At 40.2% G+C, this 133,207-nt stretch overlaps 1 pseudogene; it reads right to left on the bottom strand.

Moving 5' to 3' along the window:
* Positions 1-25,773: 25,773 nt before the first annotated feature.
* On the bottom strand, positions 25,774-93,530 carry LOC137235316 (uncharacterized; annotated as a pseudogene).
* Between the last annotated feature and the right edge of the window lie 39,677 nt (positions 93,531-133,207).

Below are 133,207 nucleotides of genomic sequence, written 5' to 3'. Positions count from 1 at the left end.
GTTCAGTGTACCATAATAATGCCTAGATCCAATGCGAATTGAAAAAGAAAGCTCTAGTTTAAAATGTTATATATTTGAATATTTCTTTAAATAATTAAAGAAAACAAAGAGAACCCTATATAATTAATACTAAGATTTATATAGTAGAAAAAAAAGTTTCGGTTTAAGTTAAATTGAAAAAAGCGTATAATTAAAACTACCAGTATTGAAATTTTTGGCGTTTAAGAATAGTGTATAATGTGAAATATTCGCAATATTTTTTTTTCGTTACTTACATAGTTCTGACCGCTTTGTCGCGTAGGCTATATGTGCGTCCATATCGGTGTGCGTGTGCTGGCCAAGCAGACGACATACCTCCATTAATTTAAAGTCGCTAATCAGTCAATTTTATAGTAGAAGGCAACCCAATTCAAACATAAATTTTAATTTAAAATATTTAGTTTACAACACCTTGAACAAGCTTCCAACGTCGTCGTCGCTGGGCCCAATGTCGCATCGATGGATCAACCGAAGTCATGTAAGTAAAATTTATCAATCCTAATATCCATGATATGTATATCGATCGAACTTACTAACTTCATGAAGAATTTTGTTGATTGAGAATCAATCTATATTCAGGCGATATGTAAAGTCTTTTCTGGTTGGCTTAGTAAAACTCTTCGTTCAAATTGAAGAATCAAAGTAAATCTACACGTTATCCCTTTCGCTACAACTTTTGAACGGTTTGATTAAAAAATCCAATTTTTTCAATTCCTACTCATATTGACCCCGGGAATACCAATTACTACTCCTTTTTAAAAAGATTTTATGCTAGATGTGTTTTTTGAAGTGTATCCATATGGATACAAATTTCGTGTATGGTAAAGAAAAATGCTGAAATTGAGATATGCTTTATATTAAATTTTTATTTGTTTCAAGCGTTAAAATACATAAAAATTCATCTTTTACAATAAATAAGGCATAAATATTAATATAAAAAATAAAAATAGTTTTAAGGCGCGATAACCTCCGAAGAGATCTTAGGCCGAGTTTCTCTTCCAATTTTCGTCGTGCTCCTTTTAATTTTTCCTACAAATTGGCGGGACGGGACCTACATGTTTATGCCGACTCCGAAAGGCATCTGCAAGGCAGATGAGTTTTCACTGAGAGCTTTTCATGGAAGAAATACATTTGGAGTGCTTGCCAAACACTGCCGAGGGGTGACCTCGCTTAGAAAATGTTTCTTCTAATTGAAAAACCTTGTTTCTAAAATTTTGATGTTGCTTTGCCCGGGGCGTGAACCCAGGATCTTCGGTGTGATAGGCGGAGCACGCTACCATCACACCATGGCGACCGCTGTAATAGAAAAATTATATCCTTGGTATATCTCAAAATAATATACTCGTAGTATGCCTTTTGAGCTGCATAAGGTTTTTTGGGCATATATTGCCTCATATAAGTCCTTCCTTTAAATGGAACCATCATCTCATCCACACAAAGGTTTTCATCATTTGGAATAGTGTATGTTTTTTGTAAAAACATATTTAAAAGTGGACAAATAATATGCAGTTTATCGTTAGGTAGTGAACTAGTTGTAAACTTTAACCTATTTTGCAAAGAATGGAACCTTTGTCTCGACATATTTTCGGGGAATGATGATTTTCTAAGCTTTGGTGATTCGACTGGCGAATAGTTCTTTGGTTTTTATATATAATTATATTATTTGTTGTTTTTGTGGACTGTATGTTGTGTTTTTATTTTAGAGAGAAAAGTCGCTATGTACCTATTACACCTTGTATGTATTCATTGGGGGCGAGCACTGGGGGCTCTAAGGTATTGGCTGCGGGTTGAGCCACCTTATTTTGCTTTGAAAACCCCCGCTTTGGGATAAAAAGTTTAAACTATGTCTTTAGAATATTTCAGTAACCAGTTGAGAATTACAAGCGCACTCAATGGCTAATGAAACAAACGAAAGAAAAATGCTCATAGTTTAAGACACTTAAACAATACAATGGTATTACGGTACCCACTGTCCAGTACATTTCCAAAAGCAAATAACCGATTGTACCAATCATTATTTCTAGAGAAAGAAATTTTAAACGTTCTCGAGTAGACAAATTTAAAGATTTCCCATTTTTTTATTATTGACGTCTGGTTGGTCCTGAAGAAATTCTCCTGTAAAATACTCCAAAAAATACTCTAATTTTAATGTAATTTAATATGTTTTTTTTTAGCAAGAGTCAATAAAAGTAGTCTCTGGAGTAGTCCAAGAAGCTTTTTTCCAACGAAATTGGACAGCCTTTTTCTGTGGCACCTGTGGAGTTTCAAAAACACCGCTCTTTTGTACTGTCCCAATTCCATTCAGTAGCTACTATATCAGTTTCCCCAGAACCATCGTAATTAGCAACATCTCTATCCTGTATGTGTATCTAATACGGCCCTTCTCAAGAAAGCTATCCTCATTAAAGGTTTCATTGTCCTGAAGGGCATCTAATAAGTTGTTACCAGGTTATCTTCGTCCGATTCATAATCGAAATATCGGAGTCGACAAAATTTGTTAAAAGTTTTTCAATTTCTTGATCTTTTAATCTTCTAGACATTTTTTTTAATTATTTTGTTGTCAGTAGAACTATAAACAAACGTCTGTTCGATAGCAGCATCAAACGAAAATGATTTTGTTTGCCTTGTGTGTACACCTTTTACAACCAAAACTTGCGTTTGTATCCATATGGATACAAGGATTGTTTAAAAAATCGGCGACGTTTTTCGTCAAAAATCTCAAAATGCTATCCAAGATTTGTACGTACAGACAATACACAACCACACCTTTAATCACCTTTCGTAGATAGCAATCATGTTAAATTTCAACAAATTTTATAAATCTCATAACGGGTCTGCACCCCGCATAAGGTGTTGCTGGTTTTTGGCGTCGGCTTTGTAGCATAAAGTTGAATTCGTTTTCTGTTGCAGCAGAAAAATTCGGAATGATGCAAATTCTTATACAGCGACATACATTAGACTGGGTCGATTTATTAACAGATATCGCGCCATCGATTTTTCGATAGGATTTGGGCTCAGGAGAAAAAAGTTCTACTACCCATACCCAAAAAAATAATTTTCGAGCGTGCGAAAAAAAAAAATGGCTAAAGGGTAAATTTTTCGACCAACACACTCCCCAAAACAAAAATTTTTTTTTGTAGAAAACTGTCATCGCCAACGTTTTTACAACAGTTTTTTGAAAAAAAAAAAATACTTTTTGGTTTTGGGGAGTGTTTTGGTTGGAAAATTTACCCTTTCACCATTTTTTTTTCGCAGGCTCGAAAATTATGTTTTTGCGTATTGGAACTTCTTTTTCATGAGCCCAAATCCTATGGTGCGATTTCGGTTAACTTTCGTCCATACAAATGGACCCAGGTTAATATATGTACATGTATGCATGTATACGCTTAAACATACATGTATATGCAAAAGCATATAAATACGTAAAAGGTGGTAATTTTGATTTTGAGAATTTGTTCATTTTAGTATGGAGGCCCGTATTTTTTTGCCCCCGGGCCCGTATTTTCTCTCGGCGGCCCTGCGTATGAATTACCTAAAGTCGAATATTGGAGAAAAATAAATAATAGATTTACATGGTTCAATCTTAGTGGCACATTCTGTTTTTATTTCATGTATTTATGTACAAAATATTTCATTGCTTATGTGTGTGCATAAGCAATATTTAAAATAAATTTTTTTTTTTTGTAAAAAAATATATTGTATAAAGGTATTAAGAATTCATCATTATTTTGTAAAATATTTGCATACGGCGTGGCTACCGTTGCGTCAAGACTTGTTAGTGGGATTTTCCTCTGCAAATGAGGCAACGCCACGGCATAAGTGGTGACGGTTGCCGTCTGCCCATGCTTGCCCCGCAGCTTGATAAAGCACCCACGCCGATCCTCCAGAATCGTCACCTCAAGGCGGAGTCGGCGGATGAGCTCATCCGCGATGATGGACGTTGCAGCGCCTGGATCGGGTAGAGCTCGAACCAGGTGCTAGCGCCCACCCGACTCGACCTTAACAACGGCCGTGGGTGCAACCGACGTGAGGCACTGGATCAGCTGAGGCGACGCACGTGGGCTGACAACCGTCCCAGCCCGGAAGGCACTCGTTGGATGGAGGTGGAATGCAGGTGATTCCACTCTCCTTGCGGCGCGACTATGATGGGCTTGCTGCTTGCGTCGATTCTTCTTGCCTTTTCCATTGTAGCTATTCTTGGGCGGTTGGAAAGTTTGCATTTCCAATCTGCTTGCGATCACCTAATGTCGAAGGACGAAAACGGCGGGGTTGAAAAGTTTTCATTTCCAATCCGCTCGTAGAAGGTGGCTGGAATGCAAATAATTCCACTCCACCTGAGGCCTCCCGACGGAAAGCAGACGTTTCCGCTGCAGAGGACTCTGCTTCGACCTCCGATGCGTTAATGGAGAGGGTGTTTCTTTCCTCAACGGGGTTCTGGTTTTATCGACGTAGTACGCGTATTTCGGTTGGCGAGCAATTCTGGTAAGGTAAATGTAGATTTCACCTTATAAGGGGTTGTTGGTGGAAGCACAGTATGCGATGTATATGTAAATACGCCATGTATGTACTTTAATGTAGTATACGATACCCCCGGACCTCAAAGACAGAAACAACGCCAAACCAAACATTAACAGAAAAGATTTTCTAAAACAATGTCTCATTAATATATTTCCAAGCATTTATAGCATTTATTTTTGATTACTAACTGGTTTGTAAAAAATGTAAATGGCTACGTCATGTTTTTCCATATGCGAAGAATGTAGCCTTACGGATGATTGATGTGTCAACACCCTTATGCTACCGTACTAGTGTATCGATTGCTTCCCATATCGACTACTAACTTCAGTCCGGAATTAATTAATGAAACGAAACGAAAAAAAAACGTGCGGGAGTGAATTTTTTCCTAAAATTGTAATTTTAATTAGTGCGTGTGCGGGCGAGTAATGTAAATCGCGGGCATTTAACTTTTCCGTCGGTAATTTGTTGTTAGTGAAGTGTTTTAGTGAAACAATAAAATATACATATGTATATGTCTGTAAGGTGCGTTGTTTGATGGCATCCCTTTTTTTCCTCAATACAAATGTTTGTTTGGACCCAGAGACCCTGGAACTGAGTTCCTTTTCGATATATGTTTTATATTTTAGAAGATATATGAGAATAAATGAGAGATGGGCACTTTGGTGACTTCAAAAAGTATATATATAAAAATAAAATATGTAACATGGTCATTTTGATCACTCTATATATAATTATATATAGTCATGATAATGACCATGTTACATATTTTATTTTTATATATTGTCACGGATATTAGCATCACTAAGCTATACCATCAGTAAGGCGATGCTAAGGCCATGCTAAGCGATATTTACGTCAATAATCAAATCATGTATACACATATATAAGGCAGCCGAGAGATGTCACACACAGATGCATTTACTTATACATCTATGTGTGCGGCGAGAGACTGTAAACTACAAACATTTACATCAATAATTCAATCATTATGTCCACACATATGTAGGTACACGCAGGTGAGAAGCAAGGCACAAGCATATGCAGACATCTTATTTGAGATGCTCATAAATGTAGGCAATTATAATTGTGGAAGTGTCGCCCACACATACAAGCATGGGGTATGAGAGAAGATATAAAATCGTGCAATTTTAGTTATAGCTGAGAAGTTTGAGAGCTCATGGACAATGCTAGTAGATTCTAGAAGATGCGAACGAGGAAACCAGAAAGTATAAAAGGCCGCAGATGTAGAGGCGTTGGAATTCAGTTTGATTTGAGTTGTCAAGCAGTTACAACTAAGACGATATCAAGCTATCAGTTTGGTTATTAAGCTATTCGTTGCACAATTTGAGTGTTATTGTGAAATATTTTAATAAAGGCTATTTTTCCATTATTCAATATTGGAGTTATTTATTCAACAGTTTAGCGAAGCGAACCTAGTAAAAGGGCAAATAAGAGGATTTGCAGCAAATTCATTACAATTGGTGTCAGAAGAGGAATTGTTGAATAAATTCCAGAGGACAACAAGGACATGTTGTTGTTGTTGTAGCAATGCTCGCCCCACCTAATAGCCGCGACCGATCACAAATTGTCATCAATATCCTCTAACGGGAGTCCAAGGAAACATGCCGTTTCAACAGGGGTGGACCATAAGGAAAGGGGTGTTAGAGGCGTTGGTTCCACATTACAATTAAAGAGATGGTTGGTGTCATGTGGGGACACATTGCAAGCAGGGCATACATTTTGTATGTCGGGGTTGATTCTGGATAGGTAAGAGTTTAACCTGTTACAGTATCCAGAACGAAGTTGAGCAAGAGTGACACGCGTTTCCCTGGGGAGTATGCGTTCCTCTCCTGCGAGTTCTGGATATTTTTCTTCAAGTACTGGATTCACCGGGCAATTCCCGACATAAAGGTCCGACGCCTGTCTATGGAGTTCACCAAGGACCTGCTTGTGTTTTACCGCTTCATACGGCTGGGTTCTCAGGTGCCGTATTTCCTCAAAATGCTTACGGAGATGACTCCTTAGGCCCCTAGGCGGTGCTGGTTCGTCAATCAGATGTCTGTTGGGATGCCCAGGTTTCTGGGTATTCAACAGAAACTGTTTGGTCAGCATCTCATTTCTCTCCCTGATGGGGAGTATTCTCGCCTCATTATGCAGATGGTGTTCTGGGGACATAAGAAGACAGCCCGTGGCGATTCTGAGAGCAGTATTTTGGCAGGCCTGTAGTTTCTTCCAGTGGGTGGTTTTTAGGCTTGGCGACCATATGGGTGACGCGTAGCACGTAATCGGCTGGCTAATTGCTTTGTATGTGGTCAAGAGCGTTTCTTTATCTTTTCCCCAGGTACTGCCAGCAAGGGATTTGAGGATTTTATTACGGCTCTGAATTCTTGGAACAATTGCGGTTGCGTGCGCACCAAAATGTAGATCCTGATCAAACGTCACACCCAAGATTTTGGGGTGTAGGACAGTCGGTAGCGTAGTGCCATCGACGTGGATGTTCAATATGGTCGACATTTGGGGCGTCCATGTTGTAAATAAGGTCGCGGAAGATTTAGTCGGTGACAATGTCAGGTTTCGCGAGGTGAAAAAACTGGAGAGATCAGGGAGATAGCCGTTTATTTTATTGCATAGCTCATCGATCTTTGGGCCTGTGCCTGTGGCCATTATTGTGCAGTCATCGGCGTAGGAAACGATTGTGACTCCTTCCGGTGGTGAAGGTAGCTTAGATATGTAGAAATTAAACAAAAGCGGGAATAGGACACCACCCTGTGGCACCCCTTTTTTAATTCTCCTTTGTTTTGATGTTTCGTTTCTGAATTGCACCGATGCCTGCCGACCACCCAGATAATTTGCGGTCCACCTTTTAAGACATGGGGGAAGGGTGGACCCTTCCAGGTCTTGCAGTAACGAGCCATGGTTGACCGTATCAAAAGCTTTTGATAGGTCTAACGCTACGAGTACTGTCCTATGGTGGGGATATTGATTCAAACCGCAATTTATCTGGGTGCTAATGACATTTAGCGCGGAGGTAGTGCTATGGAGTTTTCTGAAGCCATGCTGATGAGGGGCTAGCTGCAAATGTGCTTGGAAATAAGGGAGCAAAATGGCTTCAAGCGTCTTTGCCACTGGCGATAGGAGAGATATCGGACGATATGACTCACCTACGTTAGCTGGTTTCCCAGGCTTTAGTAGCGGGACCACCTTGGCCATTTTCCATTTCTCGGGTATGACAAAGGTGGAAAAAGACAGGTTGAAGACATGTGCCAAATATTTGAAACCCTCTTTCCCTAGGTTTTTAAGCATCGGCATGGCTATGCCGTCTGGGCCCACTGCTTTGGATGGTTTAGCGCGACCAATGGCGTCCTCAACCTCTCTAGCGGTGATGGTAATTGGTGACGCGCTGAGTTTGTGTTTATGTGCGTGTCTATTGGCTCTCCGTCTATCTTTGTCGACCGTAGGATGCATTATATATTGTCGGCAGAAAGCGCTCGCGCATTTTTTCGCATCCGACAGCACCTTATCGCCAAAGGCGATGGAAACTTTGTCTTTGTGCTTAGTCGGATTCGATAGGGACTTTACGGTGGACCAAAGTTTACCTACACCGGTAGAGAGGTTACAACCTCTTAAGTGCTCTTCCCATTTCGCCCGCTTGTGTTCGTCCACAAGCAATCTGATGCGTTGGTTTATATCCCTTATTTGGGGGTCGCCTGGATCGAGCTGTCTTATAAGGTCGCGTTCCCTCGCAAAGCTCGCGGCCTCCGCCGGGAAGTGGGCCGGATTTCGGGAATTCTCCCGGCGGGAATGAAATGTGCCGAGGCGGATTCAATGACCTTACGGAAGGCACGCTCCCCTTGGCGGGCATCAGTCGGGATAGGGAGGGCAGCAAAGCTGCTGTCTGTTGCAGATTTATATTCTTCCCACTTTCCTTTTTTGAAGTTTATGAAAGTGCGTTTTTCGGTGACGATGAAGTCGGCGGTACGCTCGAACGAAATATGTATGGGCATGTGGTCGGATGCCAATGTTACCATCGGCTGCCAGTTAACGCAGTTTACGAGTTCTGCGCTCACGATTGAGATATCTGGCGAGCTATGACAGCTTCCTACCATACGTGTGGGGGCGTCTCCGTTTATTGTGCAGAACGTCGTTTCGTCTATTTGATCCGCCAACATCTCACCCCTACTGTCCGCCCGCAAGTTTGAATGCCATAGGTCGTGAAGGGCATTGAAATAGCCTAAGATAATGCGATTGTTGCCAGTGAGTAAGGCCTCGATATTAGGGCGGTATCCACTGGGGCAACAGGTGACAGGAGGGATGTAGATGTTGATGATTTCTAGATTTGCATCGCCTGACCGGACAGATAGGCCTTGACGTTCTAAGACATTGTCACTGCGGTCGATGCCAGGATCAAATATATGATATTGCACAGAGTGGTGTATAATAAACGCGAGGCCGCCTCCATTTCCGCTCTCGCGGTCTTTCCTGTGGACATTATAACCAGAGCAGGTCTGCAATGCAGATCTTGCTGTGAGTTTAGTCTCTTGAATCGCAGCAATGCGGATGTTGTGCCGCTTCATGAAATCGACTATCTCCGTAATCTTCCCAGTTAGTCCATTACAGTTGAACTGCAGAATTCTGAAGTGCATGGGGGGTGACGCCGCCACTCTAGGGGTAAGTGAGGGGTGACTACGCCTAGGTTGTGGAAGGCCAGGACGCAATTGCTGTTGTGGCCTTGGGACTGGGCGCCCTTGGGCAAGCATTGCGGTACCCTGATGATTTGGGTTTGCGACCTGGCAACATGGCGCGATGAAACCCGTCGGGGGGTTGCCGTCGCGGAGACCAGAACATCTAGGAAAGTGGCACCACCCAAGGCAGGAGCTGCATTGAGCGGATGTCGCAAACCTATATATTCTGTGCTGGCAGACGGTGCAAACGGAGGCAGGGACTAAGAGTCTGTTTCCCTGACCTGCACGATTGCTGCCAGAAAAGAGGGGGGGAGAAGAAGACGGGGGCAGGGGCTGATGCTCAGCATTGCAACCAGCTCTACTACGAAGGTAGTAGTTATGAGTGGTATCAGCTGTTTGAGTTGTTGGCGCCGTGGGGCGCGAGCAGCAGCGGGTACTTGTTGTGGCTTGCTGAGCAGCGAAGCTGCTGGAAGGTAGTGGGGATACGCTTAGGCGTAGACTACGGGACGCCCTTGGGCGTGAGCAGCTAGGAGCCACAAAAGATTTATAAAAGTTACGTGGACGTCGGGTTTTGGGATCAAGCCCAGAACAACCTGTCCGATGCAACCATCCCTTGCACGAGACACACTGAACAGAGTATGACCGTCCTAAAAAGATTCTTTTCTGGCAAATGCAGCAAAACCATTTCTCATGACCGGGGTCAGGAGACGGACCCGGATTGGGTTCGATACCTTCCCGGAGTAAGAGAATATGTAGCAGTCCTGCTGCAAGGAGCTGCTGGGAGGATGACAATTTGTGGGAGGGACGAAACAAATTAAATGGGGTCACACTGAAATGACAGTCCTTGGTCGGGAAAAATCCCGAGTCGCTCCGGTACATAGAACCGACTGCCTTGGGAAGCGACAACAAGGACATGGCAAAGTTCAGTGAATTAAAGATCCAGCAACTGAAAAAGGAGTTGGAGAACCGTGGATTAAATACAACCGGCAATAAGATCGAACTTCAAGCACGGCTATGAGACGTAATGGAGTCGCAAGGAATTGATGTGGACGAGTTTGTCTTTTATCCTGATGGGGACGAGACAACAACAAAAATTGAAGAGAAAAACGAAACATCGCAAACAGTTACGAGCACAGACTTGAACATGATTTTGGCTGCAATATCTGCAAAAACATCGACAGTAACATCAATGTCGTCACAAATGTCAGAAATGTCGACACAGATTTCATCCAAGATGGAAACACACCTCGAAGAACAGAAGACATATATGGCATCCCAACTGGAATCACAGGAGGCACGCATTTCAGAAACGTCGTCACAAATGTCATCTCAACTGGAATCGCAGGATACACGCATAACATCACAGATGGAATCGCAAGAAACACGCATAACATCTAAGATTGAAGCACAGGAGACGCGTATTTCCGAAATGTCGGCACAAATTTCAGCACAGATATCATCTCAGATCTCCACACAACTAGAGGAGCAGGAAGTCCGTATATCATCGAAACTTCAAGCGCATATGGAAGAAAAACTAACCCAGTTTCATGAAGGCTTCAGGGGTCGACAGGATAAAATAGAGGCAGAGATGGATGCTTTGAAAGATAGGATCCAGGAATTACAATTAAATCGCCCAGCTGTTTCAGCGAGTAATCCAAAGGTAAAAACACCATCCTTTGACGGTTTTGTTCCTACAGTTGAGAAGACCGCGGCAGTGAACAACTGGAATGCGGAAGATAAAGTTGCTGCACTCTTCGTAGCATTGAAAGGACCAGCTGCCGAAATCTTACAGACTATTCCAGAGTACGAACAGAACAGTTATGACACATTGATGGCTGCTGTAGAACGACGTTATGGAAGCGAGCATAGAAAACAGATATTCCAAATTGAGTTGAAAACCGCTACCAAAAAGCAAATGAGACATTGCAGGAGTTTGCTTCAGATATTGAAAGATTGGCTCATCTTGCAAATGCGGATGCACCCGTGGAATACACTGAAAGGGTAAAAATTCAGAGTTTCATAAATGGCACACAGGACGTGGAAACGAAGCGAGCTACATACGCAAACCCAAAGCTGACATTTCCTGAGACGGTATCACATGCACTGACTCAGGAAACGGCCTCACTATTGAGCATACAAAGCTCATCGGGTGGAAGTGGAAAGACCAGATTGGGTAGACACAATTTTGGAAGCACTGAAGGGATCACAACAGAAAAATGCCGGAGTTATTAAATGTTTCAAGTGCGGCAACCCAGGTCATATTGCACGACATTGCAGCAGCGGTCCCAATAGCTCCAACAATGTGGGTGGTCGTAAACGCAGAGCAGAAGGTGATGAGCAAATCTCCTAGACCACTCAATCGGTAAACTAAATCGAGTCAGCCGCAAGGGGCGACAGCTGGCTCCCGCAATCGAATGCCCCATAATCTCTATCACGCAGATTGGAAGAAGATCGAGCAATCTTACTGTTGGAGGACATGTGGACGGAAAGGAACGTTTACTGACTGTAGATACGGGTGCATCTCATTGCATCATTCGAGCGGATTTAGTCAACAAAAAGATAAGACCATTGCTTAAAGCAAGATTACGTACAGCCACGGGAGAAGACACCCAGGTAATTGGAGAAGTAGGATGTGAAGTCGCAATTGGGAACGTCACGGTAGTACACAATTTTATAGTGGCAGAAATTGTTGATGAAATCATAATTGGAGTGGACTTCTTAATCGACCAGTGCATCAAGATCGACATGCAAAGCAATACGATGCGATATAAAAACATGGATGTACCACTTAATTTCGGCTACGAGAGAGGCTACAACAGTAAACGAGTGCTGGTGGAAGAGAGTCAGCAAATACCACCAAAATCCGAAGCAGTCATCTGGGCAAAGGTTGATGGAGATTGTGGGACAAACAAATTGTGGGTTGTCGAAGCAGCAAACAAATCAGCACTAAACATACTTGTAGGAAAAACCCTGGCTATGACAAGATGGACGTATTCCGGTAAGAGTACTCAATGAGTTCAAGTCACCACTCAAACTGACTAAAGGACCTATTTTGGGAAGATGTCAAGAGGCTGAAGTAGTTATTAACTGTGAACAGCTCCAGGAAACGTTTCAGCTAGTAATACTGATCTTTCAAATGACATCACGGCATGGACGCAGGGGCTAGAGGAAGCATATCACAGTAAGGCAAAACAACTGCTCCTAAAGTACGCGAACATATTTGACTAGGATAATTCTAAACCAGGCCGCACCAACGTTGTGAAACATCAAATTGACACTGGAGATGCGAGGCCGATCCGTCAAGCTCCACGTAGTGTTCCACTAGCGAAGCGGGAAGTTGTGAGTCAAATCATTCAAGAAAAGAGCGACAGCGGCGTCATCGAACCATCAGCTAGTCCATGGAGCTCACCGGTAGTACTTGTAAAAAAGAAGGATGGAAAAATGAGGTTTTGCGTGGATTACCGGAAGTTGAATGACGTAACGAAAAAGGATAGCTACCCATTGCCAAGAATTGACGACACTCTGGACTCGCTATCTGGTACGAAATGGTTTTCCACGCTGGACTTGAAAAGCGGCTACTGGCAAGTGGAGGTGAAGGAGGAAGATAAAGAGAAAATAGCCTTCAGTGTCGGTGATGGTCTTTGGCAATTTACAGTGATGCCTTTTGGACTTTGTAATGCACCAGCTACTTTTGAGAGACTCATGGACCAGGTACTAAAAGGACTACGTCGGAAAACATGCTTGGTGTACCTGGACGACATCATCGTATTGGGCAAGAATTTTGATGAACATCTTAGGAACTTGGAGGAAGTTTTCCAAAGAATACCTGTCGCTGGTCTGAAGTTAAATCCCAAAAAGTGTGCGCTGTTTAAAAAGGAAGTAAATTATTTGGGTCACAAGGTAACGACAGAGGGCATCTGCACTGCGAACGAAAAGATAGAGGCTGTAAAGGATTGGCCAAGACCACAGAACCTACATGAATTAAGAAGTTTCCTTGGGCTGTGCACATATTACCGCCGATTTGTACCAAATTTTTCCAGCGTAGCTCATAGCCTCCATGAGCTTACAAGAAAAAATAAAGCTTTTGAATGGAAGAAGGAGCAAGAAGTGGCTTTCCAAACATTGAAGGAGCGTTTGTGCACTGCCCCAATGTTAGCATATCCGATTCCAGGAGCAACATTTACTCTAGATACAGATGCGAGTGGATATGCTATAGGAGGCGTTTTATCACAACTGGTCGATAGACAGGAGAAGGTAGTTGCATATTACAGCCGTTCGATTGGAAAACCAGAGGAACTACTGTGTTACGCGGAGAGAGCTGTTGGCATTGGTAGAGTGCATTAAACATTTTCACAAATAATTCTACGGCCAGCGATTCCGTGTCAGGACAGATAACGCAGCGTTGAAATGGCTTCTGCAGTTCCGTAATCCGGAAAGACAATTGGCACGGTGGATCGAGCGACTACAGAGCTTTGACTTTTCCATTGAGCATCGAAAAGGTAGTACCCATGGAAATGCCGATGCAATGCCACGAAGGCCATGTAGTTTGGAATGCAAGCACTGTTCAAAGGCCGATGCTAAAGACGACATTATAGATGTCCGGCTAATGACTATAACGTGTATGGATGAATGGGACAAGGAACAACTAAGAAAGTGTCAGCTAGAAGATACAGATCTGTCACATGTTATGCAAGGGCTCGAACGAAACGAAAGACCAAGCAGAGAGGAGATGTCAGCAGAGAGTCCCATTGCGAAGTCATATTGGGCACAGTGGAACAGTTTAGAATTGATATCCGGTTGCTTGCATCGAGTATGGGAGAGTGAGGATGGTCAATGCAAGAATAAACTGATAGTTGTTCCCAGAAAGAGGATTCCTGACGTGCTCAGCGAGCCGCACAATGGTCCAAGTGAAGGTCATCTTGGAATCACGAAGACACTCGAGAAAATTAAGCAGATATTCTATTGGGTTGGTTGCCGTCAGTCGGTCACTGAGTGGATTGCCAATTGCGAGGTATGCAACAGAGCGAAAGGGTCCAAAACCCGAAGTCATGGCCAGATGAAGCAGTATATTTCAGGTGCACCATTTGAAAAGATCGCCATGGATGTCGCAAGTCCATTTCCTACTAGCAACCGCGGAAACAAATACGTACTGGTGGTTATGGATTATTTCAGTAAATGGCCAGAGGTATACCCAATCCCAAACCAAGAAGCAGAAACAGTAGCAGAAGTGGTTAAAAACGAATGGGTTGCAAGGTATGGTGTACCAATGGAGTTACATTCTGACCAAGGCAGGGATTTTGAATCAGCTGTGTTCCAAAAAAATTTGTGCAAGAATTTGGGCATTCGGAAAACACGGAGAACTGCTTTGCATCCTCAGTCCGATGGTATGGTGGAACGTTTCAATAGAACATTGGAGGAGCATTTAAGGAAAGTAGTAGACATGTACCATAAGGACTGGGACACACATATCATTATTCTTGATGGCCTACCGATCGGCAGTACATGATACAACGGGCCAAACTCCCGCAAAGGTAATTTTTGGCAATGACCTTCGACAGCCAGCTGATTTGAGGTATGGGATAGATGCCGATGCGAAGAGGAATGGCAAGAAATCCACTGGTGTCTTAGAAGAAGAGCTGAGAGAGATACACGATCTGGTAAGGCAACGAGCAAAGATTATGAGTGACAAGATGAAAGCGAGGTACGATAAAGCAGTTAATTCAGAAGGGTTTCAGGAAGGAGATTTGGTGCTGCTATACAACCCACAACGAAAAAAAGGTTTGTCCCCGAAATTGCAGTGTAACTAGGAAGGCCCATACAAAGTTGTAAAACGGATCAACGATGTAGTGTACCACATACAAACCACTACCAAACCACGAACTAAAATGAAAGTGGTTCAATTGGAGAGGTTAGCAGCGTTTAGATCGAGAGATTTTTCTGATCGGGACGATCAGACTTAGGTGGAGGGCAGTGTCACGGATATTAGCATCACTAAGCTATACCATCACTAAGGCGATGCTAAGGCAATGCTAAGCGATATTTACGTCAATAATCAAATCATGTATACACATACACAAGGCAGCCGAGAGATGTCACACACAGATGCATTTACTTATACACCTATGTGTGCGCGAGAGACTGTAAACTACAAACATTCACATCAATAATTCAATCATTATGTCCACACATATGTAGGTACACGCAGCTGAGAAGCAAGGCACAACCATATGCAGACATCTTATTTGAGATGCTCCTAAATGTAGGCAATTATAATTGTGGAAGTGTCGCTCACACATACAAGCATGGGGTATGAGAGATGATATAAAATCGTGCAATTTTAGTTATAGCTGAGAAGTATGAGAGCTCATGGACAATGCTAGTAGATCCTAGAAAATGCGAGCGAGGAAACTAGAAAGTATAAAAGGCCCCAGATGTAGAGGCGTTGGAATTCAGTTTGATTTGAGTTGTCAAGCAGTTACGACTAAGACGATATCTAGCGAGCAATAGCAGTATTATTTTGAAAGTCAGTTTCATTTAAGCTATCAGTTTGGTTATTAAGCTATTCGTTGCACAGTTTGAGTGTTATTGTGAAGTATTTTAATAAAGGCCATTTTTCCATTATTCAATATTGGAGTTATTTATTCAACAGTTTAGCGAAACGAACCTAGCAAAAGGGCAAATAAGAGGATTTGCAGCAAATTCGTTACAATATATATTTCCTATGTGAAATGGTCATTTTAATAACAATATTTACCATATATAGCGCCACGAAAATGACCATCTAACATATACTTTTTTTATATATACATTTATCATACAACATGTGTTTTGCAGGGCAGTGGACCCGGGGAAGTCGGGCGTGTGCGTTGCAAATAAAAGAAATAAAACACCGAATTAGTATCAAAACAATAACAATTTTATTCACTATATTAAAAGGGCTTTGTTTATTGCAAGGGGTTTAACAAATTCAAATTAATTCAAATCCACAGGGCATGTGCACATTTAAATTTAGGCAAGTGATTAATTGGAAATCTAGATTCAATAACAATCGCAAATATTAAATTGTAAAAATATAGAACCCCACAAAGCGGAGAATTAATTACAGCACACTTTACTATGCACTTGGCAAATTCACATGTAGGAAAATTAGTTATCTCAAATATTATTTATAATGAGAATCGCAACTGAGAAAAAAAATGAAAAATGGTTGGTTTGGATAACTCACCTTGGGCTAGCTGCTGGCTCTTTGACGTTCCAAAATTGAAAGAAAGACCAAGACCGCGAACAAGTCCGCGGCACCCGCCGATAGCTAACTTTCGTTGAGTTTTTCCCCTTCGAAGTTAGCTTTCGGCTGGTGTTAGCCGTTACCGGTAATAATAATAAAAACTAATGTGCGTGTTAGGGTGGTCCGAAATATTTAGGCTGGTGGCTAGCTTCATCACACAACATCACAATCAAATTACTATAAGATATCACATCCATTAGAATCATCATCATAACATCACATTCAACAGCCACAGTCCATTATTATCGCATACAGTACATTCATCACATCATCGTTATATCGCAATCACTCATACAGTCCATTAGCATCACATCGAAAACACATTATCATCACTTCACATCACACATAAAAACTTAAGGTACGTACGTGGTTGCTTGGTTTCACAAGCCTTTTTTATGTACGTGATTCACGTAAAAAAGTGCACTCTGTGATTGATGCAAGGCAAAGCAAGTGAAATTGCTAAATTTCGTGTTTTTTAAGCACACAACGCCTTTTGACGATCGGGTAATTCCCCCCACCAGTGGTAAGGGTTACTCGACACCGCTCAAGGCAGACAGTCAGTGAATTTTTTTTAGTTTTTTTTCACACTCATCACTGCACTGTGTTGTACCCCCTCATCGTCACATACATTGACAAACTTCCCAGTCAGGAACCATAATTTCACTTGGTTGATAGCCTTAGCTTGTCTATCACAGAATTCACTTTGGTAATCAGTTTGCGAGCTGAAATATTACCAAAAGCCAAAAAGTATCACTACGTTGGGTGGCTAGTGGCTCATCACAATTGGTCACAAACACAATTTTATACTGATCGTTTTTATATTATATAGCTGTATGTTTTCAGCGTTTTTATAATAAATAATTAAAAGTGCAGTTGTCCACATTAAGTTGGATACACACATTTATTTTCTTATTTATATTGGGAAAGATACCCTGGTTTGCTACTCGGCGATACTCATCAACGTTCACATAACACCCTTTTGTATACACATTTAATCCTCGTCAGGATTTCTATCTGTGTTTCACATTAAATCCTCATTCGGATTTTTTATCTGTGGTTCACATTTTACACTATATCCACATTGGGATTACCATCTGCGTTTTTAATTTTTTTTAAACACGCTAAGTTTCAAAATATTTCTATCTGTGTCCAACACACCTATTAAGACACATTAAATATTTGCAGACGATTCTCTTCTCTGCATTGCATATCACTGTAGACACATTAAATCCTTTCAGGACTTCTATCCGTGCTTAATAACACTTTGCACCGACTAGAACCTCAGGATTTCTATCTGTGCTGCATATCACTACATTTATATCACTTTATACACACTAAATCCTCGTCAGGATTTCTATCTGTGTTTATTTCCATATCACTGCATACACATTAAATCCTCGTCAGGATTTCTATCTGTGCTGCATATCACTACATTTATATCATTTTATACACACTAAATCCTCGTCAGGATTTCTATTTGTGTTTATTTCCATATCACTGCATACACATTAAATCCTCGTCAGGATTTCTATCTGTGGCTTGCACAATCCTCGTGAGGACTTCTATAAGTGGTTCATATCACCGGCCACATTACATACACGGCATAATTTACATTTGATTAAATTTTTGCTTAGCACTATTCACATAAGATTGCTATCTGTGTTAACACATTCAATCAGAATTCGTGTGTTCCTAAAGCTTTTACTTATACAGCGCAATCACAGCAAAAACGAAAACACTCTTATAATTTTTTGTTGTGGTTGCATTTACACCAAAGCCACTAAGTCGTTTACCTCCGAGCTCGACACCTTCAAAGAGACAAAATATTCAAATTAATAAAATCAATGGAGACTTATATTAGATTGGCTGATTCCATAGTGGAGTTTGAACAAGAGTTCAACTCCAACCCGGCCGAATCCCGGAACAAGCACACCCTTGCACTACTGCAAGAGGAGCTAAGGGCACTATGGAAGAAGACCAAGTCCACATATGAAAGTCTTCTCAGCAATTCTGAACTGTCCAAAGACGAGCTCAGCTCATTAAGAAAGAAAAATAAAAGTTGCTTTGCATGCTACCTGCAATGCATGTCTGCTGTGGCGGCTGAAGCCGAAGCTATCACCCCACAGCCGGCGAAAGATGAAGCAAAGGAGGAAGACTCCTCGCGCCGTGGACATAAAATGCGGCTGCCGCCGTGTGACACCGATGTATTTAAAGGCGACTACCTCTCCTGGCCAGCTTTTCGAGATATGTTCACGGCGATATACATCCACAATACCGATCTGAAAGATGTCGAGAAATTATACTATTTGAAGCAAAAAACGCAAGGGGAGGCAAAAGAAATAGTGGGCAGGTGCTCATTAACAAACGAGGGTTTTGCAACCGCCTGGAAGAATCTAAGCGACAGGTACGAAAATAAACGTATCCTCGTCAACACACAATTAAAACTTTTATTTAATCTGACGGCAGTCGAGCAGGAGTGTGGAACATCAATTAAAAAATTGCAACGTGAGATCAACAATTGCATTTCTGCGCTACAATGTCATAATATTGACATCACAAATTGGGACGCAATCATAACTTACTTATGCTCCACAAAACTCCCTGAATCTACATTGGCTCTTTGGGAACAGACCGTAGAACGGAAGACAGATATCCCGAAATGGGAGGATATGGACAAATTCCTGTCCAATCGCTTCCAGACATTGGAGACGTTTTCCGATCTGAGGGGTAATAAAACAACAAAAACATCCAAAAGTCAGAGTTCGAATTCTAGGGAAAATTCTACGAAACTTGGGGTTTACCAAGCAAGCGTACCAAAGTCGGCATGTAAGATGTGCAACAGTACGGAGCACAAATTACGAAATTGCCAAAAATTCCGTAGGTTGTCCACGTCAGGCAAAATCGAATTTATCAAAAACAATAGTTATTGTCTGAATTGTCTGTCGGGTGGACACACCGTGACACGATGCACTAGCCAATTCAATTGCAGCACGTGCCACGCAAGGCACAACACCTTGCTCCATCTTCCGACAGCACAACCAAAGACAACTCCTCAAAGGTGGACTCAAAACGCCACCGACAATTCACCTTCAACCTCACAGCAGGCTAGGGCAAGGATGGAGTCTGAAAAAAGACAAGATAATACTAATAACGTCTCTTCGTGTCATGCTAACACCACTAAAGGGGTGTTATTAGGAACAGCGCGGGTTCATATAATGTACAACGGGGTGAAATTTTCCGCCAGAGCGCTGATAGACTCTGGGTCCGAATGCTCTTTCATAACTGAAAGACTAAAGAAGCGAATAAACCTTCCGTCCAAACGTTTGCATGTGCAGGTGTCAGGAATAAATAATACACCATCTGCACAGGTAAAGGAATCATGCTCAATTAACTTAGGCTCGCTTACAGACCCCTTAGTAAGCATCCATACAGTGGCCCTAGTCCTGCCTCAATTAACAGGGGACCTTCCGACTTGCCAAGTGAGCGCAACGACTCGGCAAGCATTCCCTGATCTGATTCTGGCGGATAAGAGGTTCTTCATTAATGAACCAGTCGACCTCATACTTGGAGGCGATATTTATCCCCAGATCATACTAAACGGTATACGGAAGAACGTCCTAAATACGCTTCTCGCCCAAGAAACCGTCTTCGGTTGGATTTTAACCGGTCGTGCAGATGCACCTCACCCAACCATTACACGAGTATCCTTTTTCAATGAAATTAGCCTAGACAAGCAGCTAGCCGCTTTCTGGGAACTTGAAAACGTACCTACAAAAAAGGCCCTGACCGAAGATAATGCCTATTGCGAGGCACTATATAAAAACACAACGGAAAGGAATTCAGATGGAAGATATACTGTCGCCCTTCCATTCAAACAAAGCTTCCCAAAAACCGTCTGTTTGGGCCCATCTCTCAAGAGCGTCTGCTCTCAGTTCTATCGGAACGAGACGCGCCTAGCCAAGACCCCGGCCCTACAGATGGAATACAATAGGGTACTGACAGAATATGTCACGTTAGGGCACATGACTAAGGTGCACACCGTAGTACCACCACAATCAACTGATTGCTATTTCTTACCGCATCATGCGGTGATCAAAGAAGAAAGCACAACGACTAAAGTAAGGGTCGTATTCAACGCGTCGTGCCCGACATCCAATGGCATAAGCCTGAACGATGTTCTACACACCGGCCCAGTACTGCAATCCGACTTAACAATACTGCTCCTCCGATGGAGATTCTACAAGTACGTCTTCAATAGCGACATTGAGAAGATGTACAGGCAAATTTGGGTAAAGGAAAATCAAACCCAATACCAAAGAATAGTTTTTCGACTCCAAGCAGAGGACCCTGTCAGCGTGTTTGAGCTCAACACGGTAACCTTTGGGGTAAACTGTGCCCCCTATCTAGCGATCAGAACCCTACATCAACTTGCTGATGACGTCAAGGCGTCTCTGCCAACCGCAGCGCATATCTTGCGAAACAGTATGTACGTCGATGACGTCCTTGCAGGGGGACATAGCATCGAAGCAGCAATCGCGGCCCGCGATGAAATCACAGCTGCATTAAAGTCAGCAGGATTCCCTCTGCGAAAGTGGACATCTAACTGCAGTAGGATACTACAGGGCATACCCAAACCTCACCTCACAGGCTTACGGAAGACTTTCTGGAATTCGAGGACGCGAGCATGGTAAAAACCCTAGGCATCCGTTGGAACGCGCATTCCGACTATTTCTATTTCACAGCGAAACCAATCGAAAACCAAGACATCTTAACAAAAAGGGCGATCCTATCGGCCATCGCCAAACTCTTCGACCCGTTAGGCTGGCTTGCTCCAGTTATCATCGTAGCTAAGATATTAATGCAGAACATTTGGCTGGAGGGGACGGATTGGGATGAACCGGTATCCACAATCACTTTAGATCGGTGGCAAACCTTTATGCAGGAGTACCCCGCCATTAACCGGATTCGTATACCTCGGTGGGTGCACTTCACCCCAACCAACGATATAGAAATTCACGGCTTCTGTGACGCGTCCGAAAAAGCCTTCGCGGCTACGGTTTACGTGCGAGCTAAGATCAACGATAGGGCATACGTTAGTCTACTCATGGCGAAAACGAGGGTGGCACCAGTAAAAACAATTTCACTACCAAGATTGGAGTTATGCGGTGCCGTCTTGCTGGCTGAAACTTTGGAAAATGTGATGGAGAACCTGAACTTAGGCACATTTAACATGCACCTATGGACAGATTCGACCATCGTCCTCGCATGGATTCGAAAACCCCCGTGTTCCTGGTCAACATTTGTAGCTCACAGGGTAACGAAAATCGTCGAGAAGGTAGGAACTAAAGCATGGCATCATGTCGAGTCCGCATCAAATCCAGCGGACTTAGCCAGCAGAGGACTTCGAGCCACGGACCTAGTCGACAACTCTTTGTGGTGGCAGGGACCTTCTTGGCTGCAAGAAGGCAAAGCAAAATGGCCATCTCAAGGCGAACAGGAGTACCACACAAACATCGAAGAAAAACGAGTACAAGTGCATGTAGCAACGAACATCAACAATAGCGAGGATATTCTTGATCGGTTTTCCGATCTATCAAGAGCGTTGCGGGTTATCTCCTACATTACACGATTCTCGAATAGAACACGTCCAAAAACTAAAATGTCCTTTAAGGCAGAGTCTCACCAGATCTCACCCGACGAAATCAAGGCTACGACTAGCCGCCTCATAAGGATATCCCAAACCAACCACTATGCCGAAGAAATAAGCTCTCTGAGAACTAGGAAACCCATCGCGACCAAAAGCGAGATTCTCTCTTTAAACCCCTTTATCGACGAAGATAATGTCCTTCGGGTGGGGGGTCGCCTCAACGCATCCAGGGACGTTCCCGTCGACGAGCGTCACCCGATAATCCTCCCTTACGCCTGCCGACTCACCCGTCTCCTGGTCCAGTTTGTCTACACCATTTCCATACATGGCGGAAACCAACTAATGCTGCGGCTCCTACGCACGGAGTATTGGATACCTCGGGTCAAAAACATGATCCGATCCATCATACACAACTGCAAGGCCTGTACGCTATTCTGCAAACGTTCCCCGACGCAACTCATGGGAACCCTCCCTGCGGAACGCACTACCTTTAGCAGGGCATTTACCAACACCGGGGTGGATTTCGCGGGACCGTTTGACATAAAGTCTTACAGCGGACGAGGATGCCGCATGTCTAAGGGTTACGTCTGCCTATTCGTCTGCTTTGCGACTAAGGCGATCCACTTAGAGGCGACTAGCGACCTCAGCACCGCCGCGTTCCTAGCAGCATTTAGTCGGTTTGTCTCCAGACGAGGATGCCCGAAAAACCTCTATTCCGACAACGGAACGAACTTTGTCGGTGCATCGAGGGCTCTCCGCTCAGAGTACAAGGCATTCCTCGTTGATGCGCGCAACCAAACCCTCTCTAAATATGCCCACCAAACCCTTACATGGCATTTCATACCAGCAGCTGCTCCTCATATGGGCGGACTGTGGGAAGCGGGAGTCAAGAGTTTCAAAACCCATTTCAAAAAGATCGCATCGGATCATAAATTTACTCTCGAGGAGTTTAGCACCCTCCTGTGTAGGATTGAATCCTGTCTCAACTCCCGACCCCTGAGCCCATCTTCAAATGACCCGTCTAATCTGGAGCCACTCACCCCCGGGCACTTCCTAGTCGGGGGCCACCTACTAGCGCCACCCGAGATTGACGTCAGCGAGAATCGCGCTTCGCTCGTCAATCGATGGGAAAAACTTAAGGCGCTGCATCAAACCTTCTGCAAGCGGTGGAAAACCGAGTATCTCACCGAACTACAGAAGCGCGTGAAGTGGAAGCATCCACAATCGAATCTCAAACAGGGAGACTTAGTCGTCATTAAAGAGGACAATCTGCCCCCCAACGAATGGAGACTTGGTCGGATAGCCAACCTCCATTATGGCCCCGATAACCGAGTTCGAGTCGTCGAACTGGATACGGCAAGGGGACAAACCACCAGACCAATCACGAAATTGGTCCTACTGCCACCCTCCAGTGAGGATGAGGGAGACTTGTAACTCCCAACCGCTCTAACAAACCCCGTAACCCAGCTCTCGTTCACCCCGAACGAGGCCAACAAATCCCATAACCCAGCTCTCGTTCACCACGAACGAGGCCAACAGAACCCTACCGCAGATCCGCTATCTGCCACAGAATACCAGTGAATCAATAATCATGCTTTTGTCTTAAAACATCTACATACCAATTCTAAATATTCCCGCGGAAAAATTCCTCCAATTCTTTTCTCCTAGGGAGAAGAAAAATTGGGGAATAGGAATTTCGAAGTCAGCTGTTTTGTCAATTGAAATCTCATTGCGCATTTCTTATTTTGTTTAAAAAAAAAAAATTTTTGTAAGGTCTAATGATTGTTGCTAATTTGTTTGAAATTAAGAAATAAGGTGTAAACCACGCACATTATTGCATTTCATGTGAAATGAGTAATGAGTTGGTGCCACAGCAACATCAACTGAGGAGCATAAGAAGAAGACGGCGGGATAACACAAATCCGCCGGAGAGGCCTGCTCTCATTCTGAAAAGCAAATTTCTGGCGGCCATGTCGAGTTGAGTTCGCCCTTCGCCATATACAAAAATCTAATTAAGCCTGCTTAAAATCCTTGCGCAATTTCTGGATGGCTACATCAAGTATACAAAGAGCTCTTCCGTTGCTTTTGATGCTTTTCGACTTAAAATAGAGAATATTGTGGTTGTTGATGCGGTTGTGTTAACAGTGAACCATGTGGTACAATGCAAATACATATTTTAGCACACATTTGTACAATTAAGTGTTCTTTCTTAAAAGAACCAATTTCCTTTAACTATTTTGATGCATTCCCTTTAACTCGTGGAAAAACTCCTATGATGGCAAGGAAATATCCCTCTCCCTCACATTCATAATACCTACTCTTCTCCCATAACTGGTTTCCTCTTTTTCGAACATTGTTCAGAATAGGAGGAAAGGGAGAAGTGAAAAAAAAACTCACAAGGAATTTTTATTTAGAATACGAGGAATGGGAGAAGGGAATTGGGCTGCTAATATTTTATTACCTTAACGTAATATAGTTTACCATCATACCTTTAAATCCGTTTGGCGTATCAATCTCCGTCATGTGGTGCGCAGGTTCTGTACGTTCCTGTGGTTTGGCTGTAGTAGCATTTGAGGTAGTTGTTTTGTCAACGTTGTTCCACCTGTTAAATTAACTGATTTTGAAATTAAGGTGATTTTAGCTATCGTTACTACCTACTTACCATCATAAATTAATTCCAATCATCGGGTTGCTTGTCTTCGGGTAGAACTGGTAGATACAACAACCGCCACAACAGCATCAATCGCCACCACAACAACAACATCAATCGCCACCACCCGTTTTAAAATATTTTTCCAAATTGTCACAATCTAATTTGGTGCGACAAAAGATAATGGCACGATCCATTTTATGTTGGTCAATTGCAGATATGCAATATTCGCCTTTAAGTATTTTTAACACCTTCTGATAATGTTTCTGGGGTAGGATTTTGTGGTTGTACATTATCACGAGCATGTACACCATCGGTGCGTATATGTTGTCTTAGATTATGCCAAGTGGTATCTTGTTGAGGGGCGACCATACACACAACGTGGTGTACAGTTTCTGGCACAGCATCTTCACCCTTCAGATCAACCCATGTAGGAAAAGGCATTAAACGATCAGCCATCCTTTTCACTTCAAATGCATGAAGTGTAGCCGAGCAGACAACCATTTGTAAACGACGCCCATCGGATGTAATTTTTGGTATTTGCTTGTGAAGACGATCGATTAAATCGGTATAACCCTGTTTTAGCAATGCATCCGCTTCATCCAGAACAAAGAATCTGCAATGTGTCAACGACACAAACCCACTACTAATCATCTCTTCAAGCCGTCCAGGTGTACCGACTACAATATGAACACCTTGTTGTAGTGAAGTTTTCTGCGTTTCTAACTTAACACCACCAATCAGTAATAGCGAACGCACGTCAGGGTTGCTTAAATGCACTCGAAATTTTTCAATGTGGTTATTTTAGATTCGGAATGGTTTTTCAAATGTTGGAGCACCCCGAATCCTAAAAGATATTCATAGCAGATAAGACTAAAAGCTATTAAACATAGGTACAAACAGATCTTTTGCCAAGCATGCATATACATATGTCCTTAGCTATAAACACAAGTTACATAAAAGCATATTCAACTGTTGGCTCATCCACAATAATTCGATCAAAACTAAGTCTCGTTAAATCTATTTTGCGAAACTGTCCATCTATAATTAATTCTGAAATCGCCCTACCCACAGCAGGCGATTGTTGTAAGCCTAAGCAGGAAAATGCAGTCGCTATAAAAGGATTATCATAGTACGGATGAGCTCCAATAATACCATTTTCATCATAGACATTATAGTCAAAAGAACTCTTCCAACTATCCATAATTTAGGCGGTTTCGACATTTTCAATCTATGTATTAAGCTTGGTAGTATAATATTTTTAAAATCGTTTTCTTTTAATTTACTTTCACTATCAGATGTCGCAGTTGTACTAAATCCTGCTATATAGTTACCAGTTAGACCGTCTCTTCGAAAATGTGTACCATTGAAATCGACTATACATGGCGTGTTTAAACTTGCAGCTCTATCCAAATCGGCATTAAAACTATAGCCATAGAATTCACGGCGCTGTGTGGGCAGTGGAGTACGTAGTAATCCACCGGAACCACTACCAATTTTTGCTAGTATTGCAGTGTTTTCCGTATTGTTTTCGGTTGCTATAACACAAATTGCGAATTTAATTGTCCTCAAATCTCCATCTGGCATTTTAACGACTGCCTTGTCTAAAGCGTTGTAGGAGGACGCTTTATTTTCACCCTCCACGATAACATCTGATAGATTTTGGAATTCAAAGTCAATTAATTCAGCATTACAAAAATAAGCTTCATATTCTTTAGCTTTGAATCTGAGTCCTAATAGGAAGTTATTTGCATCGAACCATCCGTGTTTTTCGAGTCCTTGACAACTAAGTGCTACGTCATCAGTTTTTAACCAGGGGAATTTCGCTCTTAGGCGTTCTGGCGTTAGTAATTCAATACGCGCTCCCAATTCGGTTTGGATTAGTGCCATTTCTTTTAGAGTTTGAGCATTTTTGTTTGATGCCAATGTGAGAAAGCCTTGTGGGTCATAGTTGAGATTAATACCAAGATCCTCTTTTGCATTCATAATAAATTGTGCTCCGAAAAGTGACATTTCTATATTTTCAGGTAAATAGAACTGTTGGTGCAATCCACCCACAGGCAAAGTTGAACAAACTCTGCCATCTAAATGCGGTATATCTCTCTCCAAAACCACAACGCTTAGTCCATTACGAGCTTTCTTTTTCAACCAATACGCAATAGAGGCTGCTATGGCTCCTTCACCAACTACAAGAACATCACAATGCGTCTGAAACTCATTTCCTTCTGTTAATGGATTTACGCCGCGAAATCACGAATCAATTAACTTTTTAGGTGTCGCTTTCCTTTTCAAAAATGGTACAAAATAGCTCTTTATGGAACGCATATCATTTGCGAGAATACCTAGCGTACGTGGGATAGGATGAAGCCTTTCATTTTTATTCCTATCATCACTTAAATGACGCATGAAACCAGTGCGATAGTATTTGTTCATATTTAACAGGTTAATGCATGTTCTGCTCTTCATAATTTTCCATGGTGCAATAGCGCCACCAGAAGCAGCAGTTTTGCTAACCTTTCCCCCCTCTAAATCGCGTAACGTTTCCCAAACTATTTGCACAATGGGTAAACAGAAAGCTCCTGTTTTACCAGAACCAGTTTCGGCGGCCAAAAGAGTACCTGAAATGAAATAAAAGAATAAAAATTTAGTAACTTTGTAAAATTATAAAAAAAGGGAACGATACTGGCATACTTATACTTACCCATTACAAGTTTTTCTTCATAGTAAAAATTCATTCAAAATGTATCTATACTCATTTCCATGAATGAATGTCATTTTGAATGAACGAAATCAGGTTGCCACCCGATGACATTTGCTTTTTTCGGTTCTTACGCAGTAAGCACATTGCGCGCGATCCAAAGAGTATTACAACTCGGATCCGCGGGATCCAACAAATTCGAGTGTTAATAACCGAACAAAAAATTCAACTAACGAAAACCCTGAAGATACCGCCTGGTCTCACTGAAAACACATGCGCCAGGTTGTATTTCGATAGTTTTTTCTGACATTCGGCCGTCTTTTTTTCTTCCTTCCTTGTTTTGAGAAAAGTTTGTAGTTTGAAAATTTGGGCATAAAGACACAAGGTGAACCACTCGAGACCGAAATAATTGTCGCGGTTTATCTGTGTAAAATTAAAATGTGACACATAAACAAAACATGCCACACTCAATAGTGGTCTCGCTTTCATGCTTGAAATTGTCTTCGCGTATTGAAGTTCCGATAAAGTTTCGTCAGTCCTTTTAGCTTGAAATCCAAGCAAGAATAAAGGAGTGTCCTATATGCTTTCGATACTACAAACAAGGAAGAAATTAAGCTTTTAGAAAAGCCTATACATTTAATGTCGCGTCAGGGCTCAGTCGCGAGCTGTCTCTAAATATCATCACGACATGACAATTATGTATCATTACACTGCAATGGGCAGCACCGCACAGCTGTCTCCTTCCAACGATTGGAAGAATGAACAACTGACAGCTCTACAAATTGCCACACTCGTTAGTGTAGGCTATGCCCGCAGAGTTGTGTTGAAATCAACAAACACACCACAATTTGTGATTCTCACACAACACAGCTGTCTCCTTCCAACGATTGGAAGAATGAACAACTGACAGCTCTACAAATTACCACACTCGTTAGTGTAGGCTATTCCCGCGGAGTTGTGTTGAAATCAACAAACACACCACAATTTGTGATTCTCACACAACATGGCCCAAATCAACACAAATAATGTTCCCAGACAGCGAGTAAAGGCCTCTTTACATCTGTCGCACATTTTATCTGCACGACGTCATTTGACTAGTCATTTTACAGGCATTCATAGGTCATATTCATAGCCACATTTGTATCGGCGTGGGTAAGTTTTGTGACCAAATTTTTGTAGGGCAATTACAAGGAGCCGTGAAAATACACGGGTAACTCGTGATACCATCTGCGACACAAATGTGGCGTGTATTACCGCATATTGCGTGTATTAGGCAAACACTAAAGAATATACAAGAATATAGTTTGCCTTCAGTCTATATTCAACAATTTGTTGATTTTTACTTATTTTTTCCCTCACCATTGGTGACTGCTTTCAACATCAGAATTTCGTTATGATGACAATATTTACCAACACTAAAGATACCTTTAGGCGTATCTCGATCAAATTATATGAAATATAACAGTGGTTTCAACCACTACAGACACATCATTACATCGACATAATAACTTCATAAGATTATTCGTTCCACACAACCCTTTATCCCGAGTACGCCAACCACAAGCTCAGCCAATTGAGCTCCTTGTCTCCGCTCATAAGCCACCCAACCTAAGGACATCTACGAATGTTCTACTAACAATTTGATATTCCAGAATGACCGGATTGTCCCACAAACGCGCAAAGACGGAGGCACGCGGCACCACATTCAGCGTCCCTTGCCGGCTATGTCAAAAGCCACACAGCATAAGGCTCTGCCCGATTTACCGGGGCATGACGAACCTGGATCGACTAAAGACGATCATAGATTTCAGATATTGCACAAATTGCCTATCGCCATTCCACCAACGGAAGACATGTCCCAGCGAAGATCGCTGTCATCGGTGCAACGAGCAGCACCACACGTCAACACACCTCGACGACGTTCTACCACCGTCCCACGAGAGTGATGGCGAAGAGAGCTCCGACGGAGCCCTATCCATCCACGTCACGGAACAAACCCTGTGGTGGGAAGCGGACGTCGCCGAGGAAGAGATCGAACGACGGGAAGATCCTACTGCGACACTAGCCACGACACCACAAGGCGGTTCAGGACCACAACGTTTCCGACCGCTCCTACGACACGAGAAGCCTACAAACGTACAACGCGGGGATGGCGGGGAGACACGTCCTTTCCCCCCATCGCACCGCTCTACCGGGGGGCGCCGTGGCGACGCGGAACCGCGTCCGTCCCGCTCGTCACGACGCTCAATTGGTAGGGCGGCCCCGTATAATGCGCGTAACCAAGTAACCACGCTCGCGCGCCAACCAACAACGCCCACCGGCTTCAGAACAGGACGAATCCGGGAGACGCCTCTAGCAACGTCCATCACACGTGCATTCGTAGCCATAGCTCCAACGGCGGTCGTTCGGATAGCAGCAGGAGGGAAGCTCCACGCAGTACGCGCCCTTATCGATCCGTGCGCTCCGAATTCAATCATAGATGCGAATCTCGCAAAGGACCTCGGGTTAGAGCGTACCGGCACGTCCTATCATGTGAAGTGCACGCTTGTTCTGCGAGGGAAATACGGGGTAACGGGAGCCGTGACAACCCAGGCCACAGTGGTGGCGCGATATTCACGGCTTAGTCCGACAGCAACGCTGGATCCATCGGTAGCCACGCCATTCCAATTCATGAAGTTGGCGGATCCAGCTTTCCACCGGTCTACACCTGTCCGGCTCACACTAGGTGCCGACGTCTACGCCAGCCTAATGGTTAGCGGCACACCACCGTCGAACGTCGGCGGGCTGCTGACTCAAGCCACCATATTCGGGTTGGTAGTGTCGGGAGCCCACCAGCAATAATCAGGCATCTGTCCATTCAATAAGTAAAGTGCACTAAAACCAAGCAACCCCACGTACATGACCACTAACGTTTTTTCTCTTTTCATCCACAGTTCAGCGAGGCTGCATTACGGCGAGCATGGATGTCCGCCGGAGAGCGTACTGACGATCCGCCTATACATACATACCATATTTTTTAATTTTAGTTAAGTTTATCCCGCCTTGGGAAGGTTGCTGGCGCACTCACCCTATTTCAAATTGCTCGCCGCAAGGGGGCCGGCATGTTTAGGCCACCAGCCTAAACATTTCGGACCACCCTAACACGCACATTAGTTTTTATTATTATTACCGGTAACGGCTAACACCAGCCGAAAGCTAACTTCGAAGGGGAAAAACTCAACGAAAGTTAGCTATCGGCGGGTGCCGCGGACTTGTTCGCGGTCTTGGTCTTTCTTTCTATTTTGGAACGTCAAAGAGCCAGCAGCTAGCCCAAGGTGAGTTATCCAAACCAACCATTTTTCATTTTTTTTCTCAGTTGCGATTCTCATTATAAATAATATTTGAGATAACTAATTTTCCTACATGTGAATTTGCCAAGTGCATAGTAAAGTGTGCTGTAATTAATTCTCCGCTTTGTGGGGTTCTATATTTTTACAATTTAATATTTGCGATTGTTATTGAATCTAGATTTCCAATTAATCACTTGCCTAAATTTAAATGTGCACATGCCCTGTGGATTTGAATTAATTTGAATTTGTTAAACCCCTTGCAATAAACAAAGCCCTTTTAATATAGTGAATAAAATTGTTATTGTTTTGATACTAATTCGGTGTTTTATTTCTTTTATTTGCAACGCACACGCCCGACTTCCCCGGGTCCACTGCCCCGCAAAACAACATGGTCATTTTTATCGCTATCGTCAATGTCACGATAATGACCATTTCCAATATGTTATTCAGTCGAAGTATATATATATACTTATATGGGCCCCTAGTATGAACATTTTTCGATCTTCGATTTTCGCTAGTTATCGAACATTGAAAATCGAATTAAAAATTGGTATTATGACATCTAATCTCTGTCGAAATTTTCGTTGTGTATCTAATTTTGAAGCGAATGGAAATTTGTCGTCGCCGCTGTATCGTATTAGAAGAAAATTGTTTGAAATGTAAATTTTTTGTGTTTGTCTACTTTTTTGCTACCTAATAGTAATTTCAAACTATTTGTATTAATCGTATGTAGTGTTGGATGCCTTATTTTTATTAAAATTAATATTCACACAAAAGTTATTTAAAAGAAAGTGTTATATTTTCATGATGCAAAATTGCATAATAACAAAACTTTTGAAAATTAAAATATTGTAAAACATTAAAATTACAAAGTTCAAAGTAACATAATAACAAAGTTAAATAAAAATAATTTAGTCAATATAATTTAAGAACCCTGCATATAAGTCCAAGGTCGTGAATACAAAACAACTGCTTGGAAGCTGATTTCATAAATTGGACAAAATCCGTTTATAACAAAACGAACATGCAGAAAGGATCAGGTGGAAAAAATTCCGAATGCATTCTCGTAGCCGATGCTCAGTTCAGACAATCCCTAGCGCAAAATCTGAGAATTGTGGCTAATTTTAAAATGATTGGAATAGACTTGGCTCTTGTGCATTGTTGCAGCCATCCATCTTTACTGGATAGAAAATCCATGAACGCTTCAATGGTCATTATGATGTTTAGTTTTTAACACATGTAACAACATGTTCAGAAAGTTACAATGTTTAGAAAGCTACAATTACGCGTTGAAATTCATTTCAGCGGTTTATACTTCTGGCTAGTTCCAGTACTTAAGCTTTTTTCTTCATAATAATTAATTTTGCTTTTATTTTATTTGACAGATGATGGGAATGTGCTTTTCTGAACGGTTGAATTTATCGAATTATCGAACAATGCCACTAGTCTTGATCCACAAATCAATAAACAAGATTGCGCATTGCGCATGTAAACAAAAGATAAGCTGTTTTTTATGAGCAATTTTAGAAAAGTGAGCGGGGGACCTTCCGAGGTCCTTTCGGGGTCCTTTTGGGATGATTTTGGGACTCTTCTGCAGGCATTTGAGATACCTTCCGGTATGATTTTGTGAAACCTCACACCATTTTTAGACCAAATACAAAATTTGAATGAATTCGCTCTATTTATCTCCGGTCTAGGTCGATGTAAAATTTCGGCGACTGCTCGTGCTGTTTAGTTTAACCACGAAATATTTAAAACTTTACAATTTATTTAATAATTTGGGAAAACTTTAAACAACGTGACATCAGGACGAACAAGGCGACAGCTGTTTCGATTATACCTTATAAATCTCTTCAAAGCCTTTTCTCTCAGGAGTGAGATTCGCACTCCTACGATAGTTGAAATGGTTACAACTGCATTCACCTACGTCATGCCTTAGTTGTTGTAAAGTTTTTCCCAATTGCCTCCTTTTGCACTTTACATTTAATACCATACAATTATTTAATGCCTCTCACAATTTTTACTGTTTTCAATATTCATTTCCATACTTCCAAAATGTACTCTCGGTCTAGGGAGTATTCATAATCAGTTGTCAAATTCTACATAAACTTTAGATTACTCAATCGTGCTTCATACTTCCACCTTTTATAATTGGGCTTCATACTTCCACCTTGTATAATTTCACCATGAGTATCGAAAACATTTAACGCTTCTATATCTTCACAAATAACAACCCAGGTCTCACATTCACGAGTTCAAAATTGCTTCGTCCTGCGCATTGACGTCACAGTTGCCTACTTAAGCGAATGAAAGAGAGATAGAAAAAAAACAAGAGCTATAGGAAAATGACGTAATAATTGCCCATAAAAAACAACTCAACTAATATAAAATTTATCAATAACAGGCTTTTCTGATCTAAGTCCAGCGTGCAAATAAAACTAAATTATTCCACTATTATCCCAACGTTTCGCTAATCTTTGTTAGCATCTTCAGGGGGCATTTATTTTAAAAAATCCCTGCCACAAACAAAAGTTAAAATTACAAGATAGTTAAATGAGTAAAATTTTTTTTTTTTTTAACAAGAAACACTTACACTATTGGATTTCGTATCGAAAACATGAACATAAAATAACATAAACATGAATAAACTATGATCAGTACCATCTAACCATCATGGTAGTCTTGTCAATACTAAATATTCTAATTTTTATATTTGCAAACATGCTATGTAGGCGGCAGCAATGTTTTCTGTATCCTCGCGTTTGTTCATTGTCTTTTCTCGTCTTTCCATTATTCTCAGGCTTTCCAATGTGTATCTTGTTGTTATTCTCTTTTCTTTGTCTATAATTTTCGCATTTTTTAAATCAGCTGTATGACCACTTGTCAACATATGCTGTGATAACGCTGTGCTGGTCTTTTGTTTTTTTATGTCAGCTTCATGTTCTCCCAGTCTAACAGCTAAGGCTCGCTTTGTTGTGCCAATATATATTTGATCGCATTTTTCATGTTCTCTTCCTTTGCATTTTATCTCGTATATAACGTTGTTTTGTTGTTGAGGCTGTATAGGATGTTTTGTTTTTGTATATATTGTAGAGACGGTGTGGTTTGATTTGTAAGCAAGGGTTGTGTGTTGTGTTGTTGCTATATTGTGATGAATATTTTCTGTCAACTTCAAACAAATATTCATCACAATATTCATCACAATATAGCAACAACACAACACACAACCCTTGCTTACAAATCAAACCACACCGTCTCTACAATATATACAAAAACAAAACATCCTATACAGCCTCAACAACAAAACAACGTTATATACGAGATAAAATGCAAAGGAAGAGAACATGAAAAATTCGATCAAATATATATTGGCACAACAAAGCGAGCCTTAGCTGTTAGACTGGGAGAACATGAAGCTGACATAAAAAAACAAAAGACCAGCACAGCGTTATCACAGCATATGTTGACAAGTGGTCATACAGCTGATTTTAAAAATGCGAAAATTATAGACAAAGAAAAGAGAATAACAACAAGATACACATTGGAAAGCCTGAGAATAATGGAAAGACGAGAAAAGACAATGAACAAACGCGAGGATACAGAAAACATTGCTGCCGCCTACATAGCATGTTTACAAATATAAAAATAAGAATATTTAGTATTGACAAGACTACCATGATGGTTAGATGGTACTGATCATAGTTTATTCATGTATGTATATGTTTAAGTGACTAATGCTTTTGTTGTTTTATGTTCATGTTTTCGATATGAAATCCAATAGTGTAAGTGTTTCTTGTTAAAAAAAAAAAAATTTTTACTCATTTAACTATCTTGCAATTTTAACTTTTGTTTGTGGCAGGGATTTTTTAAAATAAATGCCCCCTGAAGATGCTAACAAAGATTAGCGAAACGTTGGGATAATAGTGGAATAATTTAGTTTTATTTGCACGCTGGACTTAGATCAGAAAAGCCTGTTATTGATAAATTTTATTTTAAAAAGAGAACTGATCGGAATATACAATCAACTCAACTAATGTCTACATGCGCAATGCGCCACCTTCTAAAATTCCATCATTCTATATTTTTGCCATATACCTAAAGGCCCAACCACAATCGACTTTTGCGTTGTTTTGGCGGTGGCGTTACTTTGATGTAACGCATGTTGCAAGTTTGTCTGCCACAATGAACGCAAAACGAAAACTCAAATTTTGATTTTTTGACATTGAAAACAATAACAGGGTCTTCATACGATGAATTTGGGGAGACTTCCGGGTCTGTCCCTAGTCTTTTCGGGATGAGTTTGGGGATTCTGTAAGGGTTCTTCCGGGATCTTTTCGGCATAGTTTTGGGGAGTCTTCCGGGCTCCTCTGGGATCTCTTGGGGATAATTTTGGGAAGTGTTCCGCGCTTTTCTGAGGTCTTTTCGATATGATTTTATAGAATCATTCGGGGTCCTCGGCATGATTTTGGGGATACTTTCTGTTCCTTCGCAGGTCTTTTCGGGATGAATTTGGGGAGTCTTCAGGGGTCCTTCCACGATATCTTCGGGATAATTTTGGGGTATTCCGGGCTTTTCCGAAGTTTTTTCGGAATGGTTTTGGGGAGTCTTCTGGGGCATTTTGAGGAGCCTACCATGTTTCTTACGGGGTCTTTTGGGGAGTCATCCACTGTCTTTTTAGGATGATTTTGATGTGACTTCCGAGTCCTTCCCAGGTCCTTTCGGGATGAGTTTGGGGAGTCATCAGGGTTATTTCCGGGATCTCTTGGGGAGGCTTCCGGGTCTTTCCGGAATCTTTCGGCACGATTTTGGGGAGTCATCAGGGGTCCTTCCGGGGCTTTTGGGGAGTCTTCTGCCGTTCTCCCGGTGTCTTTACGTGGTCTTACTGAGTTAAATTTGAGGACTCTTCCTGGTCCTTCCGAGGTTTTTGGTGATGAGTGTTGGGGACTCTTCCGGAGTGTTTTACGGATGATTTTGGGGAGTCATTCGGGGTCCTTTCGGGATGATTTTGAGGAGTCTTCACAAGTCCTTTCGGGATGCTTACTGGATAATTTTTGGGAGTCATTCGGGGTCTTTCTGGCATGATTTTGGGGAGTCTTCCGGGGCGTTTTGGAAAGTTTTTCGGAGTCTTTTTGCGATGATTTTGGAACATGTGTCTAATTGGGAGCTTCAGATACCATCAACCAAAAAAGACTTCTTTTTATAAAATTCTGTCTTTATTTGCCAATATATTAGTATACAAATTAAGTGAATTAATGAACACTTGGTGTGATGAAACAAACATTTTTGCAGTAGTTTCTTTGCTTTGACAAAATAAACTAAAATAATTCAATACAACGAAAAAAGATGCAACACAGATATACAGATTTTTTATCTGATATCTTTCTTAAAGATGTTCTTCAATTTGGAAGCAAAATTGGTAAAAGCGTGCTCTTACCACAAATTAAAAATTATAGAATAAACAAGATAATAATGCGAAAAGTTTTTATCAGTATAAAAATTCATAAAAAAACAAGTAAGGAAGGCTAAGTTCGGGTGTAACCGAACATTACATACTCAGTTGAGAGCTGTGGAGACAAAGTAAGGGAAATCACCATGTTGTAAAAGGAACCTAGGGTAACCCTGGAATGTGTTTGTATCACATGTGTATCAAATGGAAGGTATTAAAGAGTATTTTAAGAGGAAGTGGGCCATAGATCTATAGATGGACGCCATTTAGGGATATCGCCATAAAGGTGCACCAGGCCTGACTCGAGAATTTGTTTGTACGATATGGGTATCAAATGAAATGTGTTAATGATAATTTTAAAAGGGAGTGGGCCTAAGTTCTATAGGTGGACGTCTTTTCGAGATATCGCCATAAAGGTGGACCAGGGGTGACTCTAGAATTTATTTTGTACGATATGGGTATCAAATAAAAGGTATTAATGAGTATTTTAAAAGAGCGTGGGCCTAAGTTCTATAGATGTAAGCCTTTTCGAGATATCGCCATAAAGATGAACCAGGGGTGACTCTAGAATTTGTTTGTACGATATGAGTATCAAACGAAAGGTGTTAATGAGTATTTTAAGAGGGCGTGGGCCTTATTTCTATATGTGGACGCCTTTTCGAGATATCGCCATAAACGTGGACCAGGGGTGACTCTAGAATTTGTTTGTACTATATGGGTATCAAATGAAAGGTGTTAATGAGTATTTTAAAAGGGAGTGGGCATAAGTTCTATAGGTGGACGCCTTTTCGAGATATCGACATAAAGGTGGACCAGGGGTGACTCTAGAATTTGTTTATACGATATGAGTATCAAATGAAAGGTGTTAATGAGTATTTTAAAAGGGAGTGGGCCTAAGTTCTATAGGTGGACGCATTTCGGAATATCGTTATAAAAGTGGACCTGGGTTGACTCTAGAATGCGTTTGTACAATATGGGTGTCAAACGATAAGTGTAATAAGTGTTTTAAAAGGGAGTGGGCCTTTGTTCTATAGGTGGACGCCTTTTCGGGATATCGCCATAAACGTGGACCAGGGGTGACTCTAGAATGCGTTTGTACAATACGGGTATCAAATGAAAGGTGCTAATGAGTATTTTAAAAGGGTGTGGGCCTTAGTTCTATAGGTGGACGCCTTTTCGGGATATCGCCATAAAGGTGGACCAGGGGTGACACTAGAATTTGTTTGTACGATATGGGTATCAAATGAAAGGTGTTAATGAGTATTTTAAAAGGGCGTGGGTCTTAGTTCTATAGGTGGACGCCTTTTCGAGATATCTCCATAAAGGTATACCAGGGGTGACTCTAGAATTTGTTTGTACGATATGGGTATCAAATGAAAGGTGTTAATGAGTATTTTAAAAGGGCGTGGGCCTTAGTTCTATAGGTGGACGCCTTTTCGAGATATCGACATAAAGGTGGACCAGGGGTGACTCTAGAATTTGTTTATACGATATGAGTATCAAATGAAAGGTGTTAATGAGTATTTTAAGAGGGCGTGGGCCTTATTTCTATATGTGGACGCCTTTTCGAGATATCGCCATAAACGTGGACCAGGGGTGACTCTAGAATTTGTTTGTACTATATGGGTATCAAATGAAAGGTGTTAATGAGTATTTTAAAAGGGAGTGGGCCTAAGTTCTATAGGTGGACGCATTTCGGAATATCGTTATAAAAGTGGACCTGGGTTGACTCTAGAATGCGTTTGTACAATATGGGTGTCAAACGATAAGTGTAATAAGTGTTTTAAAAGGGAGTGGGCCTTTGTTCTATAGGTGGACGCCTTTTCGGGATATCACCATAAACGTGGACCAGGGGTAACTCTAGAATGCGTTTGTACAATACGGGTATCAAATGAAAGGTGCTAATGAGTATTTTAAAAGGGTGTGGGCCTTAGTTCTATAGGTGGACGGACGCCTTTTCGGGATATCGCCATAAAGGTGGACCAGGGGTGACACTAGAATTTGTTTGTACGATATGGGTATCAAATGAAAGGTGTTAATGAGTATTTTAAAAGGGCGTGGGTCTTAGTTCTATAGGTGGACGCCTTTTCGGGATATCGCCATAAAGGTGGACCAGGGGTGACACTAGAATTTGTTTGTACGATATGGGTATCAAATGAAAGGTGTTAATGAGTATTTTAAAAGGGCGTGGGTCTCAGTTCTATAGGTGGACGCCTTTTCGAGATATCTCCATAAAGGTATACCAGGGGTGACTCTAGAATTTGTTTGTACGATATGGGTATCAAATGAAAGGTGTTAATGAGTATTTTAAAATGGCGTGGGCCTTAGTTCTATAGGTGGACGCCTTTTCGAGATATCGACATAAAGGTGGACCAGGGGTGACTCTAGAATTTGTTTATACGATATGGGTATCAAATGAAAGGTGTTAATGAGTATTTTAAAAGGGAGTGGGCCTTAGTTCTATAGGTGGATGCCTTTTCGAGATATCGCCATAAAGGATGGCCAGGGGTTACTCTAGAGTTTTTTTGTACGATATGGGTATCAAATGAAAGGTGTTAATGAGTATTTTAAAAAGGCGTGGGCCTTAGTTCTATAGGTGGACGCCTTTTCGAGATATCGACATGAAGGTATACCAGGGGTGACTCTAGAATTTGTTTGTACGATATGGGTATCGAATGAAAGGTGTTAATGAGTATTTTAAAAAGGAGTGGGCCTTAGTTCTATATGTGGACGCCTTTTCGAGATATCGCCATAAACGTGGACCAGGGGTAACTCTAGAATTAAATTAAAGGTATTAATGAGGATTTTAAAAGGGAGTGGCCCTTAGTTGTATATGTGAAGGCGTTTTGGAGATATCTACCAAAATGTGGACTAGGGTGATCCAGAACATCATCTGTCGGGTACCGCTAATTTATTTATATATGTAATACCACGTACAGTATTCCTTCCAAGATTCCAAGGGCTTTTGATTTCGCCCTGCAAAACTTTTTCATTTTCTTCTACTTAATATGGTAGGTGTCACACCCATTTTACCAAGTTTTTTTCTAAAGTTATATTTTGCGTCAATAGACCAATGCAATTACCATGTTTCATTCCTTTTTTCGTATTTGGTATATAATTATGGCATTTTTTTTATTTTTCGTAATTTTCGATATCGAAAAAGTGGGCGTGGTCATAGTCGGATTTCGGCCATTTTTTACACCAATACAAAGTGAATTCAGATAAGTACGTGAACTGATTTTAGTAAAGATATATCGATTTTTGCTCAAGTTATCGTGTTAACGGCCGAACGGAAGGACAGGCGGTCGACTGTTTATAAAAACTGGGCGTGGTTTCAACCGATTTCGCCCTTTTTCACAGAAAACAGTTGTCGTCCTAGGAGCTAAGCCTCTACCAAATTTCACAAGGATTGGTTAATTTTTGTTCGACTTATGGCATTAAAAGCATCCTAGACAAATTAAATGAAAAAGGGCGGAGCCACTCCCATTTTGAAATTTTCTTTTATTTTTGTATTTTATTGCACCATATCATTACTGGAGTTGAATGTTGGCATATTTTACTTATATGCTGTAAAGATATTAGCTTTTCTTTTAAAATTTGAATTAAAAAAAAAAATTATTTAAAAAGTGGGCGTGGTCGTTCTCCGATTTTGCTAATTTTTATTAAGCAGACATAAAGTAATAAGAGTAACGTTCCTGCCAAATTTCATCATGATATCTTCAACGACTGCCTAATTACAGCTTGCAAAACTTCTAAATTACCTTCATTTAAAAGTGGGCGGTGCCACGCCCATTGTCCTAAATTTTATTAGTTTTCTATTCTGCGTCATAGGCTCAACTTACCTACCAAGTTTCATCGCTTAATGCGTATTTCGTAATGAATTATCGCACTTTTTCGATTTTTCGAAATTTTCGATATCGAAAAAGTGGGCGTGGTTATTGTCCGATATCGTTCACTTTAAATAGCGATCTTAGATGAGTGCCCAGGAACCTACATACCAAATTTCATCAAGATACCTCAAAATTTACTCAAGTTATCGTGTTAACGGACAGACGGACGGACGGACGGACGGACGGACATGGCTCAATCGAATTTTTTTCGATACTGCTGATTTTGATATATGGAAGTCTATATCTATCTCGATTCCTTTATACCTGTACAACCAACCGTTATGCAATCAAAGTTAATATACTCTGTGAGCTCTGCTCAACTGAGTATAACAAATGTATTATACGTACACTGTTGTGCGAAACAAAAGCAACAAATTTCTTGCAAATATATATTTGGTTGTATTTCTCATGGTAATCTATTTAAGGAAACGGTTTTGCTAAATTATGATGTAGTCATTTAGGTCAACTGTTTATAAAACATTCACTGACTTAAAGAATTTACATGTAGTGATCTTAGCGGACAAACGCCATTGGTTCTTAATAGCAGAGAGTAACGATTTCGCGCTAAATAAGCTTTAACTGGGAACATTACCTTTTTTATAGCCCGATAGGGGTTTTAAGGGGATTCAAGGCTTTTAAATAGGTCAACGAATAATAGAATATAAGCCCGTTGATTCCTAGATGATAATTTATTAGCTTTGAGTGTTACTTCAGGTCGTTTCCGTATTGAACAAATTTCCTTTGCCGCATACTCAACTGCGTCTGCACGATTAGTTTTCGTTTAGAACTTAATTTTATTTTTTCTTTTCTTGTTAAAGCTTATTTATTTCCTTCCAGGGTATTCATAGGATGATTTTGGGGAGACCTCCGGGTCCTTCCCTAGTCTTTTCGGGATGAGTTTGGGGATTCTCTAAGGGTTATTCCGGGATCTTTTCGGCATGGTTTTGGAGAGTCTGCCGGGCTCCTTCTGGGATCTCTTGAGGATAGTTTTGGGAAGTGTTCCGCACTTTTCCGAGGTCTTTTCGATATGATTTTATAGAATCTTCCGGAGTCCTCGGCATGATTTTGGGGATACTTGCTGTTCCTTCGCAGGTCTTTTCGGGATGAATTTGGGGAGTATTCAAGGGCCCTTCCAGGATATCTTCGGAATAATTTTGGGGAGTCTTCCGGGCTTTTCCGAGGTTTTTCGGAATGGTTTTGGGTCTCTTCTGGGTTTCCTCCGGGGAATTTTGGGAAGTCTACCATGTTTCTTACGGGGTCTTTTGGGGAGTCTTGCACGGTCTTCGCAGGATGATTTTGATGTGACTTCCGGGTCCTTCCCAGGTCCTTTCGGGATGAGTTTGGGGAGTCATCAGGGTTATTTCCGGGATATCTTGGGGAGGCTTCCGGGTCTTTCCGGAACCTTTCGGCATGATTTTGGGGAGTAATCAGGGGTCCTTCTGGGATCTTTTGGGGAGTCTTCTGCTCTTCTCCAGGTGTTTTTACGTGGTCTTACGGGTTTGAATTTGAGGACTCTTCCTGGTCCTTCCGAGGTTTTTGGTGATGAGTGTTGGGGACTCTTCCGGAGTCTTTTACGGATGATTTTGGGGAGTCATTCGGGGTCCTTTCGGGATGATTTTGGGGAGTCTTCACAAGTCCTTTCGGGATGCTTACTGGAGAATTTTTGGGAGTCATTCGGGGTCTTTCTGGCATGATTTTGGGGAGTCTTCCGGGGCGTTTTGGGAGCTTCAGATACCATCAACCAAAAAAGACTTGTTTTTATAAAATTCTGTCTTTATTTGCCAGTATATTAGTATACAAATTAAGTGAATTAATGAACACTTGGTGTGATGAAACAAACATTTTTGCAGTAGTTTCTTTGCTTTGACAAAATAAACTAAAATAATTCAATACAACGAAAAAAGGTGCAACACAGATATACAGATTTTTTATCTGATATTTTCTTAAAGATGTTCTTCAATTTGGAAGCAAAATTGGTAAAAGCGTGCTCTTATCACAAATTAAAAATTATAGAGTAAACAAGATAATAATGCGAAAAGTTTTTATCAGTATAAAAATTCATAAAAAAACAAATGTATTATACATACTCTGTTGTGCGAAACAAAAGCAACAAATTTCTTGCAAATATATATTTGGTTGTATTTCTCATGGTAATCTATTTAAAGAAACGGTTTTGCTAAATTATGATGTAGTCATTTAGGTCAACTGTTTATAAAGCATTCACTGACTTAAAGAATTTACACGTAGTGATCTTAATTTTATTTTTTCTTTTCTTGTTAAAGCTTATTTATTTCCTTCCAGGGTCTTCATAGGATGATTTTGGGGAGACCTCGGGTCCTTCCCTAGTCTTTTCGGGATGAGTTTGGGGATTCTCTAAGGGTTATTCCGGGATCTTTTCGGCATGGTTTTGGGGAGTCTGCCGGGCTCCTTCTGGGATCTCTTGGGGATAGTTTTGGGAAGTGTTCCGCGCTTTTCCGAGGTCTTTTCGATATGATTTTATAGAATCTTCCGGAGTCCTCGGCATGATTTTGGGGGTACTTGCTGTTCCTTCGCAGGTCTTTTCGGGATGAATTTGGGGAGTATTCAAGGGCCCTTCCAGGATATCTTCGGAATAATTTTGGGGAGTCTTCCGGGCTTTTCCGAGGTTTTTCGGGATGGTTTTGGGGAGTCTTCTGGGTTTCTTCCGGGGAATTTTGGGAAGTCTCCCATGTTTCTTACGGGGTCTTTTGGGGAGTCTTGCACGGTCTTTTCAGGATGATTTTGATGTGACTTCCGGGTCCTTCCCAGGTCCTTTCGGGATGAGTTTGGGGAGTCATCAGGGTTATTTCCGGGATCTCTTGGGGAGGCTTCCGGGTCTTTCCGGAACCTTTCGGCATGATTTTGGGGAGTCATCAGGGGTCCTTCCGGGGTCTTTTGGGGAGTCTTCTGCCCTTCTCCCGGTGTCTTTACGTAGTCTTACGTGGTTTAATTTGAGGACTCTTCCTGGTCCTTCCGAGGTTTTTGGTGATGAGTGTTGGGGACTCTTCCGGAGTCTTTTACGGATGATTTGGGGGAGTCATTCGGGGTCCTTTCGGGATGATTTTGGGGAGTCTTCAGAAGTCCTTTCGGGATGCTTACTGGATAATTTTTGGGAGTCATTCGGGGTCTTTCCGGCATGATTTTGGGGAGTCTTCCGGGGCGTTTTGGAAAGTTTTTCGTGGTCTTTTTGCGATGATTTTGGAACCTGTGTCTAATTGGGAGCTTCAGATACTATCAACCAAAAAAGACTTGTTTTTATAAAATTCTGTCTTTATTTGCCAGTATGTTATTATACAAATTAAGTGAATTAATGAGCACTTGGTGTGATGAAACAAACATTTTCGCAGTAGTTTCTTTGCTTTGACAAAATAAACTAAAATAATTCAATACTAAGAAAAAAGGTGCAACACAGATATAGAGATCTTTTATCTGATATCTGTCTTAAAGATGTTCTTCAATTTGAAAGCAAAATTGGTAAAAGCGTGCTCTTACCACAAATTAAAAATCATAGAGCAAACAAGATAATAATGGGAAAAGTTTTTATCAGTATAAAAATTCATAAAAAACAAATGTATTATACATACACAGTTGTGCAAAACAAAAGCAACAAATTTCTTGCAAATATATAATTGGTTGTATTTCTCACGCTAATCTATTTCAGGAAACGGTTTTGCTAAAATATGATGTAGTCATTTACAGGTCAACTATTTATAAAACATTCACTGACTTAAAGAATTTACATATAGTGATCTTAGCGGCCAAACCACATTGGTCCTTAATAACAGAGAGTAACGATTTCGCGCTAAATAAGCTTTAACTGGGAACATTACCTTTTTTATAGCCCGATAGGGGTTTTAAGGGTATTCAAGGCTTTTAAATAGGTCAACGAATTATAGAATATAAGCCCGTTGATTCCTAGATGATAATTTATTAGCTTTGAGTGTTACTTCAGGTCGCTTCCGTATTGAACAATTTTCCTTTGCCGCACACTCAACTGCGTCTGCACGATTAGTTTTCGTTTAGAATTTAATTTTATAATAAGGTAGAAGAACAAGTTCTTTCATAATTTGATTACATTCGTTCGAACGGACCATCAATGAACCAACGCGATTTTCTTAACAGCGTTCATCTGAGAACCATTCGAAATTCGCTTTACTTATTCCTTTTTGGACTCAAGTTTTGTAGGCCCTTCATGAAATCGAGGGTTGAGAAACTAACCATTTCGAACGAATGTAATCAAATTATGATAGGAACTTGTGAGAGACCCATCTTCAAAAAATAGTTTTTGTCACTCCCCAATTTTATTATAAAATTAAGTTTTAAACGAAAACTAATCGTGCAGACGCAGTTGAATATGCGGCAGAGGAAAATTGTTCAATACGGAAACGACCTGAAGTAATACTCAAAGCTAATAATTTATCATTTAGGAATCAACGGGCCTATATTCGTCGACCTAGTTAAAAGCCTTGAATCCGCTAGAAACCCCTATCGGTCCATAAAAAAATAAATGTTCCCAGTTAAAGCTTATTTAGCGCGAAATCGTTACCCTCTGCTATTAAGGACCAATGGGGAGTGGCCGCTAATGTCACTACTCGAAGCACAGTTGCACCTTCTGGTCGGAGGTGTAATAATGTAGTCAAAAAGAAAGATCCTGTTTCAAAAAGGAGTTTGTTGCTTTTGTTTTGCACAGTTCCATACTAGGCAAACTTCACATTTTTGTTGTTCTGCTTACATGTAACTGCTTTAAGTCAGTAAATGTTTTATAAACAGTTGACCTGTCAATAACTACATCATATCTAAAAAACAAACCGTTTTCTTAAATAGATTAGCATGAGAAACACAACCAATTATATATTTGCAGGAAATTTGTTGCTTTTGTTTTGCACAACAGTGTATGTACATATTCTTATTAATCTCATTTTGATGAACTTATACTTAAGGCATACATTTATAGCTTTTAATATCCAAAAAATAAAATTAAAATTCTCAGTATCTTTTTTTTTGCAAAAGTGGCAAACAGTTAATATATTTGTACACCCGCCACTGTTATACTAAATAAATATACATGTCTAATATACGCTTTTAAACAAACTATACAAAGCATATACATTTAAGTAAATCAAATTGTGGAATACAAAACGGTTCAATAGGTACAAACATACCATTATTATAACATATAAAAAAAATTTTCCTGAATAGTGTTGTAACGGATTTGCTTGCAAATCCTCTTATTTGCAATCCTCCGCTAAGTTCGAATCACTAAACTGTTGAATAAATAACTCCAATTTGTAATAATGCAAAATGGCCTTTATTAAAGTACTTCACAATAACACTCAAACTGTGCAACGAATAGCTTGCTTAATAACCACGCTGATTGATAGCTCAATGAAACTCTACTATTCAAAATAATACTGCTATTGCTCGCTAGATATCGTCTTAATCGCAACTGCTTGACAAGTCAAATTAAACTGAATTACTTCTTACTCGCTTGCGCCACTTTTATAGTTTACGCTGCATACATCTAGGCTCTTCTATTTCCAGAAGTTACTAGTTAGTTTCGGCTACAAAATCGCCAGCCACAACTACGTACACAAATTATTGCTCTCTCTTGTGACAACTCAGATAAGATATATGCATGTGTTTGTGCATTGCCGCTCCACTGCTCGAATACGTACATATGTGTAGACGCAATTATTTATTCGTTTATGTAGATACATAATGATTGAATTAGTGATGTGAATGTTTGTAGTTTACAGTCCCTCGAGTACACATAGGCGTATAAGTAAATGCATCTGTGTGCGACATCTCTTTCGGCTGCCTTATATATGTGTATACATGATTTGATTATTGACGTAAATACTGCTTGGCATGGCCTTAGCATCGCCTTAGTGATGGTATAGCTTAGTGATGCTAATATCCGTGACACTGCCCTCCACCTAAGTCTGATCGTCCCGATCAGACAAATCTCCCGATCTAACTGCCGCCAGCATCTCCAAATGTACCACTCTTCTAATCCGTGGTTTCCCAGTGGTTTGTATGCGGTAGATGGTATCACTGATCTTCTTCACAACTTTGTACGGGCCTTTGCAACTGCACCGAAATTTGGCGGAACACCTTTCCGCCGGTGAGGGTTGTTTAACAGTACCAAATCTCCCGCCAAGAAACCTTCCTAATTAAAGTTCTTGCCATGCCAGTGTTTCACCTTACTACTCATTACCCTGGGCCGTTCCTTCACACTCTGTTGTTTGGTCAATGAACCACTTCGTAGAGCTTGCACTGGACGGATTTGCTTTGCATAATCGGTATCGTTCCCACATTTCACAACAGTAGTGCGCTCCGGCTTGAAACTACCCTCGCATTCTTTCTCAGAAATTCGTTGCTTCGTTTTCCTGCGTCTTTTAGGTTTTGTCAATGCCAGTGTTTCTCTCGCAGGTACTTTTGATTTTGATTCGATCTATCAACCTTTGCCTTTGACTTTCGTGGTCTTTGTCGAGTCTTTTCCACCAGTACTCGATTACTGCTGAACCCTTTTTCCAAACTAAAGTTAAGTGGTATGTCCTGGTTCTTAGAGCGCATAATTTTTCTCCGCATATCGATCCTGACGTCATGGTCAACCAAGAAGTCCACTCCCAATATGACTTCATCAACGATCTCCGCCACAACGAATTTGTGTAGAACCATGACTTTTCCAATTAATACCTCACATACCACTTCGCCTTGGACTTGATTATATTCGCCTGTGACCGTACGCAACCTTGCTCCAGGTAATGAATTTACTCTCCTGTAGACCAAATCAGATCGAATCAAGGAATGAGATGCCCCCGTATCTACAGTCAGTACACGCTCTTTACCATCCACATTCCCTCTGACGGTAAGACTGCTTAATTTCCTTCCAATTTGCGACACAGATATCACAGGACAGTCAACAGCCGGGGCAAGTTTTCGTTCTTTACATTCGACACGTTCTTGCTCATTTCCGCCATCTTTGCGTTTACGGCCACCCACATTGTTGGAACTATTAGGACCAAGATCTCAATGACGTGCAATGTGACCTGGGTTGCCGCACTTGAAACATTTAATAACTCCGGCGTTCTTCTGTTGAGATCCCTTCAGTGCTTCCAAAATTGTGTCTACCCACTCTGGCCTTTTTACTTCCACACAGCGTGCTTTGAAAACTGGCTTACACAGAAGTGACGCTGTTTCCTGAATCAGAGCTTGTGACACCGTTTCTGCAAATGTTGGCTTTGGGTTTGCGTATGTAGCACGCTTTGTTTCGGCGTCCCGTATGCCATTTATAAAGGTCTGAATTTTTACCCTTTCAGTGTATTCCACGGGTGCATCCGCATTTGCAAGATGAGCCAATCTTTCAATGTCCGAAGCAAACTCCTGCAAAGTCTCGTTAGCTTTTTGGTAGCGGCTTTGCAATTCTATTTGAAATATCTGTTTCCTGTGTTCGCTTCCGTATCGGCGTTCTACAGCAGCCATCAATGCGTCATAACTGTTCCGTTCGTACTCTGGAATAGTCCGTAAGATTTCGGCAGCTGGTCCTTTCAATGCTACGAAGAGTGCGGCAACTTTATCTTCCACATTCCAGTTGTTCACTGCTGCGGTCTTCTCAAACTGTAGTTTAAAGACCTGGAAAGGAACAGAACCGTCAAGGGATGGTGTTTTTACCTTTGGATTACTCGTTGAAACTGCTGGGCGATTTAGTTGCAACTGCTCGATACGTCCTCTCAAAGCATCCACCTTGGCCTCGATTTTTTCTTCAAACTGTAAAATTTTTGTATCTTGCGCCTCCAACTTCGAGGAAATACGTTCTTCTTGCTCTTCCAGTTGAGCAGAGATCTGTGATGATATCTGTGCTGAAATTTGCGCCGACATTTCGGATATACGTGCCTCTTGTGCTTCAGTCTTCGCTGTTATACGGTTCTCCTGCGATTCCAGCTGAGATGACATCTTTGATGTTATACGTGTCTCTCGGGATTCCATCTGTGATGACAGTTGAGATGTTATTTCTGTCTTTTGCGATTCCAGTTCGGATGCCAATTGTGACGACATGTTGGTAGATATTTGTGATGACATTTCGGACATTTGTGCCGATATTGCAGCCAACATCATGTTTAGGTCTGTGTTCGCCATTGTCTGCGGTGTTTCATTTTTCTCTGCAATTTTTGCTGTTGTCTCGTCCTCATCAGGATAAAAGACATACTCGTCCACATCAATTCCTTCTGCTTCCATTGCCTCTCGTAGCCGTGCCTGAAGTTCGAGTTTAACGCCGCTTGTATTCAATTCACGGCTCTCCAACTCCTTCTTTAGTTGCTGGATCTTCAATTCACAGAACTTTGCCATGTCCTTGTTGTCCTCTGGAATTTATTCAACAATTCCTCTTCTGACACCAATTGTAACGAATTTGCTTGCAAATCCTCTTATTTGCAATCCTCTGCTAAGTTCGAAACTGTTGAATAAATAACTCCAATTTGTAACAATGCAAAATGGCCTTTATTAAAGTACTTCACAATTACACTCAAACTGTGCAACGAATAGCTTGCTTAATAACCACGCTGATTGATAGCTCAATGAAACTCTACTATTCAAAATAATACTGCTATTGCTCGCTAGATATCGTCTTACTCGCAACTGCTTGACAACTCAAATCAAACTGAATTACTTCTTACTCGCTTGCGCCACTTTTATAGTTTACGCTGCATACATCTAGGCTCTTCTATTTCCAGAAGTTACTAGTTAGTTTCGGCTACAAAATCGCCAGCCACAACTACGTGCACAAATTATTGCTCTCTCTTGTGACAACTCAGATAAGATATATGCATGTGTTTGTGCATTGCCGCTCCACTGCTCGAATACGTACATATGTGTAGACGCAATTATTTATTCGTTTATGTAGATACATAATGATTGAATTATTGATGTGAATGTTTGTAGTTTACAGTCTCTCGAGTACACATAGGCGTATAAGTAAATGCATCTGTGTGTGACATCTCTTTCGGCTGCCTTATATATGTGTATACATGATTTGATTATTGACGTAAATACTGCTTGGCATGGCCTTAGCATCGCCTTAGTGATGGTATAGCTTAGTGATGCTAATATCCGTGACAGTATGAAAAGTAGATGCATACATTTAATGAACACTTCAAACTGTGGAATGCAAAAGAAGCTTACATTTCTTCTCTTAGGTCAAATCAACTAAATATTTAATACATTTTATTTGTGCATACAAAGAAAGGCCGCGATTCAAAATTTGACGACGAGAAGTCACCAAAAAAAATTGTTTCACGAAAAAAGAAATTCTCGTCTTTCTTCCAAGTAAATATTGATTCTACACCTATTTCAGGTGTAGTTCAGAAAGTTGCAATTGAAGTTTAGAAAATTTCAGTTGAAGTTCAGAAACTTTCAACCCATATGGATTGCTTGTAGAAGTTTCTACGGGAAATGAAAATACATACGCTTAAAAAAATAAAATTAAAAAAGAAAAGAAAAGACAAGAAAAGAAAAGACAAGACAAGACAAGACAAGAAAAGAAAAGAAGAGAAAAGAAAAGAAAAGAAAAGAGAAGAAGAGAAAAGAAAAGAAAAGAAAAGAAAAGGAAAGAAAAGAAAGGAAAAGAAGAGAAAAGAAAAGACAAGACAAGACAAGACAAGAACAGACAAGACAAGAAAAGAAAAGAAAAGACAAGACAAGACCAGACAAGACAAGACAAGACAAGACAAGACAAGACAAGACAAGACAAGACAAGAAAAGATAAGGAAAGAAAAGAAAAGAAAAGAAAAGAAAAGAAAAGAAAAGAAAAGAAAAGAAAACAAAAGAAAAGAAAAGAGAAGAGAAAAGAAAAAAGAAAAGAAAAGAAAAGAAAAGAAAAGAAAAGAAGAGAAAGGAAGAGAAAAGAAAAGAAAAGAAAAGAAAAGAAAAGAAAAGAAGAGAAAAGAAAAGGAAAGAAAAGAAAAGAAAGAAAAGGAGAGAAAAGAAAAGACAAGACAAGACAAGACAAGACCAGACAAGACAAGACAAGACAAGAAAAGAAAGGAAAAAAAAAGACAAGACCAGACAAGACAAGACAAGAAAAGAAAAGAAAAGAAAAGAAAAGAAAAGAAAAGAAAAGAAAAGAAAAGAAGAGAAAAGAAAAGAAAGGAAAATAAAAGAAAAGAAAAGAAAAGAAAAGAAGAGAAAAGAAAAGAAAAGAAAAGAAAAGAAGAGAAAAGAAAAGAAAAGAAAAGACAAGACAAGACAAGAAAAGAAAAGAAAAGAAAGGAAAATAAAAGAAAAGAAAAGAAAAGAAAAGAAAAGAAAAGAAAAGAAAAGAAAAGAAAAGAAAAGAAAAGAAAAGAGAAGAAGAGAAAAGAAAAAAGAAAAGAAAAGAAAAGAAGAGAAAAGAAAAGAAAAGAAAAGAAAAGAAAAGAAAAGAAAAGAAAAGAAAAGAAAAGAAAACAAGAGAAAAGAAAAGGAAAGAAAAGAAAAGAAGAGAAAAGAAAAGAAAATAAAATAAAATAAAATAAAAATAAAATAAAATAAAATAAAATAAAAGAAAAGAAAAGAAAAAAGAAAAGAAAAGAAGAGAAAAGAAAAGAAAAGAAAATAAAAAAAGAAAAGAAAAGGAAAGAAAAGAAGAGAAAAGAAAAGAAAAGAAGAGAAGAGAAAAGAAAAGAAAAGAAGAGAAGAGAAGAGAAGAGAAGAGAAGAGAAGAGAAAAGAAAAAAAGAGAAAACAAAAGGAAAGGAAAGAAAAGAAGTCATTTGCTGGTATTTCCGAAATGAATTTTGGAGTCTTCCGTTTCGTTTGCAGGTCTTTTGGGGAGTCTTCCAAGGTCATTTGCGGATTCTTCCGGGATGTTTTTGGGGACTCCCGAAACTTTCACGATCTCCCGAAAATACCCCGGAATGCATAATCTCTAAAAATGTCAGCAGTGGACTTAGGCACCTTTGATATGTATATAAGCATGTAAATATTTTCCGTAGAATAACTCCGCTCTCCGCGTCGTAGGATAGCTTATCGATAAAAGACATAAGAGAATTAAATAATAATTTCATGAACCCAACAGGTTTTTTGTAGCTCTATTACAAGGCAGTATAAAACATGTTTCGGATTAAATGAACTTAATGAGTTTATTCTATGTATTTAATTTCTCGCAGAATTTTCCCACAAGCAACCCGTATTGAAAGTTTCTGAACTACAATTGTAATTTTCTGAACTTCAAATGAAATTTTCTGAACTTCAATTTTAAATTCTGAACTTCAATTGGATTTTTTGAACTACAAATAGAAATTCCGAACTTCAGTTGTAATTTTCTGAACTTCAAATTGAAAATTCTGAACTTTAATTGTAATTTTCTGAACTTCAATTGAAAATTCTGAACTTCAATTGTAATTTTCTAAACATCAATTGCAACTTTCTGAAGTACACCTTGTTTCGTCGACAAAATTTTTTACTGTTTTTTTCATATGCACACGCGATTTGTACATATATACAATCTGTTATATACCATTAGGTGATATAACATTTCAATTTGAAATTTTTTTCCAGCAATGGTTTTTGAATAGTATGCGAATGCAAACTGTACATACATTTAATGAACAATTCAAACCGTGGATTATAAAAAACCCATATTTGCATTTATTTGCTTAGAGCAAATCAACTAAATTAATAAATTTGTACATAAAGTCTGTTGCACATCAAATTGTGATATAACGGTATTTTAAAAACTTGAAGTGTTTCCCCCAGTGCTTGCTGGATAGTATGCAAATTAAATGCATACTGTACATACATTTAATAAATATTTCAAACGGTGGAATACAAAACAAACTAACAGTTGCATTTCTTTGCTTAAAGCGAATCAACTACTGTTATACCAAATAAAATATACATGTCGAATATACGCTTTTAAACAAATTACAAGGCATATGCATATAAGGAATTCAAATGGTGGCATACAAAACGGTTTAGTAAAATTTTAAGCTACCCTTATTATAACATTTAAAAACTATATTTACTTCAATAGTGTCATAACTCAAAAAACAGGATTTTCGAGTTAATAACGTAAAATCGTACTCAATATCAAGATCAATGTTATATAAAAAATTCTTTGCTATCCGTAAAAAATTGAGCACGTCAGATAGAAATCAAAACCGGCCTTTACACACACAACATATAGCAATTGAAATCTTTGGGTGGCTCTCCTGAACAATTGTGTTTTTTGAGTTATGACACTATTGACGTAAATTAGTGTTATGTTGAATGAACACTTTGATGCAAAAGATAATATGATGCAGTATCATTACTTTCTTGGCATGTTCCTCAAAAATGAATTAATTAAATTGATACAAAATACTTTTCTTAATTTATGCTTAAGTCTACTTTAGAAAAATTAACTTCTGTTAAAAAATATTGCTAGAATTATTCACGCTTAAGGACATATTTTTTCTTTTCGTTCGATGCCCATGTACGAAGTTGGTTCACGGTACGTACAGGTTGGGTTATCAATTAAAAATTTCTTTAAGTCTCTAGTGTTCGGCAGTCGGTTTTTTTGATAGTCTCGCCAAATGCATCGAAGGCCGCTTTTCTTTCTTCGGCTGTCCACCTGAGTTTCCTTTTTATATCCTCATTTTCATCGTTTTTCTTCACAGGCTTTCACTTGACAAAGCGCGTTGTAATGGTACTAGTTTTTCTTGGACTGCTTTCATCGGAAGAGCTCTCCTCTGAAGATGAATATATAACTCGGTTTTTCTTGATTCGGGGAGCAGCATTCGAAGCAGATATACAAGAAATTCGAGAAGATGATGGAGTCTCATCATCGATTACTTCATTCTCCACAGATGCCTCTTCTTGAGACTTTGAAGTACTGTCGTTTTCATTAACATTATTTCTAAAATTCTCGTCACCCTGTGCTTTAATAAGTACGTTGGCTACCCCAAGGACGTCTCTCGACACTACAGATCTTCTATAGTGTGACCGATGAACTGCCTCCGCGTGGCCCATAAAATTTGCAATATCAGTAATTTTGTTTTCATCCATGTTTTCTTCAGCACAGCTTGTGGCAACGTGCTTCCTCAAATAGGTTCCACGTAACCTTTCGGGGTGTTCTGCGCCACATTCATCAGCGAACTGTCAGCTGATGCGACAAGCCCGCAGATATTTGAACCTTCCGTCGGTAAATCCGGGAATACCAATAATGTAAGGGTTTTTGCTGGAATTTTTGTAGAGGTTCTATGCATCAAAATCAAATTGATGGATTTTTCCATTTCGGGATCAAGCAGAACCGGGACATCACGTCCCAATTTCCCTGTTATTATAAATCTTGAAAAATGTTGTGGTAAATTTTTATCTGCTGCGGACAATTTCTCCAACATCTCAGTATTTTCGGTTTCTGATATTCTTTCCCTGGACTTTAAGTCTGCAATGAACGCTCTTTCAATTTCACCCGCCCGACGACGATTAAAGGTCTGAATTGAAATCAAGGTATATTGAAGAAGGCTGAGCCAGTTCTGATAAGCGTACTGTTCTTGTAATAATTCGTAAGAACTAACATTTTATTTTTAACATAAATAGTTAGTTTTTTAATGTCGCTGGTTGTGGGCAATGGTTTTATGTGTTGACGATGTTTTTCGGATTGATCCTCACGTGCGACCCTATTTATGACTTGGCTGTATTGAATTTTGTGGAGAAATAGATATTTGTCCACAATTTTTTCTTCGTCTGTGTTTTTCACATAATATAGTTTAAGTAAGTCACCGACTGCTTTAATGTAGGTGTCAATAGAAGTGGCCAGTGAAGGAGCCTGATGTACACCAGTGAGTGGATCGAAGCCCGATATTTTTCTTACAGCCTCTATCATAGTTCTATAGAGTTGCGGATGATAGATTGATTTAAAATCTGTGATATCTTTGTCAATGTCCCGCATTGTTGCAAGAAGGCGACCAAAGGTCCGTAAACGATTTCGGATCATTTCTTCTTGCTGCTGTTTATAGTATTTTTCACAAAGACAATTTCCAAATTCAATCAATAGGTCATCATACCTAACCAATCTTACAATATCATCTTCTCTCAAAACTGCCATTACTTTGACAAGTCTTTGATTGGCCTTACTATGCAACCGTCCTTCAATACGCCTTCAAAGAACAGTGTTGGAACGTACTCCTTTCGCCGAAGCGCACATACAACTTTGGCGATGCCTTCTAAAACTACTAAGCGAAAAAACTCCTTTGCAGTGGTGACAGGTTTTATAAAGAGCTGCGGATCTATTTTTTTGAGGTCGTCGAGATACAAGCAGCTCCCCTGTTTTATTATAAATTCTGTTTGTGTTATATAAATAATTTCCTTTCAAGCGTATAGTTTCAATAATTTTCTTTCTTTCCTCGTTACCTAAAGAAATAAAGAAAACAATTAATGAAAAAGCTACCTCTTATTTCTCGCCGAGCCAGGAACAGATTTCCATGACCAATCTCCTCGCGTTGGTAGTTGGCCATATATGTATCAGAGCTGTAAAAGTGTGCAATCATTTGAAATTTTAAATCATTGTATTCAGAATGCTGTTTCTTCATTCTTTCATTCCTTGTTAAGGAATGTGGCTTAAAAGTCAACCCATTCTTCATTCAGTGGTGGGAAAAAAAGAATGCACTCTTGAACTCTTCGAAGAAAGAATGAAGTAATTGGTTGAAACACAAACATTTTTCAACACAGAATAAGCATTCAAATTAATGCAGCCTTTGTTGAGTGTGCACACACTTTTCTAGTACAAATCAATTATGAAAAATGTCGTACAAGCACAAAACCCGCTCAAATACCACATGGTTGCATTTAATTAAAGCCACTTCAAACTATCAACACAAAAATTTAGTTATTGACAGTGATGACCAGTTTTTTCGTTATTGAAAAAGCATTTTTATTAAAATTGTTCTAAAAATTTAATAATAAAAAAACAAGTGACAAATATTTCAACATCCCTGTTCCGAAAATTGTCATCGTTCTAAATAAGTGTTGCCAATGTGGCATATAAAAGGCTTGCAGGAAAAAGTACTAATCTACATTTGAACGTCCTCAATTGTTGATTGAACAAATTGAAAGATATATATCATAAAAGCTCTTAAGTTCCTTCATATATTCTTCCTAGCGGTTTATGGTCAAATACTGTATAGATAATGGTTTGTGAGTTTCCAAATTGCAACAGCAATATACTATTTTCTCTATTTTCTAAGAAAAATATTCTTCTAAACACAATAGTTTGTAATTACAGTCATTTGAAGTAGGCTCTATAGGTAGTTGTAGCTTTGTTGATAGCAAAGAAAATTAACTTCGAATACAAATCTGCTCAAGTAAGATAGAATTCAACCTACAAATGCCATGCAAATAGACAGAGAGACTAATGGTCCTTCTCAATCACTCGGGTCCTATATTTATATTCCGTCAAACACTGTCAAAACATCAGCTGTAAAAAACTGTAATCCGATGGAGCCATTCAATCTCTTTGTGGGGAGGGAAATTAATAACCTCTGAAGAGTTTCTCCAAATGAAACATTTTTTTTTTTTTCGTGGCACATATGAAGGAAAACTGGGAAGGTGACTCAGGTGAATAGAAAAAGCCTGAATCCCTGTAGGACGATGCCATGGAATTAGACATATATTTATCGAAATTCTCAGAATTAGGAAGCTACAACGAAATCGCTGATAGGACTATGTACTTTGATGTATTTAAATTTAAACGACTTAAACTCAAGTATCTGTTTTTGTTATATTATCGGCAAAAAATATCCACAATTTACTCTATTTGGTCAATGCACAATGTGTTCATTTACAATATCCATTTTACTACAACAGCAAAATAAGTAGGACATATAGAACCATTTTGACAAGAAAGCAATAGATTGTCTTTGCGAAGTTTAAAGAGAAATTGAAAAGAAAGAAATATTTACTGGCATATTTCGATGACTTAAGGCAACTGCAGTTTCACCATGTGATTCGCGGTTCGAATATCAGCGAAGCCTTTGATAACATTCGAAATTGACTGATGATTATGTGGCGGTTTTCGAAATGTTAAAATCGCAGTATGCCAGTAAATTTTTCTTTCTTTTCAAAAATAATGATTGAATATTCAATTATTATAAGCCGGTGCTAAGCTCATGAATTCCTAAATATTAAACTACTTGAATAATTAGAAGGGGCTATATTTCTATTGATAAATTTTACGCCTTTTTTTGCACCCAACTCCTAAATTGATTTAACATATCTGATGGCAATGAAAGTATAGAAAAAAAGAACCCTAGGAAAAAAGTATTTAGTACTGAATGGAAAAAAAGTGTGCATTCATTTCAAGTTTACATTCACTAAAGATTGGGAATGGTTCCTAAATTCCCACTCTATATTGAATTATATTTTACCATTCAATAACACACACACTTTACATTTGAGTTAAGGTATTTTGAGCCATTCAGGAATGGAGATTTATAATATGCAACCAATAAATCACAATTTTTTTAAAAGAATGCTGAGAGAATGCACACTCAATTGATTCAATCTTTTTACAGCTCTGATATGTATATTATGAAAGCACGTACTAATTTCTATAAGAATACTGAGTGTACAGTTTTCTAGCCTGCCAAAAAATAATAAAGCGCAAAACTCGATTCTCCGAAAAACTGCATTGATATTTGACAATTTTTCAAGTTCCAGGACATGTAAAAAATTAATGCAATTTTATGGAAAATGAGAAATGTACTTTGTTATACTAAAATTTGTAAGGCGTTAAAACTATGTATTCAGAAATTTCCTAGAAATTAGAATCGCTGAACCCACTTATGACTCCGCAGCTGCCCAATAAAATCTTCATACTGCAATTCTATCAACCATATGGGGAACTATCAGCCGTGAGGAAATGGTTAACGAAATTTGCATCTGGTTTGAGAACTATGTGTATCACTACAGCTGCGAAACTATCGGTGGCACTTCAATATATTTGATTTTCTTCATTATCAGTATAAGGTTTTGAGTGCCTGTTTAAAGCTAAAAGTACACACGACCATCTGAGTAAATATTGTTAAACGAGCGAGTGCAAGAGTAGGTTAATAAAGTTTAAGGCGAGCTCATACAAATTTACCGACTTTTTATTTATATTCTATATTATTTATATTTATCTTAAAGTTTAAGGAAAAACAAGTAAGGAAGCCTAAGTTCGGGTCGAACCGAACCCACTAGTGAGTTTCGGTAAGCAGTTATTTTATATATTTATACTTATTCCTCCATCACTGACAAACAATTTTATTATTTTATCTTCTAAAGTTTATGATATGTAATCTTAGAAATTTATCAATGAAATGATTTCCGATAAGTTTTCAGCTTTTATCGAAGAGTTTTATTTGCTTCGGTTGTTATCAACTTCCACATCTACTGTTTTATTATTATTTTAAGATCGGTGCCACGCCCATTTTTATAGCAAAAAATTTATTTTAATCTATCAGGCCAAAATATGCACATTTTAAATATTAAACGCCAGAAATTCCTACAGTTGGTTCACAAACCTACCTTAATTTTTGGCCCTTATAATATACGCGTAACTTTTATATAGCACGGTGGGTGTGGCAGTTGACCGATTTGGAACATTTTTGAGGCTGGTCTGTTACTAGATAAGGATAATAAGTGTACAGAATCTCATTCGCATATTTTGATGTTTACCGGAGTCTTGGCTTTCTTAGCTCTAAGATGTTTCCGAAGCAGGGGTGGGCAGTGCCACGCCTACTTTGTAGCTATGTATCTTTCGAATATTGCTTTTAAATTTTAATGAAGAAGTGGGCGTGGTTATGAACCGATTCCGTTAATTTTTACTATTCCCATCGACATATCCAATTCACCCATAAAGTTTGGTTGTCTTACTTAGTTTTCGAGTTTCACCTCATTACCAGCCTCGATAGCCGAGTTCGAAAAAGAGGCAGTGCCACGCCCAGTTTTGAAAATTATCAAAATAATATTATATTGGCTATATTTTTTTTTTATTGGTCGTAGTTATTGTCCGATTTTGCTCATTTTAAATACGAAACCAGTTGGTGTAAAAACCAATATACATTCCAACTTTCGTTAAGTTAAATTTTTACTCAAGTTATCGTACCTACATACAGACGGACGGACATGGCTCAACCGATTTCTTTTTCGATGCTTATAATTTTGATATGTGGAAGCCTATATCTATCTCGTTTCCTTTAGGGAGTTACAAAGTTATGCCACCCGTATGCGAAGCATAGCTGGGTATAAAAATAGTAAAACTACGAAAAGAATGAGAAGAAGAGATCGGCAAATTGAGAAATATCATTTTTTTTGTGTTTGCAGTGTTTTTAGCATAGATTTTGATAATTTCGCAGAGATATTAGACCTTGTTGACTATATGCAAAATCTGTAAATAATCTTTAGGAAGAACAGCGAATTTCTTGACTGGAGACTCGTTTTTGTGGACTTTTTCTAGGTAACGGTTTATGACCGTTTGCATTTTTTTGCAAAAAAAAAACAAAAGTTAGGTTTAGCTTTTCGTGTGCTTGCTTGTGCGCATAAGTCCTTGTCATTAATATTTCCCGTAAACGCTGGAATGTTTATTTGATCTGAACTGTATAAGTCAGTTTCCATAGAAAATTCTCCTGAATGGTTCCAAGATATGTCGTTCCCATTTTTGTTAGGCTCTTCAAGTGACAGGGATTGGGGGCATACTTCAAAAGACGAAGAGAGGCCACCATTTTCAAAATCTTTGCCCTCCAAGCTTGCATCCAATTCCGGATCATCCAAGCTGTTTATTATCTCAACCGCTGTTTTTGGACCTTCAGTCCTAATGTAGTGCTTATCTAGCTCAGTAATGTTTTTCTCAAGTTCGTCTTCAAGCAGACATGGTGGAACATCATTAAATGCGTTACTCTCGAGACCTAGTAAAGTTAGAAATATTAATATATTTTTTAACATGAAATTACAGTAGGCCCTTATTTTTTTATTTTCTTCAGTACCTAATCTACAATACAATACGATTTAATCACTTACTTAAAATTTCGTCTAATATAAGAACACTGCCGAGATCCTCTTCCTGCATGATTTTTACTCGTAGATTAAATAAATTTTGTAGTTATCAGGCCGTACATTCAATTAATGTTTTCAGTTACTTATAATTTTGTGATGTTTTTAAAACTCCAACTCGAAGGCCCAGTACTTTAAATAAAAAAAAAAACAAAAAAAAACAGATAAAGTTATATATATTTTTTTAAAGCTCTAGCGGAAGTTAGCATTACCATACCAAATTAAAAAAAGAAAAAAATCAATTTAACTCTGCACAACTAATTTACAACACATTCGTACAACAAATTTCACGTAAAATAATTTTGGATTTTTTCTGCTTAAACTAGTGGTAGTGACAACTTCCGCGTGTAGTTAGCATTACCATACCAAATATAATAAAAAAAGAATTAAAATCAGTTTAACTCTGAACAACTAATTTACGTCAAATTCGTACAACACATTTCAAGTAAAATAATTTTGGAGTTTTTCTGTTTTTACTACACCTTTTTCAGTTTATATTCAGAAAGTTTCAATTCATATTCAGAAAATTACAAATAATATTCAGAAAATTACAATTCATATTCAGAATTTTCATTTCATATTCAGAAAATCACATTTCATATATAGAATTTCCATTTCATATACAGAAAGTAACAATTCATATTCAGAATTCCATTTCATATTCAGAAAGTTACAATTCATATTCAGAATTTCTTTTAATATTCAGAAAATTTCAATTCATATTCAGAATATTACAATTCATATTCAGAATTTCCATTCCATATTCAGAAAGTTACAATTCATATTCAGAATTTCATTTAATATTCAGAAAATGTCAATTCATATTCAGAAAGTTTCAACTGATATTCAGAAAGTTATAATTGATATACAGAAAGCTTCAATTGATATACAGAAAGCTTCAAAATGGGTTGGATTTTATATAAGGTGCCACGATTTTCAAACTTTTGTTGATTAGTAGGGGTAGAGGGGGTCCTAAGAATAACCAAAATGGAATCCGAAGCTCTAGGAAATTCTTAGTTTAAGAAATATAAGCTTTTTAATTTGCAAATTTAGTAAAATTTCAACCTAAGTCCTGCACTTAAAATTCGGGTCGCACACGTCGGTAGCGTTAACAAAAGACGCGTATTTGCGTCAAGATTCATAATCCGAAAGCAGAAACTATATTTTTTTATCTCGTTTAAAAGTTATTCGCGGAAAACCCGTCGATACTATTGGGGGCCACCGTGGTGTGATGGTAGCGTGCTCCGCCTATCACACCGTATTCCCTGGGCTCAACTCCCGGGCAAAGCAACATCAAAATTTTAGAAATAAGATTTTTCAATTAGAAGAAAATTTTTCTAAGCGGGGTCGCCCCTCGGCAGTGTTTGGCAAGCACTCCGGGCGTATTTCTGCCATGAAAAGCTCTCAGTGAAAACTCATCTGCTTTGCAGATGCCGTTCGGAGTCGGCATAAAACATGTAGGTCCCGTCCGGCCAATTTGTAGGGAAAATCAAGAGGAGCACGACGCAAATTGGAAGAGAAGCTCGGCCTTAGATCTCTTCGGAGGTTATCGCGCCTTACATTTATTTTATTTACTATTGTCGCTTTTTCGTTATTGCAATTAAACAAACGAAAACATATGAAGGTGGTGAATAGTGTTGCCAGCTGCGCAACAATATCTTTTTATCTTGGTAGAACATTATAAGGTGGTGGCACGTCGACATAAATGCAAACAAACATACCCTATCAATGTATTTTGATTTTGTAGAACTCTTTGACGGGTTTGTTTGGAGGTGAGTTTTTATGTTAGTTTTCTTGTTGCCGGTGTCGGATGGGTTAAAGGTAATTTTTTTAAAGGTGTTCTACGCCGAATTACTGTGCATGACGTAGCCGGTGTTGGATCGGTTAAGGGTTATTTTTTTAAAGTGCGGCCGACGGCCGCCTACGCAGAAGAGTGTACTACGCAGAAAGACATCACCGTGGCGGTAGCCACGGTTATACCACACACCCGGACTTAGCATGGCGTAGCCCAGGGTTAATTTTATAAGCGCGGTCGAAGGCCGCCTATGCAGAAAGTTGTTCTGCGTAGAATTACTGTCCATGGCCACCAAAAAAGAGCTTTTTCAAATTTTTGGTAAATAAAGACTAAAAAAGTTAAAGATATATATACATCAGATGAAAGGTATTTTTATAAGTTACTTTTCGATCTTTTAATTTTTCAAATCCATTCACTAGTTTCGGAGATATTTTGATTTGAAAAATTGATAATTTCGCATTTTGATATGGAACTACCCCCAAACCTTTCATTTGCACCAAAAAAGAAATATACCGTTGGAATCAGCATAAAAATCACTGTAAAGCCCGATTTTTTTTTTTTTTTTTTTGACAAATGAATGTATTCTGCACTTAAGCCCCTTTTTCTAAATTCTTATCATAAAAAATTTTAATATTTACTTAAAAATCTCGCGTTTCTCTAAATTAAATACATTAATTTCAAATTATTCAGAGAATTACAAAAACAAAATACATTGATAGTGTATGTTTGTTTGCATTTATGTCGACGTGCCACCACCTTAATGTTCTACCAAGATAAAAAGATATGGTTGCGGAGCTGCAACACTATTCACCACCACCTTAATATGTTTTCGATTGTTTAATTGCAACAACGAAAAAATCGACAATAGTATCGACGTGTTTTACGCGAATAACTTTTAAACGAGATAAGAAATATAGTTTCCGCTTTCGGATTCTGAATCTTGACGCAAATACGCGTCTTTTGATACCGCTATCGACATGTGCGACCCGAATTTTAAGTGCAGGACTTAAGTTGAAATTTTACTAAATTTGGAAATTAAAAAGCTTATATTTCATAAACTAAGAGTTTCCTAGAGTTGCGGATGACAATTTTGTGATTTTTAGGACCCCCTCCATCCTTCGAAAAAAAAGTTGGAAAATCGTGGCACCTTATTCAAAATATTCCCCAAAAAATACCTGGTTAAACAATTGCTTCCATGTATGTAAAAAAAATTTACAATCGAAGGGTGAAATTTTCTGAATATCAATTGTAAATTTCTGAATATGAATTGTAATTTTCTGAATATTAATTATAACTTTCGGAATATGAATTGTAACTTTCTGAATATCAGTTGAAACTTTCTGAATGTGAATTGTTACTTTCTGAATATGAAGGGGAATTCTGAATATGAATTGTAACTTTCTGAAAATGATATGGAAATTCTGAATATGGAATGTGATTTTCTGAATACGAAATTGAATTTCTGAATATGAATTGTAATTTTCTGAATATTAAATGAAATTATGAATATGAATTGTAACTTTCTGAATATCAATTGTAACTTTCTGAATATCAGTTGAAACTTTCTGAATATGAATTGAAATTTTCTGAATATTAAATGGAAATTCTGAATATGAATTGCACCTTTCTGAATATGAAGGGGAATTCTGAATATGAATTGTAACTTTCTGAATATGAAATGGAATTCTGAATATGATTTGTAACTTTCTGAATATGAAATGGAAATTCTGAATATGAATTGTAGTATTCTGAATATGAATGGTAACTTTCTGAAAATGAAACGGAAATTCTGAATATGAAATTTGATTTTCTGAACATAAAATGAAAATTCTGAATATGAATTGTAATTTTCTGAATATGAAGTGAAACTTTCTGAATATAAGCTGAAAAAGGTGTGGTGGTAGGCTAACTTCCGCGTGAAGTTTGCATTACCATACCAAATTTTTTATAAAAAGAAAAAAAATCAGTTAAACTCTGCACAACTAATTTACAACAAATTCGTAAAACTTATTCCAAGTAAAATAATTTTGGATTTTTTCTGGGTAACTTTTTACAAAACGGTGCATTACTAACTTTTATCAAAAATCGTTGAATGGGGTGTCAAAAGACGCGTTTTGACTTCTGATTCCAGAATCCGAAAGCATTATTTGCAAAAACCGGAAAAAGGTCAAGAGAGGCTCCAAAATCGGGGGCCCGATCCATACTTTTATTGAACAGAACACATTCTGCCTTGGCGGCCTCCAGCCGCGATTTTAAAAAATAACCCTGGCCTGTCCAACACCTTCTTGGGGATCAAAACTAATTCAGTCAAAACACTTTCTACACAACTTTTTTTCTCTGTGCACAACAATTACACCAACCAATTACAACAACCTTATGGAAATCCTCAACTTCTTTTGCAAATATGTCTTGACAGAAATACAATTTTTAATTTTCTCTTTCGGACTCTTAACTGTGAGGTCAAAACCCGTCTTTTAATACCCCATTCAAAGATTTTGGATAAAAATTAGTGATGCAACGTTTTGTAAAAAATTACTCTTATTTTTTTAAGCAGAACACCTCTCTGTATTGGCGGCCTTCGGCCGAGCTTTTAAAAAATAACCATGGCCGGTCCAACACCTTCTTGGGGATCAAAACTGACTCAGCCAAAACACTTTCTACGCAACTCTTTTCTCTGTGCACAACAATTACACCAACCAATTACTACACCCACATGGAAATCTTCAACTTCTTTTGCAAATATCTCTTGATAGGAATACAATTTTTAATTTTCGCTTTAGGATTCTTAACTGCGAGGTCAAACCCCGTCTTTTGATACCCCACTCAAGGATTTTGGATAAAAATTAGCGATGCACCCTTTTGTAAACAATTACCAGGTATTATGTGGTATGTATGTGGGTATGCATATTGCAAAAATATCGAAGCGTTAAATGTTTTCGATACTTTTGTTCGATACTCATCACAAATAAAAAACCCAGATTGCGCATTCACGAGTCCAAATTGCTTCGCTCTGCGCATATACGTCACAGTTGCCTACTTAAGCGAAAGAAATAGAGAAAAAAACAAGAGCTAAAAGAAAATGACGTCATAACTGCCCATAAAAAACTGCTGAAATAATGTTTACATGCGCAATGCACCACCTGCTAATATTCCTTCATGGATACTCCTGGTGAAATTATACAAGGTAGAAGCATGAAGCACAATTATACAAGGTGGAAGCATGAAGCACGATTGAGTCACTTAAAGCATTGTTTACATTATATAGGGTGAAAATTTTTGATTATCAGTTGTAAATTTCTGAATATGAATTGTAATTTTCTGAATATTAATTATAACTTTCTGAATATGAATTGTAATTTTATGAATATCAACGGTAACTTTATGAATATCAGTTGAAACTTTCTGAATATGAATTGTAACTTTCTGAAAATTAAATGGAAATGCTGAGTATGAAATGTGATTTTTTGAATATGAAATGGAAATTCTGAATAAATTGTAATTATCTGAATTTCTGAATATTAGTTGTAACTTTCTGAATATGAATTGTAATTATCTGAATATTAAATGGAAATACTGAATATGAATTGTAACTTTCTGAAAATGAAATGGAACCTCTGAATACGAAATGCGATTTTCTGAATATTAAATGGAAATTCTGAATATGAATTGTGATTTTCTGAATATTAAATAGAAATTCTGAATATGAATTGTAGCTTTCTGAATATGAATTGTAATTATCTGAATATTAAATGGAAATTCTAAATATGAATTGTAATTTTCTAAATATCGATTGTAACTTTCTGAATATGAATTGAAATTTGCTGAATATTAAATGGAAATTCTGAATATAAATTGTAACTTTCTGAATATGAATTGTAATATTCTGAATATGAATTGTAACTTTCTGAAAATGAAATGGAAATGCGATTATCTGAATATGAAATCGGAAATTCTGAATATGAATTGTGATTTTCTGAATACTATTTAATATTCAATTCAAAATATCAATTCTGAATATGAATTTTAGCTTTCTGAATATGAATTGTGATTTTCTGAATATGAAATGGAAATTCTGAGTATGAATTGTAATTTTCTGAATATTAAATGGAAATTCTGATAATAATTGTAACTTTCTGAATAAGAATTGTAATTATCTGAATATTAAATGGAAATTCCGAATATGAATTGTAACTTTCTAAATATGAATTGTAACTTCCTTAATATCAGTTGAAACTTTCTGAATATGAATTGAAATTTTCTGAATATTAAATGGAAATTCTGAATATGAATTGTAACTTTTTGAATATGAAGGGGAATTCTGAATAAGAATTGTAACTTTCTGAATATGAAATGGAAATTATGAATATGAATTGTAATATTCTGAATATGAATTGTAACTTTCTGAAAATGAAATGGAAATTCTGGATATGAAATATGATTTTCTGAATATGAAACTGAAATTCTGAATATGAATTGTAACTATCTGAATATTAAATGGAAATTCTGAAAATGAATTGTAACTTTCTGAATATGAATTGAAATTTTCTGAATATTAAGTGGAAATTCGGAATATGAATTGTAACATTCTGAATATGAAGGGGAATTCTGAATATGAGTTGTAACTTTCTGAAGATGAAAGGGAAATTCTGAATATGAAATGTGATTTTCTGAATACTAAATGGAAATTCTGAATATGAAATGTGATTTTCTGAATGTGAAATGGAATTCTGAACATGAATTGTAACTATCTGAATATTAAAAGAAATTCTGATACGAAGTATACAAAATCTGCTATGAAGTACTATTTCTTGTATGTCTTATATTCGGACACCATGAAGATGATTTAAGTCTTTCCTGGTTTATAATTAACTACATGTTTGTTTGTTTTCGAAATGGTACCATCGCAATATACCAGTAAATGCTTGTTTCTTTTCAGTTGCTCTTAAACAAACATAATAATTGATTTTTAATAATTATAAGCCGGTGTTAAGCTCATGAATTTTTAAATATTAAACTACTTGAATAATTTGAAGGAGCTATTTTTCCTATTGACCAATTGTACGCCTTTTTTGCACCCAACTCCTAAATTATTTAACATATCTGATGGCAATGAAAGTATACAAAACAATAACCTTGGAGAAAAAGTATTTAGTACTGAATGGAAAAAAAGCGTGCATTCATTTCAAGTTTACAATCATTAAAGATTGGGAATGGTTTCTACATTCACACTCTATATTGAATTACATGGTAAAAGTCTAGTTGAGGGGTCGACTGCGAATACGTTAACAAAAATATCGAGAGATATCAAACGACGCGTCTTGACATCAGTATTAATAATACGAAGGCGGAAAATAAAAATTTTAACTCGTTCAAAAGATATTAACGAAAAACCGAAATAGACCCGCGGGTACCTCCGAAACCGGAGGTGGTACCTATAGTATTTTTGCGCAGAACACCTTTCTGAGTTGGCGGCCTTCGGCCGGGCTTATAAAAAATTAGGTAATTATTTATGACAGCATGACACTGCTAATACGCGTTCAAAAATATCGCGACAGGTATCAAACGCCGCGTCTTGAATCAGTATTAATAATACCAATGCGGAAAAAAAAATTTTTTAACTCGTTAAAAAGATATTAACGATAAACCCAAAAAAGACCCGCGGGTACCTCCGAAACCGGGAGTGGTATCCGTAGTATTTGGTAATTGTTTACTTAGCTAACAGCTGCTAAAACCCACCGATCCCAGGACCATGAATCCGAGAGCGAAAATTAAAAATTTTATTTCTGTCAAAAGTTATTTCCAAAAATCGAAAAATGGCCCCGGAGCTGTCCGAAACCGGGGGTGGGATCCATAGTATTTTTGCGCAGAACAGCTTTCTGCATTGGCGTCCTTCGGCCGAGCTTATAAAAAATTACCCTGTGTTGGTCCAACACCGGTTTGGATACCAAAACTATATCCGCGCAAAACACTTATACCCACAGTTTTTCTTGTGGGTACTACAAAATCATCAAAACAACAACAACCACATGGAAATTTTCAATTTTGTTTGTAAATATCTCCAAAACGAAATAAAATTCCGCCTTTAGATTCGTGATCCTGGGTGCAAAGCGCGTCTTTTGACACCTCTCCTGATATTTTTGGACAAGTTTTAGCAGTTGTGAGCTAAAGTAAACAATTACCTAGTATTTTTGCGCAGAACACCTTTCTGCGTTGGCGGCCTTCGGCCGCGCTTATAAAAAATTACCCTGGGTGGGTCCAACACCGGTGCGGAGACCAAAACTATATCCGCACAAAATACATATGTTCAAAATTTTTTTTGTGGTTACAACAACCACATGAAAATCGCCAACTTCAACTGCAAATATCTCCGGGCAGAGATACAATTTTTCTTGGTAATTGTGCAGTTTAGGGGCCCCACCCTAAAATTGGGCCTTTTATTTTGAGTGAGGCATCAAAAGACGCGTATTCACGTCTAGATAAAGAATCCGAAAGCGGAAGTTAACTTTTTTTAACCGTTCAAAAGATATTAACGGAAAACCGAAAAAAGGCTCGCGGGTACTTCCGAAACCGGGGGTGGGATCCATAGTATTTTTGCGCAGAACACCTTTCTGCGTTTGCGGCCTTCGGCCGCGCTTATAAAAAATAACCCTGGGCTACGCCATGCCAAGTCCGGGTGTGTGGTATAACCGTGGCTACCGCCACGGTGATGCACAATTTTTTTTGTGGGTACAACACAACAACATCCACATGAAATTCGCCAACTCCAACTGCAAATATCTCCGAACAGAGCTACAATTTTGCTTTTCCGCCTCCCGATTATTGTTCTCGAGATTAATACGCGTCTTTTGATACCTCAATCGAAAATCTTCGCCCAAGTTTAGGGTGGGGCCCCTATCTTTTTATTTTATCTCTGTCCGGAGATATTTGCAGTTGAAGTTGGCGATTTTCATGTGGTTGTTGTTGTTTTGATACCCACAAAAAAATTGTGCATCACCGTGGCACAAAGGTGTTCTGCGCAAAAATACTATGGATCTCACCCCCGGTTTCGGAAGTACCCGCGGATCTTTTTTCGGTTTTCCGTTAATATCTTTTGAACGGGTAAAAAAAGTTAACTTCCGCTTTCGGATTCTTGATCTAGACTTGAATACGCGTCTTTTGATATTTCACTCAAAAAAAGGCCCAGTTTTAGGGTGGGCCCCTAAACTGCACAATTACCCCAAAAATTACCCTGGGTGGGTCCAACACCGGTTTGGAGACCAAAACTATATCCGCAAAAAACACTTATATTGACAATTTTTTTTGTGGGTACCATACAACAACAACATGAAAATCGCCAACTTCAACTGCAAATATCTTCGGAAAGCTCTCGATATTTTTTGACGCGTATTAGCAGTCAACCCCTCAACTAGACTTTTACCAATTATATTTTACCTTGCAATAACACAAACACTTTAGCTTTGAGTTAAAGTATTTAAGCCATTCAGGAATGGAGATTTATAATACGCAAAAAAATCAAAAATTTTTGAAAAATGCTGAGAGAATGCACACAATTGTTTCAATCTTTTTACAGCTCTGGTATGTGGGTATGTATTTTGCAAAAATATCGAAGCGTTAAATGTTTTCGATACTTTTGACCTCGAATATCTCAAGAAGCGAACATGCGATTTGTTGTGACTTTTAATGACAGCTTTACATGTCTATTGCAGCTCAGAAGAGACCCAAACATTAATAGGGTTTGTCCTGACATTGTAAATTTTTAAAACGAACACTGATACACTTTGATGACAGTCATGAAACTGCCCCAATTGAAATGTTACCAAACTGCGCACTTTAATCTAAGATGCTTAGTTTGATGACCGTCACCGAAAACGTCATTTTACCTAAGGTGAGTAGTTTGATTACTGTCACCAAACTCATCACTTTGTCCTCCGATTTTCGCAATTTATCTCAAAGGCGATTGGTGACGGTCATCAAAGTAACCAGACGTAGTTGAAGTGCGCACTTCTCATGTGGAAAGGTCATCAAACAACGCACCTAACAGACATATATATATAGAGGAAAAAAATGTGATAATGAAGGCCTATGAAAAGTCACACAAAAAATCCTCCACCAAAGCAGAGTAACTAACATAGTGAAAAGTGTGTAATTGTGTTTTGTTGTTGCTACGATTCGCAATAAATCACGCGATCGGATGGTGTTACAACATAGTAGGGTGTGCAGTGATTTTTTTATTGCGGAAAAAGACATTTTTGAGAGGCTTTGTTTTTTTGTTTTGGGTTTTTTGCTTCGAAAAGCAAAAAGCTAAATTGAATTGATTGCAGGCATGCTTAACCAACGAAACGATATCATTTCGTTACGATAATCAACGTTAATAAACGAAACGAAGTCATTTCGTTTCGTTTATTAACGTTAAGATCGTCAAATTAACGAAATGATTTCGTTTCGTTTTCTGCCATATCAAAACGAAATCAAATCGTTTATGTTGATTATTAATTTCAAACTATGCTGGCAAAGCTGATTGATGGCGGAGTCATTAAAGGTGAAAGCATTAGCCAAGCTGATTGCAACTTTTCTCATGAATTTTGACAGTACAAACATTTCTCAGAGTATTTTTGACATTACCACCATCGAATTACACAAACAAATTACATAGAGTTTGTGTGTGTATGTGCGCTCGTTGTTGCCACCTTACGGCTTCACCATGGGTATAGCATTGCCAGCACAATTCAAACATAAAGTATCACGTTTTTGTTAACGTTTTTAACGTTAACGAAAGCTTTTCGTTTCGGTTAAAAACGAGATACAATTTATCTTGATAATTTCTTTATCGATAATATTTCGAAGTGTTTCAACGGAAACGGTGGAAATTTTTTGATAAACGATTAGCTTAACGTTAAGGTGCATCCCTGATTGATTGCAATATGATAAATTAGGGTGTCCGAAATTTCTCCTCAATTTTTTCATTACTTAAAAAAAAAACATTATATTAGGGTGTCCTTAATTGAAAAATTTTTTTCCGTGATTTTTGCTTATTTAATTTTTGTTTTTATTTTCATTTTGATAAAAACGGGTGTATGCAATTGAATTGGTAGCGGTTTTGTATAATTTATGTGACGCTGCCTTTGCCATTTTACTATCCTTTTTTTCGTTTATTCCCAACAAATATAAAAATTTATGTTTATGTGAGCACCCTTATATATAATGCATTAGGCAAAAGGAACAAAGGAAATATTTATTTGAGGGAAATTTCATGATTGAATATGTGGTTTGCGAACCCACGATTTTTTTGATTGCCTAAGCAGACCCGAAAATTTTTCCTTCATGATTCCACGCAGTCCAATGCACATAGTCATTATGTACATGGCTGTACACATGCTTTCGGTGGAGACTACCCAGTGATAACTTCACTTGGAGTGAGTGTGTAAAAACGCATTAAAAATTTAAAATTTAATAATAAAATGTGTTCATCAATTGTAGCAAAATATTGTTGCTTTTGTAAATGTAAACCATACCACCCATGTGCGCAAGCATGCATATGTACGTATGCAACATTAGGCTGGATCAAAAAAAGACATTTTTGTTTCCACTATGAGTTTTGTTGAAGTTGCTTAGTTTTGGTTAGGAGAAGTTTTGATGTTGTGTGGAGATTTTGTAACTCCAATTGTAACGTTACTGCTGAATAGTAGGGTCTGTCGTGTTTTCGGTTTCCGCGGTATATGGTGGTAGTAATATTAGTTTGACAAGTGATCTTGTTACTTACCCCCTTTCAGTCCTTATATCCACAACGTGAACCCGGTTGTCTGAACCAGGGTGTAACTTAATCACACGCCCCAATCTCCATTCGTTGGGAGGAAGATTGTCTTCCCGCATAACTACCATATCTCCGACTTGCATATTTGATTTAGGATGCTTCCATTTTATCCGTTTCTGTAGTTCCGAAAGATATTCTGATTTCCATCTCCTGCAGAAGTTTTGATGTAATGCCTTGAGTTTCTGCCAGCGATTGACTATTGAGGCAGCATTTTCATCAAGGCTGATTTCAGCTGGTGTCAATAGATGTCCTCCAATCAGAAAGTGCCCTGGGGTTAGAGGTTCAAGGTCAGATGGTTCATTTGAAGCGGGGCTACGAGGGCGGGAATTGAGACACGACTCAATTCGACATAACAATGTGTTAAATTCGTCAAAGGTGTATTTGTTGTTAATTCCACTTTTTTAAAGTGGCTTTTGAAGCTTTTTACACCCACTTCCCATAGTTCCCCATGTGTGGGGCTCCTGCTAGAATGAAATGCCAATTTAATGCCTGATGGGAATATTTTGATAGGGTTTTGTTTCTTGCATCGGCAAGAAATTCCTTAAATTCCGTTTTTAATGCACGTGATGCACCGACAAAGTTTGTTCCCTTGCCTGAGTAAATGTTTCTTGGACATCCTCGTTTAGCTACGAATCTTGAAAGCGCGGCTAGAAATGAGGAGGTGCTCAAATCACTAGTGGCTTCTAAATGTACGGCCTTAGTAGAAAAGTAAACGAATAGACAAACGTAACCCTTTGAGGTACGACACCCGCGCCCACTGTAACTCTCAATGTCCAAAGGCCCTGCGAACTATACCCCTGTATTGGTAAATGCACGCGAGAATGTGGTGCGTTCTTGGGGTAGAATTCCTATGAGCTGACTTTGAGGTCGTTTCTTGAAGATCGTGCAGATCTTACAATTGTGAATAACGGATCGTATGATCGTTTTAACTTTTGGTATCCAGTATTGAGTTCTAATGATGCGCAGCATTAATTGGTTTTCACCATGGAGAGACATTTCATGGACAAATTGAACATACAGACGTGTAGACCTAAAATTGTATGGAAGTATTATGGGATGGCGTTCAGATTCGGTAGTATATTTGGATGCACCAAGTCGTCCACCCGTTTTCAATACTTCCCCTTCATCAAGATATGGATTGAGCGAAAGTATTTCGCTTTTAGATCCAATTGGTGTTTTGGATTGCAAGCTTCAAATTTTTGATCCGTAATATTGCTTCTGAGCAAGTTTTATTAAACGGGTTGTTTTAGCTTTAATTTCATCTGAGGAAATTAAATAAGATTCAGGTTGACTACAATCTTTCGTTTTAGATAGCGTTCTATGAAAAAACCTGAGTATATATGAGATAACCCTTAATGCCCTAGGAAAATTTGAAAACCTATCGATAACATCATTAATATTGCTTGAAATTGCGGTTGCATGTACTTGCACGCATTTTTCTTGGAGCCAAGAAGGACCCTGCCACCACAAAGAATTGTTGATCAAATCCTCGGCTCGTATTCCTCTACTGGCTAAATCTGCTGGGTTTGTACCTGAATCCACGTGATACCACGAAGAACTTCCAACTTTGTCGACGCAACGAAAGTCGACCATGAGCACGGAGGTTTACGTATCCAAGCTATTACGATTGTCGAATCTGTCTAAAGATGAATGTTTTGTTGACCTAAATCAAGGTTAGCGCAAATAGATTCGGTTATCTCCGCTAATAATACTGCTCCGCAAAGTTCTAGTCGAGAAAGTGAGATGGTTTTGAATGGAGCCACTCTTGTTTTTGCCAAAAGCAGATTCACAAGTATGCCGTCGTTGGTTTCCACTCTCAAATACAAGACTGCACCATACGCTTTCTCGGAGGCGTCGCAGAATCCGTGGATTTCGACCTTTTCTGTTGGAGAAAAGGCTACCCATCGCGGTATTCGTATTTTGTCGATCTCCTTGTACGTATTGGTAAAATTTCTCAACATCTCTAATGTTGAAGACGAGACGGTTTTATCCCAGCCAGTACCCTCTAACCAGATATTTTGCATAATCATTTTCGCCACGATAATTGTTGGAGCTAGCCACCCTAATGGATCAACGAGTTTTGCGATAGTAGATAGTATCGCTCTTTTTGTAGGCTCGGTATTTTCTTCTATAGATTTTGCTATGAAGTAAAACTGATCGGAATGGGCATTCCACCTAATACCGAGCGCTTTTACACTACTTGAATCTTCGAATTTTAAGAAATCTTCGCTCAGAAGATGAGCTTTGGAAATACCCTGTAATATTTCACTGAAAGTTTCGTAATGGAAAACCAGCTGAACTTAAAACCTCTGAAATTTCATCTCTTGCTCTGATCGCAGATGCAATAGTATACCGAAAGAACGTCGTCGACATACATATTTTTCGTAGAATATTTGAGCCGATTGGATGAGATTTTTCGGAATCATCAGCCAGTGTAAGTAATGTCCTTATTGCTAGATAAGGAGCACAATTAATACCAAATACCACCGTTTTGAGCTCATACAGACTGATTTGATCATCTGGACTTGAGCGGAAAACTATTCTTTGGTATCTTGTATGACTATCATCTACTATGATTCGCCTATACATCTTCTCAATATCGCTATTGAAGACGTATCTGAGAAGTCGCCTGCGAAGAATTAATGTTGGTAGATCAGCCTGAAGCACAGGACCAGGAAGAAGAACATCGTTCAGGCTGACACCATTCGAAGACCGTGAAGAAGCATTAAAAACCACTCTAACTTTGGGAGAGACGCTTTCTTCTTTTATTACTGCATGATGTGGTAAATAGAAATTATCGACTGCATTGGCCGATTGAATGGAATCTAATCTTGACATATGCCCTATAGTCTCGTATTCTAATATGACTCTATTGTATTCTTTCTGTAAATCGGAATTTTTTCTAAGTCGGGTTTCATTTTTATAGAATTGAGAGCACGCTATTCTTAATGATGGACCTAGATTTATCTCTCCTGGGAATTCTGACCTGAACGGAAGCGACACAATGTATCTTCCGTCAGAATTCCGCTGCGTTGTACGTTGATAAAATTCCTCACAATATGTATCTTCTAATGTGGAGACTCTAGCTTTCGGCGTGTCTTCGAGTTCCAAAAATTACCTTAGCTGCTTGTCTTAAGCCACTACATTGTAAAAGGATACCCGATTATGATTGGTTGAACTGGCTGCATCAGCACGGCCAGTCAGTATCCAACCAAAGACAGTTTCTTGAGCTAAAAGAGTGCTAAGAATAATTTTTTTGATACCGTCTAATATGATTTGCGGATAAATATCCCCGCCCAGAACAAGATCAACTGGCTCATTCCCGAAGAAAGGTTTATCCGCAAACACGAGATCAGAAAATGCTTGTTGTGTTATTGCACTAACATCGCATATTGGCAGATTACCTGTCAAGTGTGGTAGAACTAGAACTAAAGCGTCAATAGAAATTAGTGGGTCAACTGGGGACCGCAACTGAATGGCGCATTCCACTTTTACCTAGGCAGAAACTGAATTATTTATGCCCGAAACTTGAGCATGCATCCTTCGAGTTGGCAGGTTGATTCTTCGTCTGAGTCTTTCAGTGATCAAAGAGCATTCAGATCCCGAATCTATGAGAGCTCTGGCCGAAAAATCTGTACCATTATAATGAATGGACACGCGAGTTGTGCCTAGTAAAACACCTTTTCCGGTATTAATAAAATTAGATTTTACTGTAGTTTTATCTTTCTACTTTTTTTGTTTTGCAGATTCATTTTGGGATTGAGCTTGCTTTGAAGTGCACGGTTGCTCTTCCGCTAAATCTTCAGAATTATTTACCGGTGTAGGTTTTGCCTTACTTGTCTGTAAATCCAGAAGGGCATTATGGCTTAAATGACAGTTGCTGCAATTGTAAGCACTTGTACATTTTGACACTGAATGCCCCGATGACAGACAGTTCAGGCAGAAGTGATTTTTTTTATGAAAGCAAGCCTTTCATTGGTGTTCAAATTTTTGAACTTTGAACACACATAAATTTTGTGATCATTGCTTTGACACATTTTACAAGTGCCTTTAGCTACACTTGCTTGGAAAGCGCCAAGTTTCTTTGGGGGATGTTCAGAGGCCTGCTTTGAGTTTCGAACCTTTTGAGGTTTTGTACTCTTTGTACCTTTTAAAGCTGACACTGATTCTAACGTTTGAAAACGATTTGTCAGAAATCAGTCCATATCAGCCCACTTTGAAGTTTCTGTATTGTTTTCTACGGACTGTTCCCATAGCGAAAGGGTCACATCAGGAAGCATAGTTGAACATAAATATGTAATAACTGGATCCCAGTTCGATATGTCAATATGATGACCCGTTAACGAGGATATGCAATTATTTATGTCCCTTTGTAATGTTTTTATGGAATTACCGCATTCAGTTTCAACTGATTGAAGGTTGAAAAGAATCTTTAATCGGGTGTTGACTAACATTCTTTTATTTTCATACCTGTCGCAAAAATTTTTCCAAGCTATATCAAAACCATCGTCAATTCGCATTTCTTAACGATTTCTCTGGCTTCACCTTAGGTTTTTTGTATGAGATAATATAATTTTTGTACTGGCGACAGGCTTTTATTTAGAATATCAATGGCTGTGAACATGTCACGAAAAGTTGGCCATGTCAAATAATTACCTTTGATCATATCGGTATCACAAGGTGCTAAATGCAAGTTGCGTGGCGTGAAGACAGCATCGTTTTCCTTCTCTGCCTTCTCAAATTTTTCCGCCAGGTCATTAATTTTTGGCATGCACCGCACAAAAACGGTATAGCATGATTTATTTTTCTTTCTACTTGCAATAACGTCTTTAGCGGTAATGTTCTCGGCCACTAGCAGATCATCGAAAGCAGCTTTGGCTTTATCCCACATGGACTTCAACTCCTGCTGCTGAATTTTCAGCGAATTTTTGGAGCGTTCGCTTGTGGGTTTGCTTACGAATTCGATGTCGAATTCAATTACCGTGTCTGCTAGGCGGTTATATGCTTCCATATTATAAAAAGTTTAAAAATCGAGACAATTGATTTTTCAAAAATTTTAAGTGCACAGAGACAGAATCTGTGGAATAACCCAATTCGCTAATTTACAAATTAGACAACGCTTCCCACCAACAAAAGGACCCCAACAAATTGAATAACTTCTAATAAATTGAGTGTAAATTTCTAATGTATGTAAATATTTATTCTTGAACGAAAATAAACTCAAAATTTAATAATTTATTGTGAAAAAACAGTGGACTGTATGTAAAATATACGTACGTGTCAAAAAAAATTATTGCTCGCCAACCAACTATATTTATGTACGTGTGCGTGTATATATGTATGTAGCACAGTATTGATTTAAAGAAAACGCAAGTGAAAAAAAAAACTGAGCAAAGTTGGAGGAAAATGTTCCGTCCACTAAATAAACGCTCAAATTATTTTTTTTTGTTTTAAAAAATGAATTGAATGAAAAACCGACTGATTTTTGTGAAATAAATTTTTCTTAAATTCAACTGTGATGAACCAAACCCAAAAGTGAGGTTAGTTACACAGTGCAGTGTTGTTGTTGTGGGCTGTTAATAACAGAAAAGTGCAAGTCATATAAATGTATATTGAATTAATTTATTTTTGAAAAATTACTTGCACTTTTCTATTAAATTATTTCCAAACACTTTTTGTACAAATATTTGTGTGCAATAATGCAACACCGAAGATCTTTAAGCCGTGTCAAATATTATTTACAATCGGCGGCAAGCAATACTTGATGGTCAAATGGGCTATTTGTACAAAAACGAAACTGGTATCTTATTTTTCTTTTTTTCACAAAATCACTCGCGCACTTTTCACTTTCACTAATTTCTTATTTATTTATTAACTAATGTGCTCACTGAAATAACCACGTACCTTTATATTTATAGATGTGTTCTTGATACAGTGGATTCAATAATATATAAACAAATGGCTGGATAAATTGCTGCGTTGTTTAAGTTGATACTGCTGTTGGTCGCATATCCAATAATATGTAAATTTTGGTAGCCAACAATGTATCACGGGAGCCCAAATCGATCCTCAAAAAAAAAAACAGATAGCCTGTGATTTTGAATTTGTGTTTTTTGCTCACAAAATGGTCGCTTTTATAATAATATTTAAACACTTGTGCTGTTGGTTCACAAAATGGTTGCTTACGATGGTCGCTGGATGTAAAGAGACGGATTTAATGACCAATGTCTTGGCCGGGCCACAGCTCAGGGATGGTGCCGGTCAAGATATAGTGCAGAAAGGAAGAAAAGTGGTATTAGTATTAATAATCAAAAATAGTCTATTGAACATAAAGATTAAACACAAAAATTTATATATATATATATATATATATATTGTAACGAATTTGCTGCAAATCCTCTTATTTGCAACCCTCTGCTAAGTTCGTATCGCTAAATTGTTGAATAAATAACTCCAATATTGAATAATTGAAAAATGGCCTTTATTACAGTACTTCACAATAACACTTATACTTTGCAACGAATAGCAAGCTTAATAACCAAACTGATTGATAGCTCAAATGAAACTCTACTATTCAAAATAATTCTGCTATAGCTCACTAGATAGCGCTTAATCGAAATCTCAAATCAAACTGAATTACTTCTTACTCGCCTGCCCCGCTTTTATAGTTTACGCTGCATATTTCTAGGCTCTTCCATTTCCAGAACTTACCAACTATATTCGTGTGTGTATAGTTCTCATATAGTTCCTACTTGTTTACAATTCTACTTTTTAGCGCTTCTCAGATGTACATATGTGAGTTTGTAGTTTACAGTCTCCCGCACACACATAAGCGTATAAGTAAATTCATCTGTGTGTGACATCTCATCTCTCGCTGCCTTGTATGTAAATGTTGCTCGTCGGAATGTGTACATATGTGTAGACGCAATTATTGATTCGTTTATGTAGATACATAATGATTGAATTATCGATGTGCATTCACGTCACTGCTTAGATCGGCTTAGAGCTGGCAGCACTCCTTAGTTTTGTTAATATTCGTAACACTGCCCTCCACCTAAGTCTGATCGTCCCGATCAGACAAATCTCTCGATCTAAACGCTGCTAGCATCGCCAAATGTACCACTCTTCTACTTCGTGGTTTCTCAATGCTTTGTATGCGGTAGATGGTATCACTGAGCTTCTTCACAATCTTGTACGGGCCTTCCCAACTGCACCGAAATTTGGATGGAACACCTTTCCACCGGTGAGGGTTGTATAACAGTACCAAATCTCCCGCCAAGGAACTTTTCGAATTATTGTTCTCATGGTACCTGTGTTTCATCGTACCACTCAATACCCTGGTTCGTTCCTTTACACTCTGTTGTTTGGCCGATGAACTACTTCGTAGAGCTTGCGCTGGACGGATTTGCTTTGCATAATCAGTATCGTTCCCACGTTTCCCCACAGTAGTGCGCTCTGGATTGAAACTACCCTCGCATTCCTTCTCGAAAATTCGTTGCTTCATTTTCCTGCGTCTTTTAGGTTTTGTCAATGCCAGTGTTTCTCTCGCAGGTACTTTTGATCTTGATTTATTTGGCCTATCCGATCTATCAACCTTTGCCTTCGACTTTCGTGGTCTTTGTCGAGTCTTTTCCACCAGTACCCGATTACTGCTGAACCCTTTTTCCAAACTACAGTTAAGTGGTATGTCCTGGTTCTTATAGCGCATAATTTTTCTCCGCATATCGATCCTGATGTCATGGTCAACCAAGAAGTCCACTCCCAATATGACTTCATCAACGATCTCCGCCACAACGAATTTGTGTAGAACCATGACTTTTCCAATTAATACCTCACATACCACTTCGCCTTGGACTTGTTTATACTCGCCTGTGACCGTACGCAACCTTGCTCCAGGTAATGACTTTACTCTCCTGTAGACCAAATCAGATCGAATCAAGGAATGAGATGCCCCAGTATCTACAGTCAGTACACGCTCTTTACCATCCACATTCCCTCTCATGGTAAGACTGCTTGATTTCCTTCCAATCTGCGACACAGATATCACAGGACATTCAATAGCCGGGGCAAGTTTTCGTTCTTTACATCCGACACGCTCTTGCTCATTTCCGCCAGCTTTGCGTTTACGCCCACCCACGTTGTTGGAACTATTAAGGCCAAGATCGCAATGACGTGCAATGTGACCGGACTTCCCGCATTTGAAGCATTTGATAACTTTTTCACTCCGCTTTTGCGATCCTTTCAGCGCCTCCAATATTGCGTCTACCCACTCCGGCCTTTCTACTTCCACACGGCGTGCTTTGAAAACTGGCTTACACAGTAGTGAAGCCGTTTCCTGAGTCAATGCATGTGATACCGTTTCAGCAAATGTCAGCTTTGGGTTTGCGTATGTAGCCCGCTTCGTTTCCACGTCCCGTATGCCATTTATGAAACTCTGGATTTTTACCCTTTCAGTGTATTCCACGGATGCGTCCGCATTTGCAAGATGAGCCAATCTTTCAATATCTGAAGCAAACTCCTGCAATGTCTCATTTGCTTTTTGGTAGCGGTTTTGCAACTCAATTTGGAATATCTGTTTCCTATGCTCGCTTCCGTAACGTCTCTCTAAAGCGCTCATCATTGTTTCGTAATGGTTCCGCTCGTACTCTGGGATGGTCTGTAAGATTTTCGCGGCAGGCCCTTTCAGTGCCACGAACAGAGCTGCAACTTTATCTTCAGCATTCCATTGGTTCACTGCTGTGGTCTTCTCAAACTGTAGCTTAAAGACCTGAAAAGGAACAGAACCGTCAAAGGATGGTGTCTTTACCTTTGGATTACTCGCTGAAACAGCTGGGCGGTTTAGTTGTAACTGCTCCATACGACCTTTTAACGCTTCTATTTCGGCATCAATTTTGTCCTCGAGTTGTAAAATTTTTGCATCCTGTTCTTCCAGTTTCACAAAGAGCTGCGATGATACCTGTTCCGAAATTTGTGCCGACATTTCAGATATACGTGCCTCTTGCGCTTCCAGTTGAGATGCCAAATGTGTCTTCTGTTCTTCCAATTGTGATGTTATACGGGTTTCCTGCGATTCCAGTTGGGATACCATATACGTCTTCTGTTCTTCTAGTTGAGATGACATATACTTTTTCTGTTCTTCTAGTTGAGATGCCAGTTGCGACGACATTGATGTTACTGTCGATGTTTGTGCAGATATTGCAGCCAATATCATGTTCAAGTCTGTGCTGGTAATTGTCTGCGATGTTTCGTTTTTCTCTTCAATTTTTGTTGTTGTCTCGTCCCCATCAGGATAAAAGACATACTCGTCCACATCAATTCCTTCTGCTTCCATTGCCTCTCGTAGCCGTGCCTGAAGTTCAAGTTTAACGCCGCTTGTATTCAATCCACGGGTCTCCAACTCCTTCATTAGTTGCTGGATTTTCAATTCACTGAACTTTGCCATGTCCTTGTTGTCCTTTGGAATTTATTCAACAATTCCTCTTCTGACACCAATTGTAACGAATTTGCTTGCAAATCCTCTTATTTGCAACCCTCTGCTAAGTTCGTATCGCTAAATTGTTGAATAAATAACTCCAATATTGAATAATTGAAAAATGGCCTTTATTACAGTACTTCACAATAACACTTATACTTTGCAACGAATAGCAAGCTTAATAACCAAACTGATTGATAGCTCAAATGAAACTCTACTATTCAAAATAATTCTGCTATAGCTCACTAGATAGCGCTTAATCGAAATCTCAAATCAAACTGAATTACTTCTTACTCGCCTGCCCCGCTTTTATAGTTTACGCTGCATATTTCTAGGCTCTTCCATTTCCAGAACTTACCAACTATATTCGTGTGTGTATAGTTCTCATATAGTTCCTACTTGTTTACAATTCTACTTTTTAGCGCTTCTCAGATGTACATATGTGAGTTTGTAGTTTACAGTCTCCCGCACACACATAAGCGTATAAGTAAATTCATCTGTGTGTGACATCTCATCTCTCGCTGCCTTGTATGTAAATGTTGCTCGTCGGAATGTGTACATATGTGTAGACGCAATTATTGATTCGTTTATGTAGATACATAATGATTGAATTATTGATGTGCATTCACGTCACTGCTTAGATCGGCTTAGAGCTGGCAGCACTCCTTAGTTTTGCTAATATTCGTAACAATATATATATATATTTGCAGGTTACCTTTTGGTTGAAGCTGGAAACTGCGGCGGGATACGTACTTTCTCCTTGATGTAAGAAAACAATTGAAGTGAAAATAACATAATAGGTCAATACCGCTTGCCAATCAAACTGTTTATTTATTCGAGCGATGTTCATTTGTATGGTAAACATAAACAGTTTGACTGGCACTGTTAATCAATAAATGCGAGGGCGACCTTTTATGTTTGGAGTTTGGGCTGGCGGCCTAAACAATAATTAATATTTATATTGGAACAAAAATACATAAATTAAAAGGAACTTTGATTTCTATAGTGATGTCTATTAAGAATAATAACAGACGTCTTTTATTACTGGAAAAAAATCATTTTGGTAAAAAAATGTGAGTGGCAGCATTTGTTCTTGGTGGGAAAATGTTATCTCTATATTTATATATATATATTTTATATGAGTGCACCGCATAATCCCGACTTTCAAAATCCCGACAACTCATAATCCCGATAATTTTCAGAAATCCCGACAAGACACAATCCAGACATAACAAAATCCCGACATAACGAAATCCCGACAACACAATATCCCGACAACTCAAAATCCCGACAGCACATAATCCAGACAAATTTACTAAAATTTCGTTTTTAAACAAATTTTAGTTAAAATTGTTGGAAGAATAATAGAAAATTATAAAATTATTATTATTTCTAAATTTTAATAAGTTATGAGTATGGGTTTTAGTTTGCAGGTCGTGCCATATATATTTACCTCAATTACAGCAATTACCGAAATAGCAGCTCAGATTTTATATATTATTTCTTTTTATGTTAAAACCGTATTTAAAATTATAAAGTTATAATCAGTGATTTAGGGTAAAGTGTAACACTAGTAACAATTTATGCGACGTGCAATAACGCCAGTGGAATCAAAGAGGGCCGCCTACGCAGAAATACTGTAGATCGCGTAGCCGGTGTTGGATCGGCTAAGGGTTATCTTTATGAAGCGCGGCCGAAGGCCGCCTATGCAGTAAAGTGTTCTACGCAGATATACTGTGGATCGAGTAGCCGCTGTTGGATCGGCTAAGGGTTATTTTTATGAAGCGCGGCCGAAGGCCGCCTACGCAGTAAAGTATTCTACGCAGATATACTGTGGATCGCGTAGCCGATGTTGGATCGACTAAAGGTTATTTTTTTAAAGTGCGGCCGAAGGCCGCCTACGCATAAGGGTGTACTACGCAGAAGGACATCACCGGGGCGGTAGCCACGGTTATACCACACACACGGACTTGGCATGGCGTAACCCAGGGTTATTTTTTATAAGCGTGGCCGAAGGCCGCCTATGCAGAAAGGTTTTCTGGCGCAGCCCGTGTTGGATCGGTAAGGATTATTTTTATGAAGCGTGGCCGAAAGCCGCCTACGCAGATAAGTGTTCTGCGCAGACATACTGTGGATCGCGTAGCCGGTGTTGGATCGGCTAAGGGTTGTTTTTATGCAGTAAAGTGTTCTGCGCAGATATACTGTGGATCGCGTAGCCAGATTGGATCGGCTATGGATTATTTTTATGAGTCGCGGCCGAAGGTAGCCTACGGAAAATTCAATTCAATTTATTTTACTAAGTAAGATAGTTAAAACTACAGAGTTAACACATATTTTCTTAAGAGATACAGTTTCAATGAACTTTACAACTATAACATTGCGATTACATATTTATAAGTTTGGAAATGAATAAAAAGTTATGTTTAAGGGAAAAGTATTTACAAAAAAACTTTATATACTTGTTTACATATTTATTATTATAGGTATATTTGTATGTAATCACCTAAATTAATTATTAATTTAAGCTATCAGCTAACGAGTTTATAAGGGGATTATTTGAATATTGACAGTGTCTATTGAATTTTTTCAATAATCTTAAGTATTTGCCCCGAAACCAGTTCAATTTTGTTATCAATATGGAGGCGTTTTGTGGAGTGGTGCCATGGTAAATTAGGCATCATTTTTAAAATTTTATGTTGACGCACTTGTAATTTCATTATGTGGGTTTTAGCACAGATTCCCCAAATGGGACATCCATATAACATCATAGATTGGAAAATTAATTTCGCTATTATAATTTTGTTATGGCGCCTTACATTTATTTTTTTTTTTATTATAATTTTGTTGGCATTGCTAAGTTTTGATTTCCTATTTATTAAAGGATATGACATTTTAATTCCTAAATCACTTTTCTGCAAAACACTCTGAATATGATCTTTGAAAACTAGTTTAATATCAAACGTTACGCCTAAATATTTGACTTTGTCGGACCAGGTGAACCCGAAAATATTTACTTGAAGAGTTGAAATTGGAAGATAACAAGGTTTTCTTCTTCTCGTGAAGAAGATTGCTTGTGTTTTTCCAGGGTTAATTTTGATTTTCCATGTGAAGAAATAATCAACTAATATATCTAAGGCACATTGTAATTCGATCGCCGTTTTCTGACCGGATTTGTGCGAAGACCACACAGCAACATCGTTTGCGTAAAAAGAATATTTGCAACTGCTAACTTTTTCTATATCAGAACAGAAGATAATATACAGAAGAGGGCCGAGCACTGAGCCCTAAGGTACCCCTGCTGGTAGTTGTACGAGATCTGAGAAGGTATCTCCAATTTATACGCAGAAATAACGATTGGTTAGATAATTCTGAATAATGTTAATTAAATGAGGTGGAAACCGAAAATTTATAAATTTGTAAATTAGCCCATTATGCCATACTGAGTCAAATGCTTTCTCAATATCTAGTAAGACGAGAGATGTTGACTTCCCTTTGCCAAATTCATTATTTACATCATTGCAGAGTCGTTTGATGGCATGACATTAAAATCTTTACAAGAAACGATAGTAAAGAAGTTGTTGAAGTTGGTTGTTCGAGAGGTCGGGACATACACAAGTCCATATGAGTTTTGCCTCAAGTTATAACTATCCGAGACCAGGCTATGTAAATACCCACAGCGAATGAAAAATATCTTAACGGTTTATTGTAGTACATATGCTTAACAGGAAGGACTTTCAGACCCCTAAACAACTCCATAGAGTGGTGAATACGATCAACATTACATATTTTTCTTATGACCCATTTTTGAATAGTTAGAAGCTACTGGATTTTATAACCTGCAGCGCCACCCCAACAGGTTATACCATATCGGAGCTTGGAGTGGACTAAAGCGTAGTAAATAGCTTTAAGTGTTTCGTTTGAACAAACTTTTCTTAAACTGTAAAAATAACGAACGGAAGATCGCAAGTAGGACTTCAAACGAGAAATATGCGTAGACCAACTCAAATTTTGGTCAACAATAACACCAAGATATTGGAAGTCGTTTACTTCAGCTTTAAACGATGCACAGAACAGAAAATTATTTAGTACAAAACGTTTGCAGTCAGTAGCATGGAATACAATGGCTATGTCAGGTGAGGATTTTGGATGCAAATTTAAATATATCAACTTCGTTTTCTTGCTGACAGAGAGCTTATGTGCTGCAAACCACACTCTTAGCAAATGCGCATATTGTTGCTTTTGTAAATGTAAACCATACCACCTATGTGCGCAAGCATGCATATGTACGTATGCAACATTAGGCTGGATCAAAAAAAGATATTTTTGTTTCCGTTATGAGTTTTGTTGAAGTTGATTAGTTTTGGTTAGGAGAAGTTTTTTTGATGTGTGGAGATTTTGTAACTCCAATTGTAGCATTACTGTCACCATATCTCCGACTTGCAGATTTGATTTGGATGCTTCCATTTTATCCTTTTCTGAAGTTCCGAAAGATATTCCGATTTCCATCTTCTGCAGAAGTTTCAATGTAACGCCTTGAGTTTCTGCCAGCGATTGACTATTGAGGCAGTATTTTCATCAACGCTGATTTCCGCTGGTGCTAATAGGTGTCCTACAATAAGAAAGTGTCCTGGTGTTAGGGGCTCAAGGTCCGATGGTTCATATGAAGCGTGGCTAAGAGGGCGAGAATTGAGACACGACTCAATTCTACATAACAATGCGTTAAATTCCTCAAAAGTGAATTTGTCGTTTAAGGCCACTTTTTTGAAGTGGCTTTTAAAACTTTTCACTCCCGCTTCCCATAGTCCCCCCATGTGTGGAGCTCTTGCTGGTATGAAATGCCAATTTAATTCCTGAAGGTAATATTTTGGCAGGGTTTGATTTCTTGCATCGGCAAGAAATTCCTTAAACTCCGCTTTTAATGCGCGTGATGCACCGGCAAAGTTTGTCCATTGTCCGAATAAATGTTTCTTGGAAATTCTCGTCTAGCTACGAATCTTAAAAGCGCGGCTAGAAATGAGGAGGTGCTCAAATCACTAGTGGCTTCTAAATGTATAGCCTTAGTAGAAAAGCAAACGAATAGACAAACGTAACCCTTTGAAGTACGACACCCGCGCCCTCTGTAACTCTTAATATCGAAAGGCCCTGCGAAATCTACCCCTGTATTGGTAACTGCACGCGAAAATGTGGTGCGCTCTTGTGGTAGAATTCCCATGAGCTGACTTTGAGATCGTTTTTTGAAGATCGTGCAGATCTTACAATTATGAATTACGGATCGTGTCATGGTTTTAAACTTTGGTATCCAGTATTGAGTTCTAATGATGCGCAGCATTAATTGGTTTTCACTATGGAGAGAAATTTCATGGACAAATTGAACATAAAGATGAGTAAGCCTACAATTGTACGGAAGTATTATGGGATGGTGTTCAGATTCGGTAGTATCTTTGAATGCACCAAGGCGTCCACCCGTTTTCACTACTTCGTCTTCATCAAGATATGGAGTGAGCTAAAGTATTTCGCTTTTAGATCCAATTGGTGCTTTGTATTGCAAGCTTGAAATTTCTGATTCGTAATATTGCTTCTGAGCAAGTTTTATTAAACGGGTTGTTGTAGCTTTAATTTCATCTGAGGAAATTAAATAAGATTCAGGTTAACTACAGTCTTTAGTTTTAGAATGCGTTCTATGAAAAAACCTGAGTATATATGATATAACTCTTAAAGCCCTAGGAAGATTTGAAAACCTATCGAGAATATCATTAATATTGCTTGAAATTGCGTTTGCATGTACTTGCACGCATTTTTCTTCAATATTCGTGTTAAAATCCAAATCTTGTGTTGGCCACTTTTCCTTCTCTTCTTGGAGCCAAGAAGGACCCTGCCACCACAAAGAATTGTTGACTAAATCCTCGGCTAGTCTTCCTCTCCTGGCTAAATCTGCTGGATTTGTACCTGATATGATACCACGATGAACTTCCAACTTTGTCGACGATTTTTTTAATTCGATGCGCAACGAAAGTCGAACATGACGAAGTATCCCAGCTAGCACGATTGTCGAATCTGTCCAAAGATGAATGTTTTGTTGACCTAAATCAAGGTTAGCGCAAATAGATTCGGTTATCTCCGCTAATAAAACTGCTCCGAAAAGTTCTAGTCGAGGAAGTGAGATGGTTTTGACTGGAGCCACTGTTGTTTTTGCCAAAAGCAGATTCACAAGTATGCCGTCGTTGGTTTCCACTCTCACATACAAGACTACACCATACGCTTTCTCGGAGGCGTTGCAGAAGCCGTGGATTTCGACCTTTTCTCTTGGAGAAAAGGCTACCCATCGCGGTATTCGTATTTATTCGATCTCCTTGTACGTATTGGTAAAATTCCAATCATCCCAGCCAGTACCCTCTAACCAGGTATTTTGCATAATCATTTTCGCCACGATAATTGTTGGAGCTAGCCACCCTAATGGATCAAAGAATTTTGCGATAGTTGATAGTATCGCTCTTTTGGCGGGTTCGGTGTTTTCTTCTATAGGTTTTTCTATGAAGTAAAAATGATCGGAATGAGCATTCCACCTAATACCGAGCGCCTTTACACTACTTGAATCTTCAAATTCTAAGAAATCTTCGCTCAGTAGATGAGCTTTGGGAATACCCTGTAATATTTCACTGGAATTTGTAGTCCATTATCGTAATGGAAACAGCTGAACTTAAAACCTCTGAAATTTCATCTCTTGCTCTGATCGCAGATGCAATAGTATGCCCTCCCGAAAGAACGTCGTCGACATACATATTTTTTCGTAGAATATTTGAGCCGATTTGATGAGATTTTTCGGAATCATTGGCGGCCGCCGTGGTGTGATGGTAGCGTGCTTCGCCTACCACACCGTATGCTCTGAGTTCAAACCCCGGGCAAAGCAACATCAAAATTTTAGAAATATCGTTTTTCAATTAGAAGAAAATTTTTCTAAACGGGGTCGCCCCTCGGCAGTGTCTGGCAAGCGCTCCGGGTGTATTTCTGCCATGAAAAGCTCCCAGTGAAAACTCATTTGCCTTGCAGATGCCGTTCGGAGTCGGCATAAAACATGTAGGTCCTGTCCGGCCAATTTGTAGGGAAAATCAAGAGGAGCACGACGCAAATTGGAAGAGAAGCTCGGCCTTAGATCTCTTCGGAGGTTATCGCGCCTTACATTTATTTTTATTTATTTAAGCCAGTTTAAGTAAAGTCCTTATTGCTAGGTAAGGAGCAAAATTGATACCAAACGTCACCGTTTTGAGCTCATACAGACTGATTTGATCATCTGGACTTGAGCGGAAAACTATTCTTTGGTATCTTGTATGATTATAATCTACTAGAATTTGCCTATACATCTTCTCAATATCGCTATTGAAGACGTATCTGAAAAGCCGCCACGAAGAATTAATGTCGGTAGATCAGCCTGAAGCACAGGACCAGGAAGAAGAACATCGTTCAGGCTGACACCATTCGAAGAGCGTGAAGAAGGATTGAAAACAACTCTAACTTTGGTAGATATGCTTTCTTCCTTTATTACTACATGATGTGGCAAATAGTAATTATCGACTGCATTGGCCGATTGAATCGAATCTAATGTTGACATATGACCCATAGTCTCGTATTCTATTATGACTCTATTGTATTCTTTCTGTAAATCGAGATTTTTTCTAAGTCGGGTTTCATTTTTATAGTATTGAGAGCACGCTATTCTTAATGATGGGCCTAGATTTATCTCTCCTGGGAATTCTGACCTGAACGGAAGCGACACAATGTATCTTCCGTCAGAATTCCGCTGCGTTGTACGTTGATACAATTCCTCACAAAATGTATCTTCCAATCTGGAGGCTTTAGCTTTCGGCGTGTCTTCGAGCTCCCTAAATGGCCTTAGCTGCTTGTCTAAAGCCACTTCATTGTAAAAGGATACCCGATTATGATTGGTTGAACTGGCTGCATCAGCACGACCAGTAAGTATCCAACCAAAGACAGTTTCTTGAGCTAAAAGAGTGCAGAGAATATTTTTTTTTGATACCCTCTAATATGATTTGCGGATAAATATCCCCGCCCAGAACAAGATCAACTGGCTCATTCACGAAGAAAGGTTTATCCGCAAGCACGAGATCAGGGAATGCTTGTTGTGTTAATGAACTAACATCGCATGTTGGCAAATTACCTGTCAAATGTGGTAGAACCAGAACTAAAGCGTCAAAAGAATTTAGTGGGTCAAGTGGAGACCGCAACTGAATGGCGCATGCCTCTTTTACCTGCACAGAAACTGAATTATTGATGCCCGAAACTTGAGCATGCATCTTTCGAGTTAGCAGGCTGATTCTTTGTCTGAGTGATAAAAGAGCATCCAGATCTATGAGAGCTCTGGCCGAAAAATCTGTATCATTATAATGAATGGTGACGCGGGCTGTGCCTAGTAAAACCCCTTTACTGGTATTAATAAAATTAGATTTTACTGTAGTTTTATTTTGCTCCTTTTTTTGTTTTGCAGAATCATTTTTAGATTGAGCTTGCTTTGAAGTGCACGGTTGCTCATCCGATAAATCTGCACAATTTTTTGCCTGTGTAGGTTTTGCCTTATTTGTCTGTAAATACAGAAGGGTATTATGTCTTAAATGGCAGTTGCTGCAATTGTGCGCACTTGTGCATTTTGACACTGAATGCTCTGATGACAGACAGTTTAGGCAGAAGTGATTTATTTTTATGAAAACAAGTCTTTAATTCGTTTTTAAATTTTTGAACTTTGAACACGCATAAATTTTGTGATCATTGCTTTGGCACATTGTGCAAGTGCCTTTAGCTACACTTGCTTGGAAAGCGCCAAGTTTCTTTGGGGGATGTTCAGAGGCCTGCTTTGAGTTTTGTACCTTTTGAGGTTTTGTACTCTTTATACCTCTTAAACCTGAATCTGATTCTAACGTTGAAAACGATTTGTCAGAAATCGGTCCATATCCGCCCACTTGGAGGTTCTTGTCTTATTTTCTACGGACTGTTCCCATAGCGAAATGGTCACATCAGGAAGCTTAGTTGAACATAAATATGTAATAATTGGGTCCCAGTTCGATATGTCAATATGATGAGTCGTTAACGAGGATATGCAATTATTTATGTCCCTTTGTAATCTTTTTATGGAATTACCGCATTCAGTTTCAACTGATTGAAGGTTGAAAAGAATCTTTAATTGGGTGTTGACTTACTTACTTACTTACTTAATTGGCGCTTAACCGTCTAAACGGTTATGGCCGTCCAACAAGGCGCGCCAGTCGCTCCTTCGCTCCGCCAACCGTCGCCGATTGGTCACACCAAGGGAGTTTAAATCGTTTTCCACCTGGTCCTTCCAACGGAGTGGGGGCCGCCCTCTACCTCTGCTTCCATAGGCGGGTTCCGATAGAAACACTTTCTTGGCCGGAGCATCATCTTTCATTCGCATAACATGGCCTAGCCAGCGCAGCCGCTGCGTTTTAATTCGCTGGACTATGTTGATGTCTGCGTATAGCTCGTACAGCTCATCATTAAATCTTCTTCGGTACTCGCCATCGCCAACGCGTAGAGGTCCATAAATCTTTCGAAGAACTTTTCTCTCGAACACTCCCAAAGCCGCTTCATCTGCTGTTGTCATGGTCCATACTTCTGCCCCATATAGCAGGACGGGTACGATAAGTGACTTGTAGAGTATGATTTTCGTTCGCCGAGAGAGGACTTTACTTTTCAATTGCCTACCTAGTCCAAAGTAGCATTTATTGGCAAGATTGATTCTTTGCTGGATTTCAGTGCTGATGTTGTTGCTAATGTTGATGCTGGTTCCCAAATAAACGAAGTCTTTTACTATTTCGAAATTATGGCTGCCAACAGTAGCGTGGTTGCCAAGGCGCATATGCGCTGACTCTTTGCACGATGACAGCAGGTACTTCGTTTTGTCCTTATTCACCATCAAACCCATCTTTACCGCTTCTTTTTCCAGCTTGGAGTAAGCAGAACTAACAGCGCGGCTGTTTAGGCCGATGATATCAATGTCATCAGCATATGCCAGTAATTGCACGCTTTTATGGTATATTGTTCCAATGCGGTTAAGTTCTGCAGCTAGTATAATTTTCTCCAGCATCAAATTAAAGAAATCGCACGATAGGGGGTCACCCTGTCTGAAACCTCGTTTAGTTTCGAACGGCTCGGAGAGCTCCTTCCCAATTCTGACTGAGCTGATGGTGTTGCTCAACGTCATTTTGCACAGCCGTATAAGTTTTGCGGGGAAACCAAATTCAGACATAACGGCATATAGGCAGCTCCTTTTCGTGCTGTCGAAGGCGGCTTTAAAGTCGACGAAGAGGTGATGTGTGTCGATTTTCTTTTCACGGGTTTTTTTCCAAGATTTGGCGCATTGTGAAAATCTGGGCAATGGTAGATTTACCAGGTCTGAAGCCGCACTGATAAGGTCCAATCAGCCGGTTCACGGTGGGCTTCAATCTTTCGCACAATACACTTGAAAGGATCTTATATGCGATATTAAGAAGGCTGATTCCACGATAGTTGGTGCATTTTGCAGTATCCCCCTTCTTGTGGACTGGGCAAAGAACACTTAGATTCCAACCGTCGGGCATGCTTTCGTCCGCCCATATTTTGCTAAGAAGCTGCTGCATGCGCCTTACCAACCCCTCGCCGCCGAACTTGAATAGCTCCGCAGGCAATCCATCAGCGCCCACGGCCTTGTTGTTTTTCAATCTGGTTATTGCTATTCTAACTTCGTCATAATCGGGCGGGGGGACATATATTCCATCATCATCGATTGCGGGATCGGGTTCTTCATCTCTGCGCGGTGAATTGCTGCCTCCATTTAGGAGAGCAGAGAAGTGTTCCCTCCATAATCTAAGCACTCTCTGGACATCAGTTACAAGGTCGCCGTTTTCATTCCTACAGGAGTTTGCCCCGGTCTTAAAACCTTCCGTCTGTCGCCGTATTTTTTGGTAGAATTTTCGGGCGTTATTCCTGGTGGCTAGCAGCTCAAGCTCCTCGCACTCACACCTTTCTGCTTCTGCTTTTTTCTTCCTGAAAAGGCGTCTCGCTTCCCTTTTCAACTCACGATAGCGTTCACACACTCCTCTTGTCGCGCTCGCTTTTAACGTAGCCCTGTAGGCAGCGTCTTTTCTTTCGGTTGCAACGCGGCATTCTTCATCATACCAGTTGTTTTTTCGTGGCCGATGGTAACCAATTTTTTCCTCGGCGGCAGTATGAAGTGCTTTGGAGATATGCTCCCACTGCTCCTGTATTCCTTCAGGATGAGTTGTGCCCTCAGAGAGCAGGTGTGAGAGTCGAGTTGCGAAATCATTGGCAGTCTGTTGTGATTGAAGCTTTTCGACGTCTAGCTTTCCTTGTGTTTTTTGTTCCTTGTTTTTAGCCGCGTTGGGGCGGGTGCGTATTTTGGCTGCAACGAGATAATGGTCCGAATCGATGTTAGGTCCTCGGATCGTTCGCATATCTAAAACACTGGAGGCATGCCCTCCGTCTATTACAACGTGATCGATCTGATTGCGAGTATTTCGATAAGGAGACAGCCATGTAGCTTGATGTATCTTTTTATGCATGAACCTCGTGCTTGATATGACCATGTTTCGAGCACCGGCAAAGTCAATCAGCCTCAGTCCGTTAGGAGAAGTTTCATTGTGTAGGCTGAACTTTCCGACTGTAGGGCCAAAAACACCTTCTTTGCCCACCCTGGCGTTAAAGTCGCCAAGCACGACTTTTATATCATGACGGGGACAGCGCTCGTATGTGCGTTCTAATTGTTCATAAAAAGTGTCTTTCACCTCATCGTCTTTCTCCTCTGTCGGCGCATGGGCGCAGATGAATGATATATTAAAAAATTTTGCTTTTATTCGAATAGCGGCGAGACGCTCGTCCACAGGCGTGAACGCCAGCACTTGGCGACAAAGTCTCTCTCCCACCACGAATCCGACGCCGAAACTGCGCTTATTCGCATGGCCACTCCAAAATATGTCACAATTTTTGATCTTCTTTCTTCCTTGCTTCGTCCAACGCATTTCTTGGATGGCGGTGATGTCAGATTTTGCTTTGACGAGGACATCAACCAGCCGGGCATCTGCACCAATCCCATTCAGGGAGCGGACGTTCCAGGTGCATGCCCTCAATTCATTGTCCTTCAAACGTTTGCCATGGTCGTCATCAATAGAGAGTGTATTTATCCCAGGCTTGTTGTTGTATTTCATTGGAGTATGGTTTTACGTGGCGGGTCCCAAGCCCAGCGCACAACCCGCTCAGCGGGGGTGAAAATATTACTTGGCACGTTTATATAGCGAGCCGCTTGCTCCAAGACAGACGCCCGCTTGCAGCCGCACCTAGAGGTGTACTGACGCTGCCGATGAAATCTCCCCCGGCTAGCCCTTAAACCGATTATGTCAGAGTGGCCTAGCCAGGTTGTCGCCTTCTCACATTAGCTCACCGCTAAACGGGTGTTTAGCGGCTACCCAGAGGATACTTGGCCGCAAGCGACCGGCAGTAGTGAGCTGCTTGAACCGCATGCAAAAGAATCGCTCTGGCCATTCCCAGGTGAATGGCGGTCAGAAGCTTTCCCCACTTTCGTGGACTTCTACACACGGCCCCACCCTCATTGGGTGTTGACTAATATTCTTTTATTTTCATACCTGCACACAACTTTTCCAAGCTATATCAAACCATCATTCGTCAATTCGCATTTCTTAGCGATTTCTCTGGCTTCACCTTGGGTTTTTTGTATGAGTTGGTATAATTTTTGTACTGGTGACAGGCTTTTATTTAGAATATAAATGACCGTGAACATGTCACGAAAATTCGGCCATGACAAATAATCACCTTTGAATATATCGGTATCACCAAGTGCTAAATGCAAGTTGCGTGGCGTGAAGGCAGCATCGTTTTCCTTCTCTGCCTTCTCAAATTTTTCTGCCAGGTCATTAATTTTTGTCATGCACCGCACAAAAACGGTATAGCATGATTTATTTTTCTTTCTAATTGCAGTAACGTCTTTAGCGGTAATGTAATCGGCCACTAGCAGATCATCGAAAGCAGTTTTGGCTTTATCCCACATGTACTTCAACTCCTGCTGCTGAATTTTCAGCGAATTTTTGGAGTGATCGCTTGTGAGTTTGCTTAAGAATTCGATGTCGAATTCAATTACGGTGTCTGCTAGGCGGTTATATGCTTCCATATTGAAAATTTTTTAAAAATTAGAAACAATGAATATTTCCAAAAATATTAAATGCACAGAGTCAGTGTCTGTGGAATACCTCAAAATGCTAATATAAATTATTAACGCTTTCCACTAACAAAATCAACCCAACAAAATAAATGAAATTCTAATGAATTTTGTGTAAAAATCGCAAATGTGAAAATTTATTTTAAAGAAAATAAAATCAAAATTTAGTACTTTATTGTGAAAAAAAAGTGGACTGTATGTAAAATATACGTGCTAAAAAAAATATTGCTCGCCAACCAACTATATTTATGTACATGTGCGTGTATATATGTATGTAGCACAGTATTTATTTAAAGCAAACGCAAGTGAAAAACTGAGCAAGAGTTGGAGGAAAAATATTCCGTCCACTAAATAAATGCTCAAATTAAATTGTTTTGTTTTAAAAGTGAATTGAATGTAAAAGGTGAGTGATTTTTGTGAAACTAATTTTTCTTAAATTCAACTGTGATGAACCAAACCCAAAAGTGAGGTTAATTACACAGTGCAGTGTTGTTGTTGAGGGCTGTTAATAACAGAGCAGTGCAAGTCATATAAATGTATATTGGATTAATTTATTTTTGAAAAATTACTTGCACTTTTCTATTAAATTATTCCCAAACACTGTTTGTACAAATATTTGTGTGCAATAATGCAACGAAGACCCTTAAGCCGTGTAAAATATTATTTAACGTCGGCGGCAAGCAATATTTGATGGTCGAATGGGCTATTTGCACAAATAAAAAAACTGGGATCTTATTTTTTTTTTCACAAAATCACTCGCGCACTTTTCACTTTCACTAATTTCTTATTTATTTATTAACTATTGTGCTCACTGAAACAACCACGTACCTTTATATTTATAGATGTGTCCTTGATGAAGAAGATTCAATAATATATAAAGCATATAAAGCGTCTTGAGTCAGTTCAAAAGCAATTTTTGATATTTGCATTGCGCGGCCTTAATTGGGACTCAAGTCTCCACCTTCCTCCATACAGAAGTAGACTTCTTCTTATTAACTTACCCACTCTGGAAAATCGGAGAATATTACTGGGGGTATTGTTCATCCGTAAGCTCATTATTGGAGAAATTGATTCCGCGGACCTCTTCAGCCGCTTGTTTTTTGCGGTTCCCCCTAGAGTATCCAGACACTACGTTCCTTTCTATTTACCCCTTTGTCGACGAAACTTTGCTAAAAATAATCCTCTTCTTATCTGGTGCGCGCACTACAATGACTTGTATAGCTGCATCAGTCTTGAATGTACTTTTGCCACTATACGTAATGCAATACTTGCCTATCTAATTTAAGAGATACAAGCTAATTTAATTTGCCGGCATTTTATTCCTTCGATAAAAAACAGGAACTATCTCGCTTAAGGATGGAGGAACATTTATCAACATGTATCATTAAGAAGGAACAAGACAGTACTGTGTTGATTGGAATCTGGTGCATTCCAACAACGTAAAAAACATGATTTTTCATGAGTCACTGACCGGAATCGTATGCATTCCGGCAGTATAATCTTATGGGTCAGGCATCGAGCTGATTGGAATCCGGTGCATTCCAACAACACAGGTCATGTTACTTTTTTATGCCTTGTGATGGCGTATCCTCATTACACTACTCTTAGCACTGCACTACTTCCCATGACATGCTGATTGGAATCTTGTTGCATTCCAACAGGGAGATTGGAATCCACTGCATTCCGAAATCATGCTAGCGGAATCTGATGCATTCCGCCAGTATAAGATTTCGGCATAAGATCTTATTTCTGCTCATATTTCTTATTATTATTATATTCTGAAATTAAATAGTAATGTTCATTAATATTTCTTTGTTTGTAATATAACATTGTTGAAAGCTCGATATATCTTAAATTTTATCTTTTGAGTTGTATATTTATATATCTTTTATATTATGCAGTCGACCATAGTTTGTCGTCGACTTTAAAAAATAAATAAATAAAAAATAAATAAATAAACAAATGGCTTTGAGAAATTGCTGTGTTGTAAAAGTTGATATTGCTGCTGCTGATATTGCCGCAAATAAACACCTCACGAAAAAATTCCTCGAAAAAATACCAAGTACTATTGTAATAACCGATGGTTGGCTCACAAAATGGTCGCATTTGATGGTCGCTGGATGAAATAACGGATTGAATGGTCCAATGTCTTGGCCGGGCCAAAGCTCAGGGATGGTGCCGGTCAAGATATAGTGCAGAAAAGAAGAAAAGTTTGGTATTAGTATTTTAATTAATATAGTATCTTTATTTAGCATAAAGATTGTGCACAAAATTAATATATTTACAATTTTAGATTACCTTTTAGTTGGTGAAGCGGGAAACTGCGGCGGGATTTCTTGGTGTGTGAAAACAAGTGAAGTAAAAAATATATAACAGGTCAATACCGCTTGCCAGTCAAACTGTTTATTTATTCCAGCGATGTTCATTTGTATGGTTAACATAAACAGTTTTACTGGCACTGTTAACCAATATAAGAAAATATGAGAGGGCGACCTTTTATGTTTAGAGTTTAGGCTGTTGGCCTAAATAATGGGACTCTTCATTTAATCTTCCAGCTTATACTAATCGATTAAAACTTATCAATCTTCCAACTCTTGCTAGTTGTAGAGAAATGCTTGGCGTAATAGTTATGACAAAACTACTGAATGGATCTATTTCAAGCCCATTTCTTCTGAACAAAGTAATCTTTATTGTTCCCTGTCGCACTACGAGACACTACAAACCTCTTCTTTTAAAACAATGTAGAACGAATTTCGAACTTAACGAACCTTTCCGGTGTTTGTGCCAAGATTACAACTCTCACTCAAACACATTTGATATGTCGGACTCCATTTTTTCTATAAAAAATACTGCCCTTATCTCTCTTAATCTTTAATGCTGTATATTTTTATACTCAGCGTGCTTTGCACACAGAGTATATTTACTTTGATTGGCAGGTATAAAGGAATCAAGATAGATATAGACTTCCACATATCAAAATCATCAGCATCGAAAAAAAATTTGATTGAGCCATGTCCGTCCGTCGGTCCGTCCGTCCGTTAACACGATGACTTGAGTAAGTATTGAGATATCTTCACCAAATTTGGTACATGAGCTTATCTGGACCCATAATAGACAGGTATTGAAAATGAGCGAATTCGGATGATAACCACGCCCACCTTTTATATATGTGGACTGATATTGAGACTATTGATAAAAATTTAAAAAAAAAAGTTTTAAATGGGCGTGGCACCGCCCACTTGTGATAAAATCAATTTTACAAATATTATTAATCATAAATCAAAAATCGTTAAACCTATCGTAACAAAATTAGGCAGAGAGGTTGCCTATGCTATAAGGAATGCTTTGAAGAAAAATTAACGACATCGGTTAAGGGCAACGCCCACTTTTATATAAAAGAGTTTTAAAAGGGCCGTGGACGAAAAAAATAAGCCATATCTTTGCAAAAAAGAGCTTTATATCAACGGTATTTCATTACCCAAGTGGTTTTTTAACAATAAATAGGAAAAACTTTAAATTTTAAAAAATGGGCGTGGCACCGCCTCTTTTATGACTAAGCAATTTTCTATGTTTCCGGAGCCCTAACTCAAAGAAAAATTAACGGATCGTAATAAAATTGGATACACAAGTTTTCCCTATATCAGGAAATATTTCTAGAAATAAAATAATTAAAAATAAAATGTTTAAGTTAAACGGTTTTATTGAAAACAATACTTACATGAAGTAATAATAATACTAAAAGCTAGAAAATAATTAACTAGGTCCTAGGTACTAGTCATCACACTCCTCATCAATCTAGGGCGTTGATCAGAAAATTAAATAAAGCGATGGGTGCGTGAAATATCTAAAAATGTGAGGCGTAGCATAATCTCATTAGGGTTCAGTTGGTATTATATATGACTGTCAATAGAAATTTGACGTGTCCAACGCTTTTATTTAATTGTCTGATCAACACCCTAGATTGATGAGGAGTGTGATGACTAGTACTTAGGACCTACCTAATTATTTTCTAGCTTTTAGTATTATTATTACTTCATGTAAGTATTGTTTTCAATAAAACCGTTTAACTTAAAATTTTTTTTTAAATTATTTTATTTTCAAGCTTTTAGTCTGTATTTAATTGCCTATTATTTCTTATTCTATTTAGTTCATTTAGTGACTCATTATTACAAGGACTCTTTCCTGACAATTTGTTACAATATAAGTCCTCAATACATAATCCTTCCAAAGACTTTACTCGACTCTGCGTCACGTACATATGCTTGTCCCTCCTCCAGCTCCAAAATATTTTGATGTCACTTCTACCGGACTGCATGTAATATTTGTTCCAAATATGAGCCAAATCGAACATCAAAGGTCGCTTTCTATTCATGTATGTATTATGTGTTCCACATATGGACCAAATCGGACCACAAATAAGATTTTTGAACATCTCGATCTTTGCGCCACCTAGCGGCGATTTTTTTCATAGGTAGCTTTCTATTCTTGTATGTATTATGTGTTCCAAATATGAGCCAAATCGGACCACAAATAAGACTTTTGTGAATATCTCGATCCTTGCGCCACTTAGCGGCGATTTTTTTCATAGGTCTCTTTCGATTATTGTATGTATTGTGTGTTCCAAATATGAGCCAAATCAGACCACAAATACGATTTTTGTGAATATATCGATCCTTGCGCCACCTAGCGGCTATTTTTTCATGCGTCGCTTTCTATTCTAGTATGTATAATGTGTTCCAAATATGAGCCAAATCGGACCACAAATACGATTTTTTTGAATATCTGAATCCTTGCGCCACCTAACGTCGATTTTTTCATAAGTCGCTTTCTATTCATGTATGTATTATGTGTTCAAAATATGAGCCAAATCGGACCACAAATACGATTTTTGTGAATATCTCGATTCTTGCGCCACCTAGCGGCGATTTTTTTTCAAAGGTCGCTTTCTATTCTTGTATGCATTATGTGTTCCAAATATGAGCCAAATCGGACCACAAATACGATTTTTGTCAATATCTCGATCCTTGCGCCACCTATCGGCGATTTTTTTCTTATTATTGCATTGTCATCGGGTTCTGAACTATATTCCAAGTTCCAACCTTGTAGCTTAAATGTTAATAAAAAAATTCGTGCCAGCCAACCAGCCATCCAACCAACCAGCCTGTCAAGTCAAGCTAAATAAAACCGTTTAAAAATGGACGAGATCGGTTAAAGACCACGCCCACTTTTATATAAAAGATTTTTAACAGGGTCGTAGAGGAAAATAATAAGCTATATCTTCAGGAAAAATAGCTTTATATCAATAGAATTTTACTTTCTAAATTGAATTATAACATTAAATTTGAAAACACTAAAATTTTTGAAAATGGGTGTGGCACCGCCCCTTTTATGACTAAGCAATATTCTATATTTCGGGAGCAATAACTCGGAAAAAATTAACATATCGTAATGAAATTTTGTACACATATTTTCCTTATAGCAGAAAATATTTCTAGTAAAAATGGACGGGATCGGTTAAAGACCACGCCCACTTTTATATAAAACAAATTTAAGAAGGACATAGACTAAAATAATAAGCTATATCTTAGGAAAAATAGTTTTGAATCAATGATATTTCGATGATATTCGATAAAGTATGCCAATCTTTACTTGTATATGTGGCAGAACCCAAAGGGTAATCTTTAAAAATATGTTTTCGAGTATCATTTAGTGACACCTCTGGTGTTCCTCAGGGCAACCATCTTGGCCCGATTCTGTTTTTGCTATTTATAAACGACATCTCTACAATTATAAAATATTCTAAAATCTTGGTGTATGCTGATGATGTAAACATTTTTAAGACTTACGCGTCGATTGAAGAACGTTCTTACTTCAGACTGATTTAAATTGCTTAGCTGCTTGGTGCAATGTGAACCACATGCCGCTTAATCCTCAGAAATGTAAATTTATGTGTTTTTCGCGTAGGAGTTTAAAATCAGCTTCTTACACAATTAACCACAAAAAGCTTGAAAGTGTTAATGTTTTTGTAGACTTGGTAGTTACAATGAACTGCAAACTTAGCTTCAACACTCATATAAGTGTCACTGTCAATAGAGCTAAAGGTGTCTTAGCACACAGTTTTCACTATTTGCCTTAAGGAATTTTCAATGGGACTCTTCATTTAATCTTCCACCTTATACTAATCGATTAAAACTTATCAATCTTCGAACTCTTGCTAGTCGTAGAGAAATGCTTGGCGTAATAGTTATGAAAAATCTACTGAATGGATCGATTTCAAGCCCATTTCTTTTGAACGAAGTGATTTTATTGTTCCTGTCGCACCACGAGACACTACAAACCTCTCTCTTTTAAAACAATGTAGAACGAGTTTCGAACTTAACAAACCTTTCCGGTGTTTGTGCCAAGATTATAACTCTCACTCAAACACATTTGATATGTCGGACTTCCCTTTTTCTATAAAAAAGACTGTCCTTATCTCTCTTAATCATTAATGCTGTATATTTTTATACTCAGCGTGCTTTGCACACAGAGTATATTAACTTTGATTGGCAGTTATAAAGGAATCGAGATAGATATAGACTTCCATATATTAAAATCATCAGCATCGAAAAAAAAATTGATTGAGCCATGTCCGTCCGTCGGTCCGTCCGTCCGTTAACACGATAACTTGAGTAAGTATTGAGATATCTTCACCAAATTTAGTACATGAGCTTATCTGGACACAGAATAGATTGGTATTGAAAATTTGAGAAATCGGATGATAACCACGCCTACTTTTTATATATATAAAATTTTGGAAAACACAAAAAACCTGATTATTTAGTAAATAATACACCTCGAATGTTGAAATTTGACATGTGGACTGATATTGAGACTTTTGATAAAAATGTGAAAACATTTTTTTAAATAGGCGTGGCACCGCCCACTTGTGATAAAATCAATTTTACAAATATTATTAATCATACAATATTATTAATCATACATCAAAAATCGTTAAACTTATCGTAACAAAATTCGGTCCTCTGCGAAGACAGTCACCTTGTAGCGGTGCAGGGGCTTATGCCGATCGCATTTGATACTAATTGGTCAGATGGGAGCGGCGCAACCGCGCTCACCTGACAAATGTGGTCGAATGCTATCGGTAACCAGGAACTGTCACCTCCTAATCCAGGGTGTCATGCGTCACCGTGCCCATTGGACTGGTTTGCAGCCAGGAGGTTCACAACACCGGCTGTATTATAACGGCGCCTCTCCAACACCGGGCCACCTTGGGGAGTAATCATGGCCTTACCGCGTCAAGGGGCTCTGCCGCGGCGGACCAACCCAGTTCCCCATGTAAATAATTTGACAACAACGCTTGCCGCGTCAAGCATGTTGTCGTACGACAAAGAACGGAAAACAAAGCAAATAAAAACAACAACAAAAAAACAAACAACAACAGTAACGCAACAAAGAAGACGGGCTCCAAGAAGAGCAGCGGGCAAAGCAGCAGCAGGCCACGCAGGTACTCCAGGAAATTCCTGGAGAGCCTCTCGAGAGAGGAGGCAATGCTCTTTATAGAGCATATGAAGGACGAGAAATCTCACTCCACCAGCGCTGGAGTGCGCAGAGAACCGGCTCTTAAACCCGCAAACCCTAAGGGCATTACAGAAACCCAAGGTAATCAAAGCGGGCCACAAGAGCATAGCAAGCAAAAGACGACGAAACCCGCGATCCCCAGAGGCATCTCGGCCACTGGTGAGCAGCGCGGGCATATCAAAAAAGGGGAGCAGGAGGGGCAGGCGTCTAAAAACAAACCCGCGAACCATGGAGGGCCCAGTACCACCATAGAGCAGCGCGAGCCCCCCGAGGAAAGAGATGCCACAACTAAGTGTAGCTCCGACGGTACTTCCACACAAATGAGGGAAAGTAGCAAAGATAACCATGGCAGGCCCTCTAGGGAGCCAAGAAAACATGGGCGCTCACCGTCGAAGCAGGATTCTGGAAGCAGCTCACAAGGCAGCTGCGATAGGTCCCAGAAAAGGAGCGACCTCGAGCGGAACCGGGAAGAGTGGAAGCGGCCTAACAGAAGGCATAACAGGGGCAGGCAACCTGCACTACCACCACCGGGCAGACCAGGATCGCTAACAGATAAATGGCGCCTGGGACTAAGTGGGTCTGGGACAAAATGGTATCTCCGATACCTTGAGGAGGGCCTGTCGCCCAGGGACGCAAGAGCCAGGGCAGACAAGCACAGGCATAAACCAGCCCACGAGCACAGTACAGCGACCGCCGAACGGAGAAACAAAGTCGGAGGTAAAGAACAGCCAGCGGCAGCTGGCCAGCATACACCCGCTCCCGCTGGGAAGCGTAGGATCGGGCAGATCACACCGGAGGAGACTCCCAGTTCAAAGAGGCAACGGGCCCATGCTCCGCAGAACACGACAGCCAGGCGCCGGGAGGATTTGACCAGGGCGACTGGGGGACCCGCTGAAGCAGCGCCAAGACAGCAGAGCTACTCGGACGCCCTCAGGGGTACCCGAGTGGCTGTGCTGCCCAGGAACTACCCGGCGGATGCCCTAAGTCAAGAGGACCTGACAAATCTCCAGGAGCTAATTATGGATGGAGTGTGCAGGGGGTGTGGGCATGCTCTAGTATTTTGCGGGGTGTACTTCCGAGCAGGGCTCCTCCTTGTTGATTGCGAGGACGAGAAAACCACAAGATGGCTCGAGGAAGTAGTGCCAACACTTGAGGGATGGACGGGGGCACAATTATGCACAAGGCGCGGGGATGACATACCGCCCACGCATAACGTGACAATGTTCCTCCCCAGAAGTGCGGACCGCCCCAGAAAATTTGCGATACGGCTCCTCGCTAATCAGAACGAGGGCCTTAAGACGCAGGGGTGGCGCGTTATTAACAGCAGCGCGGAAGAAACGGGCCTACGTCTCGACGTAGGCATAGATGAAGAATCCTACCAGCTCACACGTAGGAATGGATTCAAGCTGCATTACAGGTACGGCTTGATCCATGTAAGACCCTGGAGGCAGAAGCTACCAGGGAATAGTGAGCGGCAGGAAGACAAGGCGGTAGAGGACGCCGACATAGATAAGATGTCGGACGAAGACATGTCGGACGCGAGCACCGACACCATCAAGGCTCGTGAGACTACAAACTCTTCTACCGCAGCGAGTAATAGCGAAGAGGTCGCGGAACAAGCGGACCAACAAATACCCACCACACAGGAGCTCATTGAGGGCTTGGACCTCCAAGAGCTGGCACTGGACAAGCGGGATGATAGCGAAAGTGGGCTGTCGGATTACGACGACCCGATGAGGCCGGCCGGGCCAAAATGACCGGCATAAGCATGCAGATAGCCCAGATCAACCTCCACCACGCCATTGCAGCTTCGGCTGTACTGGCGAGGAGGTTTGCCTCGGATGATCTGGGCATAGCCCTCATACAGGAACCTTGGGCATACAAGGGACAGGTGAGGGGCCTTAATGTAAGTAACAGTAGAGTAATTTGGGATCTCTCCCAGCAGAGACCTAGAGCATGTGTAATGCTTAAAGCAGATATTAACTATTTTTGCATTACAGAGTTTTTAAGTCGAGATCTGGTGGCGGTACAAATAAATGCGAAAGTCAACGGGGAGGACTCCAGCATTGTGCTAGCCGCAGCCTACTTCCCGGGGGACGACAACATGGTCCCCCCAGATAACGTACAGAAGCTGGTGGCTCACTGCAGAAGAGCGAAACTTCCTCTTATTTTAGGAAGCGATGCAAACTCCCACAATACGGAATGGGGCAGCAGTGATACCAACCAAAGGGGTGAGTGTTTGCTAGAATATATAGCCAGCAATGATTTAAGTATATACAACGTCGGGAGTAAACCGACGTTTGTTACGAGAGCTAGGGCAGAAGTCCTTGATATAACGCTCGGCAACAACCTAACTGAGAATATGATCTCGAGATGGAGGGTCTCAGAAGAACCCTCCCTTTCGGACCACAGAATCATAAGGTTTGAGCTGGGCGCCGTATCGGGGCAAAGCAACCCCAGAAGAAATCCCAGGAAAACAGACTGGGACAGCTACAAAAGTATTATAGAAGCTAACATAGATAGCCTTAAGAGTAAAGGCAGAAGTACCAATTGTACCCAGTTGGAGAGCAGGGTGGAAAGGGCAAATCAAATAATGATAGATGCCTATAACTCCAGTTGCCGTGTCTCCTTGATTAAGGGTAAAAAGGCGACCCCCTGGTGGTCTTATGACCTGACGCTGCTTAGGAAAAAAGTCAGGAAACTCTTTACGAGGCAAGGAGAACGGGCAACTGGGAGGAATACACCCAAAATCTAACTAAGTACAATAAGGAGATAAGAAAAGCAAAAATGGAAAGTTTTAGGAATTTCTGTGAGGGAATTTCCAGCACGCCTGCAGCGGCAAGGCTACACAAGGCCCTAGCCAAAGAGCAGAGACAGACAGACCTAGCAATTAGGCTCCCAGACGGTACCTATACCGAAACGGTGGAAGAGCGAGCTAAGGCCTTGCTGCAAGCGCATTTTCCTGAGGCCTCCCCGCAAGTACCGGAACCTGTTTTCCCCAGAGTTAAACCAACCCCATCAGACTGGCAACTAGCCAACTCCCTCTTTTGTGAGGCCAGAGTCAGATGGGCAGTGGAATCTTTTGAGAAATACAAATCTCCGGGGGTGGATGGCATCTACCCGGCGCTAATGCAGCAAGGGACACAGATCATCCCACATCTCGCCAGAATCATGAGAGATAGCCTGGCACTGGGATATATACCCATGATGTGGAGAAGAGCAAGAGTGGTATTTATACCAAAAGTAGGTAAAAAGGACTATTCACAAGCAAAGTCCTTCAGACCAATAAGTCTAACCTCCTTTGTCTTGAAGGCAATGGAAAAGATAATAGACCAAGAAATCAGGTCGAACGCCCTCAAGAGCTGGCCCCTACATTATAGCCAGCATGCCTACAGAGCGGGTAGGTCCACGGACATAGCTCTGTACCAGTTAACGTCTGAAATACAGAGGGCGTTCGAAACAGGGGAAACAGTGCTTTGCGCTTTCCTTGATATTGAGGGTGCCTTTGACAACACATCTCACGAAAGCGTAAACATAGCACTGCAGAGAAGAGGAGTTCAGTTGCCTATCCAGAGATGGATTGACAGTCTACTCCGTACAAGAATCGCTGAAGCTCAAGTAGGCAGCAGCGCAGTTAAGGTTATTACCACGAGAGGGTGCCCCCAGGGAGGTGTCCTGTCACCCCTTTTGTGGAGCCTAGTAGTGGATGAACTCCTGCAAAGGCTATCAGACAGTGGCATAAGATGCCAAGGATATGCTGACGACATCGTCATAATTGCGAGGGGTAAATTCGATAGTACGCTCTGTGACATAATACAAAGAGCATTGAACATTACAAGGGAGTGGTGCGCCAATGTGGGCCTTAACATCAACCCATCTAAGACAACCATCATCCCCTTCACCAGAAGAAGGGTCCTACCAGCCCTGAGAGCAATAACAATAGATGGCGTGGAACTAGAATATGGAACCGCAGTGAAATACTTGGGGATCATTTTTGACACCAAGCTCTTATGGAGACAACACTTCGACTCCATGAAGACTAGGGCCACGAGGTCCATCATGGTATGCAAACGTCTAGCAGGCAAATCATGGGGCTGTAGCCCACACGTGCTAAGATGGATGTATACCATGATAGTAAAACCTATGATAACATATGGCTCAATAGCCTGGGCATCGAGAACAACTCGGGCGACGACGAGGCAAGCACTGTCAAAACTTCAGCGACTGGCATGTGTGTGCATCACGGGAGCTATGCGCACATGCCCCACAACAGCGCTGGATGCTATCCTCGATCTGACCCCGCTGCATATATCGATAGAGCAATCAGCCAAGCGAGCCCTCCTTAATATCGTTAAGGAGGGCTCGGGCAAAGGTAAAGTCATATCGTCCCGGAACATAGAGGAATTGAGAGAGAAGATCCCAATCTCTCAACTCCCGAGGGATGATATCCTCAGGCACATAGTATATGAGAAAAGATATAAAGTAGAACTGGGAGACAAGGGTACGTGGGAAGACAGCAGAATTGAGAGCATTCAGCAGCTAAACAGTATAGTATGGTATACCGATGGCTCGAAGACCCCAGAGGGGATTGGATCTGGAGTCTTTGGACCCAGAGCCAAAATATCAATACCCCTGGGAGCATACCCGAGCATTTTTCAAGCGGAGGTATTTGCCATAAGCCAGTGCGCGGACCTGAACCTTCAGCGAAAATACTCCAATGAGAAAATTGCCATACTCAGTGACAGCCAGGCCGCCCTCAAGGCCATCTCAGCATTTGAAATAAAATCAGCGCTAGTCCTTGAGTGTGTGGAAAAGCTGAACCAACTAGGAGCACACAATGAATTACTGTTGGCCTGGGTTCCAGGCCACAGGGGAGTCGAGGGAAACGAGCAGGCGGATAGCCTGGCCAGAGAGGCAGCAACGGTACGACCTATTGGTCCTGAGCCGTTCCTGCCAGTGGGCCCGCAGGAAATTAGGGGGCATCTATTGGCAGAAGAAAAGGAAAAGAGGGAAGAACACTGGCGTAATATGCCAGGCCTAAGACAATCTAAGCTACTGTTAGGGGGTTATTGCACAACTCGATACAGGGCATTTATAGGCCTCTCGAAAAATAACCTAAGAACTCTAACAGCAATTCTTACAGGACACTGCAGAGTGAACAGCCACATGCAAAAGCTGGGTATAATATCAAACAACACATGCCGATTTTGTGACAGATCAGCGGAGACGGCGGACCATGTCCTCCTGGAGTGCGATGCAATCTCAAGACGTAGAGCTAAGTTTAAGGGCTCACCATGGCCAGAGCATACTCACATCAAATCCCTCAAACCAGGTGAACTGCTAGGGTTCATCAGAGATGTCGGCTTGGATGAGGTGTTGTGAAGCAGATGAGGGCACAATAGACCAATGGTCGCAGTGCGATCCTCAAATAACTATCTATCTATCTATCTAACAAAATTCGGCAGAGAGGTTGCCTTTGCTATAAGGAATGATTTGTAGAAAGATTAACGAAATCGGTTAAGGGCCACGCCCACTTTTATATAAAAGATTTTTAGAAGGGCCGTGGACGAAAAAAATAAGCCATATCTTTGCAAAAAAGAGCTTTATATCAAAGGTATTTCATTACCCATGTGGATTTATAACAATAAATAGGAAAAACTTCAAATTTTTAAAAATGAGCGTGGCACCGCCCCTTTTATGACTAAGCAATTTTCTATGTTTCCGGAGCCATAACTCCAAGAAAAATTAACGGAATGTAATAAAATTGGATACACAAATTTTCCCTATAGCAGGAAATATTTCTAGAAAAAATGGACGAGATCGGTTAAAAACCACGCCCGCTTTTATATACAAGATTTTTAAAAGGGTCGTAGACGGAACAAATAAGCCATATCTTAGGGAAAAATAGCTTTATATCAATAGAATTTTACTTTCCAAATTGAATTATAACATTAAATTGGAAAACACTAAAATTTTTGAAAATGGGTGTGGCACGCCCCTTTTATGACTAGGCAATATTCTATATTTCGGGAGCCATAACTGGGGAAAAAATTAACATATCATAATGAAATTGTGTACGCATATTTTCCTTATAGCAGAAAATATTTCTAGTAAAAATGGACGGGATCGGTTAAAGACCACGCCCACTTTTATATAAAACAAGTTTAAAAGGGACGTAGACTAGAATAATAGCTAGCAAAAAATAGTTCTCAATCAACGATATTTCACTTATCAAGTTTTATTGTAAGAGGAAATGGGGAGATATTCTTTTTTAAACGGGCGGTGCCACGTGCTATGTAGAAAAGTAATTTATCTGAAATGAAATGTACAATTGAAGCTCACGCTGAGTATATAATGTTCTGTTACTCCCGAACTTAGCCTTCCTTACTTGTTGTTTCTATATTCTATTAATTTAAGTTTTACGCTCAGCTGATGATATTTGTTCTGTAGCTGAGCAGTTTTAGAGCTCGACGCTTTCTTGCTTGGCATGCCGATCAGGATGCCTTGGTCGATTAAGAAGTTCACTCGAATCACGATTTCATCCGCAATCTCAGCCGCTATAAATTTGTGTACTAGCATGACGTTCCCGATTACGACTTCACAAACTGTAGTTTAACGGTTGAGTGGGCTTGTAGATTTGTCCATCTCCTTCAACTTTGCGTTTACGACCAGCCAAGTTCTGACTAACAAGGCCGGTGCTGCAATGACGTGAAATTTGACCTGGGTTGCCGCACTTGAAACAGTTCATAGTTCCGGCATTTTTCTGTGCGATCTCTTCACTGCTTCCAAATTTGTGTCTTCCCACTCTGCCTTTTCTACTTCCATACAATGAACTTTGTATGCTGGTTTACTTAATAGTGAGGCAGATTCTCATTAGGTTTTTGGTAACGGTTTTGAAATTCCATTTAGTGTATCTGTTTCCTGTATTCGCTTCCGTATCGTCAGCAGCCATCAACGCTTCATAGTTATTGCGCTTTCCTTTGGGAATCGTCCTTCATTGCTACGAATTGAGCGGCAACTTTATCTTCGTCATACCAGTTGTTCCCTGCTGCGGTCTTCTCAAACTGTAGCTTGAAGACCTGGAAAGGAACAGAACCATCAAATGACGGTGTTTTTACCTTTGGATTAATCGGTTAACTGCTGGGTGATTTAGCTGCAACTCCTAGACTCGTCCTTTTAATGCTTCTATATCGTTATCCATTTTGTCCGCAAGTTGTAAAATTTGTGTATCCTGTGCCTCCAGCTTCGATGAGATCCTTATCTTCTGTGCCTTCAGCTGCGAGGATATGCATATGCGGGTTTCTTGTGCTTTCAACTACTCAGCCAACTAAGATGTCATATATGTCTTCTGTTGTTCCAGTTGAGATGTTATATATGTCTTCTGTTCTTCCAGTCTTCTGCGATTCCAGTTGAGATGCCACTGTCGACGTTTGTGCAGTTATTGCAGCCAATATCATATTCAAGTCTGTGTTCGTCACTCTCTGTTGTGTTTCCTTTATCTCTCATTTTTGTTGTAGTCACGTCCTATCAGGATGAAAGCATACCCTTCAATATTGATTCCTTCCAACTCCATAACTTCTCGTAGCCGAGCTTGACGTTGGACTTATTGCCGGTTGTATTCAATGCACGGTTCTCCAATTCCTTTTTTAATTGCTGGATCTTCAATTCACTTACTTGGCCATGTCCTTTTTGTCCTCCACTACTCTGAAATTTACCCAACAATTCCTCTTTTGACACCAATTGTAACAAACTTAGGGAAATTCTTATTATTTTGCACTTTCTGCTATCGCTCGAACCGCTGAAATGTTTAACTCAATTATTTAACTCAAATATTCAGTATAGCAATATATCCTTTTTTTACAACTCTACTGTAGTAGTACTTCACAATTACAATAATCGCGTTACTTACTTACTTAATTGGCGCTTAACCGTCTAAACGGTTATGGCCGTCCAACAAGGCGCGCCAGTCGCTCCTTCACTCCGCCAACCGGCGCCAATTGGTCACACAAAGGGAGTTTAAATCGTTTTCCACCTGGTCCTTCCAACGGAGTGGGGGCCGCCGTCTACCTCTGCTTCCATAGGCGGGTTCCGATAGAAACACTTTCTTGGCCGGAGCATCATCTTTCATTCGCATAACATGGCCTAGCCAGCGCAGCCGCTGCATTTTAATTCGCTGGACTATGTTGATGTCTGCGTATTGCTCGTACAGCTCATCATTAAATCTTCTTCGGTACTCGCCATCGCCAACGCGTAGAGGTCCATAAATCTTTCGAAGAACTTTTCTCTCGAACACTCCCAAAGCCGCTTCATCTGCTGTTGTCATGGTCAATTGCTTCTGCCCGATATAGCAGGACGGGTACGATAAGTGACTTGTAGAGTATGATTTTCGTTCGCCGAGAGAGGACTTTACTTTTCAATTGCCTACCTAGTCCAAAGTAGCATTTATTGGCAAGATTGATTCTTCGCTGGATTTCAGTGCTGATGTTGTTGCTAATGTTGATGCTGGTCCTCAAATCACAATAATCGCGTACTTCACTAAAAACGGGGGGGCTAAGATACTTGGCTTGGATATCATAAGTGGTTTCAGGCTCTGGATCAGGGACTGATATCAGTCTTAGACCGGCCATAGTGACGAATGTCACGCGTGATTAGTTATCACGTCCTGCACGAGGTGCCCCTGCTTCTACTGATAATGGCGGATCTAGAGAGGACAACTCGATAAAACCCGCACCCCTTGAGTCATTGTGCCGAGCTCAGGGGAGGGAGAGTCAAGATCGGTACACAACGGTGACGAACTGGACTGTTTAAGGACTTTGATTTCACTTTACATTTTGACTTGATGACATTGGGCTGGTAGGTGCGGTATTCTGCCACTTTAGTAGGTCGGGGTGAAACCCTACCAAAATGGCTGGTAGGCTAATGCTGCACCTGCCCACGTCCCGTTAAAACCGTGGCGGGCCTCAAGGTACGTTCCGGCTCCGTCGCCGTTAAGTTGGTGGTGTAGGTGCGGTTGAAGATTTTCCCGCTTCGCGTCCGGTCTGGCTCTGAACGCACCCTGCGTAGCATAGATAACCACGAGATCGTTAAAGGGCGACTACACAATCGGCTCCGGATAGCGGCCTTGAGGGGGGACTTTTTTAGAATGGACAACACTAATACGAATCCGCCAAGGATGGGGTGCGGAAGAAGAGCGCTTTTGATGGAAATCCGTCAAATCAATCTTCAGCACTCTAAGGCGGCTTCCGCAAATTTGTTGCTCTGCCTTGAAAAAGGCGGAGTGGATATAGTCCTTGTCCAGGAGCCGTGGCTGAGTAGTAACGGCAGTAAGATTTCTGGATTAAGGACTGGAAAATTCAACACCTTGGTGCATGGGGAGGCAAGTAGGCCTAGATCCTGTGTGCTTGTTAAAAAAGAGATTAAAGCTTTTATTCTCTCTAATTTCAGCAATGCTGACGTAACCACGGTCTGCCTCGAGCGAGGAAGTAATGAAATGTGGGTGGTCTCAGCGTACATGCCCCACGGGGACGTAGTGGGACCACCACCTGCGATACTGGGTGAAATCACCGCTGAAGCAAGGCGGAGAGGTGTTGGCGTGATCATCGGTGCCGATGCAAATGCCCATCATAGCATTTGGGGAAGCTCGGATACCAACACTAGAGGTGAGTCTTTATTTACTTTTATTGTAGATGAGGGACTTTGTATATGTAATAGGGGGAATGACCCGACTTTTATTACTGCGTTAAGGGAGGAGGTCGTGGACCTAACCCTGGTTAGTAGAGAACTGGAAGGTCGGATATCTGTATGGAGGGTTCTCAACGAGCACTCCTTCTCTGATCACCGATATATTCAGTTCTCAGTGAACGAAGAACGTCCCGGTAAAATATCTTTTAGGAACCATAAAAGTACTAACTGGAACTTGTATTGTAGGAAGCTGGGAGAGCTACTGCCTGCGGTGCCTATCATTAGTTCGGGCCTGTCCGAATCTGAGATAGACGTTCTGGTGGAAAACTTCACCTCGGCAAGCAATAGCGCCTTTCAGCTGTCCTGCCCATTGAAAACTTACAGGGGGAAGGGCAAGCCGCCCTGGTGGTCGGATTCTCTTGACGACCTAAGAGCGTCCAGTCGGCGGCCCTTCAACAGAGCCAGGAGGAGTAAATTACCCTCGGACTGGGAGCTCTATAAGGTGAGTCTGGGGATTTATAAATATGAAATAAGGATAGCCAAGCGAGATGCATGGCGAAGCTTCTGCGAAAACGTAGAAGGCTGCAATGAATCCGCGAGATTTAGAAAAATACTCTCTAGGAACCCCGCTCCTCTGGGGTATCTGAGAGATGATGGTGGGGACTGGTCGATGAGTAGCGAGGAGTCCCTAAGGCTTTTACTGGACAATCATTTTCCCGATGTCCCAGTTGCGCAGGGATCTTCGCCTGCATGGTCGGCGGTCGTTGGCCATGCAGAAGTGCCTGCCATTCCAATACGGGAAAGTCAGATAACCTGGGCTATAGGGTCGTTCAAGCCCTATAAGTCTCCGGGCCCGGAGTGAATCATTCCTGCGCAGCTTCAAAGGTCTTTGGGGATTTCCTGCCGCTGGTTGGCCATCATATATACTAACTGCCTCAGGCTTAACTATATCCCGAAGTCTTGGCACACGGTTAGGGTTATTTTCATTCCGAAGGCCGGCAGAAGCTCTCATGTATCACCTAAGGATTTCAGGCCAATCAGTCTCTCGTCGTTTCTTCTTAAGACGTTTGAGCGGTTGATTGACCTGTACCTACGGGAAAGGATACCTCGGGGGTTACTGTCGGCTTCACAACATGCGTACTGCAGGGGCAGATCGACGGAAACGGCTCTCCATTCGATTGTAAAGCAAATAGAGGGGTCCCTAGAACACAAAGAGTATGCTCTGGGTGCCTTTCTAGACATCGAGGGAGCTTTTAACAATGTCTTACCGGGGTCAATCGAAAGAGCTCTGGTGGGTTTAGGAGTCGAGGCGGCTCTGGTTGAATTTATTAGCAAACTTCTATGCGGCAGAATTGTCGCAGCGGAGTGGGGAGGGGCCATAATTAAGAGGAAGGTGTGCAGGGGCACGCCACAGGGGGCTGTCCTATCTCCTCTCCTCTGGGTTGTGGTAGTCAACGAGCTTCTTGTGGAGCTGGAAGCCAATGGTTGTCGGGTGGTTGCCTATGCAGATGACCTCGCTATCCTAGTCAGAGGCAAATTTCTGGGCGCCCTGCGCGATGTTCTTCAGGGCTACCTGGATACTGTGGCTAGGTGGGCTGAATCATGTGGATTGGCGGTCAACCCGGGAAAAACGGAATTGGTCCTTTTCACAAGAAGATATAAGGTGCCCGATTTCAGAACTCCCTCGATTGGAGGGGTACCGTTGGTACTTTCTGATTGGGTTAAATATTTGGGGATTATTTTGGACAAGAAACTGTCCTGGAGACCCAATGTGGAAGATCGGGCCAGGAAGGCCGCCATTGCCTTGTACTGCTGCAGAGGAGCTATCGGAAAGAGATGGGGACTCTCGCCAAGAATAGTACACTGGCTTTATGAGATGGTGGTCAAACCGATTCTGCTATATGGGGTGCTGGTCTGGTGGAAAGCACTGGACACGGCGAGCACCTCCAAAATGTTAGTGTCAGTGCAACGGACGGCGCTGATCGGTATCAGTGGCGCTCTCAGAACAACGCCTACCTTGGCACTGAACGTCATGCTGAACATATACCCAGTAGATATTGCGGGAAAGGCGGCTACGGCAAGGTCGTTGGTCAGGCTTCGTGATATGGGATATAGACTTTCTGACCGCGGACACTCTAGCCTTCTTACCAGTTTCGACTTCATCCCGGACAGAACGGACTACTGTATGCCGATAACAGCTCCCTATACAACCTTCACCCCAGTTATTCCTGAGAGAGAGGAGTGGGGAAGAGGAATTATCTGGGGCATGGGACCGGTTAACTTGTTCACGGATGGGTCAAAGCTGGATGGAAAGGTTGGTGGGGAGGTCTTTTGTCAAGAGCTAAATTTAAGCCGCAAGTTTAAGTTGGCTGATCACTGCAGTGTATTCCAAGCGGAAATTGCTGCGATTAAGGATGCGGTGGATGGAATGCTATCCAGTGCTACCACGGTTGGGGAATTTAACATCTACTCTGAGAGCCAATCGGCTATCAAGGCCTTGAGCTCAACTACAGTGCGATCGAGGGTGGTCTGGGAGTGCCTGACCTCGCTTGCGATTGCATCGAATTATTTTACAATTAAGATTATCTGGGTCCCGGGCCATAGTGATATCCCGGGTAACTGTCAAGCGGATCTCTTAGCCCGCATCGGTACAACTGAACCGGATGAAGATGGCTGTAGGGACTTCGGGATCCCGCTGGCCACCTGTAGATTGCTCCTCCATAGCTGGGCCTCGAATCAGCTCAGCAAACGTTGGGCGGATACCACGTCTTGCAGGGTAGCAAGATCTTTCTGGCCGAAAGTGGATGGCAGGAGGTCTGCTGAAATAATTGGGTTCACTAAGGCTCACCTATCATTGGTCATTGGGGTTTTGACAGGGCACTGTCCCATGGGTATCCATGCGGTACGTCTCAATATACTGGAAACTCCATCCTGCTGCAGCTGTATGGAGGATGATGAGGTGGAATCACCAAATCACTTTATGCTTGATTGTCCAGCTTTTGCCAGAATTAGGCGAAAGTACTTCGGTCGCGACTCACTTGGATCTCCCGAGGATATATCCAAAGTTGAGATCGGTATCATTCGGAGCTTTATCGTTGCTACCCAACGATTCTCTAAGTAGCTGGATCTAGGTCACCGTTATTTTTGGTGTATGTGGTATCACAACGGACCTTCGTGTTGTCCAAGTGAGCTATCCTTATCAGGGCAGCTACCACCTAACCTATCCTATCCTATCACTAAAAACGTGTTAAAATCAAACCGACTGTTAGTTCCTCCGCTTGAGGCGCTTTTATACTATCCATTGCATTCGCATACATCTCGTAAGGTCCAGACTTTTCTTAAAGTGCTTCTTTTTATTTATCGTGTATGTAACTGATATTCACGTTTTGCCTTTTAGTTATATGCGTGTGTAAGTGTGAGTAATAAATTTGCTCTTAGCTGCTGCATGTAATATGTGAAATATTGGATGCTTGCTTCATTGTTGTTCTGCATTTATTTAGCAGCAGCCGACCTGAAATGCTAATATTCGCCACAATATTGTCTGCTGAAAGAAACTATAAACATATAAAATAGGTAGTTCATGCTGCAAGAAAAATGCCTATATTAGAACACAGGCATAGACGAGATAAGTAGGCGAAAAGCTGTAGGACAGATGGTTCCCAATAGCGAGGTAGCAATGCCTCGAAAGCTGCAAGTCAGAGGGAGGACGTGAGAAGTGGCGAAGCGCCAACCACGGAGGCAGGAGATAAGCCAAAGTGAGATAACGCTAAGACTCCGGCTTTCTCGGAGGTATTAGATGGAGGTAACGCTAAGAATCCGGCTCTCTCGAAGGTGCCAAAGACAACACCAAGACCCTGGCTGTTCCCGAGAAGATGAGTGATGTTGCAAAGCAGTCGCTGGCTGTGGCGCTGGTTGATCGTAGCAACCCTTTCGAACAGTTTACTACTGAAAGTCGAGATCTATAGAAAGGGAACTTATTAGCTTAATGCTCAAGATGATGGGGGAACCACCAAGTTAGCCCCTTCTATCCTTTTATTCGGGAGCGTGGTATAATGGTGTGAAGATGATAGCATGCCACAACATCGCGAGCTTGCGGTGGCTAGAGGAAGTGGTTCCAAACCTCCAGAGGCAAGGCGAACGCGGAGTTTGAGGTGGTGGTTAAGGCGCAAATCCCCACGGTACCAATGGATACCACACGTGATTGCAATGTACTTTCTGTATCTCGGTCTACGGAGGAAGTTCAGTTCTACATCTTCCAAATAAACAAGCAGCGGAGGATGTATTGTACACGCAGCTTCACAAAAAGTCCTGGGGTAAACGTTATTGTTAAATAATAATAAGCGTGGGCTCAAAAGCCGTCTGGCCGCGTTAAATTCTATTTCATATCTAATAATATTTAGGCTTCAGAATTTTAACATAGGTATCACTACAATGTAAAAGAATGTATGTCTGGATGTATATACATAAGTAGGTACGTACGAACATTGTTATTGAAAAATAATAAAGCATGTAGCGGTACAAAGAGATCATCCGATGGACAGGTAGCAAAGTACAAATAACTGTCTTTAAATATGTATGTTTGTAAGTATGTACTAAATGTATTTACCTTTAGTTATTTATTGCTTGGTTTCGGTCACCAACATCTGACGCGAGAGTTGGATGAATTTATTTAAGTATATGGTCATACATACTTATGAGAAAGGGTGTCTCGAAATGAGCAAAGCACCTCGGGTTGTTCAAAGAAGCTTAATAGAATCTTATACAGTAACATTAAGTGCGAGTCAGTAAGAAGTCCCGACGATAACAATCCTAATACGATGGAAGTGGGCGAAGTCTAAAAGAACCTCAAAAAGTTTAGAGAAAAAGGACAGGTGGAGGACGCGGACATCACCACGAAGGTGTTTGAAGAGGACCAACAGCAAAATGGTGCTGCGAGCCACGCAGAGGAACACCTAGCAATTGCAATAAGTGGGAGAGGCTGAAGAGGGCTATGAAAGTCTTAAACCAAAAGTGGAGGACGAAGACGTCAGGAAGGTGTTGTACGGGACAAACAGCCCAATGATTCTGCGAGTCTCACAAATAAACCTCCAGCACAGTAAAGCGACGTCGAAGACAGAGGAGAACCTTTAGAAACCCTAGGTCGACGAACTGGACGAAATTCCAGAAACATGTACAAATAAAACTGGGAGAACCCAAAGAGGTTGCCAATGTGGAGGAACTGGAGGAGTCCAGTGAATTCATTACAAGGACGCTTATGACTGCGTATAATGCGCTTCCCAAGACCGTCGTTTCTATGTAACGGAGCGACTCGGGATTTTTCCCGACCAAGGACTGCCATTATAGTGTAACACCATTTAATTTGTTGCGTCCCTCCCACAAATTGTCATCCTCCCAGCAGCTCCCTGCAGCGGGACTGCTCCATATTCTCTTGCTCCGGGAAGGCTTCGAACACAATCCGGGTCCGTCTCCTGACCCCGGTCCTGAGAAATGGTTTTGCTGTATCTGCCGGAAAATAATCTTTTTAGGACGGTCATACTCTTGTCAGTGTGTCTCGTGTATGGGATGGTTGCATCGGACATGTTGTTCTGGGCTAGACCCCAGACGTCCAGGTAACTTCTATAAATCCTTTGTGGCTCCTTGGTGTTCACGTCCTAGGATGTCCCGTAGTCTGCGCCTTAGAGCCCCCCGCTACCGTCTAGCAGCCCCGCTGCTCAGCAAGCCGCAACAGGTACCCGCTGTTGCTCGCGCCCCACGGCGCCACCAACTCACGCGGCTGCTCCCACTCATACCTACAATTTCCGTAGTAGAGTCGGGGGCAATACCGAGCATCAGCCCCTGCCCCGTCTTCTTCCCCCCTCTTTTCCGGCAGCAATTGTGTAGGTCAGTGAAACAGACTTTTAGTCCCTACCTCCCTTTGCACCATGTGCCATCACAGAATATATACGTTTGCGGCATCCGCCCAATGCAGCTCCTGCCATGGACGGTGCCACTTTCCTAGATGTTCTGGTCTCCGCGACGGCAACCCCCCGACGGGTTTCACTGCGCCATGTTGCCAGGCCGCATACCCATATACACCGGGTACCCCAATGCCTACCCAAGGACGTCTAGTCCCATGGCCACAACAGCAATCGCGTTCTGGCCTTCCACAGCCCAGGCGTAGTCACCCGTCACTTACTCCCAGAGTGACGACGTCTCCCCCTATGCACTTCAGAATTATGCAGTTAAACTGTATTAACTGGGAAGATCACGGAGATAGTCGGCTTCATGAAGCGGCACAACATCCGCATTGCTGCGGTTCAAGAGATTAAACTCACAGCAAGATCTGCATTGCAGACCTGTTCTGGGTATAAAGTCCAGAGAAAAGATCGCAAGAGCGGAAATGGAGGCGGCCTTGCGTTTATCATACACCACACCATGCAATATCATATACTTAATCCCGACGTCGACCGCAGGGACAGTGTTTTAGAACGTCAAGGATTATCTGTCCGGTCGGGTGATGTAAATCTAGAAATCAACAACATCAACATCCCTCATGTCACCTGTTGCCCCAGTGGATACCGCCCTGATATCAGCGGCGTACTCACTGGAAACAATCGCATTATCTTAGGCGATTTCAATGCCCATCACGGTCTATGGCATTCAAACTTGCGGGTGGACAGTAGGGGTGAGATGTTAGCGGATCAAATAGAAGAAGCGACGTTCTGCACAATAAACGGAGACGTCCCCGCACGTATGGTAGGAAGCTGTCACAGTTCCCCGGATATCTCAATCGTGAGCTCAGAACTCGTAAACTGCGTCAACTGGCAGCCGATGGTAACATTGGCATCCGACCACCTGCCTATATTTATTTCGCTCGAGCGATCCGCCGACTATATCGTCGCAGAAAATCGCACTTTCATTAACTTTAAAAAAGGAAAGTGGGACGAATACAAATCCTTTACAGACAACCGCTTTGCTGCTCTCCATATCCCAACTGATGCCCGCCTAGGGGAGCGTGCTTTCCGCAAAGTCATTGAATCCGCCTCGGCTTGTTTCACTCCCGCCGATAGAATTCCCGAAATTCGGCCCCACTTCCCGGCAGAGACCGCAAGTTTAGCGAGAGAACGTGACCTTATAAGACAGCTCGATCCCGGCGACCCCCAAATAAGGGATATAAACCAACGCATCAAATTGCTTGTGGATGAACAAAAGCGGGCGAAATTTGAGGAGCACCTAAGCGGTAGTAACCTCTCTGCCGGTGTAGGTAAACTTTGGTCCACTGTAAAGTCCCTATCGAATCCGCCTAGGAACAATGACAAAGTTTCCATCGCCTTTGGCGGCAAAGTGCTGTCGGATGCGAAAAAATGCGCGAGTGCTTTCCGCCGACAATACATAATGCATTCTAGGGTCGACAAAAATAGACGGAGGGCACGTATACATAAGTTCAGCGCATCACCAATTACCATCACCGCCAAAGAGGTTGAGGATGCCATTGGCCATGCTAAACCATCCAAAGCAGTGGGCCCAGACGGCATAGCCATGCCGATACTTAAAAGCGTAGGGAAAGAGGGTTTCAAATATTTATCACATGTCTTCAACCTGTCTCTTTCCACCATTGTCATACCCGAAAAATGGAAAATGGCCAAGGTGGTCACGCTCCTATAGCCTGGGAAACCAGCTAACATAGGAGAGTCATATCGCCCGATATCTCTCCTTTCGCCAGTAGCCAAGACGCTTGACCATTTTCCTCCCCTACTTCAAACCAAATTTACTGCTAGCCTGTCATCAGCATGGCTTTAGAAAACTCCATAGCACCACCACCGCGCTAAATGCCATTAGCACCCAGATAAATTGTGGTTTAAATCAGAAGCCCCACCATAGAACAGTGCTCGTAGCGCTAGACCTATCAAAAGCTTTTGATACGGTCAACCATGGCACGTTACGTTGGGAGGGTCTATGCTTCCCCAAATTATCTGGGTGGTCGGCAGGCATCGGTGCAATTCAGAAACGTAACATCAAAGCTAAGAAGAATTAAACAAGGGGTGCCACAGGGTGGTGTCCTATCCCCACTTTTGTTTAATTTTTAACAAGCTTTTATTAGCTTGGCCTGTATCTATGTAACGGAATCTTTGAGCTTAATTTTCACCAGTTTCTAGAAGACTGATTAATTTGAAACTTTGCACACGTATAAAGGACCGATGAAAATGCATTAATGTGATGGTATGGTGACACAAGGTCAACGGCCATAAGGTCAATTGGCCTTATTACCACTTTGTATGGCCATAAGTTTGATTGAAACTTTGCGCACTTATCAAGGCTCGATGACAATGCATTAATGTGATGGTGTGGTGACATAAGGTCAACGGCCATAATTTCAATTGGCCGTATTACCACTTTGAATGGCCATAAGTTTGAAACTTTGCACACGTATCAAGGCTCGATGGCAATGCATTAATGTGATGGTGTAGTGACATAAGGTCAACGGCCATAAGGTCAATAGGCCTTATTACCACTTTGAATGGCAACAACTTTGATTGAAACTTTGCACACGTATCAAGGCTCGATGAGAATGCATTAATGTGATGGTGTGGTGACATAAGGTCAACGGCCATAAAGTCAATTGGCCTTATTACCACCTTGAATGGTCATAAGTTTGATTGGAACTTTGCACACGTATCAAGGCTCAATGACAATGCATTAATGTGATGGTGTGGTGACATAAGGTCAACGGCCATAAGGTCAACTGGCCTTATTACCACTTTGAATGGTCATAAGTTTGATTGGAGCTTTGCACACGTATCAAGGCTCGATGACAATGCATTAATGTGTTGGTGTGGTGACATAAGGTTAACGGCCATAAGGTCAATTGGCCTTATTACCACTTTGAATGGCCATAAGTTTGATTGAAACTTTGAAGACGTATCAAGGCTCGATTACAATCCATTAATGTGATGGTGTGGTGACATAAGGTCAACGGCCATAAGGTCAATTGGCCTTTTTACCACTTTGAATGGCCATAAGTTTGATTGAAACTTTGCACGCGTATCAAGGCTCGATGACAATGCATCAATGTGATGGTGTGGTGACATAAGGTCAACAGCCATAAGCTCAATTGGCCTTATTACCACTTTGTATGGCCATAAGTTTGAAACATTGCACACGTATCAAGGCTCGATGACAATGCATTAATGTGATGGTGTGGTGACATAAGGTCAACGGCCATAAGGTCAATTGACCTTATTACCACTTTGAATGGCCATAAGTTTGATTGAAACTTTGCACACGTATCAAGGCTCGATGACAATGCATTAATGTGATGGCGTTGTGACATCAGGTCAACGGCCATAAGGTCAATTGGCCTTGTTACCACTTTGAATGGCCATAAGTTTGATTGAAACTATGCACTCGTATCAAGGCTCAATGACAATGCATTAATGTGATGGTGTGGTGACATAAGGTCAACGGCCATAAGGTTAGTTGGCCTTATTACCACTTTGAATGGCCATAAGTTTGATTGAAACTTTGCACACGTATCAAGGCTCGATGACAATGCATTTATGTGATGGTGTGGTGACATAAGGTCAACGGCCATAAGGTCAATTGGCCTTATTACCACTTTGAATGGCCATAAGTTTGATTGAAACTTTGCACACGTATCAAGGCTCGATGACAATGCAATAATGTGATGGTGGGGTGACATAGGGTTAACGATAGTTAATTAAGTTATTAATAAAATTTAATTTAATTTTTCGGGATCCTGCCATCTTCGCTGCTCTCGTCTATAATGCCAATGATCTGCCGACCCTTGGCAATTTCGGCGAAAGACCGCGTCCAGCCTCCCTGCGTCTTGGCCCTCTTCGGTGCCGAGGGATTGGATTCATCCATGAACCGCTGGCGTTTCGAAGTTTCATCACTCTCGACTAAAACTTTTAAAATTACTTGAACTAAAAAATTAAAAATAAATAATAGTTTAAAAAAAACTAAAAAACACACTTTTATACCTAACCGAACTAAAAAATAGAAAATAATTTTCAATTAAAAAGAGTTTGTATAACAGTAGCAGACGGTCAAACAAGCATTTATAGTTAATCACCTCAAAATAAAATTATAATAAAATGTAAGTTATTAACAGAATAATTTAATTCACAGTAAAATGCGTGGGGTGCTTGATATTGAACGCTACAATCATTCTATTGGCAACTCTCTGAGAGAAAAGATATGAAATGCAGTCAAATGCACCCCACGCTTTTTAATCTCAACTAAATTATTATGTTAATAACTTAAATTTTATTATAATTTTATTTTGAGGTGATTAACTATAAATGATTGTTTGGCCTTCTACTAATGTTATATAAACTGTTTTTAATTGAAAATTATTTTCTATTTTTTAGTTCGGTTAACTATAAATGCATGCATTTTGGTGAGCACGCAGCCGCAATTGTTCAGAAAATCCAGAGCCGTAATAAAATCCTCAAATCGTTTGCTGGGAGTACTTGGGGAAAAAATAGTATATATCCGGCAATGCTACAACTTTCAAGAACAACGGTCTTGGAAAAGCTTAAAATAAGATTCGATGGGTGCATAAGACTGAATCATATACCGGCCTCTTGGGGAACCTCTCGTGTCGCCTTTCTACCAAAGGCAGGGCAGACCGGTCACATGTATCCCAAAGACTACAGATCCATAATTAAAAACATAATTTTTGCTCAGACATTACCACATACAAAGCAATTGGCCAGCCGTTTGCGTGCTACCCGTACCCTATATGGTCACCAAGCCTAAAATCTACCCAGAAGAAGCTACAGACCTGCCAAAATACTGCGCTCAGAATTGCCAAGGGCTGTCTTCTTATGTCCCCAGAACACCATCTACATAATGAGGCGAGAATACTCCCCATCAGGGAGAGAAATGAGATGCTAACCAAACAGTTCCTGTTGAGTACCCAGAAACCTGGGCTGGATTGATGAGCCAACACCGCATAGGGACTTAGGGAGTCCGTAAGCATTTTGAAGAAATACGGCACCTGAGAACTAAGCTGTATGATGCAAAAAAATACAAGCAGGTCCTTGGTGAACAGTACTCAGGGAACATTACCCAAAACTTGCAGAAGAGGAACATAATCCCGAGGGAAACGCGAGTCACTCTGGCTCAACTTCGTTCTGGATATTGTAACAGGTTAAACTCTTACCATCTCTTTAATTGTAATGTGGAACCAACGCCTGTAACACCCCTTTCATTATGGTCCACCCCTGTCGAAACAGCAACTTTCCTTGGACTCCCGTTAGAGGATATTGATGACAATTTGAGATCGGTCGCAGCTATTAGGTGGGGCGAATCATTGCTACAACAACAACAACAACTGCGTATAACAGAGCTTTCCCTCTAAGAAGAAGATTCAGAAGAAGCTGAGTATTCTTAGAGAACAGTTAAAGAAATGTTTAAGCTGGCAAGGACCGCGGAGAGCGAAGCGTGCCGGGACGAATATAGGGATCTATTGGGGATCTGCAAGCGTGAAGTTTTCAGGGCGAAGAGAGTATCGTGGAAAATTTTCTGTGCAGGGACTAATAAATAAAGAGAACTGGGAATGGTCACGTAATAGTGTCCCTTGAGGTGCTTTTCGATACACATTTCCCATCGGGAGATGATTCAGAATAAGCAGCAGGCAGCACTCACACTTCGATCACGGAGCGGATAGTGCCGGGCTTGGTGAACAGCACTAAGGTAGAATTGGCGGTGAACACGTTATCTAAGCTTAGATCGATGGGCCCAGATAGTATATATCCGGCAATGCTACAAGTTTTAAGAAGAACGGTCGCGGAAAAGCTTAAAATAAGATTCGATGGGTGCATAAGACTGAATCATATACCGGACTCTTGGAGAACCTCTCGTGTCGCCTTCCTACCAAAGGCAGGGCAGACCGGTCACATGTATCCCAAGGACTATCTATCTATGCTTCTAGGTTGCCCTTAAAGCCAAAATAAAGGTGGATGGTTGCTGCAAGGGTGCCCAAATGGCGGAAGAGGCAATACATATGTGCACAGATGGTTCCAAAGTAGCGGAAGGAGTAATGTTTGCGGTATACTGTGCTTATACGGATATAAAAAGATCCTACATGTTGCCAGATCACTGTAGCGTTTTCCAGGCGTAAGTATAATGGTACCCAAAGCAGTAGAATTACTGGAAGAGAATAGTTTAAACTGCAGTGGTGTTAACTTTTATATTGATAGCCAAGCAGCAATTAAGGCAACAACCTCGCATATCCCAGCATCTAAAGTGTGTTAGAGTGTAAGCAATCCCAGGAAAGAATTGGAACGGGGAAAAGCAATTATCTATATTGGGTCCCAGGGCATATCGGAATAGATAGGAATGAAAAAGCGGATGAACTAGGTAAAAAGGGTGCGTCCCTTGAAGCTTGCTCTGTAGACATCCCAATTAGATTGGGCGAAACTGAGAGAAGGCGAGAGGTGCACATGATCGACCAAGCGGGAAAGGCGTGGATCCAAACGCGGGGCTGTAAAGTGTCGAATATTATGTGTAGGATTCACAACCTTAGACTAACAAAGTTGATTCTATCATTAAAAAGAGAGGACTGCAGACTAATGACGGGTATTCTGACTGAACACTGCTGGATTCACATGCGTATAAATTAGGCTTGTTCAGTGATAGCAGATGTAGGAAGTGCAACTTGGAGGAGGAAAACATCGAGCCCGTTTTATGCTCGTGCCCTGCGCTTGCCAGGCGAAAACTCCAGCTATTAGGAGTGATACAGCTGTCAGATCTAGAGGCAGCAAGGGGAATAGGTGCTGGAAGCTCCCAGTATTTTCCAAGAGGACGGAGTTATCTTACATCATAGGACCTGGTTTTTGATAGGATTTTTCAGTTTGATCGTCAAATAAATTTCTGGTAAGACTACGGACTCATTCAGTCTATGTGGGATCCTCAGCATAACAATTATAGTTCCTTGTAAATTATGCACTTTTAGCTATAATATTTAAAATAATTTTTCTTTAAAAAGGATATATATATAAAATGTATACATAAATATGGAGATAAACTTTTCCCACCAAGAACAAATGCTGCCACTCATATTTTTTTACCAAAATAATTTTTTCCCAGTAATAAAAGACGTCTGTTATTATTTTTAATAGAGAAACAAAAAATAAAAATATGAATTAACATCACTATAGAAATTAAAGTTCCTTTTAATTTTTGTATTTTTGGTTCAATATAAATATTAATTATATATATATATATATACTAGCATACCCGGCAGAAGTTGTTCTGCCCTAAATTTGATCTATCTACATACATTTTAATAAGCTTTTTCTGTCTAACTCTGCCCTCGCCCCTCTACACTTTTTCCTAATCTTTGTATTCAGTCTTCCCTCCGTATTTTTCGCTTCATCTATCGCCATCTTCGACTCATTCTTTCTCTTTCTCAGTCTCCTTCTCTCTTTTCTCTTCTCTCAAGTTTTTTTCATTCTTCTTCATATCTTATTGCCAGTCCCAGAGGGTGGTATATATGTTGTTGCAGTCCCATTCCGAGTTTCAGTCCCAGTCCCACTCCGAGTCTCAGTCTCAGTATCAGTCCCAGTCCTTGTCCTAATCCTAGTCCCAGTCCGTCTCTGGTCTACTTCCCGGAAAAAGCATCGTAAATACTAATATAGGCAAATTTATATACCAAATTTCAGGCAAATCAAATAGGATGGATGTAAATAGGTATGTGGGTATTACTAATTCGTGTCTTTATTTCGGCTTCGCATGCATATTTATCAGTTTTGCCAGGTTGATGCGACTAAATCCAATATCACAATGAAAATTACTTTAAAGCTCTCAGCAACAGCTTTCATTTGATATCCATAATACACACACATTCTAGGGGTACCCATTGTTTTGGCCTATATCTTGAGACCCTAGTCACAGAGCGGTTTGCTCGGACTGAGTGCGTCGTCAACCGGCAGTGGGCGGGCGCACAAGGGTCGATCTCGGGTTGATAGTTCACTTGGTATAAATAAAGAGAACACAGGAAGGATTTCCTCGTTATATAATGATATTTAATTCAAGGGAAAGTAAGTTACAATGGTGATATAAATTTACCTTTACGTACAAATGATGGCGGTGATGATCCTGGGCGACGTGAACTGCTTGGCGGTCAATCGAAAAAGAGGCCGGTTGTCCCGTTGATGACAACCGTTAAGCCGCGAAAAAACTCCTCTGGTGTTAGGAAGGTGAAAAGCCACACACACAACCACCCCCACATATACGTGCATGGGTGCTGACAACCTGCACACACACACGTGCATGTGTACGAAACGCATGCATGTGCACGCATGCACATAAATGCGGCGTGAGTGTGGGTGGCTGGAAATATTATTAAAACGTTAGGGAGGGGCGCCGTTAATCAAGTAAAAGTTAGGCATTGAGCGTAAACATGCCGCCCCCTTGCGGTACGCAACCTCACAGTCCTCCAAGGATCACCGACCGTGAAGAAGAGAAAAAAAATAAAAAACTTATAACTAATTATATCTAACCTAACATAACGACGGCCAGTCCGCCGGCTTAGCGGCAGGCAAAATGGTTTGCATAGTGTGCGAGCTTGGTTGCTGATGCCTCGGTCATTCGCCACTTTTCCCGTCATGGTTAAAGGCCTGAGCCATGTTTGCCTAAAGCTAGGGATTGCGAAAAGAAGTAAGAAGATTTACGTGTTGACATTTCTTGCCGTTTATTACAAATTCATTGGAAATGAACAAACAAAAAATTTTGTATGAAGAAAATTCAATAAAAATAACGTATTGTAACGATAAAAGATTGTAAACCACACCTCTTTGTAATAGATCAATAGATCATAAATAAATGATAAAAAATAACGATAAAAGATTGTAAACGCACACCTCCATTGGGAATTCATACAAGTGGCGAATGTTTGATAAAAACGTTCACAATAGCAAACATCTTCGATCACCTGTTCAATCGCTATTCGATTACTTAAATTATTAGCTCAACAGTGGTTTTCAAACATTTTTGCAAGCGACTGGTATATTGCTTTATTTACATATTTTAAAATGCCTGCATAGCTGATTGCTCAAATCTACAAACTTGATTTTAGAAATGAATATTAATATGTAGTCTGATTTTCTGTATACACATTTAAAAGAAAAGGTGATTTGAAACACAAGTGTACAATTCATGGCACTTCAATTTAATAACGGCGAGCAAAAAACAAATCTTTCTTCCATTCTCTGGCCATTCGCGACAGCCGTTCTCCCTGTCAGCTTTTATTTGACAGGTAGGTATGGTAATAGAGGAATAGAAAGTTTTTTCACATGTACGAATCCACAATGCACACCTCTTGCAACTGTGTACAACAGAAATTCAATAAAAAATAACAAAGTATAAAAAATCATGTGTTTCGGTCCTTACCGAAAATTTTGATATTAGGCCTTGGTTGTGCCCGAGAGTACCCAACCGAAGACGGTACTCTGAGCTAGCAAAGGGCCAAACGTGGTGGGCAGAATACTTGGTAGTATTATCTCCGCATATACATCTGTCCCTAGGACGAGGCGGATGAATGGAACTGCGGATCCGCCAGAAGGAGATGTGCGTACGGGGCTGCGATAGCGCTGTCGATGCTGGTCGTGGGTGTCATGCGCCGAAAACTGGATACGACCACAGCATGGGTCGCAATAATTTGTTTTTACCGTGTCCAGTCTCCGTTCCAGCGTCCGACGCATATAAAGAAATCGAGTCATCTATCCGCTCTCGGGGTGAGTCTAGCTCCTCTTCCACTTGGACGCTCCATGGCTTGGAGCGGGCTTCTCGGAGTTGCTGCTCCTCCTCGTCGAACGAGGCGTTGTGCAGCATCGTGTGGTGCTTCTCGCCGCACCGTTTACATCGCCCTTGGCTTGGGCACGCGTTAGAGCGGTGATCAGGGGCCAGACATTTTCCGCAGTAGCTTCCGCGTATCGCTACGTAGAGACGCTCTTCTGGCTTTTTCGGTGGTATGTGCCACGCTGTCGCATGTTTCTTTTTTCAGCTGACTGAGCTGATTTGTAGCCAGAGAATTTATATGTATATACTTTTTTCATTGGCACTAGGGCAGTAGGACACTAGTGCCATAGAAAAAGTTGCCTCTTTCTCATTTCAGGATTTTTCCTGTCGGAAAAACAGGCAAATATATGTACATAAGTTGGTATAAGTATACCGGCACACAGTGAACGGACTTTACCGTATTGGTAGATTTGCAAACTTTTTGACCCATTTTCATTTCTTACTATTTCTACCAATATTTCAATATATTTGCATTGGAACTAAATACTGTGATCCTTTGGTGAGCTTATTTCATTGCCGAGCACGTCCAAATACATCGATAGGTGATAGTACCAAACGAATCAATTTTGAAAAATTTGTGTACAAATTCAAACAGGAGATATATTTGTTTGTGAATAGCGCGTGCCATACTGCCCTGTGTAGCAAAAGAGTACGCAAAAAAAAATGTTTCCTTCGCTATTTTCTGCATTTTTTTTTTTTGTGACTAATTTTGAACGAAAATAAAAAGTTTTAAGTAAAGGAGAACATTCCGAAATCGGTTGTTTTGTGGCAGGATTTTGGTACTTTGAAAACTACTGTTGTAATTAGACGTTTCGTAAAATTTTTGTTTATGTAATGCGGGAAATAGTGAGTATCCTAAGGCATGGAATTTTGCTTTTGCTTACATTTTTTTATTGAAAGTGTTATTTCCGTGTGATGTTCTTTATTTATTTTACAATAAATTATGAATTGTGGTGTACAAATATAACTGTAGCTATTGTTTTCTTGGAAAACAAAATCTCCCACTACCACTACTCTTTTCTCTTTCTTTTCATTCGTCGTTCACCAACATTCCCTTAATAAAAAGTCCGTGCACTGGCATAATATACCAGACAAAAAAAAATGAACATTCATACGCACAAATGTACATTTCTCTGAATTGAACCAAAAGGTAAATGTATCGTTCAATTCATGCCGCCGTTTGCTTCATTCTTTTCCTTTTACGCGTGGTTGAGTACGGTGCTGGTGATCATGGTGACGTAAAAAATGGTAAGTAAATTTTGATATTTTGAGTTAATTTTATTAATGATAAATATTTATTTTACTTTATCTTATTAATTAATTATTTTATTTTTGGCGTGGAGATCCGGCTGTCAATTTGGTGCTGTATACATTTTTTTGTGGTTTTTATTGCATGGACCGGCATCGCAAAGGGGTGCTCCCACTGCGGCGTCGGCCGCGCCGTCAGTGGTCTCACCTTCGCGATGTCCATTGACGCCGCTATTAATGAAATTTCTTTTCTTTTCGTTGCAGGTGACTCTTATGGATGGCTTCTAAAGACACTAAGCTCGTTGTGCCCGGAATTAGGTGATGAATTTAAAATAAGGCTCAGTAGTGCTGGTCTAATTTATGCATCCTACGGCGAGCGGGTGATAGAAAATATTCTCAAAAACGTAAAAATCCAGACTTATAAATTAGATGAAAAATATAAACCTTAACCGTACAACCGCTTTTACGAGTTTTATTAGTATTATAAACTCAAACTTTGCTGCATGTGCGTTTGCTGGTACTTGAATGTGCTATTGTTAGTAGACGTTTTGTAGTAAGGTTTCTACATCAGCTTTTACTACATATATTCCAAAAGCAGCCCAAAGAGTTTGAACAGTCTAGTAATGAAAAGCCATTGCTTCTACTAACGGCAGCAGCATATACCTTAGAGATTTTCTGAAGACATTACATAAATATGAATTTCCAAATAGAAATAGAAAATAAGCCCCCTGCAACGACTTATTTGGGAGAACAGCTCTTTAAGTGCATATAATTATGTAAAAAAATTTTTTTTTTTTTTGAGATAAGTTTTAATGTTATTGTGCGCTACTCTGCGGTTTAATCCACTCACGTTGGAACAGAATATTTTTCAGATAACAACTTGGATGATTGTAGCCGAAAAAACTCAACCTCGAAGTGCATGCTTTGTTCAACGAATATCTTGTAGCGCTTATTGACATGTTTAGGCGCTTAAGTAGAGCTGAAAAGCTAGTTTTTGATTTGCTAAAAAGTCTTAAAGAATGGCTAAATAAATTGAAAATTTTATCAGCTACTAAACTAGAAAAGCTTAAAACTTAAAGCAGATTATACAATTGGGAACGATTCCAAGATGCTTAACACAATAACAGACGATGTTGAAAACTATTTCATAATGTGTTATCACATCCAGGCCGATCTGCCGGAAACTTAAAATTAAGCTGCCTACAAATATAGAAATTTCATTTGCGAAGTGGATGCTATCAGCAATGGTATCGGATTTATCGTGGTTTTTTCTTGTTGTTTTTGTTTTTATCGCTGTACCGTCATCGCAAAGGGGTGCTCCCCCTGCGGCGACGGCCGCGCCGACGGTGGTCACACCTTCGCGATGTCCATAGCCGCCGATATTAACGAAATTTCTCTCACTTTGCAGGTTTTGACGCTTATGGTGGCGATTGGATAGCAATTTAAATAGGTCTTTCCCTTATGTATCACATTTTGTTGCGTTCAACGCCAATGTGCTTAGAGTGGTGTTCCCATACATGAATAAAATCGGGATGGATTGCTAGCCTCAGCTTTACGCTATCGTGCACCAACCGCTTTTGTCGTTGTGCTGCGAGTTATACGTATTCGACTAAATGAGGGACACTGGCTGGAGTTTAAAACAGGACCCAAACATGGTGTCGCCGCATCCAAATGTTTGCTGTTCAATCGTGCTGCCATCGATGTGGCTGTCTAGAATTTGTCTGTCAACTCATTATGGCTGCACTAAATGAATTGGGTGCACGTGCCAATTTCCTCCACACAACTTATTTTGTATGCTTTGGTTGTTGAATAGGCTGCAAAGGAATGCAATTAACAAAAGGCTTCCGGGGTGAGATCGCCCGACCAATATTGATATTTATTACCTAATTGTTTTGTAATGATTTTGATGGTCTTTTTTTGTAGTCTAATGCAGAGGTATAGCGTTCAGCCAATATAGCACTGGAAGATTGCGCGCAACAGCTGTCTTATTGTTGGCCTTTTTCGTGTGGTGTTCAAAAGGGGCTCAGAACTGCCTTTCAAAGAAGCACCTTTTGCATTTGGTTCCACGGAAATTGTTTACCTTGAGTTTGGCAACTTTGGTGAAAAAACCTCTTGGGGCTTCGATAGCTCAAGTGAGTTCCCAAGGGGTTTTTGCGCTCGTTGAAAAAAGATAAAAAAACGGAAAAGAACACACAGCAGATTAAAATTCAAGAATTTGACAATTTAATTATTTGCACTTTCAAAGCTAACTCACAATATATACAAAAGCTAATCCAGTTTAATTAATTATATATATATATGTTAAAGTATGCAAACAGAAGAAAATCTTACCTAGAACAGGGCTGATGGCTGCAGTGATCGCGGAGCTTTCCAAAAAAGAAGTGAAAGAGTTTCTTTCTTGTAAAACGCGTTCACCCTTCAATTCCGTCGAAAAGCGGTTTTGAGGGTAATAGAACGAAAGTTAAATTGGAAAGTCGCGCACCAACACGTACACATACGCCTGCACGGACATATATAGGCGTTGGTGTTAGTGCGCGAAAGTAGATAGAAGCAAACACAAATAGTTTACATTAGGCTGGGTCACTATTGGCAGTGCTCATTCTTGGGTTTAGCTTGGTGGCCTAAACATGCCGGCCCCCCTTGCTAGAAGCAACATCGGTAGATCCCTGCCGTAAAGAGGTCTCTGAATGTAGGCCAGGATAAGTAGTCTCCCTTGAACACATCAGTGTTACACGGAGGTAGACGCATATTTGTATCCCTTTCGTGCTGTTCTTCGGGCTTAGGGTCGGGTTTGTTGAATGTGGCCTGTCGCGTTGATATGTTTGACATGCAACGCAAGTAGACTGCATAAGCACTTTTGTGTTTTATCTTAACAGCTGATATATTTTTTCCCTCTAGAGTGTCCCCAGCTAATATCTCATCATGGGCTGTTTTTACTTTTTTCCACTTTGCCTTTAACTCTTCTTGCTGGATAGCCAGAGTATACTTGGTATGCTCGGAGTCGGGTGTGGAGTTGAAGTCAGCTTCAAACTCTATGACTTCATCAGCCACCCTGATGTAACTTTCCATCGCTTTCGACATGGTATCAGTACTGAGATTAAGGGCAAAATGGATCTAACTTGTTAATAGGGTAGCTCACGAAGGCACGTTCAACTTAAGACAGGATGGTATAGCTAGTGGGTATATGCCCACTATAATGGATTGCCGCCAAGGGGTAAACACGCAAATTATTCTCTGTGTATAAATTTTTTCAGCTAATTGTGCTTTATGCGAACGCTCTTGTCACCCAACTCACCGCAGTGTTAGTGTTGTGTGTATAAGAAGATAAGGTTAAGTGACTTTGATTTAATGGCAGTAATGCTGATTTATGTCCGAACTTAAAGAATTGGTTAAATTTATTACACTTATGTAAGTGTTTAATGGTTCTAAAATATTGGCAGTGACTTGCGATAAAGTGCGTTAAAGTGTTGTTGAAAATAAATTGCCACACTACAGTGAAAAAGTGGGGTTATGTTGAATTTGTGCAGCTGGCTGCAATATTACTCGAAAATATGCGCTACAGCAAACAAAATACTAAATCAAAAGACTTTAAGTAAATCTGTGTGACTTAATTGCCACACATACGTATAATTATCTGGTTTTTATTTAATAAAATCGCGATATTGGTACGCCGAGAAGTTAGTATAAGTAAATTCCCTACTTGTGCAAAAAACAAACAAAAAAAATTGAACTCAAACCACGTACCTTTGTGACTTTGTTTGACCGCTCGTTTTTGTTTGCTGGTGTAATGCTTGTCGCTTTTGAAACGCTCAGGTGGTGCTAACTGCTAACTTTTGAAACGCTTTTGTGTGGTGCTGCTAACGGCTAGCTTTTGAAACGCTTTTGGTTATATTGATGAATAGTTTTGAAACGCTCAGGTGGTGCCAACTGCTAACTTTTGAAACGCTTTTGTGTGGTGCTGCTAACTGGTAGCTTGTGAAACGCTTTTGTGTGGTTCTGCTAACGGCTAGCTTTTGAAACGCTTTTGGTTATAGATGAATACTTTTGAAAGGCTCAGGTGGTGCCAACTGCTAACTTTTGAAACGCTTTTGTGTGGTGCAGCTAACTGCTAGCTTGTGAAACGCTTTTGTGTAGTTATATTGATGGCTACTTTTGAAACGCTCAGGTGGGCTGTGTTTATCCAGTCGGTCGCTGGTATTCAATCGTGTCTGTAATTATTCCGGCGTAGTAGGACCATGAAAAAACCTCTTGGGGCTTCGATAGCTCAAGTGAGTTCCCAAGGGGTTTTTGCGCTCGTTGAAAAAAGATAAAAAAACGGAAAAGAACACACAGCAGATTAAAATTCAAGAATTTGACAATTTAATTATTTGCACTTTCAAAGCTAACTCACAATATATACAAAAGCTAATCCAGTTTAATTAATTATATATATATATGCTAAAGTATGCAAACAGAAGAAAATCTTACCTAGAACAGGGCTGATGGCTGCAGTGATCGCGGAGCTTTCCAAAAAAGAAGTGAAAGAGTTTCTTTCTTGTAAAACGCGTTCACCCTTCAATTCCGTCGAAAAGCGGTTTTGAGGGGTAATAGAACGAAAGTTAAATTGGAAAGTTAAATTGGAAAGTCGCGCACCAACACGTACACATACGCCTGCACGGACATATATAGGCGTTGGTGTTAGTGCGCGAAAGTAGATAGAAGCAAACACAAATAGTTTACATTAGGCTGGGTCACTATTGGCAGTGCTCATTCTTGGGTTTAGCTTGGTGGCCTAAACATTTGGCGAAGGGAAAAGTTCATTGCTCATGCGTTATATGTGTTGTCCTGTTGGACTCAGCTTTAGCTTCTATACAAAATAGAGAAGAGAAGGTGCATCTGTTGTGAACGTTTCTGGATTGGTTGCTGGCAGATGCAGCGAAGTTGGTGAGTAGACCTTTCACATTACTAGGCATTATTATAATAAATATTTGTAAAAACCCAGATTCATTCAAGCGATTATTTTTTTTTCGACATCAGTGTTGACCTAGCTTTTTGATGCCACATATATGCAGATACACATTTTTAAAGTTTAGAATAAGCGGATAGGGCTTGGGACGGATAAGCGAATCGATAAATAATTGTTAATTTTTAAATTCTTTCGGTCGACACTACCGAGTTTTATCGGGGTATTGTAACTAATTTCACTTTTACTTATCCTTCGTAATATCGTGCATTAGTTTTGGCTCTTCCCGCCGCAAACTATCTCCAAAGTTCTGAACGAAACAAACTGTTGAGCATACAACTTTTATATTCTTTCGGTCGACACTACCGAGTTT

The sequence above is a fragment of the Eurosta solidaginis genome, chromosome X (assembly GCF_040869045.1).
Source record: "Eurosta solidaginis isolate ZX-2024a chromosome X, ASM4086904v1, whole genome shotgun sequence".
In the NCBI taxonomy this organism is placed as follows: domain Eukaryota; kingdom Metazoa; phylum Arthropoda; class Insecta; order Diptera; family Tephritidae; genus Eurosta; species Eurosta solidaginis.
Note: the sequence above shows the minus strand (reverse complement) of the source record. Positions and strands in the feature narration are given on the sequence as shown.